This window comes from Salminus brasiliensis, chromosome 1, assembly GCF_030463535.1.
Source record: "Salminus brasiliensis chromosome 1, fSalBra1.hap2, whole genome shotgun sequence".
Lineage (NCBI taxonomy): Eukaryota > Metazoa > Chordata > Actinopteri > Characiformes > Bryconidae > Salminus > Salminus brasiliensis.
In genome coordinates this window covers 76,658,671-76,802,849 of record NC_132878.1, presented here as the reverse complement: position 1 = coordinate 76,802,849, position 144,179 = coordinate 76,658,671, and the positions used below count along the sequence as shown (strand labels likewise).

Below are 144,179 nucleotides of genomic sequence, written 5' to 3'. Positions count from 1 at the left end.
AAAAAATATGAGAAGCACTGTGTTATTTATAGAGGCAACAACAAAAAAAGAAACACTGAAATAAAGGACTGTTACATCACCCGATCAGACTGACGTAAACAGAGCTGATCCTTTAGAATGTGATAAAGTATTCCACCAAATTCTGATATTACAACATTTATTCAAGAAAGCTCTGTGAACTGGCACTGAAATACATTTATGATACATGTAATACATATAAACAACCATTAAGACAACATTTCCCTGTGCAGCAGGTTTTCAGGTTGTTACAATATCATGTACACAATGTTCTAGTAGGTCACTATTGCTGGACTAGCCTGAAGTCATTTTGAAGTTTACATGTCTTAATAGTAGGGTTTCACTTTAAGTTATCTGACTCAGTTTTGTACTATACCTGGTGAACAGCAAATACAAGGCACTTCTAGTCATGTCTTGTCGAGACAGAAGTAGTTTAGCAGAGTGTAGTTTATTTCACTGCTCGAACACACCTTCCAAACAACTCCCCAATCAGGCCTGAGGTAGTGGTCTGATCTCACATCAGATGTGTTCTGCATTTAACACAGTAATGGTCACGGAAATGATTCCACATTGGCACTGATACAAAAGGAGCATTTCACAAAGCAGGGTTTCTCATACATATTATCAGGACAACCCTCAACAACATTCCTACTGGACAGTTGTCTGGCTAAATTGAAAAAGACCTGCTTTGTGGGAAAAAAAAAAAAAAAAAAAAAAAAAACCCACACTGAGGTGGTGGTTTGTGAATCCAGACCCTTGTTATGAAATAACATCTTAAAGAAGAGATCGGCGAGACGATTATGGCTATAATCACACTGGGCTTTCCTCAGCATGTCACAGATTGGATCAGTACAGCATGGCAAGTTTTACTAGACACAGAGCAGTTAGGCAGAAATCTTAAGCCCCAAGTTAAGCACTGTTCAGTAGAACAGTCTTCAATGCCAATCTCATTAGACAAGCCTGCCTTTGGGCCTGCCCTTGGCCTAGACCAAGACGTCCTGCTGTTTTGGAACACATCATTGAAAACACACTGTTACTACACTGTAGAAAATCACTGTATAGATAAAGATAGTATTTGTGTGTGGGCCAGCTCTAACTTATCAAACATCATACAAACAACTATAAACGGAGATACCTGGGCATCTTGAAAATACATTTTTTTTATTTTATTATTACATTTTAGCCATATAAGCCAACCCAAGTATCGGACCTGTTGGAGCTGAAAAAGCACCAAGCTGTACTGGTGATCTGGAGTCGGACCTCCCATCCCTTGTGGAATACCCCATGGCATAATGTAATCAATAATAAATCACACATCCTCTTCAGTTCACACACACACACACACACACACACACACACACACACACACAAGTTCTTTTCAGCGTTTCCCCTGTTTCATATGAGGGCTTCGGCCCTTGCCTTTGGAACCCTTGCCACCTTTGGGACCCTTCCCCTTCCCTCGCCCTTTTCCACCTGCAGCACTCCTCTTGCCTCTCTCTCCCTTCTTCCCTGCCCCTTTCCTCCTCCTTGCTCTTCCTTCCTCCTCCTCATCCTCCCTCATCTGTTTATTCACTGCTTTGGTCACGTCCAAGCGTGGCTTCTTGGTCTCCATCACTTTCAGCAGCTCCAGCTGCTTCTGCTTCTCGTTGCCAAAGTCCCCGAGCAGAGGCTGGAACTTCCTCTTCTTCCCTGTGTTCCTAGGGGCCTTTTCTTTAGGGAGCCGGTCCTGGAACTTGCCCACCGAAGCTGTGGAGGTCCTGGCCACGTTGACGGCCTGGGCCAGCTCTGCTTTAGACTGCTGCGCTCGTGGCGCGAGCCCCAGCGCGGGCACAGTGGTTTTGCTGGCCCGGGCGATGTTGCGCAGGCGGTTGAACTCGTTTTTAGCCACTCGCTCCTTCTTGGCCTGGTTCCTTTTGGCGAACTGGTCCTCGCTGGGGTCCGCAGTCTCAGGCACCTCGATCAGCCACTCTTTGGTGTCGTCTTTAGCCCGCTTGTAGCCCCAGCGCCTCCGCCACTCCTTGTGCACCTCGTCCCACACCAGGTTGGTCTTCTTCTTCTTCTGGATTCCCTTCAGCTTGGCGAACTGCTCCCATTTCGTGGGGGGCTTCACCTTGGGTAGGGGCTTCTCACGCGGCAGCCTGGTGGTGGTCTCGGGCAGCTTTACCACCAGCACGTCGTCCGTGCGCTCCGCCGGCAGCTTCCAGACCTCGTTCACCAGCAGCTGCACGTTGTCCCGAGCCAGCGCACGCAGGAGCTCCTCCCGGTCGCGGCCCCTCAGCTCCACCGGGTTCTTGTCCAGCGCCAGCAGGTTCCCCACGTCGAACTCCAGGTCCAGCTCTTTGACCACGGTGATGCTTTTCAGTCTCTCGGCTTCATCTTGCTCGGCTTTGGCGAGCACGTCTTCCACACTGCACGCGGCCATGTTTCTCTTTGCACGTGCCTAGACGTCGTCACGACGATTTGACGTCATAAGTTGCGTCCTACCCATGAGCACTGCGCACTACTTATACTGAAAAATCAAAAATACAAATATTTCTGGAATATCATACAGTTTAACACATTCCATACAAGAAGAATTATAATTACATAATTATATAGAAGTAAATAAAATGTGTAAAGCATACAATTAGAGTTTTTTTCAAAAGATTCGTTTGGGAGGGAATTGCAGACCTAAGCCATCTGCTGCTTGCTTTTAAAATATTTGGATCGCTGCTCATTTCACCACCATTTTATATCCAGAATGAAATCATTTAGCTAAACAGTCATTTTGCGAACATACATGAACATAAATTTAGTAAAAGTAGAGTATAACTGCAACCGTCAAAATGATGCGAGGAGTAAGTCTGAACTACAAAACCCATGGATCAGTGCGGCGCCGCTTCTTTGGAAGTACGAAGGCGACGTCATCAACGCGACAGACTTTGTAGTGCGCTTTGGGGACACGCTCATGAGACCATCACTATATTTGTATAAAGTATTATTGAAAGCGAATACTTGTACTTTTACTCAATTACATTTTCAAGAGAAGAAATACTTTCATTGTAAATAACTAAAAATTTTATAGCACCAGAATTAATGGATTAAATAATGTGTGCTCTTAATTTTCACAATGTTGTTCGGTATGTGGGTACTTTTTGGCTACTGGGGTTTTGGACACTCTGGACCTGGATGTTCCAAAACACTGTTTTGCAAATATCAGTAATCAATGTTATTATTAGAAAACATCCTTTTGCTAAATTAAAACACTAAATTAAAATATACATTTTAACATCTTTTGCTAAATGACCACACCTGATGGTGCCACCAAGAACATAACGTGTGGTAAATAAAAAATGAGTAAAATACTTCAGTGCACCCAAACAAAAAATAACTAAACCTGTAATGATGTTGAGAGCTAAGTTGAGTACTCTTAAGTCCTGGATAGGCTGGAGAAAGTAGTCCCAACCCCGTGTTAAGTGATGGTACAGTGGTGGTCCTCCATCTTATCAATATGCAACCAACTGATTAATGATAAAATAAACACTGTCCTGTTGGAATTAAGTCGAATATTTAATAAACCTAGCTTAGGTGAAGACGATGTGTTTAAAAGTATTAGCAGTTTTCCAAATGGACTTCATGGTTGTTGTAGTTTTGACTTTGTCCACTTGATGTCGCTGCTGCTTAAATTTAGCATTTAGATGAAGGAACCGAGATGACTTCCAGCAAATGGACGTAAATGAGAATAACAGGTGTCCTTTTATGTAATTCTTGCATGGCCATACCAAAATTAGGCTCTTTTTCTAGGATTTTACTGTGGATTTTTACTCTGTGGATATGGTGGATTTTACTCCACAGAAAAATAGTAATAAAATGTGAAATTTGAGCCTATAATGGACAAGAATCTGAATAATAAAATGTGAAATTTGAGCCTATAATGGACAAGAATTCAGATTCTTGTCCATTATAGGTTCAAATTTCACATTTTATTCCAGTTTGAAAGGTTATTTTAAGGAAAGATGTATTAAACAAAATACACAGTATTCCCTCTAACTCCAAATGTAGTTGATAAAGGTAAAGGTGCACGTATTTGATCCGATGTCTGTTTTGAGATATATAAATGATTATCTGAATGAAAAAGAGTGTCAGCAGACGTCCATTACTGCTGTGTAGCTTTGCAAAACTTAAGAAACAAACTTGACACCAAACATGTCCAGGATATTTGAGGGAAAAGTGTGTAAATGTGACAATTTCTATGGTGAGCTGTTCATTTAAAGTGCTCATATCTCATATTTTATCTCTTACAATTACACAGGCTGTTATGTGTTACCTGTAGATTGTTACTTTTACCATTGATGCAAAAACAGTCTCCATTTTCACTGTTTTTTACAGATTTACACACAGTGCAAATCTGGCAGTTGTTCTTTACATTGTGTCAGAACTTCATGACGAACAGACCAATAGAAATGCTCCAAAATGACTTGGAATACCATATTTATACATTGACTTCCATTGAAAGCTAGGAAGGTTTGCCAGTTTGGAGATACAAGTTTTTTTGCATGACAGCGAAGATATGTAAATGATCTTTGTTCCAATTAACTGTCCTTTTTTTGTGCCTTATTCAAAAAGCTGTCCAGATTGAACCTCACTTTAGAGGGTGAGTATGAATTGGTGGGGACAAACGGATGCAGGCTGAAGAGGCGGATGTTAATGCCGTGGTCTTTCTGACATCACAGAAACATTGCAGCTTTTTGCAGCTTAGCTTCCATGGATTATATGAATTTAGGAGTCAGTGGTGTTTGGATACTCTTATCTACCTATTTTCTACAGTATATCCCCCATGATCCTTTTAGACTAGAATAGTCTAGAGGATACTGCAAGGATTCACTATGTGAACTGAAGACAGCTTTAGACATAAAACGCAAAGTCAGTGGCACATGATCATGATCGGACCAGCCCAGCCTGGTCTTCTTCGTCGATGTATCGTGGTAAGAGAGTGAGCTCTGCCACTCGGCTCCTCATAAAAGTCTATTCAGCACAGGTACATCTAATTATTTCAGTCACGGCCAGAGAACAGAGGAACTTTGAAGAATCGTCCCCCGTCCCTGGAGAATGCCCACTGAGGGCTTGTTGTGTGGACTTTGGGGCTACCGAGTGCTGATGTCGTCTTTTGTTTTCTCTGTGAGGACCTCTCCTCTCCTCATCAGTATGGACAGAGGGCTTCATTTTCTTCTTTAGCTAGAATGGCGCACCTTTGACTGGTGTCTCCCAATAGATCTGGAGGGCAACAGTACACTGAATAAAATTTCCATTCCCTGTGAATTATTAGAGCCGTGGCTAATAGTCCCTGCCCAGAAGAACTGTGGAGTGCTGTGCTGTACCTTGAAAAGGTAATCAGTCTGGGTGATAATCAAATAGAAAGTAAATGAGAGAGTAATTCATAGAAGAAGAGGCACTTCCCGCTTCATGGCTTTGAGGGCCTATTGCAAATCAACCCCTCATTTGGCAGCAATCGCAATGCAGATATCAAATCATTTATGAAGATTCCAGGCTGAAGAGATTCCAGCGTTTTCGGAAATAACGCTTCCATGTGTGGATTCAATACACGCAAGCTGCAATTACGTAACACCATACAAGACACTGCTCTGTGGATTCATACAGCACAAAAGTCCATTTTTATTCAGTACATAAAAGTGTCTCCACCTCATGTGAAATATGTTCATGTGATGGTATTCAGAATAAATCCATGCCCTTTCATTTGCTGTGTAGACCTAAATATAGTGAGAAGGTGCACCACACCAAGCACCTACTCCACTCTTACTGATAAACATATTTATACATTTCGCTTCTCCAGACTCAATTCGGAGACCTTAGATGGGTTCATGTTTTAGAAGGAACTAAGAAAAAGATTCTACAGCCCTGTGATTTCAATCCACATCGACAGGCATGCTCAAGCATATAAAGAAACTCCCCCGGTTTTTCAGACAGAGATGTAAAGATTCACTTTTGCACATTTTCAAAATATGAACCATGTAACCTAGAAGTCACCGCACTGGGATTTTATTCTGATTGAAGGTCAGTGCATGTTGGATAAGTTCAAGAGTAGCGCAGATGTTAAACAGAGACCAGACAACTGATGCTTACCAAAAACATCAGCTGTGCTTCGTAAATGTAAGATCTTAAACAACAGGACCTTTAAAAGAACCTTTCCTAACTTGAAATTAGTCTCCGTCTGAAGAAAGCCTTGTACCTACAAAAAATTGACTTTACAGGAGAAGCTAAGAACAACACTTCTTAACTTTTAATGGAAGGTACACTAAAGTAGGGCTGGAGAGAGATTTGTTTACGGGTGCACTGGGAATTATACAATGCAGACCAGATCACATCACATCAAACTCTAACTGTATTATCTCTACCTTCTGTCCCTGTGTCATCAGCATCATGCTGGCCATCCAGCTTGGTCATGCTGGTCAATCTTTTTGCCGTGGAGAAAAAAAAACAACAGGAAAAATAATAGCATCATTTATTGCAATAAAAATGAAATAAAAAGAGACCTTAGTAGAGAAACTATAAGCTCAGTAATGTCACCTATACATACAGTAATTTAAAAAATGAATGGCATGCATAAGTTTGGGCTTCCCTGGTCAACATAGCTAAGCAAAGAAAAAGATGACTTTGTGTTCAAAAGTTACTAATTCTAAGCTGCCAGATTTCTTTAATATTTTAAGCAGAATTACTTTTCCCCATCCTTTCCTGGTTAAAGTAACAAAAATAATTTTTTGTCCATTCTTCCTTTCAAAAGGCTTCTAGGTGAGATCATTAAGTCATCTTTCTCCACTATCCACAGATTTTGGCTGATGCTTATGTCAGGCCACTGCGAGGGCCATGACAAAACGTCACTCAGCAGTGCAAAAAGTGATGCTTTAAAACACTGTCTGTGCCAACCAGCACCACATTCATACAACAAGGGCTAAATTAGGCCTCTATTCACTCTAAGAAACTAGATGACCAATTACATTTGGCAAAACCTGCAGTTGTTGCAAGGCACTTTCATGAATGCTATATTGTTGGTTTACCGTAATCAGCCCAAAACATTACTGGTAGGCTACATTAGGAAATGTCCCTCACAATTACCCCTTTTGTCAGCTTGTTTTTTTTAGATAATGTAAAGCAATGTAAAAAATGGAGATACAAGGTTTTCTTCCAACAGCAACAAAATGCTGGTATAAAATGACAGCGTGGTGAAATTATAATGTATGCATGGTATGGAGAAGTGTATTGCCGCCTATCACTCATATGAGTCACCGTCCAACAAATCTAATCTGCAATGTAGAAAAAAAACTTCATTTAGTCATCCGACAGCTTAGAGGTATTGGAGAGCTGTACCCCCAAGCTTTGATTGTGCATTTAACAATGTCAAGGAATTGGCGAATGACATTGTTTTATTTTGGGCTGCACTAATTACAGCCAGTTTGAAAGCCTTCCTGTGAAAGTGAGGCTGCTGACAGCTATGGAAATAAGCACAGGAATGACGCTGCTGCACACGCCTGCAGGTAACGTGGTGATGAGAATCTTAATAAGAAGCGAGTGAGCGCATTTGCTCCACACAAGCTTGTGTGCCATAAGAAAGCTCTACTTTTTTTTGTCTCAGCGGTCACTAGATGTTTCTGGTTGTAAATGTGCTTGGGAGTCCAGGCTGCCCATTTATGTTGCCGTTGGCGTCAAAAGGTTGTTACCTGCTTTGTGACAAAAGCATTGCACATTTGTGTTTGGCCTGATGTGTTCTCTATTGTGTCAATATCTTGGCTATCTTAGCTTCAAAGACCTACTGTGATTAGTCAGTATCATGATACTTTTTAGATATATCAACCCAGCTAACAGAGAACGTTAGAAGAATGTTTAGCAACGTTCCAGGAAGGATAATTAGCCTGTACCATTGCAGAAGTAACATTCCAGTAATGTTCTGAAAAACTGTGATGTATTAAATATTTGCATCACAATGATATTAGAACATTTCCCACATTAACATTCCAGGTCAGACACTGACGTTATGGAAACGTTTGAAGTAACTTTCTTAAAACTAAAACATGCATTAAACATTGATGCAACTGATACACCTAATCACACGGATATCACACCCACACATAATGTTTAATGAATGTGACACAAAATGTATTCCAGACAACCGAACTAGAGTTTAAACATAGTCCTTAAACATAAATTTTCTGAATTTTCTAGTATAAAAAAAATGATGAACTCCCATTACTTTTTAAAAAATGTCTACCAAAGGGCCATATATAGTTATATAGAATAAACTGGTGAATGTTAATGAAATGTTAAAAAAGTTGACATATTGAAGTTTTTATAGGGTTTTTTGATACACAAATGTAAGTTACTTTCAGTACAAAAAAAGAAAAGAAACTGTCAGCTAAAGATGTTTCATAACCTCTTTCTTCAAGTGTGATCTGGAGGTTTTGTTTGTTTCCAGTTCAGTAGTATCAGTCTGCATGCTGACATATAAAAAATTCTTATGCTGCGTTTACATGCTAGTTTACACGCTAGAAGACTGTAAAGTCGGAATTACGAGCATATCACATTCAAGTGCTTTGTTGTCAGAGCAATATGAAAAATGCCGGCTAATGTAACATTAATAACTTGCTCTGCACTAGCAGAGTAGTCAGTTTGCAATTAATAGAATAATAAATAGCACTGTTCTATAGCAGGTTAAATGCACTTAAATTACACATTAAAATAATTAAAATAATAAAATAATAAACCATTAACAGCAGCTGCACTGTTAAAAGTAAAGAATTATGTATCATCCCATACTGATTCTGTCTTCTCCACCATGTTGAAAAGTTGAAGACATGCAATCCCTAGTCTCATTCTTCCGAAAAGGAAACGGTCAACATAATCTCACTTCTCTACTCTGGTTGCTAAAAAAGCAAACTAGATAACAAGCTAACATTTGTCCGAATGACCAAATTATACATTCCTTCTAAAACGGCATCATATCAGTCTACCCATATATATAGGGTGATTTTTGTTAGGGAGGTGGCAGTAGGGAGGTGGTGTGTGACCTAATGTTATTTTTTATTAGCACACCTATTGCTTCTCAGGAACAAATCTGTTTATTTAGCCTGTTAGCTGCCTGACTCAAACAAGTCTACCCTAGGTACCTTTGAATTTGTATTTTATTACAGGAGTAACCAGAGCTGCCTTGAGCTCGTTATCTAACCTTAGCAGCCTTCCCTGGAGAGCTGGCTTTTAGTCAGATATTTTAGTTTGTTTCAACTGAAATAGATACTTTTATTAATATGATGTAACTTAAAATAAATCAAAAAGAAGGCTCAGCAGGAGGAAGACCAATCACACGTCCTAATAATCTAACATTACCCTCATTCGTTACTAAGGTGACTTGCGACTGCATGTGTCATGTCTCAAATGCCTCGGGAGGCCGAGCATGATCAGCCTTGGGAATACATGTATCCCAGCAAAGGTCACACTGTCAGCGTGTGGCTGACGGGATAATCAGTCTTCCACAGTCTCTCACTGTAACACCTTCTGACTGGTGGCACCTTCAATGAGCGCAGACCTCCGTGATCTGTGAATCACTAAAATGAGTGACCTTACGTCACTTAAATGGATGGTTAACTGGCCCAGAATCCATTTTTTGCCGGCTGTCCAACAATGACCACTTTGTACCACAGGGTACGTTATAGAAAAATGCAGCAAACCCAGAGGACATGGTTTCGTCACAGCTAGTGTGACTGAATCGAAAGTGACCATCTGATGACAGACGCATGGTTGGGTGTGTATGCATATTTATAGTTGTGTGTTATGTAAATGTAAGGGCCTAGCCCCGTTCCAAATCGGGCAAATCTCATGGGAGCGAGGGTTAAGTCTAAACGAGCCAATCATGTGAGGTGTGAGCGGATATTTAGGCTGCTAGATGTGGATTTCCCAGTGGAGCGATAAATCATGTGGAATGACATCCACGCCTGAAGTTTTCACTACATTTAAGGGAGCTAAGAAGGCTGGTAATTGGAGCCGGTGTGTCTTCTAAAAAAATAACAGTTTTTAAGCACATGCCCTAAAAGATGATATTGAAAGTGCCTAATGATGAGTCTGAAGAGCGAGGTTATACTAAAGATGTTTGACGTTAGCATCCCCAAAGGGATGTGACTTGATGAGATGCATCATTTATCCCCATGTCTCTGTGAAACAAACGACAAGTGCCCTTTTATTGCACTCGTCTCTTCTTCATAAAAACACGCTCTTCCGGTAGCATACACATACCCTAGTCTCAATTCCAGCAGTTTAGAGTTCTAAAGATGCCTAGATCCACTCCAGTCTTACTGTGGAAATGAAGATCTGGCTGGTTCCAAGCAGCAGAGTCATACAGTGTACCAAAATACACCTGGCTTAGAAGACTAAAATCCTCCACATACCACCACCACATTCTTCTTCTCTGATATTCCCTTTATCTATTGGGGCTATGAGCAGAAATTGTGACGCAGTTAGACAAAGTTGGCTATATTTGGACAAAGCGGATATGGGGGAAGATGTGTTTAGTCTTTTCGGAGGTATCTCATTTGTATTCAGGCACCCAATAAAAGCAATTTGACTTGAATTTCAACAACCCTCTTCTTCCTAAAGGGAATGGCTGATTCCAGCTTGGCGCTGAAGCAGATGTAGAAGATACTATCCCCTGAAGAAACGGAATGATTTGATGAAACAATATTCAGAACAACTTGAGGAACATATAGGCTCGGTTTCTTGGACAGGGATGAAGCCTAGTCATTGAATAAATTTTCCTTTCAGTGGAGAATCTCCTTTCAGAATGTTGTGTTGTCTAGGACTAGGCTTAATCCCTGTCCGGAAAACCAACCTAAATCTCTCATTTATGTGCTTTATATGTCCAAATCCCATTGCTTATTATCAGTGAAAAAACAGAGCCGGACAGATCTTGAACAGTGTTCCAGTACCCTGCAGGTAATGTGGAAGGGGAAAAAATTCAACCACATATTTTCTTCTGAGGTTTTACCTTTAGTGTGACTGAACTGAAAACAACTGAATTCACTGTTGATGCATCCTAGAAAATATAAGGAACAGGGAAAAATATAAGAGACTTGAGGAGTGTAAATCACACTTTGAGCTTTACCTTATGATTACGCTCGATACATGCATTTGTTGACAAGCAGAGAGATACAAAAGTGAAAGAAGCATGCAGACTGATGTGGTAGACTAATACTGAAGTAATATTACAGGATTGTGCAGAAGAGTGCAAAGAGAACCAGAGCTCCACCAAAGTTATGTAGTGCAGTAGCAGCATTCCAACGTAGAGTGGCAATGTCAGAGACACCTTCTTCCCTATTACAGTCAGTGGAGCATCACAATGCTTTTGAAGCTGTCCTTTTAAGACAGTATTACTATGTAATGCTTCCTTAACGACCAATGAATCCCTATTTGGGCAGGATTACCTTTACATGGGAAGCTGGAGTGATGTCATTTTCCCAAAGGATGCCTGTAATATGGGCTCTTTTAATCACTTTGACACTTTTAATCATTTAGATCTCCATCGATTCTTAGAATACAGCTGAGATGCCTGCTCTTGGTGTAAGGGTTGGTGCTGAGGAGAGGACGTCTGGAATATCCCAAATGAACAGGGCTGGCAGAGAGTGGAAGCAGAGTGTGCACGCTGGCCGGCTTTCTACAAAATCTGGCCGTGTTCCTAGAAAAGGCCCAGCGTGTGAGCCGCAGTCCTTGAAGTGACATTCCAGACCTTTTTTTTTTTTTTTTTTACACGTTTTTGTGACATGCTTCAGTAGCAGCCATGCGCTTCATGCTGTGGTCTGGACAGAATATAATAGAAATGACATTAAACCCTAATGGAGGTCATCCCTTAGCCCAGTTGCCATTCAGGACACTGCGCAAAAAAAAGCAGTGCTATTGTTTACTGAGGAAAGCCCTCAGCTACGTTCCCTGAGAAGCACACTTACACTTCCCTCTGTTGATCTGTCACCATAACTAATCTCCACAGTGTCAATAATGCTGAAGACTCAGCCTGTTATTGCCTGAGCTCCTCAAACAGCCCAGGGCAGCACGTTCTTTACACAATCATAATCTCATCTTGAACAAAGGACAAAAAACTGAAATAACAAGTATGTAAATATCTGGTGTTTGAGTCAGTGGAAATGCAGCCCACAGAAATCCCCTTTGATCAGGAGAACATGCCAAGAGGGGTAGCAGGATGAGAGAAGAGGTCATGAAAGCTCTCTATTAGCCTAACAATTAGAACTATCTGACCAAGTGAAGGCTAACAGTATTGAAGCTGAATCAGACATGTGTATGCACAGCCAGCAGTATGCTGAAATGTCAGACTATTTTAACAGCCACATGTGTGCATTAAGTGGTACTTTTGAAGCAGACATGATCACTTAGAAAAAAAAAATGTAGCCTAGAAAAGTTTAGCCTAGCCTAAATTCAATCTTGGTCTACATGATATTTTTTCAATGGGCACAATCTCAGCCATGTCCACATCAGGAGGGCACACTGGAAAAAGTAGCATATTGAATTTACTTGACTGAAAATGAAAAAAAATTATATGAAAGAAAAATCTGCACCATTCTGGTTTTAAATGGACTTTTCATATAATTCATATATAAGTGTCAAATTATGTTTACATATAAAGTAAACATATGCATTTATTTCCCCCATGAGGGAGATGTTATATATATATGAATCCCTGTTTATTCAGGATGGGTTTCCAACTCTTCTTTATGCTTTATATAGAATGTCTGATATACCTGAATCACACCATATAATTTCATTGTGAATGCCTAGGGCTAAACTCATGTGGACTGAATAGGTGGTTATACAAATCATCCAGAAAGTCTTCATACCCTGTCACTTTTTTACATTTTATGTTGAGACCTTGAGGCTAAGATAATGAAAAAAACATCATTCTGCACTCAGTACTCATTTGTACTACATTGTATGTAAATGTGTTGGTTTTAATGACATCACAGAAACAATGACATCAGAACAGGTTGTTTTAGCTTGTTGGTTTTCTATATGGACTGAATGGACAGAGGAGTGAACAGTACATTTGGCAACATTTATATACTACATCAAAAAAGTGCTGAAAATTTGTAACATGGGCTCTTTAATTTCATAAAAAAACGATGAGCAGAGCCAACAAAATGCCCACATGTACAAACTTTCTGAGCACACCTACTACTAATTTGCCTTCTTCATTAGTGGATAGGAGATGGACTGTGTGTGTGCTGAGAGATAACTTGAGAATAATGGTGGTCAGGAAGAGGGGAGCTTTTAGCATCAAGTTGCTGCTTAACGCACCTTCATCCGACGCTGTTTGATGTGACAGAGACCGACCACAGGGAATTTGCTCAACTAAAGCAAATTACTTTTCACCAAATCTGCATTTGACAAGTGACAACTTATCCCTTTGAGAAATGTGCTGGGGCTATTATGGAGGTTCTACTATCCCAAAGGGCCACTCCTCCACTCTTTCGGAAAACCCTTTACTCCACATACAGCCCTTCAAATAGGTGTAAAGCCATATGAAACACTGGAGACTATTCAGTTTTCAATTCATTGAGTCACAAGCTGCCTGGCAACAGAAATTCTCTTCATCCACACTTTGTTCCTTAAGAGACAAAAGTGCTAGACTCCAAGACTTTTTAAATCAGGAGACTGTTAATTTGTGCAATGGCTTCAGAGAAAACACAGTATAAAATGTCTCACCAGCAGCTGAAAAAGGAACCCAATGAGCTTGCTTTGGGCCCTGGAAAGTTCAACCCTGTATAAGGGGTCAATACACATTTCTGTGTGGGATCTCACTGTTCCCCTCTGAAAAAGCCTTTATGGAAAACCGCAATTTTGTTTGAAATGTTCAAAATATACGTCTCAGTTTCCAGTCCACAGTCCACAGTTCATATCCAGAAATCAACCTGTTTTTTTAATGGTGTTTTTGTGATGTTATAAAAAAAAGTTTAATATATCTGTCTTTAATTAAGCCTTGGCTGTTCACAGTGAATATTCAAATTCAGATTTAAATTCAAATCTTTTTATATAAGGCTTTTCTCAATGAATGATGTCACAAAGCAGCTTTGCAGAGATCCTGGTCCGAGCCTCTTTTAAGCAAGCCAAAGGTGACAGTGGCAAAGAAAAACTCCCTCAGATGGAGAGTGAGAAAACTTTAGAGGAACCAAGACTCCTCTTATCGATACCGAATTGCACAAGAAAAAACAGAGCAACAAGAATAATTGGACAGAAAGCGTGAGATAATGAGAGCTAAGACCAGGAGTTCTGACACATGCTGTGTGTTAATGGGAGAGGCCAAGCCAGTTAATTAATCATATGTACAGTTATACAGTATCTAGTGTAGTGTGAATGAAGCAATGCAAAGATCCAGTGTAGTTCAGTCTGGACTGCATTTTGATTAAGGTACAATCAGATAATTAGGATTTATAAGTCTTACAGTGACCATACCAAAACAAAAACAGCCTAATTAATACATTCATTTAAAAAATGCATTATTTAAAAGGCCATTTACTATCTCTACATTGGGTAAATATTTTATGGCAACAACAAGGACACAGTGTTACTGATACGGAGCACCGGTGCCTTTTGTGTACTAATAGATCATCAAGCTGATAAATGTGAGATGAGTGAGATCATCTAAAAGTGAGTGAATAGTGAGTGAGTATGTTTGTGCTATACAGTCTTACCTTGTTCATACAGTACTTGGCGTATACAGTTGTCACATATTGTGGCTGATCTTAGCTATAGCTCAATGCAATCCCAAGAAAAGCTTCTTACAAGTATGTTGACTCCTACATGCGCAAAGATGGAAGGATAAGGAGAAGAACGTCAATGCCATCCCAAAGTGATGCCGACTCTAGAAATGAGATCAGATGCATAGTGGGGCAATTATCTCCCCTGTGGCTGCAGACAGGCCATGGTGAGTGAGCATTCAGATCTTGGACCTACGTCACCTGGCCTTTGATGCTGGCGCCCCAAGTATCGCTGATCAATGCCTGGCAGTGATAAATGTGAGCTGTGCTTGCCCTGTCTCCCACAAGCCACCACATTTGCTAATTGCGGGCCCCACTCTCTAAACTATCACTTGGTTGAACATGACAGATGCCCAACTGCGTGAAATCCAGAGCCACTCTGGGTGACTATAAATAATTCAGATTACATGCATGCAAAACATCCTATTCCGGTTGCACAAGACATGGTTTTTGTTGTCCTGAACACTTGTCCCACTTGTTTTTCCCTGAAGTTACATGCATGCTTAAACATACTCAAACCAGCTGGGCTCTATAAGAGCCACTTTGGTGTCATGCTGGATACCCAACTTTTATCCTTATGTAAGTCCACTGCCAAAATCAGTTAACTTTTCTGAATTTTAAATATTTCATTTGTATGTGGGTGAAAGGTCACACTGTTATGACATATGTTTTTTTTTTTTTTTTTTTTGCCAGGTTTTTATCTTGCTGTTGTGTTAATTAATACAAAAAACAACACACAACATAACACCCAAATGTCCATTAAATGCTTTAAGGCATCTAATGTCTGTTTAAAATCTAATATCGCTGATTTCTAAATGACACACAATACAGGGCAGCCAGTCATTATGGAGTTCATTTACATATTTCAATCATAGGAAATATGACAGGAAAGGCAAAGTAATAAAAAACAGTCTTTAGTTTCTAGGGCATACAGCGATGTTGGGCATAATGTGAATATCACTGGACATTTATAGGTCTGATGGGAGGTTACACTAAAGCAAACTTAGTATCTTTCATTGGGTTCATGTTAGAGCTTTAAAAGGAACTTCTAAAGGAACTCATTTAAATATTAAAACCTTTTAGATGTGATATTAGTTCATGTAAGTGGTCCATAGTTCCTCAGTTACTGAAATGTAGTTTTTTTTTTTTACCAGTACATCCCTACATATGACAGTGGATAAATAACATGTATGAAAGTGTAATGACAGATGATATTCCTGAGGGTTTGCTACAGATGACTGATGAGCTTCGCTGGATTTTGATGGGCTCATCACTATACTGTAAATGTCACTTGTGACTTGAAAATCTCCCTTCAAACGCACTCTAGTCTCAATTCTCCCTCTCTTCCTCTCTCTTTTCTCTCCTCTTTTCATTGTCCCTCAACCTCTCTAATGTGGAGGTGGAGTGGTAAGCCTTGATTGCCCAGTATCTCTGTGAATAAATGTGATGCTCCAATGGCCCAAGATACTTCCTGTCAGCTTCAAAAGGGTAGTTGAAGCCCCCACAATTACTGCAGGGGAAGTGCCCTGGTTTCTTAACCTTCCTTAAGAGAAGGCAGATGGATATGTTATCTGCCCATAGGGAGCTGCTGTTAAACAAAAGGAGAGGTCAGTGTGATCATTCTTAGTGGGTTTCAAATTGCCTTTTGTGTGTGGTTGGAGAGAGTGGAGAAGGAAAGAAAAACGTGTTTTGATGAACAACCGAGCCACCTTTGCTGTAACTGTCCTTTAACAGAGTTCTATTAAACCTAAGCCCAGGGAGGGGTAGTTAGTAGAGACTTTCATTTCCAGTACTTCAGGTCATCTCATGACATCACCACTCGCAATTAGACACAACAACATTCGTCAGACCAAATAACTCATCTGAGCATATACACTTCAAGCCAGTTGGCCCAACTTCTGACTACTAGAAATATTAGCTGTCTATAACCTTAACAGTAGTGAATCCAGTTTACCTGCCTAACCACAGTACAACTGGGAACTTGACATTTTCCAACTTTCCATCTCAGACTGATTACGCAATTCCAGCAGTTTGGCACCCAATAATCGCATTTTTTCTCATGTCACATTACACAGGTCTAAAGGTGAGTGAAAAACCTAGGTGCATAAACATATTTACAAACATATTTATTTAACATTTATTTGTATTTACGCATTAACCTATACCATACATATACACACATTATACACACACACACTATACATATGCTCTATGTACAGTTTTGCACTGGATTAAAGCAATTAAAATGTACAGGTTTGAATCTAAAATGTTTACATTACTATTTACAAATGTCACTGGATAGGTGTGATATAGGTGTAGTGTGACTGAAAAGAAGATTTTTTGTGGGTTAACAAACAAACAAACAAAAATACATTGGAATTAATTACATTGGAGCTGTTTGGGAAGTTCTTCATTTACTTCAAGTGGATGTACTCACTGGCAATTCCCTGTTAATATAGTGCCAAAAATAAAATGAAAACTCAAATTTCCTCAAACATCATGTGCAGAATGATGTAACCATACAATTATTTAAGTATCCCCTTGGATTCCAGAATATCATTTGCAAAAAGCGTATCGTACACATATAAAAACTCGAAGGTCTACCTTAAATGTTCAAAACCTGCTGTTATTTCTTGTTTTATAGACACTGCCATGTTGAAGCGAAATGTGTTCCACTTTGAAGTTGGAAACTTTCTAGTTTCTACTTGATCATGAAGGTAGCATTAGCTTGTTTCATGTGTTGTTCTGAAATCTGATATATATTGCTGAATGGTCTTAATGCTAGATAGCTAGATAGCTAGCTGAGCTAAAGTTTAACCACAGCACTGTAAATACATCAACACTTACCTTTAACACTATTTATATAACATTCAATCTAGTGTCTGTATTCCTTTCTTTGTGCTCTCAGCTGTATGATAACAGAATCACATATCCATTTTTTGGGATGGATTTAAATACTTGCTAGAACACATATATACAAAGCTCTCGGCACCCCCACTCAATTCATTTCTATTTTCTATATTTTCTATTACTATTATTAAAAGTGAAAATAAGCCACCAAGGCCTATGTGGAGAACACACTTCTGCATTTTCTTCAATGTTTCTTTAATGCTTTAATCTCTCATTAATGTTTATTTTCCTAAATAACATAAATATATTGTATGTATGTTACACTTTATTTTAAAATCAGCAAATGAAAAATATTAAACAAAGTGTGCACTAGTATACATGGAAATTAAAGTATGTGTCCTGTGCAGTGTTTGTTTACTTATTTTCACAACAAACAGAAAATGTTTTTTACAGAAAATATAATTTGTCCAGGGGTGTCCAAACTTTTGCATACAACTGCACCCTATTCCCACCCTATATCAGACATAATAAGCAAAATGGCTGCAGTGGATAGGTCCTAACCACCGTCAATCAGCATGTTGAGTCAAGCGTTGACGTCTCTCACTGTACGAACCCATGGCCATGCTTAGCAAATTGGTATAACATAAATTCAGAAGTTACAGTTCCTTTCACAGGTGTCAGCACCACTTGCCCCAGGCTGCTGGCGACGTTTTGAGGATGCGGTGATGAATTTACCCCTAGTCACTGTCAAAAAGGTGCTTCAGAGATTGTGGGGACGGCTGAGGCGCCTCATTTGCATTCCTACTATAAATAAAAGCTGGTGACTCATTGCTTTGAAGAGTGTTAAGAAGCGCTGCATGCCAACTCTCTTTCCGCTTTATAGATGTCATTACGAACCCTCAAGAGTAGGCCTGAGTTGGATGTAGGTTTACATTGTCAGGAGCCTCCTGAGTTGCTGGCAGCCACACATGCCTGCTTTTTCCTCTGTCTCCTGCTTGCGTTGTGGGCATGCTGCCACTAACCTCAACCGAGCAACTCATTCATTTACTCCATAGCAACTCATAATGTCAGTCCCTTTTCCCATCTGAGGAAACATTCATCGTAACATAAAAATGACGCCCACTTCAGGAAGGATTTAACAGTAGTCAAGCAGGTCTACCATACACTCTAAAAACTGCTGGGTTGTTTTTTTTCCCTACCCAAACACTGGGTTGAGCCTGCTGGGTCCTTTTTCTAGGTTATATCTGCAGTGCTGACTAGTTTTAGGATAGTGTGGTTTTGTGTAGCCAATGGCTGGATTACTGAATATTTCACAGTAATAACCCAGCCAATTAGTGAATTATCATTCATTCTGACATAGCCAATTAGAACAGAGTAAATGAAACCAGTTACCTTTAGGTAGCAGCACTTCAGTCTTGACTGACAGAAATTGTTAGGTAAAGTTTCATTAAATATAGATATTTTACTGCTTACTATTAAGTGAAAGTAATCACTAAGGTTGTATGTTGAATAAAAATAACATTATGAACTGCATGTTTCTGGGCTGTTGTGTGACTGATGCTAATGTTAGCATGCTATGAAGCTATAATATTTGCTTCCAATGTCTTTCTGGATTGTCACTGGTACTTGTGGCTCATTTGGCCCATGATTCATAAGTGAAATTGAAGTCATTTTAGGTTGAAGTTACATAATCTCTGTAAAAATGTTATTGTTGTTGCAAACATGCCACCCTGCAAAAACATAAACTCTGTTGTAACCGCCCCCCTCCAACACACAAACACAGATATTTACATATATATACTTATTATCGGTATTCTGATTTATTGATTTTATCTAATCTGTAAACCATGCTGGGTGACTATGCAGAAATGACATTTAAATATGTATGGTATTAATATTATGTTATGTAAGAATGACAGCTCTCCTCAGTTTGTCTTCTACAGTCATTTTACCCCCATGGGCAATAGAAAAGTCCCTGTGGAAAAAAGCAGCAACGCTGTCATTATTTTGACATTACTCTGCCACAGAGCTGCAGGACACTAACCTGAACTGATGCCCACAAAGAAAACTGATATGTCTACTGATTTAGATTTTAATTGATGTTATACTGTTAAGTATATTTCTTTAAGAAAGGAAAAATAGTATATGACGTTAAAAACAAACCCCAACCAAACAGTTAAAACAACCCAGTGCTGGGTCAAAGTAACCATATATTTGGGTAGCTCTTAGGACCCAGCATGTTGTGTTATTAATGTATAAAAGTCAGCAGTGCTGGGTCAGTTTAACCCGGTATGTGTTCTGTTAAAGTGACCCAGCACTGGGTTGTGGAAATAACCTGAATTGGGTTTATTTTTAACCCAACATTTTTTGAGTGTATAACATTACCCAGTATACACAAAGTTCGATTTGATGAAGTTTCATGGCTGTGAGTCATTACTTGGCCTTTCAGTGTGCTGTTCCTGTGTGGTCATCCTTTAGCAGTGTCAGGGCGAGGAGTGGGTAGCACAGCCCAATGAACTGCAGTAATGTGAAAGAAATTGACAACCTGCTCTTTAATTACCACAGACCCTCCGCCAGACCTGATCCACACTATAAGAAAGATTTAAATGTGGGGCGACTGTCTGAAACTCTTTTTGCTCATGAATAAAACATAAAGAAGAAATGGCAGAAATAATAACTAGATTACATAGATATAACAGAAGTTGTAGTGCAGTACTTAGTAGTAGTATTAGTAGTACTAATTATATAATACTGTACCTCACATGTGCATTACACATGTATATCAGACAACTGTATGCAAAAACCTATTAACTACCAAATGGGCCCTTAACCCATTTAATCCCAACAGTCACATAAAGGAGTTTTAAGTTTGTAAAGCTCTAAAATGATCAGAAAGGAAAATGAAAAAGAATTTCATTTTAGTTAAAATTAAATTCTGCACCGTTTAATCTTTCAAATATAATCAAAGTCATTCAGAGTGGGTTTATGCTAATTTCTCTGTTGTATAAAAACTGAAATTAATAATAAAACATAATTATGCACAGTGGTGGTGATGGGAACCAAATGCCACTTTACTTTACTAGCTAAATCCATTAATGATACATGCAAGGTGCCGTACGGCAAAATAGATTTGCTACTAGTTTACCATCATCAAAATTACATGACTTTTTACATGACAGTTATGACCAAGAATAAGACTAATAAGATGTTCAGCAGGTTTTCAAAAAAAAAAGATTTTTCAAAAGGTGTATAGTTTGCATCACTGGATTATCAAAAGAATAAAATTAAGGCAATGGACCATTGTTCTTCTGATTCTTATTACCAACCTGAATAATTTCAGAATTATTTTCATGTTATCGAATCTGATCAAAAGTTCATACTAGGTCTGGTTTAATTAATTAGGAGAAATTGAATGAATTAAAAATGTGCACCGGGTGGCTAACTTTAATGACACCTTATGCATAATATGCAAAATCCTAGCTGAGCTGAATTGTTTGTTACCGTGTGTTGTGACATGCTTATGGTACACTCAATAAACAGCATCTCGAGTAATTGCACTAATGAACGACTAATGCCTTGTGCGAAAGAGCAACCCTCCGAAAATAGAAAATAGCTCATGCACACTTGTTTTTGTGTTCACAACCTGTACTTCTTACCCAGCGGTAATCTAAGCTGGCATGATAAGGTTTAGCATGTGCTCTCCACAGAGAACAGCAACACATCCTGAGATACAGGGAATCTATTTCATTTTTAGTGAACCTTTGCAGCGTCAGATAAATTCAATCCTCAGTATTTATTTCCTTCATTTTCATAGACCGGAGCGCTTTCTAGTGAGTCAACGGCCTTCTTTATTGATTTGCTGCCGTATATACTGCCCTCATTTTGTATAGTACATGAAACCATTTCCTCTAGCAATGTAAGAAGTTAGGGAAAGTTCAAGAGAGCAATTCCTTTAGCTCAGACCATAAAGGTATGTGTCTACGGCTCTCTCGAGAAGGACTGACTCATCTTATGAGCGCAGGAGCCTGTAAATTATACATTGATAAACCCTGACCAGAAGAAACATTCGGCTCCCTGACGGCTCCTCTAATTGATGGCTGACACATGGTGTCCTGGATGAGATGTCGCTGCAATCACTTAGGCTGATGACCTCTCGCGACAAGTGAAAAACAAGCAGTCCACTTGATGCAGCAAGACGATTGCTGAGGGTCTAAAAGTCTGGCCCTTGCTGTGGTGGGGTCCAAAGTGAAGCTATTTTAGGTGAGGAGTGTCAGCTTGATTTATATTCATACGGCTTGTGTGCACATGATTACGTTAGGTCCATTTTCACCAATTTCAGTGATTGACGCTTGACGCTGTGTGCTAAATCTATTACATCTAAGTAAGTAAGTTCCAATATTTTGATGTCAGGTGTCATGTTTTGCAAGGCAGGAATAACCAGCAGTGATGTGTCTGCAAAGATTTTACTTCCTGTCTCTAAAATTGAATTACATTCCTCATTTTGTCAGAAGTTAACAAATTATTATTCTTTTATCAGACTTAGGGACATACAAGGTGTGCGGATCTGTGAAAGGAGGATCAGTTGAGTCACAGAACAGTTCCAGGTTCTCTTATTCTAATTACCTGCTCTAATGACAGGCATTATTTAATAGTGTTAATCAAACTCATGGGCAAGACCACTTGTGATGATCACTTGAGTCGAAAGAGGTGGAAAGAGAGCCCAAAGCATCCTGTCCAGAAGCTAATGAACGCCAATTAGAGGGGAGGATGAGACAGGAAGGCCTTTGTTTAGCTTCGCGATCAGCGCTACCTGATGAAGAAGTATGACTAGGTGTCAAAGTAGCTGCATAATGATGTGGATGGAGCAGACTAGGGGGACCCTTTCACATTCCAATTATACAATTCTTTAATGGCACTGTTCTAAGAATAATTTGCATTGGTCTTCTTCAAACGCCCACAAAGGTTTGAAACTTTCACTTTGCCTAATTATACACGGCACAGCCTGCGTTGGTATTCCTGTCCTGTGACTCCTTGTGAAACTTTTTTTTTATTCCTACAAAAGAGTGAATGCCAGCTGAGGTGCTTTCTCTGGCTGCCTACTGTGCGCCCCTGATGTATTCCTGTTATCTAGTCTGAAAGACATGTTATCCACAGGTGACGGCAGAGCTGATCGTGTAAATAACTTCCAAATGAGTGACACATTTTATACAGAGAGTGATGCTATTTTTAGCTTTTCTGCCACTTTGTAAGGCGTTTGATGATTAGCTGAAAAAAGTTGAAAAGTTCACATTCAAAAGGCTTTCCTGCGAGGAGAACTCAATCATCTAGCTAAGTTGTCCATTTACATTAACTAGTCTTAATTTTACATATAGGTTGGGAAGCCAATGCTATTAACCTTGACAATATTAAATGGTTGATTAGTATGTAAAAGAACAACCAATTCTAAAAATCTACCAAAAAGGCTGGGTTGGAGCAATGGCATAAACGTCCAGGGCTGGATGAGGGATTAAAGGGGTGCAATTTTGATCAATTATATATAATAAACTATTTGAATTAGTGAAGTAAACAAACAAACAAAAAAAAACAATTATGAAGTGATTCATTGGATTCACTGGTTTTACTGGTGATGCAACTTTATGTACAGTGTCTACACCATATACCATCAACCATAACATTAATATCACCTCAATGTTTCTATACTCATCGTCCATTCTATCAGCTCCACTGACCATACAGGAGCACTTTGTAGTTCTGTAATTACAGACTGTAGTCTGTCTGTTTCTCTGCATACTTTGCTAGCCTCTTTCCACCCTGCTCTTCAATGGTTAGGGCCCCATTAGTGGTTGATCATTCTCTGCACAGCGATGATACTGATATGGTGGTGGTGAATTAGTGTGTGTTCTGTTGGTACAAGTGGATCAGACACAGCAAAGCTGCTGGTGTTCTTAAACACCTCGGCATCACTGCTGGACTGAGACTAGTCCACAACCAGAAATATCTAGCCAACAGCGTCCTGTGGGCAACGTCATGTGACCATGGATGAAGGACTAGAGGGCGACCAACACACACTGTGCAGCAGATGAGTTTCTGTCTCTGACTTTACATCTATAAGTAAGACCAACTAGGTAGGAGTGTCTAATAGAGTAGACAGTGAGTGGACACACTGTTTAGAAACTCCAGCAGCACTGCTGTGTCTCATTCACTCATACCAGCACAACATACACTAACACACCATCACCATGTTAGTGTCACTGCTGTGCTGAGAATGACCCACAACCTACTGTTATGGTAGATTTTTTTTTACCATCATTATTATAAATACATTACATTACAATAAATACAATTGGGGCATATTACAAATCATGTAATAACAGATAAAAAAAACTAAAAAAAAACTTGATCAGCTTGAGCGTACAATGAACAGTTTGGACTCCCCCGGGCTCAGATTTTGTTTTATCAATGTCTAGCAAATTAGCCCTTCTGACTTTTGCCTCATCCAAAACAGGCTTCTCTAAGCACAATTGAAAGTGAAAGTAACCAAAGTCTACATGACTTTGTAGAGGCAACTCAACAAAAGGACAGCCAATTTTTCTACATTGTGGGATGTTATTAAGAAATGGATTGTCAGGGGAACTGTGGAGATCAAGATGAGATCTGGAAGACCAAGAACACTCATGGAGAGAACTGCTCATATGCTCCCGAGAAAAGCAAACCAAAACCTCAGTATGACTGCCAAGCACCTGCAGAAAAGTTGGCAGAAAAGAGTCAGGAGTGGGACTCCACTGTTCCACTCTTCATGGAACAGTCATAAAAAATAATTTTTTAGTTGAGTTTTAGTTTAGTTGAGAATTTATCACAAAACGTAATCTTTGAAAATAGAACTTCAGCCACAATCAGCAAAAGTACATTAGGAGGTTTCTCTACAAAAACAGCTAAATATTAAATTTGGCCAAAGGTACCTGAACTTTTGAATATGTGTGATTCGTGTGATTCTAAGAAAAACCTTTAGTTGATATAGAAACATTAAATAATAAGGAGGTTATTTAGGGTCTTTTAAAATGTTCTGTACCCTCAGACATTCATTTCGGGAACCAAAAGTGGTACTTCTGTAGACACTGAGTCAATAAAGCCTTGCTTTATTCCAACTCTAACTTTACCTACAACTCTAACTCACCTCTATGTTCACATGTTCCTGACCTCCTTGATTAGGTATAATCCTTTTGGCAATCACTGTGCTGATATATTTAATTCATGTGGAAATTATGATTAAGATGATTTGACTCACATACATTCAATGCATTACTTTCAGCGCACCTGATAAAGAGAGAGCTTGTAATCATTGAGTCAACTCAGGTTAAAGCTAATCTACATTGAATTGTTAAAGCGAAGCATGCTTGATGTTTTTAGCTGCACAGTTTCATAGGCTAGAGTGTGTAGTCCTACAGTTATACATGTGTAAAGAGAATGGAAGGAGGACGTGTAATCGTGTTAAACAGAGAGGCTGCACAAACTGATGAAATATGCAGGAGAAAGAGAGAGCAGAGTGTATTTCACGCCCTTCATCACTCAAAGTGTGTGTGTGTGTGTGTGTGTGTGTGAGCGTGAGGGGATGGTGACAGGACCCAACAGTACGCTCTGTGCTTGCTCATGCTGGAAAAGGCCACAAACCATTGATTGTGTGTCAGAAGGGCCTGATGGAGGAACACCCAGATGACACATTCACAAAGGGGTTACAAGCTCTAGTTAGAGACTGCGATTCCTTGCCCATCCTATACTCATTCACTTTCAGAGACTCTGAGGAGGTCGGTCAATTCACAGGGTGTGAATATAATTGGAAATGTATACTAATGGCATATATTTTAGTGCTTCTGTAGAATGAATTACTTTAATTACTTTATGAGTATTTAGCAATACATTTATAAATAAATAATATATAAAAATGTGTTTATTAATTGATATATCTCTCCATATATTGGCTTTGACTGAAAGAATGCGTTTCACTGAAATGGTAAGGTTATAAGAAAAGAGAAAAAAAAATCTTTAGTGTAGATAAGTGTAAATTCTATTATATTTCTATTGGTCCCTCATCATTCAATATAAATCCTAAAATGATATATTGCATTGCCAAGTTAAAAAAAGGACTTTTAAGATATTAATCTGACAGTGATGATATGATACACTCAGACAGGGTTCTCTTTAGGAAGGTATGTCTTGCATAAAACCATGATATTTTAAATATGTAATAATGGGCAAGTTAATTTCTGTCTTTATGACAGAAAACCTGTTACATATGGCTTATTATAATAACATTTATAAATGGTTTTGTGTCTTTCATATGATTTAGAGATTATTTAGGCATTATTTTAAAAATACGTAAAAATGTTAAGCATTATTTGTATCATAAGTAATCAGAAAAAAAATCATTCACGTCTGACATGACTGTGTATCATATCCATCTACCATCTGTCAAACATACATGGAAATATAAAGCCATCTTATGAAGTAACTAATTTTTGTCCATCATCATATTTAAAATCTACTAGACTAAAAAGTTTAATCTTGTCATATGTCTCTCTATTTGACATAACCTGAGTATGTCTGAGAAGCATGAGGATTTACAGGCCCTGTAAAAAGTGAAGCCTTCCCCCACCCCTCCTCGTCTTCCTCTTCCTCTTCCTCTTGGAATGCATATTTTGCAGTCCCCCTCTTTCAGTAGATCTGAATGTAGATAATTGTGGTGACGGCTGCTGATAGAAAGGCATGCCAATATAAGAAAAATAAAGTAAGGGCACTTAAAAACGAAGCAAAAGAATATTGTTAATGTTGTGAAATGAACTCAATGCTTTCTCTAGAGAATGCAGTAAGATCATGTACACGGGTCATTTATTGTTAATGCCATAATGTACTTTAAGTATATTTCTCTATTTTATATAATATATATATATTTCAATATTTAACCATTTAAGAAAAAAGGAAATATTTTTTCATTGGGTGTGCTCTTACGTCTCTGCTAAGCATCCACATTGGAGAAGGTAAGATTTATTTTAGTGCTGGGTGTGCATACAGGGAATATACTAACAGAATACTGGCATAAGTGCTTGATAAATAGACAGAAAAAAGGAATTATTAGTACAGACAAATGGATGGATGTTAAAGCTGTGTGGGCAAAACAAACCAAATCAACCTTGTGGTTGGTAAAGCTACCGCTTATCAGCAGTACCCAGAAATAGAACCTCCCAATTTGAATAAATTGAATGTTGTCCATGTACACTGGTGTCTACAAGTGCAAGAAACTACTACTGTCCTACTATGCAAGTAAAAAAAGTACCATATGAAAAACAAAACACAATTTATGTTAATTGGGGCTTCAAATAAAGTACTGAGTTATTCTTTCCAGGACATAATTACTTTGAGAGAAGTCATTTGCAATAGAATGCACTGGTCTTTACAATAATCAGTTTAATGCTATTATAAAACATAATATGCAAGCATAACACATAACTACCCCCAACAGCAGTGTCTATAAAACTTCAGCAGACAGATTACGTAGCCAAAGCTAAAATTCCCACAGTATCTGTGTTTGCTACACAAAAAGAGACTTAATGCAACTTAATGCTGAGAGAAGGTTTGTAAAAGAATTATTATTAGTTATAACGCAGGGCTAAACAATGAAAACACGTTTCATAAGTATATTTAAATATATGTGGGTCAATTTAGCCCACTGCAGCCATTCGAAGTTGACCCATATATGAATGGACATGGGCTGATTGCATGTATAGAGAAATGTAGGCTGTGCCAAGTAGAGCTCACTAAATGCTACATGCACAGACACATTGACAGTTAGACGGACAATTGTAACCGTTTTGTGTTATTTGAGTAATAATCCATGAAAATAGTCGACATCTGAGCAATAGCTATTGTCAGAGCAGTGATTGTGACCTAGATTTCGTAGACTGTCTGAAGAAAAACACCCAGAAACACAGCTGTAGACTACTGTTTGCATATGCTCTTGAAGCAATCATCCACCGACAAAGCGCTAGTTAACATTAGTGAAATAACACAGTGCTAACTGGCCCCTATTAGCCAACACAGACTACTAGCCCATTAGCAACTTGGGTCCCACTTTATTTGAAATGACCGCCTGTGGATTTTCTACAGTCTATCTGTTGTAAGTTTTAATCTCTGCTCAGCCTCAATCAACAGGAATGGGTGGGGCTAAACTGTTGTAAACAAATATGGTGGTGGAAATAAAGTCCAAAAGGCATAAATTGTGTTTACCTTACTTAAACTGAGTATAAGCCTATTTTTGTGTTATTATTTGCAGTACATAATTGTTCAGTATTTCAAATGAAATATCCACGATTTATTTTTGGAGCCCTCCTGTCTTACTATAAATCTTCAGCTGCAGAAAAGACCCAACAGAGGGTGCAGGCTACCATGTTATGTTAACATGTTATGTCATACAGTGGTGATTATTAAGGCCATACAAGCATGCTGCTCTTTATTGTCATGTATCTGAGGCTGCACAGGGTTCGAGCAGCTGGTTACTGATCCAGCATGATTCGGACAGACAGAGTGGCATGGCCTGAGGGATTCATGCTATTGCTAAGAGCACTGACCTTAGCAGCTGACCTCTCGCTTTCGATAGTTTAAAGGACCTCTTTATCATCTCGCTACGTAAGGAAGAGGGGTATTGAAGGCTGAGGTGGAGTGATGTATGAGCTCAGGCTTTGGGGTGAACAGCTTTTGGATACAGGTGAAGGCTATTATAGAAATACAATGGATTTTAATGCACAATTACTTTTGACAGCGTGTGCATTCTAGTGTATGAACAGGCCTAATCTGTATCCAGAAAATGAGCTTTTTATATTCTTAGAAATAGAGATTCCTAAGTGATTCTGGGCATGGATGTACAATGCCAGGGGGTTGTAACTCTTACGGGTCAAAGAACCCTTTTTAGTACTATATAGAACCCTTTTTACTAGTTTTTTTATATAAAGACATGACTGACAAGGCAGAGGTAGTGTAGCACACAGGGATGAATTACTGACTGAGACTTTGGGGCCAGTTCCAAGGAGCATCTGACTTCCAGGGGCCCAGAAGGGCTTTGCCCACAAAGCTCAAGGTAGCTTCAGACAATCCAATGAAGATGCTGAATGGTAAATGACAAATTAGAAAGGACATAAACAAAAATGTAAAGTGTTTCTTCATTTAATTGATCTCAGTTCTTCTTCTAATTATTCCTATTATTATTTTTATGGTTTTGTTAGAAAACAAAGAGCATTTAAAGACTATTGTGCCCAGGGGCTTGTAAAACCACAACAGTGACAAGCTGGCACATAATGCCTTGATGATTAAAGACTTTGTGTCCTTATCTACCATCCAGTGTTGTACCAGTTACCACAAGTAAGTGATTAGCTCATCTGAAGAGGCAGCCTTCATCACTCATCTGATATGATAAAGACAGATTTCCCCTGACTATTTCTTACTAATGTGAATCGACTAATGAGAATTACACATTACCAAATGATTCATTATTCTGAAAACATGGTCACAGTTAGATGTTTATGGCACTACTTTTTTAAAACATTAAATCACTGTGGCACTGTCTGCCAACCTTCAGTAATAGGCATGTTTACTAGATGTCACAGTGAATAACATTCGCTTGGTTCATGTCTCTGGCTTCAGTGTGCTACTTTAAACTGGCCTCTGTGCACCGGTAATGTTTATTGAATATGAGGCCAAAAGCCAATATTGTGCACACTTTGAATACAATTAGCAGTATCAGCTCATATTATCCAGCACCTCTTTGTGTCGACAGATGAGCCCTTCCATTGAGTCAGACCGGTGTCCATACGGCCTGGTCAGATTAGCAGGACTTGTGAGCCTTTTAAAGACCCATTTATAATGTCGACAAGTTTTATTGATATTTGCCCCCAGACAGAGCTCTTTACAATGTGGCTGTCTAAACCACAGCAGTTGCCTCAAGATGAAGTGGAGCTTTGGGCCAAGGTGTAAGTGGAATATATATATATATATGGATATATTACTGGCTTTCAGAAATAATTTTATTCTAACAGTGTGAACACACATTTGATAGTCCTCATTCAAGTCCATTACACAATCTAAATGTAGGTATTTTCTCATCAGGTTAAATTGATTTTCTATCAATGTTCTGCAAAGCCTGTCCAATCTAACAGAAGATAAGAAAACAATTCTCATCTATACTCTGGCCCGCAAAGCTGGAAATTTACCAATTCAATGTATATTGCAATGCAAGAGTTCATAGACTCTACATTACACTAAGTTATTACACATTACACATTACAGAGCCAGACTATGTTGCTGTAGCTAATCAAAATGTTGGAAAAGGGTTGGAAATGATCAACTCACAACCATGCCAAAGTTAGCTCAACTGCATGAAAACAAACAATACCTGATCTAACCCAACATTCATCAGATCTCTTCCCAATTTAGCACTTTCTAATTCCAACCCATTAGCTAGGTCTTCCCCCATTACTTGATGCTACCAGTGCTGGCTTGATATAGTAACTTATAAATAAAGCCCATTGGCTGCTGAATTTGCCATAGTTTTGTCCTTCTCCTTTTTGATTACACAAATTGAATACATTTACATTCAGGTAAAGATTTAGATAATATAAATGCTTAGCCTGTTTAAATGAGTCACTGGTAGCACATCAGTGCGCCTAAAATTAGGAGAGAATCTGGACATAATAAACTCCATGGCTGCACTTGCTTTGCGCTGTAGACAATTCACCTAATGACTCAATTATGTTCTGCAGTACAAAGGGAATTTATTTTATTTATGTGGCAAAGAAATAATTGACACAGAGCTCAAAGTCCACTACACCATCTTTATTCAGCAAATTTACTCAACATACAAAACATAGTAAAACTCCAAACTTATTACACACTCTATATTTAGGCATTTCGAAAAAGAGTTCTCATTAGGGCTGAGTGGGACTTATGCTAATGTTCTGTAAAGTCTTTCCAAGATAGTATTAGTTTTTATTTTATAACACAGACATTTCCTATCCATGCTTCACTCACAAATGCATTCCTCTTTGACAACAGTTGTGAGATTAGACATATTTTACAGAATGGCAAAAATCCCATTTGAACAAAATAATTTATATAGGAGTTCAGATTTACTGCATAAAGAATAGAAACGCTTCTGTGTTGAACATCAGTTGCGTTAATAAAAATAAAACTCTAAAGCAGGGCATAATGACAATACTTGAGGTTGTAATACATTACATCACAAGGTGCTACAGTATGCTTGTTAGTATTTAGTACTTTTAAAATGTGCCGTCACTGGTACATTTTGGCCATTCAAACTTATCAGATGTTAGAAAATTCTGATATACACTATATGAACAAAAATATTGGGTCAACTGGTCATTCATAGTTCCTTTCCGAAATCAAAAGTATTAAAAAAAGAGTTCATCCTGCTTTTTTTTTTTTTTATCTCTGCTGTCCAGGTAAGACTTTCATCTAGATTTGGAGCATTCCTGTGATTGCATTCAGTAACAAGAGCATTAATGATGTCAGGATATTGGATGATCCCCACCCTGCCTCATCCCCAGCTCTCCAACTCATCCCAAAAGTATTGGCTGGAGCACCATCATTCCAGAGAGCACAGTTCAACTGCTCCTCAGCTCAGTGGTGAGGGCTTTAAATCCTTCTATGACATAGGCATAGTGTCAATAGGCTCATGTTTATCTGCTCCAGAGAGTCCTATTCTATTGGCAATAGTTCTCTACAGGAACTAGACAAGCCATGTTTGTGCATTTGCACATGTGTGTCATCAATAAGTGCAACTTAAAGTAGCTGAAGGCATTAACCCCTTAATGCAGAAAGGCTTCTGTACAAACTGGTGGGGCTTTTCTTTGGTAATAGAAGTTTGTGATAACACTTTCAGCTCACAGACGACAAGGGGTGTCCACAAACGTTTAGACATTGTTAAAAGTATCATAATATTCTTTTCTCGTTTCTTGTTCTTCACCAGTCTGATTCAAAATTTTACTATTTGATCTGAATCATTAAACCGGCTTCAACTTGAATCACTTTGCTTTGTTCAGATCATCTTAGACATAATTACACCCAATTAAGACTTGACATGGAAAACAGTGATAATAGGCCATCCCAGCCAACGTCCAAAGGCCTTTCCTGAGCTGCGTCACGTCACGTTTTGTGATCTGCTTAAGCTATGATTAAAAACTGTGATGACATCAATGACCACAAGCAAATTTAGCCCGTGATTCTGCCGGTGTTGAGGATTGGTGTCAGAAAGCCTCAGCATCTCAGGCTAGGCCCCGCCACTGCAGGGCAGAGCTGAGAATCTGGCTCTGTGTGACACACAGGAACACTTGAGCTTTTGACCCCGCCACTTGCTTTGAGCCGCTGCGCAATAAATCAAAATGAACTCTCCCACGCATCACAAAAAGCAATAAGTCTCGGAGATAAATGCACTTCCAATAGATTCAGAGAGCTGTTAAATTCCCCTTTGAGGTGAAAAGGCGAAGACGAGAGGCTGCATCCTCGTCGTTGAATAATTTAATAATTAATTTTCCAGAGTGAATCACCGGGGTAAACTTGAGCGAATTAACTCAAACTTATTTGACAGACAAGGTACACCAAAGCGCCATAAATAGAAGTAAGATGGCTGCCGCCTTCTGCACCTGTCAGCTCCGTCTTGAGATGGATGCGGTCATTATCCTTAATAACATTATTCTCAGGATAGATCCACTTTTTTCTTGTTGTTTGACGCTACTATCCCTGGGGTTCCTCCACAAATCTGGAGCATAATTACCTTTTACGCTTACCTCACTTTTTTCCCTTAATAACTTTTGTTTTTGTTTATATAAAAGGTTACGGAAGATATTGCGTCAGAATCGGCAGATGTCAAGGCTTAGGAGAACACCTGGGTAGAAGTATTCCATTTAATAAGTTGAGTCTCAAACCTCCTAAAAACTCCAAAGACCTGCATGCGGGTCCAATCCCAGTTCCTCACTCTCACTTACAGAGGAGTCTCGTTGTGAAGCAACAGCATTCCACGACCAAAGAATAAAAGAAGCAGGTCTACACTGTTGTTTACTCTGTGAAACTCAGTGAAACTTTATTCTCGAACTTTGTATAAAGTTATGGCTAATTACACTATTAACACTGGCTTGCTTAAAGGAGGGACCAACTTAAAGGTGCACGTATTTGTCTTGGATCTCTGTAAAGCAACTTAGTGACAACACTCATTGTGAAGCACTATATAAAAAATTGGAATCGGATTAAATAATTCACTATATGTCACTATATGTGGACACCCGTTCTAATAAATGCATACAGTTGCTTTAAGTTGCACCCATGGCTGACACCGATCTACAAATGCACACACATAGCTTGTCTAGTCACTGTAGAGAAGTACTGCCAATAGAATATGACTGTATTCTATCATAGCAGATAAATATCAATCAATTGGTACCATTCATAATGCCAGGTGTGAGCTAGAAGAGTATAAAGCCCCCCAGCATTGAGCTGTGGAGCAGCGAAATGGTGTTCTCTGGAATGATAGTGCTCCATTCAGTACCATCCAGAGATGAGTTGGGGAGTAGTGGATGAGGTGGGGTGATGATCATTCAACATCCCGACCTCACTAACGCTCTTGTCACTGAATGCAATCAAATCCTCACAGCAATGCTTGAGAATCTAATGAAAAGCCTTCACTGGACAGTAGAGACAGTTATAAGCAGGATAAATTTTGATAGTTTTAAGTGTCCTTGAATTTAGAAAGAAACACTGAATGAGCAGGTGTCCCAATACTTTTATCCATTTTATGTATTTATTATGTAACTTTGTCCTGATCCATGTTTTTCAGCTATGCAGTTACGTGAGTGAAATCCAATTATTTCTTAGTTTTAAAAAGGGGCCAAAAATTTTGGCCAGTCCTTTTCTGGAATTTTGTGTTGAATGATTTCAGATTTGCATTTGGAATTGCAACAATGTTGTGGTGCATTTTCTGAAAAAGTGCCAGGGGGTTGCATTTGTTCATTTAAAATGTATTGAATAAACGCATTAATACATTTCATTCATACTTAAACTACTTGTCATTAATTAACAATTAATTAACAGGCTACCCAACACTGTACTGCAATCTCACACTCCCGCACTGTCAGTGTTTGCATTATATTTGATATGACTTTGATTGTGCCTGACCATGATTGTTGTGTGTGGTATAAACAATCACACTGACAGCACTGTAATGCCTTGTAAGCTCCAGCAGAGTTTATTGTGATCCAAAAGCCCCTTCATTTAGCTCTGACCGTGTGAGAAAGTCACATGCATCTACACCTTATTGCTTACACTGTTGGTCTTCACTTACTTCATTCATCTAGTGAGTCACCAAGGCCAAAAGCATCTGCATGTGTCTATGTCTAACCTTAAGAGCGGTAGTTCTAGTGAATAACACCACTGACCACTATGTGGCCAACTGCAGTTAAATTCTCTCTCTGAAGAAATCGTACCACTAAGAGTCCCAGGACAAGCCTCCTTAAGCTCTATTCGCCTACCTCTGTAACATGATTTAATTGTAAGTCACTCTGGATAACAGCATCTGCCAGACAACATAAATGTCTCAGTGCTTTCTGTTTCACTGTGTTTATGTGCTGGCAAACTGCAGCTCCTTCAGTTTGCAGCAATGAACTCATCACTCCAATTTTACCCATGTTGAATGTGCTTTTTCTAATAAACGAATTAGCTAAATAATAAGGCAGAAGATTAATAATTGGAATAGTAAACTCAGAGAAAGTCTGCCACTGGATCATTTTCATCTTTTAGCCCTCTGTGTGTTGGGTCTGGAAGGCTTCATGGGACAGCAGGGTCTGATTGGCATTCTGAGGGCAGTTATGAAGGAGCTCGGGTCGAAGTGCTCCATCTTCATGCCTCCCTCCTGGCCAGGCAGAAAGCAAGCGCGCGCGCGAGAGAGAGGATGGCAGAAGCAGACAGCGGTGACGTCGTCCTGCTGCTGTGCATCTGTAATGAAGCTCTGCAGCCCTGTCTATTCTTTGCTTCAGTGACTGACATGTTCACAAAGTTCGCCAAGCCTGCACCACTCCAGACTCAACTGTTCATCATCATTTTAGGGCTTAATCGACCCATCCATACTCTGAACTAAAAATCTTAAAATACTTAAATTTAATAAGGTGTTATGAATGTCTTCTTTCATGGCAACTGTTGCAAGGTTGGACCAAAATTACAGAACATTATATTTTTACTCAGCCTAATGCTACGCTACCATGTTGGACTATGTCATTGTGGAAATGTTGAAGTTATAGCACACAGATTTTCACATTTCACAAAAAATTATAACTACAGCTGGTACATCTACACTTAGCAAAAATTCCATTTAAATGCATATTTCCACACAACTGAAAGCAACATTAAGTAGCTATTTTACTACAAAATAACAGTTTCAAAGTCATTATGATGGTACACTGACTTTTAAAAGGGAGAATGGCAGCTATGTCAAAGCCTGCCACTGCACCATGTACCTTTAATGGAGGTCATCTGAGTCATAAGCCCTGTTTAGGTTAAAGTAGTTTCTCAGGGGGGTGTCTGCAAATCTCCCTGTTTATCTCTTCAGGAATAAAACTCGGATGGCGATAAAATCACCAGACATTTAGTGAGTTTTGTGTGTTGTCACATGATCACATTTACAACAGCTACCTTCGAACAGTCAAAGAAACTCTGGCTCCAACGCTCTGACTTCATTTTCGTTTCGTATTTAGAGATTTGGAAAGGGTTTAATGTTCACCAGATGATCTCTGATATGTGTGATCGAAGATTTAATGCACAAGATGAAATAGACTTTATGTCTAAGTGTTTGAGGACTCTCTTTCTAATGAATGCATTTAGTTAGTTGAAGTTGCATCCACTGCTGACACAGATGTGCAAATGAACATGCACAGAAGTAAAGTACTATTATAAAGAAGTATTGGCAATAGAATAGGACTCTCTCAGATTAACATGAACATATTGGCACCATGCCTAATGTCAGATATGGGCTAGAGGGGTATAAAGCCACCCAGCATTGAGCTGTTGACCAGTAGAACTGTGTTTTGTGGAATGATTTTGGGTGAGTTGGGGATGAGGTGGGGTTGTGATCAACATCCTGACCTCACTAATGCAATCAAATCCTCACAGTAATGCTTCAAAATCCTGAAACCTGGACAAAAGCAGGATTTACCTTTTTTAAAGTGTCCCAGTACTTTTGTCTATCTCTCTCTCTCGACAGCAACAGCAGAGTGCGTCACATAAACAATCTGAACATCGGTCGTCTTTTGAGAAGCTGCATGAATCTTCCAACCAAACAATGCAATGAATGATGGGTATTCCATGTCCACTATGGTAAATTGTTTGTACACTATATATTACGACACATTGCGGGATTGTTACAGTGCACAAAAAATTTGGCACTCCATTTTTGGACACCACTACAAAACGGCTGAACCCCAAAGTAGTGTACTATATAGTGGGTAGGACACAGCTTCAGATAAAGCTATTGCTTGTTTAAAATGCTATGCTACTGATAGCTAATGCTGTTATATTGAAATAATCTAGAAGTTGCTGTGCAATTGGTATATCTGATCTGTCCCAACAGGGTGATATTTCATGTGCATGCAAAACACATAATTAAAATTAAATCAGTTGGAAAGTATTTGCAAAGCTGAGATGTGTGCTAGAATTTCTTGAAATGTATTTGTGCTAATATTCTGTAAAGCTTGTCCAACCGTGCAAGAAAACTATTACTATAAAATATAACATTTTTGTTGCCAGAGCACTGATAGATCAAGCGACTTGATCTAGAGTCATTTATACAGGCTGTTTACACCTTGCATTATCACGTGTTTTCAGTGATATAAACACATCCAGGATGCACTGTGATTGGGTTTGGAGGTAGTCAGAGGCCCATCTATACCACATTTAACACAAATGTGAACAGGATGTACATCCTACTTCCACACACAATTATTAGTCGAAGTAGGATATACTAAACAAGTACTATTTATGAGGAAAAGAATCTGCTGAGCACCGACTAGCAGGTGAGAAGCTAAGTACCTGCTGATGCAGATGATTCAATAATGGTTTCTTTAACATGGAAACGACATGTGTGTTGGTGTGTTTTTACGTGGTAAAGCAAAATTGGATGTCAGCTGGTCATTGGGGTTGCATCCAGCCCCGATGATAAATGCCAATGAGAGATGTAAACATATACGTAATAGTAATTAATAGTCAGCACCACAAACCCAAGGCTGCTTTATATCTGTAGGGGTAAAAAAGTGAGTAGTCGTATATAGTATTCTGATAAAAGGTTTTAAGCTGGGCTTTAAAAGTTGAAAAGGATGAAAGCAAAGAGTTCCACATGGATGGACAACAACACTAAATGATCCGCCACCCAGTCCTGAGCTGGACAGCCTGAGCCTGGAGACACAGAGAAGACCTGAATCAGAATACGGAACATACAGTGTGAATAAAGTAGTTGCCAACAATCATAAATTAAATGTACTGTCTAAGCATATAGCTTTCAAAAGTTAGTGCTCAACCAACACTGTGACTCCTGAATACAGTATGAATGTTGGAAACAATTCTGAGGGTTTGATGTTGAGGTTAATTTGAGTGTTGTCAGTGTAACAATGAAATCTGAGGCTGTGACAATGGATAATGTGTCCAAAGGGCAGGATATAGATGATAAAAAAGTAGAGGTCCAAGAACAAAGCCTTGGGGAACACCCTATGTGACAGAAGAAGCATTTGATTTGTGCTTCCCAATAGAAACATTATGAAGTCCATTGGTTGCTTGAGTTGCCATAGTGTATGTCCGACTTTCAGGTTATATAAAAATCGACACTTTTTAACAATTGAGAGACAAATAACTGTTAAAACTGTTTAAATGGGTTGCTGGTGGCACATCAGTGCACATAGAACCAGGAGAAAATCCAGACGTAATAATAAACTCCATTGCTGAACACTTGCTCGCACTAATTGTAGTCTATTATTCTAATGAGTCTGTAGTACAGAGGGCATATTTATCTGGCAAAGAAATCAACTACATGGAGCCAAAATCATCTTCTTAAGAGATCTGCATGCATCTACATCTTACATTGTCTCAGCGTTTTAATAAAGTCCATTACACTGTGTTTACATGCTGGCAAACTGCAGCTCCTTCACTCTGCAGCAAGGAATTGATTACTCCAATTACACCCACTTAGATTGTGCTTTTTCTAATTAGAGATGCATATTCATTCATGGTTGCACAATTAAGATTTTAGAGTCACAACACAAAACAAGTCGTTGAGTACTTCATCTGGGATATTTACAACACATCCTTTTCCAGCCCTGAACCAGCCGTCCAACTTGAAACCCCTTAAAGTGCACAACATATCCGATTTGGTGGACAAAGGGTGATATGAAAAGCATTGCAATAGGGCAGTATGTGGGATCCCACTCTTTCCTAAAAGGGTTTCTATACTATATCTCTGTTTTTGGAATAAAAAGCAGCGCACACACCTTCTACCTATCTCTCTCTATCTCTCTCTCTTACACACACATACACACACACACACACACACACATACGCACGCACGCACACATACACACACCTCGATGACTCATTCAGATTCCAAGCGAACTGTTCACTTACGTTCATTCAGGTCCACTCGTTTCTCCTTTGCGCAGACTCGAAGCACCAAACTGCGTGACACATGTCGCCTCCCCTGCCTATATAAAGCCCAAACTCCATCCCTTGTTCTGGAGAAAGTGTTGAAACTCACAGCTCCACGCGCCACAGCAGGGGGAGAGTGCTCACCAAGTGCCAAAACAAGAGAAACAAAACTCTTCTTCCAAGGATTTATCACTTGCACAGGTACGCAACGTTTTTGTTGTGCTGTAAAGCTTTTATTCGCAGCTAAATGCTGGCTGAAGGGACAATTCTGCAGGCGGACTGGAGAATTAACACCTACAGGGTTTATAAAAGTCCATTTGGACAGAGAAGAGCGCTCTGAGCGCGAATTTAACCATGTAGGTGTTTTGCGCATCAGCGTGACACTGTTAATTCAGTTCTGTATGTGTTAATATAAAGAGGTAGGGGTTCATTTATCTCATTGCAGCTTCTACCGACCTGTATCTGTTAATCCATCTCCATTGATGTTAATTCAGCAGTGGCTTTTGTGTTCTGTGATGTGCGTAAAAACGTGAACACTCCAGCGCCTGTGCGTAATTATCGCCAAAGACATTGCTACTGAACGTGTGACTCATTTTCATAACAAATGAGCACTTTAGCTCTTGTGTTGCACGAAAGGAGACAGCTGACCATGCTCCCTAACTTTCGTCTTTATGTATTATATTTAGGGCGCAGAAGCGCGCCGACCGATCCACTGCGCGTAACTGACAATCTCCCTCCCTCTCCCACTCTCTCTCTCTTTCTCTCCCTCTCTTTTCTCTTTCCCTCTCTCCGCAGCTTCTTCTCCGAGCCCTCACACATCTAAGTCCACCCTCTCCGGCAACTCCTGCTGCCCCTCTAGCATGAAGCTCCGCGTCCTCTCCGCCGCCGCCGCCGTGCTCCTCGTGGCGCTCGTGGCCGCGCACGGCGCGCCGGAGCGCGAGATGGCGAGCAGGCGCGCGCGCCCCGTGCTCGCCAGGCTCGGGGAGGAGTACTTCATCCGCGTGGGCAACAGGGAGCGCGACGCGGAGCCCCGGCGGTGGCTGAGGAGGGCCGTGCAGCTGCAGCTGGAGGGCAACGTGGGCGCCGAGAGTTACGCGCAGGCGCAGGAGCAAGAGCAGCAGCAGCAGAGGCAGCGGCAGCGGCAGTCGCTGCAAGGTCTGGAGGAGCGCGAGGAGCGGCAGGAGGCGCGGCGGCAGGAGGAGCAGGAGGAGGAGGAGGAGCGAGCGAGGCGCTCCGAGGAGCCTCCGATCTCCCTGGACCTCACCTTCCACCTGCTGCGGGAGGTGCTGGAGATGGCCCGGGCCGAGCAGCTCGCGCAGCAAGCCCACAGCAACCGGAAGATGATGGAGATCTTTGGGAAGTAGGACGCGCGAGCCGAGCGCGAGCTGCCAAAGAAACGTTTTTACGCCACATCGCTGCTTTCATCATCTCCCCATTCATTTATACTACTGTACTTAAATCCATCCGTATAGAGTCCAGTGAGAGAAATAAAGAAAAGAAAGGTGTGAAGAGAGAGAGAGAGAGAGAGAGAGAGAGAGACAGAAAAAAAAACTAACAAAGCTCCTCACTTTGGCATTATTGTTGTATACGTGCTGAATCAGAACTGTAGCATAAATGCAATGATGCATTCATTTTCTTTTAAAACACATGCACACACAAAGAAGATATTTTCAGAGTACTGTACTGAAGTTCTTTTATCTGATAGACTATCCAGTTGCATTGTACCTTCTACAGTACATTGTTTCAGTTTGTTAATAAACTACAATGAGCAAGCAGTAATTTTCTGTTGTGCAGGAGAATGTCTTATATTTATATTTTTCAATAAAACATTAAAAGACATTTTTTTCCACTCCTTGTCTAGATTATTGATGTACGGCAATAGGTGTTGTAAATAAACGGAAAATGATACACAGCTCATGGTCCTTCATAAGGCGTCGGCGTATCTGAGTTCTTCTGGCTGCTCTTGCGGCTCATGTGAGGTCAATGGAGGGGTGAAACAATAACACTTGAGCAGAAATGCACATCACAAAGAAGCAAGCAGATTCACAAGCCCAGACCACACAAGCACTTGGACTTTCACTTGAACCTCACTCAATCTGATGGTGTTGTCCACTCCAGGGCTGAGAAATAAACAGATACATACATAAACATGCTTGCAAACAGACCCAAATGTGCTGAAGTGTGTTTTTTTACACATATAATATGCATATGCATAGTAAAGAACACACTACTATATAGCAAATAGCACAAAAAGCTCAGTAATAACATACTATTACTAATAACATTCGACAATATCAGTGATAACACCCTGAATTATCATCAGCTGCTTAACTTAACTTTCAGCATACTCTGTTCCTGAACACCCTTGAAGTCCCCCTTATAAGGTCCAGAAATGTCACCTTGTTATTACTGCTACAAAATAACACCTGCATTGTAATTACAGTATGATTATATTGTGCTCCTTGACCCGGGGTCATAACAATCAAACCAGCTGCTTGTGACTCATTCCATTGTCCGCACTACTCTGCAGCCTGAGACCTTCTGTGGGCGACTGGGGCTGGAAGTAAGGTCGCACTGAACCGTGTTTAAAGTGATTGGAAGCAGAAGATCATGGAAGCCACAGCCAATCCATTCCACTACGGCTGGAGAACTTAAGCCAGTGAGCAAATCCCAGCGGAGCTAACAAGATAAACAAACCATTACAGTGCACAATGCAGGAGGCTATTTCCCAAAGCAGGTTCTCTCACTTAGCTGAATAACATAAGCCAAAAGTAGGGAGTGCTCCATAGGAAAGGGAGAGTTCTCTCTCTTTTTTTATTAAATTAAAGTTTCTATTTCCATACTTCTGTCAGGCACTAAAATTGCGTAATGATCCTACAAACTTAGTTGCCAAAAATATGCCATTGTTCAATAAATTGATTTTTACGTATATACTCACTGACTGGAACGTCTACAGAAATTAAGCTGGGTTTCTTCTTTCTAGAAAAAGAGAACGAGTCTAGAGAATGATGAGAAAATATAATACAGTGCTGAAAAAATGTCAGACCTCTTCATTTATTATTCCAAACACAACAGCAATTATATTATTAATTTGTCCACAGAAAGAAGCAGAAACATATATCTAACAGAAAAACCACACACAAGCCCTAACAATGACTATTTAGTAAATCCACATTTACCTGGATTACAGCTTATGTTCTTCTCAGAAGACTCACCCTCAGTTCTTCTGTAGAAACCTGCAGGAGATTTTCCACACCTCCAAAGTTCAGTCTTGGAAATTAGAGCATTTTCTGCTTCTGACATTTAATGATGAGGTCTGGAATGGGAAGTCCATTTTTCTGAGAATGCCAGCAACATCTGTGTTTGATCCGGTGTTTTCTTAATAAGATCCACAGTGCTGAGTTGTCTGTCTTCTTACAGTGGAAGGACAGACAGAAACTTCTGTATTTAGACGTTTTTAGATCTGAAGTGAGAGCAGAGTTTGATTTTCTTTATTCTCTCAAAGACAAAAGCTTTATGTGCTGTTCATCTGATGAGGGGGAGTTTTGAAGGCCTCTGTGTAGTTTTGACTTTCTGCTTTTTTATGGGAGTGGATAATCTAAAGTCCCCAAGAAAAATGAAGCCCTTGTATTCAACTTGCACATTAATTAGATAAAGGAAGGTGATCTCTGAACTTTTGTTCAGGACCAAAGCCTCTAATGAAATATGATACACTAAAAAACTTAAATTGATATGAAACCTTAACTTATAAATAATTTCCCTAAATGTGCCGATTTTGGTTCCTTAATTTTTCACACTGAGCAGATACCTGGCTTGTTTTCAGCATCGACAGTTTCTGTCAATAAACTCTCTACTCTTCCCATTTGTCTTTAGACTTAGTTACTTACCTAACTAACCTAGAAATGCTGTTCTGTGAATTAACCCCCCCACCTCAAGATCATCAGCACTAAGCACACCTCATGTTCACACCAGCTCAATAGTGCAGAAGAAGGTGGTCAACATTAATGAACATTGGCGGAGGGGGGCGGTTTTACTGACCGGACCTCATTATGCTGGGTGTAGTTCTGTGTGAAAGGAGTCAGTGCACCCCTTCCTGTCACCCAGCACCCTCCACTGGGCCAGAATGTATGGATTACGCAAGAGCCCTGGCATCATTATTTCAGCTCAGCCACCGAGACACGTCAACTGCACTTGTTTACAGCTAAGAGCCAGAGGACAGCTCTGTGAGTGCAAAAAATGATAAATTACTTCCACGTCAGTCCACGGAGTGTGATGTTTGTCGAAAAAGATTAGGGTTACACATCTGACGAGAACAACACAAGACATTATTGCACTGAATTGTAATGAGCCTTATTCACATTTCCCAAGAGACCAAAGAAGGTGCACCACATAATGTGTCCTACATAGAAGACAACTGGTTTTAATTGTTGACATTAATTAACTGTAACTGACCCATGCTCCACCCACAAATGTGTTCTTTTATAGCAACTGTTGCCAGGTTGGGCAACCTGTAATGAATGCTGGCTACAATCTCTATATAGAGATAAACTATAATAAGCTTTAAAGTCTTTCTAACAAATGGAAAATTACGAAAAATAAATAAGTATGTTATCCATGTAACAAACTGGCCACTGAATCTAAGGGTGTTTTCACACCTATAGTATAATTGATCTGGTCAGAGTTTAAGAGTTTGTAAACTTGGAGAGTTTCCCCTTTGGTTTGGTTTGTTTTCACAGGAAACAAGAGCAAAAAGTAATTAGAGGACAAAATGCCATGTGTTCTGGACTAGTGCAATTTATCTATGCAGCTTAACATGGAAATGAAATGGCAGAGATGGCATTTTTTCTGTAGTAATTGTCTGGGCAATATACCAGGTTTACATCGAGGCCAGATCACATTCTCACCACAAAAGAACCACTGCAGAGTTTGTTTGGAACCACACTGAGAGCACCTGCCCTCGAGGGCCTCGTGCGGTTGTTTTGGTCTAATTCCCGAGTGCAATTACTGTATTCACACCTACCCAAATGAATCAGGCCAAGGATGAAAAGGGTGAACCAGCGTTTGATTTAACCAGACTAAAAAGTGCAGGTGTGCAAACACCCTAAAAGAGCAGAGATGCCTAAAACCTAAAACCCACCAATGTGGAGCACTTTGTCAAATGGTGTTGAGTGCAAAATTTGTGATTACAAGTGTGTATGCCATGGAGGAATGGCGGATCTAATGAATCTCAAATGTGCAAGGAAATTGATCACTACTGGAGCACCAATGGTAGGCTACTTGCCTCACTCATTAAGCTTGACCTGTTAGCATTAGACAGAAATATGTGTAACATGGTCTTGGCTGATTTCAGTTCATTTGCGCTGTCACAGTTCTAGACTATTAATGCATCTCTACTATCGATACTGGACATCATTATCCTGATTATGTTCCTGGATATGTTTTTAAGTTCAGTAACAAAGTAATTCATATTTAACATGATAATATTTAACAATTATATCATGGTTAATTAAGTCTATAAAATATCTTTCAGGCCTGCTCTGTATCAGTGACTGAAAGCAGTTATCTTCTGTGTCGACAACATTAAAAAAATGAGATGAAGAACATGTTCAGAGATGATCATCATGTCATTCATAATCCAAACACTGTGGCAGTGCCAACTTCAGTAAAAATACCACGCAAGAACACTCCCTACGCAGAAAACAACATGACCAATCTTGGAAGGGTTTCCAAAACCATCCATGTTTATATTTAGCCATCCATTCACTGTGTGACATCTCTAAATCAGCTGCTAAAGAAAAAAGCCTTGCAGACAGAAATCTGGCTGTTTGTGTGAAACCTTCTCTATTCTGAAGTGATTTTAAGTCCAAAGTCCTATCAGTATAGGTTCATGTATTTTTTTTACAGTTGTGTACAGATAATTACATCAGATAACCCTATGTGCATATCATCACTGTCATATCAAAACTTTACAACTTTACAACATTACAGGATTTGAAAACACCAGCTAGACATTATGTGAACATGTCATGAAAAACAGACCAATGGAAATGGTCCAGAACTGCTAGGAATACAACCTCATTACATCAATTAGCCTTAAAGAACATTTTGCCATTCCTGGAGATACATGGTTTTGTTACAACAGCAACAATGTGCATGTGTATATTTGTGTGTGTTTAATATGAGTGCTGTTGATCCAGAGCTAAGATGAGCTGGTGGGTTTGAGTGTGCTCGGAGTTGGCTGGGGCAGTGGGGTAGGGGCAAGTAGGGGAGGGAGATCCTCTCCGTCTGCTCCACCTGAAGCGACATTCGGTTCCGTGTGGCCTTCTTCCTCTGCTCCAATTCCATCACCTTCTTCCTCTTCCTCCTCCTCATCTGCAGAAAGGACAACCCAGATGGTTAAAAGTAAGACAACATTCCTGGAAAAGCATGGACATATTCACACAAGTATTTGTGACAGTGCTACCTTGGGAATAATGCCAAATCCCACACATTTTATTCCCTTGATATGATGGTAGCACTTGTCAGGCCTCATCAAATTCTTAAGGTGATACATATAAACTGAGCTGAACAGACCAAAGAATTTGCAAAAAGAAGCTGTTATCACTCATGGCTGGAAGTCTAAGAAATCATAACAGGCCTTGCTCTCTCTGAGCGAACAGATCTCTTAACATCTGTTAGCTGAAGTAACAGAAGTAACTGAATGAACATTCCTCTTCAGGTACGTTAAGCTGTCAGATGCTTGCAGTGGTTCACAGCACTTCATTTGCCTTAAGGGAAGCACAGACGACCCTTCATCCTCCCAGCTTGGGTAGCATTGTGTGATACAGGGCAGTCCAAACTAGAAAGTGACAGTTAGCTATGACAATATTGGGGATACTCAGTTGAATATACTAATATTCTTATTGCTGTTCTTACAGGAAATTAATGTAGGAGTGTTTATATGCTGCTCAAAAGGACCCCTTTCCATGTTAAATGTAAACTTGCAAAGCTTGCCTCGCCCAGTTTTGGATCAGATCCAAATATAAATACACATATTTTGAGCACTAAACAGATACAGAGAGAGATATGGTAATGTCTTACACCCCTACTGCCTAAGCTTTAACCCATCAGCAACTAATTAGACTGAAATACAGACGCTTTGTTGTTGTGCATCTATTGGCTGAAATCGCCCTCGGCACGACAGACCATTTGTTAATTGGTTGACTTTAGTTGACTGAGTGTGTTAGTAAGGAAAACAGACCATCATAGTCATCAGATCATGCTGTCAAAGCACTGCTAGAGGCAAGAAACACAACATGAGGGTACTGGGGCTCCAGGAACCTTTAAGTAACACTGAAAACATTAAATTATGAGGTAAATTCTAAATAAAAATACATTTTAAAAACATATTATGGGATAAAATTTGAAGAAACGTGTGGGCACCCCTGGTCATACTACATGCGTTTTTGATTTTCTAAGTGTAAATAAATCCTCATCTTCTACAGAGAAACACGTCTGTGCAATTTAAAGCATAATAACTCGTAGCTACTAGTAGCTTAATTTTACATGTTGAAAAAAAAATTCACTTTCTAAAAAATAAAAAATAAAAATAAGGAATGAATGAAAAAATGCTCTAAAACATGCAGAAAATGTTAATATTTAAGGTAGTTTCCTGTAGAATTTGTTTACTTATTTGTACTTAAAAAAATCAGCAAAATGTATAATTTTACCAAGGGTGCCCACACTTTTGCAAATGACTGTATCTAATAGTCTATTACATATGCGTATCTATAGACATTGATATACAAATTCAATAAAAGGTTTGTTGTTATAGTGCTAGATTTTAGCCCCCTTCTCCCTCTAAATTGAACATTTCTGCCTTACTTTCTGTAAATACAGATGTAGCATTGACATGGCGTGGGGTGGCACTGTAGTGGAGTTCAGTGTAGAGAGCCCAGAAGTTCCCAGTTAAATACCGGCTTTGTAATCCTAGCTTAAACTGTCTCAATCTTAAACTGCATCACCTATTAAACCCCCCACAATCCCAAGCATGTGTTTAAGTTATGCTGGCCAAACACCAAATGACAGAAATATGTACCATGTACCATAAATCTCTTCTGAGAGTTGCAGCACACTCCTGTCATCTCGATCATTAGGTCTAAGGTGGTCAGGATAGCTGTCTTAACTCTGCCTTTTTGACATTCTGATAAAAGTGTTTAGTGTTGGCTCTTGCAAACTGTGACTAAATATTAGCCACACTAAATATTAGCCATGCAGTGTGTATAGTCATGCATTTCCCTGCTCTGCTGTGGTATAGTAAGAGTGCTGCCTTTCCAATGTCATCTTATTTGTGCTATTGAAGCATGACTATTTTTATTTAAAAAAAAAAAAAAGGAGGACACTGGGGATAGTTAGGATGTTGTGCCTAGGGGGCTTTATGTGGCCAAACAATCCCCTTTCATTTCACCTAGTGTGTCTTACAAGTAAAATATCTAAATTCATTTTACCACCTTTTACATAACGTTTTCAGTGAGTTGCCAAAAAAAATTACTGAACACTTTTCAGTTCTGGTGTGTTTGACAGGCGATAACTGTGAGGGCTACAATGATTTGATTATTGATTTAAAGTGTTATTAGTGTTTTTAAACATTTCAGTATATTTGGTTGCGCATGGTTCCACCAAGACAAAACCAGAGAATTTTGTTTGGATTGTTTGGATGCAGATGCATGTACAAAAGGCAGGGCTTTAAGACTTGTGTTAAAAACTTTAAAAAATGTACACAGAATGGAGAAGCAAATGCTGGCGTGTAATCAATACACAATCCTAAATAAATGCATTTTTTAAATCCCCAAAAGAAGACAAGTCTAGGACAATGGTGCTGTTAATTGCTGTTTTATAATGCTTCTCACTTATGACTGAAATCTTATCGGTTCTTTTTAGTGGATTTCACTGCTTATTACACTTGGCAACAGAAGAGAAGCAAAGGTTTAAGCTGTCAAGGAACCACTCCAGTATAAAAAAAACCAAACAAACAAAAACAAAATGTACTTCTGTAGGACATCTTAGATTAATCATCAGAACTGTGAAAATATTTTGAGTTGTTGAAAGAGCATTATGAGAGAATTGGTATTTCTTGCTCCTGAGCTTCCCCAACAGCCTGGGAGTGTAATTCACATTTTGAACCACACCCAAAGGACACGCTTTCACTTGCATTTCTGGACAAGCTGAGAGAGACAGAACTGTCACTGAAAGTGAGAGAAGCATGTGGACTGGCACAGAGAAGAAATATTTTACACAAATATTTAGACAACACGTTGTCCTGCCTGCTTCACCAAAGTTACATAGTGCAGTTAACAGTGTGCTGAGTCCACAGTAACAGCAAAATTCTCCCTTTTGCTAGTCAACACAACTATGAAGCTGTCATTTTAAGGCAAAAATGCTACATAATGCTGCTTTAACTGAACGCTTTGCAAATCTGCACCGCTTGGACAAGTGAGTTGCCAGCCATCCAGCACTCATTGGCTATAGCTGTACCTTTGATAAAGTCTATGGAGAGTAGGGCCCTGCGCTCCTTTTTGAAGTTCACTGTGTAGTGATCCATGTTCTCATAGCCACGTTCCACTTTCTCCAACGGGGACTCTTTGGAGGCCTCATCAATCCTAGCACACCAGGAAACAAAATTAGCATGGCTGTGACTGTTTTGGGTACTTAGTGTGTATTACTAAGTGTTAAGCGTTAAGTGCGAAATCCATTGATTTTCTGAAAATGCCTGCACAATTCAATGACTGAGATGCAAACAGAGGTTTCGAATAGGCTTGTTGTTGAAACGGTGTTATGTGGATGTTGATCTTTTTATTATGGTGGTGATGGGACACAGTGATGGTGAACCCACACAAGTTATGTGTGTGTATATATTAAGTATATATGTTAATAATGGTGAAATAATAAACTAAAAAAGGTCCTTTGAGGTCTGTTTTGCCTTATGTATCTCTCCAACTTTATCCTTTATGTATCTCTCCAACTTGAATGCATTTAAAGTATATGTTTTAGGCCAAAATAATCATTAACCACAGAGTTCTTTAATGATTACCACAACATTGCACTTTGCAATATCAATATATGCAAACTAGGCTATAGCAAATCTTCCAAAGACTTCCAAAATGATTAAACCATAAATTAAAATATAGCAATAACCATATAGTATCAGGCAGTGTTACTGTGAATAACATGACATCATACAATGTGTGTTAGTTTTATAGACTTACTTTCGTAACAAAGGTTTGGCACTCTGAAAAGTCACACAGAGAATGATTTCAGCACTAAAATTTAAGACATAATAAACTGAAAACACTTCATTGTTAATTAGCCAGTCCAAACACAGTATAATCATGAACAAGTGTAAATCAATTGAACAAGGGTGGGAGTTGCTTACCTGTAAGAAAAGAGCCATCTCAGGTTCATCCATTGTTTGGATCCCTGACTCCACCATCTTGGTCATGCTTTCAAGGTGATCTTCATATTTCCTCTTGAGCCCACGGATGTAGTTCAACTTCTCCTCTTGCTCGGCTGTCACTTTTAGGCCCATCTCCCTCTTTCTCTCCACAAGGAGGGTGTACAGATGGTCAAACTTCTCACATACCTGGGATTTTTGCCTCCTGCCATTCTCCTACAAAACAGGAACTTTCCACTTGAATGGACTATCAAACTGATTGCTAATAATAGAAGTAGGTCATTAATACTGTAGATATGTGACTTTATGCAGCTTTTTCTTTTCCAGTACCAGTATCAATATCAAAATGTTGAGTACCGTTCATTTTAAAACGCGTAATCTTTAATGGCAGCACTACATGTAGGGTGAGCATCCGGCTGTGATGTTCAACCTACACAAACACTCTTTTGTCCCACAATGAAAACACACAGATAACAACTTGACATCATACAGTGTCGCTGAGTGCTGTTTCAGGCTTGGTTTGTTTAATTTTTTTTCCTATCCGATTAAGAATTTTTTGCTGATTTTGCCAGATGCCAATACCCATCCATACGAATACATTATCTCTAATCTTTAACCATGATTCAAGTAGAGTTAATAGCTAGAAACACTCAGCTACAACACTTGACAGGACTATGCAGGTGCTTCAGACCTCTTAGTCATGTAAGCAGAGCAATGTAAACAACCCTACTGAAGCTCGATCCCTGGCAGACGTTGGCCTTTGAATCTGAATGAGATATCGACTTACTGAGATAAAATTTAGTTAAAGCAAGGGGTTTCCAGTGTTAGTGGTTAAGTAAGTAAGAATATGGTCTTCAAATATTATCCAAACCCTGGCAGCATGATGCCCTCACAACTAGCAGTACTGTATTGCCTTGCCACACATCATCCAAACAACACTATTATTCAGAAACTCCACAAAAAAGGTGACAGTATGAGATAATAAAATGGAGAGACTGTAAAAGTAAATATGGCATAGCCTATGAAAACCTCAATATTATTGTAATTATAGTAGTCTTTGAAATGTTGGAATTCATTAATTGTGTTGGACAAGGCTGTATGTAGCTTTGGGTTGACTTGGATGAGCATTCTAGGCCCAGTGTTTCAAAGGAATATATACTGTATATACCACATTTCTTAGCTTAGCTGGTCTTCTTAGTAAGTATTACTGTTTTGAATGTAATTCATGTAGGTTGATTTGTCACATACATAGTTATACACAGTACAACATAAGATAAGAAGATACAGCGTGTCAGACAGTGTCAAACAATAACCTAAATTATGTAAAGTATATAATGGATACAGAGATAATAACACATCAATAAATAATACATTTACTAGATTGTTTTAGTGAGGAGAACAAACCAAACTCCCCACAGGACGAGACCAGAGTGAGGATCAAACCCACAACTCTGTTGAAACAAACTGATGAAAAAGATCAATAGCTGCTTGACCTGACACCTCCATAAATTAATTCAATTTATATTTTAATACCTCATTTATTATGACATGACAGTTAAAACACAGGTTTGTAATGTTTGTTTATGTGTGTGCCTGGTGGTTATGATTAGGGGCGTTAAAGTTTATTATATTAACCAGTGTGCCATCATGATGTTTTGTATTGTAGAACCTCAAAATAGTAGAACATTGCAAGAATCAAAGCCCCGGTTAACATGGTGATATATTCAGTGACTCTCAGAACTGTAGAAGGAAACAGAAAAACACTATCTAGAATTAATCAACAGTAAAGAAATAGCAAACATATAAAAAAAAAACTTGACAGGCTCTTATTTGCCCTTGACTGTCTCACCTTCAATCTTACTTACGTCGGATTGTGGTCAGCCATATGCGCAATCGTGACAGCTCACTTTTGTTTGCTTGTCAGTCACAGAGCCTCTGAGGAAGCGGCAGTGGGGGCCTGGAAGTGCTCCAGCTTCCTACCTGCCTGTCTCATTAGCTCTAGCGCAATTTTGTCTATGGGGCCGTTCTCATTCTCCCCATCAATAACCTGGCTTTCCTCACCGGCTTTATCAGAGGGACTGACCCACACACTGGGCAACTCACCTCTATAGCCCGGCAGGTCTCCTCCAGCTGACTGATGATGCCCTGTATCCTGTCATTGTTGCCCACCATCATCGCTATACCGTCCGACAGCTCTGTCTGAGGATGATGGCACACATGAGCAATAAGGCAGGCTAACTTGAATGCGTGTACACTACCTGTCAAAAGTGTGGGTACAACAGGGTTGTTTTGAATAAATTAACATTATTTAATAGAGTAACATAGTGTGAATGAAAGTCTAATCAGGTGCATTTTGAAGTCAACATTATTACACGTACATTTTTGTAATAATATCTAAAAAAACAAATTCACACATAAATAATAAAAAAGATGTGTTGTTAATGTTAAACCTGCAAATGCATTTTATGATCTGGTTATACAGTGGAGAGCAAAAGCAGTCACAGTTTCAATTACTGTGAATAATTACATAAATAAAAGATGAAGTGATCTCCAAAATTCAACAGTCTAAGCAAAACTAGTGTGTTGTTTTTGTTTTGCACAGTTTTAGAGTAGGAAAAAAGGTAGGAAGCACCATGCAGAAGTTTGGGCACTCTAAGACTCGAGCTCTTAGATAACTTTTACCAAGGTATTAGACATTAAGTGGCTTGTTAAGACTAAATATTTGTACTTCTCAAACCTTCACAGAACAATCAATTGCCATGAGCTCATCTAAGCAGCTGCCAAGCACTCTTGTAATGCCCACAAAAGCAAGAGAAGTCTATAGGAAATTGTCAATGTATTTTCAGGTAGCTGTTTCCCAGTTTGTAATGCCAAATGGCAGTTAACAGGAATAGTGGAGTAGAGGTCTGGAGGACCAAGAGAACTTACAGAGAGAACTGCTAGTAGGATTACAAAAAACCCTGTTTGGCTGCAAAAGACCTTTAGGAAGATGAAGGTGGTGCACTGTTCTACTGTTCAGTGACACCCAGCACAAATATGACCTTCATGGAAGAGACATCAAAAGAAAATATCTTCTGCATTCTCACCACAGAATTCAGTGTCTAAGGTAATCAACAATAAACATCTAGTTTGTTTTGCAGCCAGTGGCACAGGGAAACATTTCACAGAGGAAAAGGCTGCATTTAATTAAATAACAGCAAATAGTCAGTTAAGACTGTCTGCAAGATAGAAGATGAAACGCTGAAGAGAAATGGCTTGTACATCAGGATAATAATCCTAAACATCCACATTGGAGTACCTCAAGAGGCGCAAGCAAAAGGTTTTGCCTTTGGTTCTCACAGTCCTTTGACCTAAACATGCAAGACAGCTTAAGTATCTCACAGAACTAGAAGCTTTTTGCTATGAGTAATAGTGGACAACAAGAATTGACTTGACAACAAGCTTATACCTGCCAAAAGAAGGGCTACTAAATACTGGCATGACACTGGCATCAAGGGTATTGATAGGGCGGTTGTTACCACATACGGAGCAAAGTAAAAGTTTGTACCTTTTGAGTTTGATATACGCTTTCCAGGGGCGCCACTTCACAGTCCTTGTGAGCTCCAAAAACCTTGCACATGGAGCAGGTAGGTACGGCACACGTCACACAGTAGATGTTTATCTTCTCATCCTCATGCACCTCACACATGGGCTGGTCATCAGTCCTCTGTGGAGCAGGTTTGCTGCTGTGGAACATCAATAAGGCACTTATTAAACCGTAAGCCAAAAGGTGACCTGCCTAATCAAAATGTGTACCCTTCGTGCTCTGCTATGGAATCGGCAAGCAGAGAATTCCCTCTGTGCCGTCAGGTAAGAGCAGAAGCATTAATCGCACTGTGTTTATCTGATTGGGGGGTGGGTTGTGGCTTGCATGCAGTTGGGATGCCCTCAAGTCTTAACCACAGAAGGTAGTTACAATTTCATCTTTGATCTTGAGCCTTTTGCTCTTTAGAAGCTTTAATTCTCAATCCACTCAAGGTTGTAGTAATGTAGTGACCTACCATGGCTGTATGTCTTTACTACAGAGAACTAAAGAGTTTAGTTTTGTCTCTGTGTCATATCAATGACCTGCAGCTAATTTTTTCACAAGAACATGCAAGCAAGAACATATATCTTCCATCCTGGCATCTCTTCATGCATTCTGGCATCTGGTCTAATGTACGTTGTAGAATTGATTGATTTAAGGATTTTGCTGTTTGTTTATAGGTCACTGAATGGTCTGGCTTCTATTATCAACGTTGCTCAGATCAAATTTTTATTCTTTGGCTTTTAATTCTGTATGAGCACTGCTGTTATTTTTATGTTTATGTTCTATTTTATGCCAAGTTATGTTGTTATATTGGGTTTTTGTGTGTGATCTGTCATGTCTCTTGGCCTTTGCTATATTCAATGGCCTGTATTTTGGTCAACATTTGCTGGTTTTAAATGTGCTCTATAAATAAAATTGACATTGACATTGACCTCTGTTATGATTGGCTACCCAGTCCAGTACTGAAACATTGTTTATTACTTGAATGAAGCAGTAAGGTAGGCAGGCTGATATTTGTAAATATATTTAGATTTTTGTAACCTCACAAAAATAACAAAAGGATAATGATCTGATTGTACAGTTTACGTTTCATATATGCGCTTTTAGTTGGGGAGTGAATGTACCTTTTAAGGCTATTAGCACTATTACTTGTTTTTTAGAATTTGATTTTATGTTACAATTTGTAACCTTTTCTTATCCATTCTAAATAAGCAGACTGTTTATGGCTTCTTTTCTGACTAGCTGTCCAGTATATGGCACCATTCATAAGGTGGATATGGACTGAAACACTCCATATGACTATAAAGGGAACAGGCAGAGCTAAACTACTGTAGGCCGAAGGGGTGGCCATACATGGGCTGCATGAACTAAGGCGTGAACACTGTTTAAACATTTGACAATATTTATCAATAAATACTATATCTTAGAAAGGGGATTTATTCCAAAGAAACAAAGGAATTCAGTAGTACTATACCTGAACAGTAAGCATTTCACAAACTGCAGAATATTTTTATATATAAATATCGGCTATGGACACTTTAAAACCCTCAGTTCTGGCAAAAATGAGTGTTGTGTCCAAGCTGTATTTTCTACTGTAAGTGAGAGCATAGGAAAATACAGAATATGCAATATCACACCAGTTGTCAACTATTCACGTTAGTAAATAAGAAGATGCATTTTAATTGAGCATTTTTGTAATACATTTTAAGAGTAATCAAGATTTTCTGACAACCACAGAGCAGTTCAGACTACTGTCAGGTCACATAGCATGATCCTCTCAAATGCTTCATCTCTTCATCTTATTTAGAAAGAGTGTTGACTCATAAATAAAGCCAAACCGAGTGGCAGCCTGAAAGCGCTGTATGTGGGCTAAATTGTATGGCCCAGGGGATTTCTGTTCTTAAAAGCGATGTGTTTTGCTCTCAAGTTTTTGAGGAAGGGAAAAAAGCAAGAAAAACACTCTTTTGAACACTGCATTAAAAGCAGTAGAACACAATATCCACTGAGTTTGCATAGCAAATCTGTCTAAGGGAAGGATGGTCACCCTGAGGGTTTGTGAAAACTCACTTCTTACAAACGGAACGGGACCAAATCTTTTCATAGAACCGGCAGTAAGAAAATATATTTCCATAAATGTTTTTATTTAGCAGCTAAAACAGATTTAAAACAGTTACTGGTTTTAATGGTACTGTGTGGAAATGTCAGTGTGGAAATAAACTGCTTACACTCTTGTAAACATACATATGACTCCAGGAAACACTTTATTTGCGCATAAATAAAGTGCTTGCTCTGAAGAACCATCTTGTCTTATTTTTTAACAGTGTTCTGCTGCAGTTCTGCTCCCCGTTAAGCACATGCCAGAAAACACATTTGCATGAACAGTAGTAGTTCAGATGAATTCATATAGGTTGCAATTATAGATATAGAGATTTTTTGGTGTCTGTATGCTATAAAATACAGTGTACAAACATATACAGTATTGAGCAAATCTCTCAGGCATCCAAAAAATGGCAGAAATCTACACTACACTATATGGACAAAAGTATAGGGACACCTGCTTATTCATTGTTTTTTCCGAATTCAAGCGTTATAAAAAGAGTTTCTCCTGCTTTTGTTGGAGTAACAGTCTCTACTGTTGAGGGAAGGCTTTCTACTATTTGATTGCATTCAGTGACAAGAGCTAAACGAGGTCAGGAGTAAAAAGTATTGGATGGAGCACCATCATTCCAGAAAACACAGTTCCACTGCTCCACAGCTCAATGCTGGGGAGCTCAATGCTTTATACCCTTCTAGTCTACACCTGGCATTAGGCATGGTGCCAACAGGTTCATGTACATAAACATGGACATAAAGCGTATTAAGGATTAAGGAGTGTTTAAGGATATTTTCTGAGTAAACACTGAAGCACTTTTGTAAGTTGCTCTGGATAAGACGCTTTAATTGTAAATGTAAATGTTTATCTGCATCAGGGAGTCATCTTCTATTGGCAATACTTCACTACAGGGACTAGACAAGCTGGGTATGTGCATTTGCACATGTGTGCCAGCAATGGGTGCAACATAAAGTAGTTGAATGCATTCATTAGAAAGGGTGTCCTTTGGATATGTAGTGTAGGTACTGGATCAAAAAAACATGTATGTATTCTGATATTATTCTTTGAATATCTAAAGGTTTTGAATTGTTTCTCCTGCTTAGACCTTTGCACAAATACCGTAAATATTTTGTACCATAACGCTAAAAACTGACAGTAGTGGTCATTATCATTGCTGTAAATTCTATCAGAACCTTTTTCATTAATGTTTTTCATGCAGTACTTGATTCCCAGGGGCACTGAAACATTACACCTAGATGCTCTGGTCATGTGGTAAGGACATCTTGTTTTCAGTTTCCAAACTTGTCCACTTAAATCACTCTGACCTGGTGGATTCCTGTTTGTACATGTCAATGATGTTTTCCACTAAGAGATTCCTCTGCAGGCCGTAAACTCCATGTCGATCCAGCACAACCTCGTGCCTGCAGGAGGGGCACCTGAAACGGCCTCCTGAAGTCACTGTGCCTCCTCTGGTGGGAAGGTAAGGGTTAGAGGCCTGGGTAGGGGGCAAGGAATGGAGTAAATAAATGTTAACTGACACTGCATTCCCCATGACTTACAAAACACTGTTTGCAATGCTGCGGAGAAAGGGTTGAATACTTTGTGCTGGGCAGTATTGATGAAATTTAATATCATAACTGAAGATTTCCATTAATAAAGTTAATGAACTGACAAAGCAGTCATAACTTGTTTTGCCTGATTTCATCTGTGTAATACCAGTTTAAACCTTATATACCAGCAAGGTAGTCAGGACACTGCTACATAATGGTGTTATAGACATGATGCTAAACAATCCATCAGTGCTTTAAATGTATAGCAAGAAATTTTGAATTTGACTCTAAAAAGGTAGTTAATTATAACTAGATAAAAAGTAGATGGTAAAATAGTGATAAGTCTTTCACAAACACATAAATATTAAAGGGCCCATATCCTACATTTCATATATTCATTGAGATGTGCGTTCTTTTATGTGCCAAAAACATTAACACTTCACTTTTACCATTTGACCATTTTTAAACCTCTCCATCCTCTACAACAGTTACTGTACCTTTAAGGCTGATATATGTAAATGATCTCTGCTCTGAATGGTCGGCTGGTGCGCCTCATTCAAAAGGAATTCCAGGCTGAAAAACAGCTTATAACTTTAGCATGGGTGTTATGGGGTGGGTGGAGAGAAACTGCTCTGCCCCCTCATGCTAAAAGTAGGCTGAATGGGAAATTGTAATGGGAAATATTTATTTTCATGAAATCACGAAAATGGATATGAACCCTTTAAGAAACGAAAATCAAAAATCAATTGACATCATGCGACAATTCAGTTTTATTCTTGTGGACCTTTAGGTTTTATAATGTACAGTTTGAGTCATTCACAGGAGACCTACAGTGTTGGTCACTGAAAACAGTTTTAGCCCTGACGTTTTAGCAGTTAAGACCTGTTGGGGTTTCCGGCCCTGATGGACTGCTGAGCTGCTGCAACCCTAGGGGACTGCAATCTAGCACAATTTAGTGATGTTAAACCCATCAGTTAATTAGTAACTTTGATAAGTGTGTCTAAACACGGTAACTGGGAACCAATAATATATTATATGACATGATAAAAAAATTAAATATCTTCCAAAGTGTGAAAACTGCACAAAGATGAGCCAAGGTTAAACACTGGTATCCTACATTAAACCCTGTGTTATGGACCATAACACACTTGTTATATTAATCAACAAACCCAGGAATAGCCTAAATCTATTAAAATCCATATGTGTATTTAAATAAACTGGATACTAGCTTTAAAGAAATAAAGAAAAGAAAAGAAAAAAGAAAGAAAAGAAAATAAAGTACCTGAAATATGTCATTCGCACATTTCCGGCAGAGGTTATGTTGGCATGGAAGAATCACTACTGGCTTTGTAAATATTTCCAAGCAAATAGGACAGATCAGCTGCTTCTCCAAACTGTCCATGTTTGGACGAGAAACGAGATAAGCAACACACAAGGGAAAATAAAGAGACTACTGATTATGTCGGTATTATCCAGTTATCAGGTCTCCCGGTGGCTCTGTCGTGGTGAAATCAGGCCTCCTCCATTGCCTAACTGCGGTAGATCATGTGGTTCCCCCGCGCAGACCTCCCATCGGCGTGTGCTGTTTTTAGAAACCCTCTCCTCAGTTGCCATGTTTACTTTACCATATATGAATGCCGGACCTCGGCTGTTGACCCACATCTATGGAGCAAAGGCAGCAAAGTGGATATTGGACTTTACTGGACGGCACTTCACCAACCCCTCTCAGATGTTTAGTAGATCAGTAGAGCAGAGAAATATAACCACGTAGAGGACATACAGAAATCCTTAATTAGGACACTTTACTTACGATATGTGTAATTAAAAAAATTTAAAAAGCAACTCCTGGAGAATGCGGGCATCGATCCCGCTACCTCTCGCATGCTAAGCGAGCGCTCTACCATTTGAGCTAATTCCCCGATACTCCCCGGTCCCCCAATCATCACCCTGACCCTGACCGTCTGCTCCTCTGCACTGCATATTTACATAAACAGCAAGGCGGTAACACAAACCACGGCGCGTTATTCTACTCATAATGAATATATCGCTCTTAAACGTTGCTTCTCATTCATGTGTCTGTACGGAAACATCAGTGCTAGCTAACGTTAAGTTAGCTGACGTTAACGGAGGTAAAGGGACAAACTGGGGGCTAATGAGGGCTTAGTTTGAACGTAGCGCACTGCCGACGTCACGTTAACGTAGCTAGGATCCAGTCATCAGGTAGTAAGTTTGATGTTTTGTCATAACCCACCCATAAAGAAACCGTATGCTTCTTTATCAGACATGTTCGTGTTTTCTTTTAGTGCTAGTTACTAATTAAGCTAGCACTAGCTAACTCCGCTAAAGTATAAAGTTAGCCAGCTAGCGTTAACGTGAACTAATTGCCACGCAGCTAGCTAGCGTAAAGTATAAGTATTAGGATACAGTAGACATAGCCGCTCACACACGTTCATAATGTATATATTATAACGTATTATTAATCATAGAATATGTGTATGTAGCGACCTGTCTTTAGACTCAGCTTTTAATACCGTGAGAAAAGGGGCTGGTGTCAGGGCCCTTCGATAGCTCAGTTGGTAGAGCGGAGGACTGTAGTGGCTGCAGCTGAAATCCTTAGGTCGCTGGTTCGAATCCGGCTCGAAGGAGGCACACTTTTTCAACAACCGACAGAGACAGTAAATAGTGAAGCTCGTTCCTGTAATAAAAGCACAAAGCCTGTGTTTTCGCTTTAGCATGACAAAAAATGACTCTTGACATCCAGCTTTTATTACCTAGTTTCTTAAAATGTTGACTTGTCTCTAAATAATTCCTTAATTCTCATAGATTGTGACTCTGTCATGATTTGTACATCTTATGCCAAAGTAATGTCTTATTTTCACACAGTTCTGACTTATCTTAGTGATGTAATTATAGATTTGATTTCTATTAAGCAAGTAATGTTTATAGATGAATAATAATTTTTAAAATTATAGAGCAAACGATTAAGAAAACAAGTAAGTGATCATTATACTGCTGTTATAATGTATTTTGCAAATAGACACTTTATTAATACCGTTACCCATGTCCTCTTATTAATAGAAGAACCAAGTATTGCAGCATTAAAGCAGCACAAATTAAACATTCAACAGAATTTGAAATTCTGCACTTATGTGAAAACTAGCTTTTTATTCTCATAACATGAGTCGTCGTCGTCGTCATCATCATCATCATCACATTATTATTAACTTTTATATATATATATATTTGTATATGCACAAAAGTCACTGTAATAGTCATTTAGAAGTTATTTACAGACAGCATTGGTTAAAGACACAGCAGTAGGCTAATGCATTGTTGGGTGTTCATTACATTCCTGTGCTAAATGTTAGGAGATACATTTAAAAAGACACTGAACAACTATTAAAATCAGACGTTTATGAGAAATTGCTGTCTATCATGTGCTGGTTGATATGTGTTTTTTCTCAGGTGTACGTTCGGTGTCCATCCCCAATCAACTGGGTCTTCTCACTGGCGTTGGTTGGCTGATGCATAACAGGAGTGTCGCCATCTGGGGAAAAAAGATACAGGTAAGAATGGGCAGTTATCATCATCATCATTAACAACAACAACAACAACAACGAAAATGCCCCCTAAGCAGTGTTACATTACAGGATAGTAACTAATTGCAGGTCCTGCACAAAATGAAAAGTGTTTTGTTCAGTCCAAGGACGTCAGAGCTATTTGCTGCTGGTCTTCCCCAGCAGCCTGCCATTTTTTTGCCCATGGAATGAACACTATGTCCCCCTGTTTGAAGGGCATCCCACTGTTTGCTGGCTTTTCCCCCCGCAGTGGGCGAGGTTGTTTGAAGCTGTCTGCCCAGAAAAAGTTCTCTGAGGCTAAAGCCATGGCACTGGATGTTCGGAGAGTTTTCGAGTAAGTCACAATGTAAACTGTCCTTTGTGGTGTTTGCCTGGCCGATATATTTAGAACCAGCATCGAGCATCCCGTTTGCCGGACTAGGATACACAAACGTGGTGTGTTTGATAGGAAGAGCTGTGGGCAAATGTGACATGAAAGGGACTCATAAAGGCTAGCGTTTCATGTCGTCTCAGTCTTGCATGATATTTTTCAAAGCGCGGAAACAAACAGATTGTTTCCTATTATCGAGTGATAACTAAAAATAACTGGTATGCAAACTCACTTTGAGAAATGACTCAGAGGCAGTAATTATCAGTTTTGTGAGGGACTTCAGCAGACATGAAAAAAAAACCTCCTACAGCTAACTGGCACAAAAACAATGGTTTATATCCAAACATCTGGCTCAGACGTATCTAGTCTATTTATTGTCACTAACAGGGTGTCTAATTGTGTTTAGAAAAACATTTATTTTAAGCTCTGTGCCGTGTGCACCAATATCAAAGCCCGTACCAATGAAAAAATTTTTTTTAGAGGACAGCTTTTGCCCTGTTAAAGCAATGATGAATCAATTAGGGATGATGCAATTTTCAGCCATTGTTGAAACTTTATTTCCATGTGTTTTTCCCAGCTTGAGCTGACCTGTGTGCAGAGCACTCAATATCCAAATTCTTATCAGACGAAAAAGAGTACTAATGTTGGAAAGACATGGCCTGCTTGTGTTAACTGTCTTTATTCATGTCTTTCATGATCTTGCCCCTCAATATACCCTCAATATATTGTGAGGTACCAAGCCTCTTCACCACCTTGGCCTTTAATCCCAGTTTAAAGGCTGTTCCACCTATCCAATTTCCAAATTTCTGGTTGATTAAATTGATTAGAATTAAACATCATCTGAGTTGTTTCTTGTGAAATGCTCAGATCTAGAGAGACTTGCAAAGTCAGAATTGTTGACAGTTTTGGTGATTGTAACCAAACGTCCAAAGCTTTTAATGCTTTAAAAACTTTTAGATTTATCTTACACATTTTTGGAAAAATAAATAAGATCTGAATCCATGGCATGTCTTGCATGCTGTTTTACTTCCCAATATGTTAGATTTAGAAAATAAATATAAATTGTGCTTTAACATTAAAAGGAATTTTTTAATATTAAAAAGTGGCAAAGGGCAAAATAGTTATATTTTTTGAGTTACCACTGTTTTACCATTCTCAGTATCACACACAATACCTCAGACGTGTGGAGGTTGCTTCTGAATAGTAAACAAAAACGACTGTATTTGACCTTCTGACCGCTGGTTCCAATCACCAGTTTCACATCAACTGTTTGAATTCCCTTAGTTTACTTTTAAAAGATATATTTTTTTTTATCTCATTCTGCTCACACCAAATTACACTACAGTTCTGTGCCTGCTCCATTTGGTTGCATGTTGTGTCGTCCTGTTCAGTGTCTTTGCAGATCGGTTCTTATTTTTTTCTTTTGTTGTGTTTTTATTATTATTGTAAATTATTATATTGTAATTAGCCTTGAAATGGGTGATTGAGGGAGTTACATAAATGCAACGAATGTTCTATTAATCATGTTTGTGTGATCAGTAGTAGAGTTGGAGTCACATATGAAAAGAATCTTCTGAAATCAAATCGTGCCTGAAATATCATAAGCTTTTTGCCACATGACATGACGTGACATAAAAAGGCCAGTAGAATAGTAACATCAGCTTCATGTGGCTTTACAGTAATAAGGATGGTGAGGTAACGCTAGTAATGTACTAGATTTTCTTTTCACAATTGAATTAGTGTCATTTTTATATTGTCTAATTTGCAAGTTCACTTCTCCATCATTGCCACAGCCATGTGTGGTCGGGAATCCAGGACAGTATAATTGGCCTCACTATCTCTGGGTGGGCCCTGTCTCCCCAGTCACTCAGCGCAATGATAACCAACACAGGCGTCTGTTAGTTGAACAGAATTGCGTTCCAAGGGCGTTGAGCTCCAGTGACGTTACATTAGCAGCAGTGTGAGAAAAGATGCGATGGTGCTGCATGTGAGTCACAGGGACCACATGCTAGCCTTCATCTTGCTAGCTTGGTGAGATTGTGTGATAGGGGGGAGAGCTACTTAGCAGGTGGAGTTGGACATGACTGTACTGCGTCCTGATGTTGACCTTATTGTTCTTCCTATTTTATCCCACAGTTGCTTGAGCATCTGAGCATGCTACTTATAAGAGAAGTCTTAGATCATTCATTTGTGTTTCATAACATCTCTCAGTAAGGCTTAGTGTTTTTTTAAATATATCAGTTCAGCATTGGTAGCACGTTTTATAATCAGTATCAGCAACTGGGAAAAGTGGCATTATGCCATTGTGCAGTTTCTAAAGATGATCAGCGATAGACATGTATGTGTGTCATTATGTCCATGTGTGCTCACCCCTCTCCACATCGGTGCGGATTTGCTCTTCCAGGTCCTCAGGAGACACATAACACTCAGGGTCTTCCTCTCCAGGGGTGCGGGGCTTACACTTCCCACAGCAGCAGTTGAAGCAGCAGCACAGACAGCAGCAGAAGTAGCAGCCCGTCAACAGGCCGCAGATGGCAAATAGACCCTGTAGATAAGAATGTACATGCACATAAAAACACATTATTTGCTATAACATAGGAATCCTTTTTGGTACATGTACATACATGGCAGATCTGGGCAATACCAAAGTAAAAAGAAGCTGTTAATTCCAAGGCTGTTTTATTTATTGTCATATGTAAAGCAACAAATATTGTTTTTCCCCAATCTGCCATTTTGAGCATGAAAACATGCATAGGAATTATACTCCCCATTTCAATCAGCGTTCATTATAACGCTGATGAAACATTTACAGCAAAGTAAATTCAATTTTGAATGTGTTTAGACACTCATCTATCACAGTGCATCCAACAAAAGGGGTAGCATACAGCTCATTTTATATAGTGGTAGCACACTAAAGCTCAGAATCCTTTTACTGTGATCCACATGGACATGCAGCAGAGCACATTTAAATGAGTAAAGGAATCAAATCTGTAAATGTGTTGCCAATGATATATTAGCTAAGATAACAGCTAAAATTTGATCCTGGGAATCTCACCTTGGCCCACCAACTTGAGAGCATGAAATATGTGTTCACGTTCTCCTCTCCGAACTGCTGCGACACGTACAGACCCAAAGAGCCGTACTTGTCGTAAATGTTCCTTTTCGTGACGTCAGACAGCACAGAGTGTGCATTATTAAGCTCCTTGAATTTCTCAGCAGCTTCTGGGTTCTCAGGGTTCTTGTCAGGGTGATATTTTAGAGCAAGTTTCCTGCAAGAGCAGAGACAGGACTTTAATCAAACCTTCAGATTTTCAAAAACGATGTCCTAAAATTCTGGAATGACCAAAAAGCCATGGGAAAATATAGCAATGTAGGTGAGTGTACAGTGTTGACATCCATGTAAATGTGTGCTTGAATGCAGGTCAATTTCAGTTATATTCAGTTGTGATATAATTGAATTGTAAATTGACGTGTTGTCCCAGAGATAATGACATAATTACACCATAACTTACATATGAAGGCAACTGCAGATTACTATTAATCAACACATTTCCTATGCTGTATAACTCAGAAAGGGTCAGTACCTCCTTGGTTTAAGTTTGACTCATTATAGAGTCTCATCACTACGGGGAGGAATGACCTCAGAGCTTTTTTTTAGTGTTCATTTTTGAACAGCAGGTGAGGACACAGAGTGCTACTGTGTAATGCTGTGAAATTAAATCTTTCCATTGACTAAAGCTGCAAGAAAATCAGTAAATTCATTACAGAACAGTACAGAAATCTAAAATATGACATCCTGTTTTCTAAAGTAACAAACATTGCTAATCTGAGAGGGACTATGGACCTTTATCAAGTCTTCAGATTCCCAAATACTAACTAACAGAATCCTGACAATGTCCATGGAAAAATGCAAAAATGCAGTAATTGAGTTTCAGTGAGTGTATGATGTCAGCATTTTTACACATTACACATGTTATTCTCGAACCACTAAGTTCAGTTTAACTTTGACTATTTTAGACACATTATTTTGAACAGCCAATGAGGATGGCATTACATAGTGTGAAAAAAAATCCACAGAAAAATCTAGGGTGATGGAGTTTTGAATGGACTTGGGATACACCTGCGGGAGAAATTCCACTAGTTACGTAGGTGCGGGTGACAGGAAAAACTAAGATCACTGAAAATCAGCATTGTGCTCTCAGATGCAGATTTGTCAGCATATGCTGGGGTTAATAATGTGCAGGGTCCTACGGGAAGAGCTTCACAACATTTGGAGCTCAGACAGATGTTCGTCTGTTGTGGATCAGATGCCCTTATTTACACCTAACTTTGGCCTGCCAACTGACTGTGTGCAGAGCGCAGACCCTGTTAGCAGCTCTGGCAGTGTGTCAGCACACGAGGGTGAGGAGAGCATCACCAACTGCTGTTATTTCCTCTATTAGAATCCTCACATGCTATTTTTTACCTCAGACGAGCTTTCAATGAGTCTACAATGTCAGTATCTTCACTCCACATTTCTCCCAAAAACACGTTAATCTCAATATAGGTTGAATTCCCAACAGTGACAGTTCAATTAGGAACAGTTAGACAGGAACTACATGCTAAACACTAAAGAGATGGTTCATCGACATCCGTTCAGTTCGTGTTTTTTTTATTAGTTCTGAACTGGAGCTAAATGATAAAATGATAAAATATGCAAGTTTGGGTGACTTTGACTTCTATTACATGTAAGCCACATTAGCCTTGTAGTGTATTTAGTGCATAACTAACAAAGCAAACCTCAAACCCTAAAGTCTTAATTCATTGAGTACGGAAGGAGTAAGGTAAGGTGTAAATGTGATTATTTGGTAATCTATTCCTTTAAAATGATCAAAAATCTAAACTAACAGACTCAGTTAATCTAAGAAGGACCATTGTTACGTTGTCCTCAGATTAAACCCTTTAAAACCCATTAAATAAACATAGCCGTCTTAATTTTCTGCGTGGTGTGGCGAAAAATTGTCATTTCTCATCAACATTTTATAATGCTCCAAGCACGCACGCTCATTAATTTTTGATTAAGCCAATGGCCTCTGAAAGAGTTGCTATGATTACATATTCATTAACTGCAAACAAGGGCTGTTAAAATGCTTACCATTTAAATGGCTCTTAAAGGCAGTGTGAATTAGCGCATGTAAGTACTGTAATTGTTGGAGCATCACTGCGGGTTTGAAGTGAACTCGTGTTATGGAATCGGCCCACTTGTTGCTTTAGTGTTTTAGTGCTCTTGATATTTTTAGATGACGTGAGCTCAGGCTCTCTGAGTACATGGAGGAAAGACAAGGGCAAATAGCACACTCTGCTAATGTTCATATTCTCTGTAACCATATATTAATGTCTGTGTACTGCTGGCTTACAAAGGAAAGTCTGTCTGTGTGTTTGTCCTCTTTTTCCAGCCTACTCTACTGTAATAATTTGCTGTTTTTAGTAGTTGTTGCAGAGTTATTAGTCAAAGCCTATACGCTGTTAACCAATGACAGTGACGGTTTATCCAAGCAATAGTACAGACGAACACGCACATGCAGAGTTTAATACTGCAATGAGCGAAATAAGGTAAGCCATCTGTTCACTATGAATATTTCAGTATTACAAAAGTCATATTATATTCATACATCTGTTCAGTTGCCAAAAGCTTTGGTTATAAAAGAGGATTTCGAACTTTTGCATTCTTCACCTATTATTCTACACTTACATATTAATAAGATAGAAATACATTTATTTATAGTGCCTTTCACAGACCCTAGGAAGGCTTCACAATCCAAACATAAAAAAAAGTATTTAGGAATGAACACTGACAAGATATCAGTCAAGGCATATATATACAAGAATTCGGAAGAAAACAAGAAAAACATGATAGTTAGGGACACTGATTCAATGAACGTCCCTCAGGTAAACTTACCTGTAGGATTTCTTGATGTCATCATGGGTGCAGTTCTTGTCAAGGCCGAGTATCTGGTATAGAGCCTCACCTGACGTGGACAGGGCTCGTTGCCTTTGTTCAGTCATGTTCCTTGACCATTACCTTAACATTAAACATGCCATTAAAATGGGTGTTTCACAGACAAAACAAATTCACACCAAATGTAATCAATTGACCAAGAACTGTTTGATGTCAGAGGTTTGTTTCTTTAGTTTTACACTGGCGCTACATGTTAACCTGCAGAATGTGACTGTGAAGCAAATTTCAGACACCAAAGCCATTCAACTGATTTGGTGGTCAGAGGACAACTGTGTGAATTCGATTTTTTTGTAAATCAAAAAATTTTTTTGTATCACACAGTGATATTTGAAGTATGACAGGTTTCCATTAGAGCACTCTGAAGGAATTAGGAGCCTCCTGACAGCAGCTACTGGTGCGTTAATGCCAGCTGAAATACAGCAAATCTCACAAAACAGACCTGCTGTTAATGTAGTTATTCCACAGGTAATTTACCTGTAAGATAACATTGTTTTGAGGCAAATTCTCAGAAGCATTCGTATTTTTACCCCTCACCTGTCTGAATAATTCCATTACTGTTACTGAGCCTGCATTGAATATTTAATAATCCGCAAAATTATACAACCTGGACGACTCTCTGTCCAAAAAGAACGCAAGAAAACAAGACAAAAAGAGAACATAGAACAGAATATAGATAAGAATCAGCAGCAATCCCACAGAAAGCCATTTGCGTTCTTACCTGTTAAACTCAGCTTCAGACACTGCGGACGTTGGTTCTCTCCCAGGCTAGGCAGACAGGTCAATGGAGTCTGGTTGCTCCTCTATAGGTGAGTAGATTACTGGAGAAATGAATTATACATGGAGCTAGTCATGAGCTCAGGTAACTTTAGGCCTGTCTAACATGGTTGCCAACAGGCTTGATTGGGTTTCAGTGTGTATGATCATTGGAGTATAGAAGAAGACTGTGATGTATGGCTGACTACTGCCGGACTTCTGGATGGGTATCCGACTCGTGATGAGAAAAAGAAGGCATCATATAATAAGTAATATCCAATCCTCATTTATATACCAGCATAATTTAGTTGTATATGTTTTGCTCTCAGTTTGGATGTGTAACAGGCGATCGTATGCTTATCAGAGACATGCAACAGCCCCATCTTGTGGTTTCTTGTGCTAGTGTACACTATTTCACTATACTGTATGTGGGTGAACATTTTGTTGACAAATAGCAATGCAAACATTGGCTTAGACAATTGTTGAAATTTTGTCATATCTTTCATGGTTGTGTGTTGAACTTGTGTGTTTATTTAACATCATACTTTCCATACATCACTATATCATTGCTTGCACTAAAACTTGCAATACACCTTACTTTCTTTTAATCATTTGTGTGTAATTACAAAGATTGCCTATATATTCTAAACTACTAAGATCACAAATCCATTTTCATGGCATGTCTATTGAGATTTAACAGCAGCATAATGTACAGTTGTGTTCAGAAGTTTACATACACTCATCATGGACATGAATGTCATGCCAATATGCGACTTTCAATTATTTATTTAAACAATTCATTTTGTCCAACATACCAAAAGTAATAATTAATAATAATTAATCATATTAATATTAATTAACAATATTACAAAAGTAATAATTAAGTTTATTAATAAGCTTTAACTATTTTGTATTTCTCTGAAATTACCACATGATCAAATTATACAGACAGGGTTTAAAATATTAATACATCATATCTAATATTTCGTTAAATGCTCCTTAGCACGTTTTACCTTGACCAGGCACTTTTAGTGGCCATCAACAAGCTTCTTCTGGTAGAATTGTGGTTGGATATTTGACCACCCTTATTGGCAAAATGGTAGAGTTTAATTAAATGTCTTGGCACACACTCCATTTCATATTTAAACAGGACTTTAGGACTTTCCAAAAGCTTAATGTTAGGCCTAGAACATGTTGCTACCACCGCCATGTTTAACAGTTGCTATGGTGTTTTTGTGGTTAAATGCCCCACCGTTAGCCCTCCAAACATCTTTGTATCTTTGCTCCAGAATGCTTTTTCTTTGTTCATGTGGCAGCTGCAAACTTTAGTTGAGCCTGAAGGTGTCATTTTTGAAGCAGAGGCTTTTTTCTCTGACAACAGCCTCTCAGCCAATGCCAATGTAAAACTTGCTTGACTGCCGACAGAGACTCATATTTGACCTGATTATCTAGAAGTCAGTTGTTTAGAAATGACTCCAGGAAACATATTCATGTGATTATGTGATTTAAAGTGATTTAATAAGTGATTTAAGTGATATAAGTGATTTAAAAACACACATCTGGCTTGATCATTTTGAAAAAAAAAAATATTATTCACTTTAGTGCTCAGACACTGTCTAGAAAAATTAATTGCAGAAATACAAGCCTAAATATTTTATTTTCTTTAAGCAGAAAGATACAAGCAAACCAAAATACAAGGTTTTCCTGGCCTCCCTCTCTACCATAAACAGGAAAGAAACACACATCCAAAAAAAAAACAGGGCCTTACCCCCTACTCTGCTTTTAGGCTTGATTAAAAGTACAAAAAAAGAATTAAATACATGAATGTAGAATGAAGAAAAAATCAAATACATACTAAAATTCATACGGCAATTTATCTGGCTGGTGGTGCAGCCGAAACGACTCTTTATAGTGGCAGCTTTTTTCATGCCACCAATCAGGAGCCACATCACTCTCACGTCCAATGACTGTCATTTAAACAGACAAGGACAACATAGAAGCGAAAGAAAAATAGAACACCATACACACATACCCTCCAACCCTCCCTCTGTCCGTAACAGACACACTCAGAGACCATATGGAAAACGAAACCTTTGGACATAACTGAATTAATATTGAGATTTAAATCACTGATTAAGACTGAGGTTCAGTATTTTTTTTTATATCCTACTACAAAGTGAGTGGTATTTATTTTGTTCACCTGGCAGAAAGATGAGTAAAATGCGTTTACCCAGTTCTACCACTAGATGGCAGCTAATGACACAGATTACAACAGCAAGCTAAGAGCAAAACCTCCTTTTCATTTTGTAATGCAATTCTCCTTTTATTCAGCCCACTCAGGGCCTGTGTAACAAATAACAGTGCCAAAAACAAACACAGAAATATCTTGTAAATCCTATGCATGAAAATCTAGAAATGAGACCAAGCAACAGCTATATGTCCAAATAAAAGGACATACATTTCTTCTCACTTAGTAGCATTTTATACGACTAAAATGATTTCATTGTATTAAAGGACCTCTTGTATTCAACTTTTCTACTCACATTCAACACAAGTGCCTCTCATCCAGCCACTACTCTTTTCAAGTTGGAAAGGTCCAACAAGCAGGGGTGCACAGCAGGGTTTTTTTTTTTTCAAATGGTAGACCATCTGCAAATTTAGCATAAAGCATTTTGTATAAGAGTACTGGCTAAGCTTACGTAGCACACAGTAATATCTTGATGAAGTGAATAATGTGGATATAAAATAGTTGTGCTTATATAAGAGCTTTAAATGACCCCTATAATTGGAGAGTTTCCTAAATGGATGCAGCGAAGGGAAGTGAATAGAGGCTGAATTGGAATTGGGACCGGTGCCACTGCTGACGTCAAACAAGCACTATCAATTATGCCGGCACTCCCTGTGTTTATGGTCTCCTGATGACTAGCACGTAGTGCAGGTCGGATTGCAAGTGGATACTTGCTGTCTCGGGGGGAATTAGCAGGTGTGCTGCCTAGCTCCTCTCATCGCAGTCAGTTTCCCCCCCAGAGCCCACCAGGGGACCGAACTCGCAAAGCATGTCTGTCAGAGGAAGAGTGCGTACAGCAAACAGTGTTTCAGAAACAAATCATTAATAAATGGTTTCCTCCTGCTTGGGAAATGAGAGGAGTCCCTAATGAGTAGCACATGGAGACTGTAGATGCAGATGACGTCGTCCATGACACTGTTACCAGTGGGCTGCTTTAAAGGGCCCATATCCTACACGTTTTTCTTTTGTTACGTAAGGGAACATTTATGATGTTTGTATTGGTTTATGTACCAAAAAAAATCATAATTATTTATTCTCAAATGACAATTACAGAGCCTCTTTTACCCCTTTGATTTTAAGACTGATATATGTAAATATCTGTGTTCTGATTGGCTTAGCCTGCATTGTACTTCTTGTAAAAAGCAGTCCAGGCAGTCAACACAAAACAGACTCTAAAACAGGCTGTTTTTGCGTAGCTTGGTTTTGAGATATGGACAATATGGACAAGAAAGAATGTTTAAACACTAATAAACTCCATGAAATTGGATCTTTAAATGTTTCAATTAACCATAGACTTTAATTTTTATTCAAGGCAGGAATGTTGACCTGAGTTTTATTGTTTATCATTTGTGTTTGGTGCTACTCTCCTGTGATAATCACAATCTAGGTTTCTAGTTCAGTTTCATTTATTTATTTGAGCTTGCATGTTAAGGATAACGGAATAACCCTAGAATTGTTCAGTCATGTTTTCATTAGTGGCACATGATATACAACATGCGCCATGATATATAACTTTAAACCAGTGCGATATTGTAAATACAGAGTATGTATAATGTGTATATAGTATAAGTTAATGTGTAAATTGCCAGTATTTCTATTTTGTAAATATGTGTTGTTTCTTTACTACCGTGAGGTTTTTCACTCACCTGTACACCTGTGTAATGTGATGTGACAATAAGTGTAATTTGATTTTATTCGATTTTGAACAGTGAAGGCTACATGCATTAAGCTAGGCAGTGCCTAAGACACTATTGGAAACATTTCTTGCTAATACGAACAATATTAGAGCACAGAAATAAGCGATAAATACATTTTAGTCGTCCATTTCAGTCATGCGGTGTTACATCTTTATTGTTAACCACTAAGTCTTCTAGACTGTAACTCAATGCATTTTTAGAAGAGTGACATTTTTACTATGACTCCGTGTACGTATGTTTTGATTTGTGTTGAACTTTGTTCTGGTCCAAGATTTGCTCTTTGGCATGGTGGAATTGATCTGGCACTGTTTTGCCAGGTTGCCTGGAAAAGGCTTAGGATTGCATGGCAGGGGGGCTGGGTTGTGCTGAATTGTATTCTAAGCTGTTGGGGAGGAGGTGGGAGGGAGTCATTGTACCCACTACTGGCATACAGCCTGACTGTTGCCATGGTACAGTTCACTATTGTCCCCTCCGGTCTCCTGCAATTCAACTTAAAACATTCTGAAGCTATATCTCGTTTCTGCTCCAGTTAAGAGCGCTCAAAGCATAGACTGGCCAGACGGAGATGAATTTGTTAAAGCAAATGAACCGCAGATCCCAAATTGGACAATAAGGTATTGTTATATTGTTGTATGTGAAGTGTAACTGTGTGCATAGAGCATTTGTTGGGCATACAAAGAGCACACAATACGTTAGTGGTTATTGTCCATTCAATATCATTGCTGGAAACTGGGGAGATTAGAGAGCGGAATAGTGTGCTCAATTTATGCTATAACAATAAACCAACCATGAAGAAACTTCAGATGAAAATCAACTCGTGAATGAGCAAACAATAGCTGCGCTAATATCTGCTTGTAATTAATATGTTAAGATCTACAAATAGTCCATTATAAGAAACATGACTAATGTCAAGCTTTCACTACAACTTGCAATGACCCCTCCACCCAAAAGCCCTGAGTGTCGAGTTAAAGTATGGATTACGCATTGTATTATAAGTGTTGCATCAGTGTAAACAAACTCGATCAATAGGTCAACATGCAAATGTACCAGGCAAATAAACCCACAGGTTTATTTACCTGGTAAATAAACGGTGGGTTTCTTCAGGCCTAACGTCAGAAATGACTGGAATGATAAAGAATGGGAACTCAGTTCATTTGCTGAAGTGAGGGGTGACTTTTATAGCACCTAAAATGTCTGAACGATCTCTAAATCAGGCCTATCAAACAAGAGGGGGTAGTTTGTTTTTATAAGTGATAATAATAATAGGCACTCATTTCAAGCAGGCAGTTTAAAGGTCCCTTATCCACCTTTTGTTATGTTTAAGTGGGTTGATGTACCAAAATTACACCTATTTTCAAATCTCTTCCCAAATTCCACAATTAAAAAGACTTTTTGTCACTGTGCCTTTAAGGCCCTGTCTCATTCCTTGCACTTGTACCCCTCGTTTTCACTTGCATGCTTAGGTGTGCAGGGCTGTAAGGTGTCCTGTTTAAATGATACATTTTAAATAATCTCCAACATTAGTGCTCACAAACATTGCCTTCAGACCGCACATTTAAAAATGCTATTACCCATGTTCCCCTGTTATCTCATATTTGATGCACGAAAACAATCCCAGGACGGCTTGAAAAATGGGAAAAAAAAAAGACAAAAAGTAGAATAGTAGAATCTTTTCATCCTTTTTTTTCATTTATGCAATTTTAATATACATTGTAATACAAATCTAATGCAGGAGACGATATAACTTGAACCCGGCCATTTCTTTAGAAATGTAAGTGCTTTAGTCATCTATTGACAGCCTTGTATAATGTATATAGCAAACTACTCACTATCTGGTTACATGTTCCAATTGTGACTTGTCTATCCCTCAACACTTACACCTCTTTTTCTTCATCACTTTGACAATCTTTGCTGCCTTTTTCCATACATGGACTGGAGAGTGAATTGTATTTTACATTTTGTACAGTTGTGTACATCCTACAGAGAATCTGAACACCTTATTATATATATTATTATAATGGCTATTTAATTGACTATAGCTATGCACAGCACAGATCACCCCAAATCAGGGTTATCAAACTTCTACATTGTCACACCATTATATATTTACAGTATTTTCCCCTTCCCCCAATTTGCTCTTTTAGGATTTGGCTTCATGAAATCCAGCCAATAATACCAAAGACTGAAAATGCAGCTTCAGTTCTGATATCGACGCTGTTGCACGCAAGCCTCCAGATGTCACAAAAGCCGGATTGAATGTTATAAGCTCTGCAGGCCTTATGCAAGTAGTCTGTCAACATCCACCCTGACAAAGATGTTGATAGGCCCTGCTGAAATGACTATTGGTATTCTTTGGAGGCCAAATCATGTTAAGGTAAGCTGTATGTACAACTGTATGTCTACTAATCTAACGTTTCTTCCAAAATCAAGTGTATTTGTGCAGTTACAACTCAAAGATTGTACACGAGATATTGGAACATTACTGAGCGTTTGATTGCATTTAGCATTAGTGAGGCCAGATACCGATATTGGGTGATTAGTTCTAAATCAAAAACACCCCTACAACTTATCCTAAAGATATTGAGTGATACTTCATCGCTCTACTGCTCCACAGCCCAATTAAGGGGCCTTACATCTCTCTAGCTGATGCTTGGCTTTGGGCATGGTGACTTTCGGCTCATGTGCGGCTGATCCAGAGAATCACATTCTATTGCAACGCTTTCTAGTCTTACAGTCGTGTTAATAACTGAGGGTGCACCTCGCTCATTAGAAGGGGCATTTGGCTGCTTTTGGACACACTGTGTGGATGGGCATTGGTTGCTTTCCATAAAGGCCTGTGCATTTTAAACTGTGAAAACAATGAACATGTCAGGTCATGGATTTATACACCCTCGTATAAAACGTATTACAGTTAAGTGAGGCTCGCTGCTCACGACCAACCATGGATGACTCATGCAGGAAAGGTAATCACAGGCAGTGATGCAGACGGGCTGCAGGGCAAACCCCGTTGTGGTGGAATACCCTCATGGAGGTCCATGCAGTCGGTGTAAGACTTGCATAAATCAGCCTTGGAATCGCCCCTCAGAATCCGCCCAATGGGATGGCTCGTAGCAAAACCCTTCACTAGCCGCGTCCAATCAGAGGCGGCTTTACACGGACATCTGCGCTGCTATTGGCTGAAACGGTGCGGGGATGTATTTTCGTGAGCGCTTTCAGCCAACAGCTCCATCTCTGGCGAGGTGCTGAAGCATTTGCAGTGTTATTTATTTAATTTTTTGAAGAGAAAAGCCTAAGTTAGCAAGCTTGTGGTGTTCTCTACGCGATTCTGTCCTTTTACTTCATTCATTTCGCTCTTGATACGGCCAGCATGTGCCAAGGCCGATGCTCACGGTGCTTTTGTTTCCCTCCAACCTCCGCCGTCTCTGCTGCTGCTGCCGCCGCCGCCTGCCCAGCGCCCTGCCGCCGCGCTGCTGCATCAAGTGAGCTTCGGTGCGTGGTGAAGTACGACAGCTCTCCGTGCCTGCAGTGAGGAAAGACAGCACAAAAAAGAGAGAGAAGGAGAAAAGGACTGAATAAGCTACCACTGCAGACCTGCCGCGTACAGCGTGGAAAGCGGCCAGGCTCTTACAAAAAAAAGAAAAAGATCACCGGCGAGACCCCGTACGTGAGCTCGGTTCAGCTCTGGTCCAGTTTATCAGCTTAATTTTCTTGCGAGCATCGCTGCCGATGTGAAGTGCTCATGCCTTTTGTGTTGACACGCCGAGGAGCCATTTCACGATGAGCCACGGCTGAGAGAAGGAGAGAGAGGCAGAGAGAGGCAGAGAGAGGGGGAAGAGTTTGAAAGAGAGAACGACAGCGAGAGAGAAAAAAAGAGAGAGAGAGGGGGGTAAAAAATGAGGAAGCGTTTTTTAAAAGATATCAAAAAGACACAGGCCTCCTCCTCGTCGTCCGCAGGCCCCGAGCCGTGTGAGAAAAGGAGGAAAGGGGCCCGAGCCTGGTGAGTGAGCGCAAGACCCCCGAGTGGAGGAAAGAAATGGAGTGCGGGACGACGGGGAACCAACACGGACAGAAGCCGTGCGACTTTCACGCTCACCCGAACAAAATGAAGTACTGGTCTTGAACATCTCGTTTCTCCTTTTTTCTTTTTTTCCTTTGCATTTAAGATTAAATAAATCCGGGTTTCGACAGACGACGCTGGGAAGCTCCATGCCATTCCTCCTCCTTCTCCCTCTCCTTTTTTATTACTGATTCATCACTTTCGTCTTTTTTCCTGTTCATTTAAACTTTTAATCCGGATCCAGCGCTGATAGAGTTCAATGGAAGTATGTTATCAGTTACCGGTCTTGCCTCTAGACAGGCCGGTTCCCAAGCATGTTCTCAGCCGGAGGGGAGCCATCAGTTTCAGCTCCAGCTCCTCTCTATTTGGTGCCCCAGACCCAAGACAGCTGGCACAGGTAAAGCCTTTACTGTGCGTGTGTGTGTGTGTGTGTGTGCCATCTGTGGCTTAACCTTTTCTATCTGCTTTTGTCCATTATGTTACTGCAAGTCTTTGTAGGCCTTCAGTAGCAGAAATGGACAGGGCTTTCAGTATGAATTATTATTTTTTTCCATGGTCTTTTAATTTGGACTTGTAAAAGCAAATGTTCTGTATCAGAGGTTTGCCTGTGGCCCAGCACAAGGCACCTGTATTTGGAAGGGGTTCTCGCAGGCTTGCAGGTTGTTGCTTGCTGGCACAGATGGCAGACCTGTGATGGCAGACTAGTGTTCAACTTGAAAATGTACTGTTCTTTGCTTTTTTGATTTAAAGGTAAATTACAATAGTTTTTTTTTTATACGTCACTACATTGTTAAAATGTAAACGATGTGGTGGTGATGGGATCCAGACCTCTGAAGACTTTACAAGCACTGTCACAGAAAGTTATAAGGTGCAATACGCTACCTGGACGTCCAGTGCTTTTTTTTTATGTGTAAGCATGGAGTTGTAAGGTAGGATAGTCCCTAAATTTAATTTTTCCAGATTTACCCTTTTTAGTGCCATCATCGCATATAAAATATAGAAGACATGTGTAGGTTCACAGCTGGTTTTGCATAGCGTCAAAAAAAAAAAAACACTATAATGCATAAATACTGCGACTCCTGGTTCCTCTCACCAACCCGAATCTGTACATTTCTCTACAATGTACCCTTTCATGTTCAATCAATCGTCTGTCTGTTTACACTGTTTGTAAAACTATTTGAATTATGCACAAATTGAGATTTTGGAGTAATGTGGAGTATGTTTTCTCTCTCAGCAATGTTTTAACTGCAAACAGTATCAAGATAACAGGTTAAGAGAAACCTAATCATGTCAGTCATGATTAACCTAATCAACAGTTAATATTGTGTAATGAAGGCCGTAGCTATCTTTTGGCCAAAAGTATTCTTCACGTTTTTTTGTAAAAATTTTAAACCTTGAACTGTAGAGTTGTAAACTAACTGTAAAAAAGTTGAAGAGGCCATGTTATTAAGCAGCTGCTTGTGAGGGCACTGAAACATTGCGTGAACTTCTGATGAACTTCTGTCTTGAAAGAATCCTCAGATTCTGTAGTTCTGCAAGACCTGTAGGGTACATTTCAACATTTGCTGCTTTATTCAGTGCTTGAGGTGTAAACAAATGAAGCTTTGCTTTGGGGTTAATTGATTCATTGTAGATAAACTTACCTGCTCAGAATTCTTAAGACTGGTGGTGATGGGGACAAGGAGTTGCAGTGTCTACTACTAAGTATCCAGTTTCATTTTATTTACTACCCCCAAAACCGTTAATCAATGTTTTCTTGACTGTTTTCGAGTACTCTTGATAATGGTTAAATGCATCGTAAAGCAAAGCTGTTACAGCTTTTGAGTTTCAGTGTAGTAGTTTTCAAAGGCTTCAGAAGTCTGGCTAAGATCATCTCATCCCTGTCGTAAACAGATTTGAATGACTGAATGTGCAGAAACAAAATGCAGAAATTCATTGAGCAATTAAAAAACATAGTTCGGCTTTAGGGACTGTGGTACATGAACCCAATAATGTTGTGTCCGACGTGAAAAGTGTTTAGGAAAAGGATTTTTGAAGTATTTACCTCATCGAGAGATTTTTATATTTGTTCATTTGTCAAAATGTATCTGCAATTGGCAGTTGTACTCTTAGAGCACTCACAATACAGTCCAAATGACGGACATGGTGCTTTCTAACCCTGTGAGCCAGGCCTGTAAATGGGAATGCCTCCAAGGCTTTCCCTGGCTTTTAGCTGGAATTTCATCTGTGAGTGGAATGTGGGGTAGACCCAAAGTGACACTCTGGCCCTCAGTCCAAGCCCGGGCTCGTCCAGGCCTTTGTGCTCACGCCATATGAAAAGGATGCATGTGTGGCAGTTCTGTTGTGGCGAAGGGGCCCGTTCTGAGGTCACATTAAAGGCCCTGTTTGTGGGCAGCGCACTGTGACTGGCCTTTAAAGCCACCAGTTAGGTAGGAACACCGTGATGAGACAAGCCTTTGTGGCCGTAATTCCTCCAGTTTCCTAAGCGTTGTATGTACTGTAAAGCAGAGTTTGATATTTGGGATAAATCTGCAACAGTATGATCAAGTTCATCATTCATGAGAGGAATGCACCATTACATTGTAAGTACCTCATGGACCACAGTCATTTACTAACTCATCACGTTTAACAGGCAAAAAAAAACAAACAAAAAAAAAAAGTACAGTGATTGGGCTCAAATAGCTTCCAGTTCTACACATTAGCGATCCTGGGCTCCACTTTGAGTCTGGAATTGTAATTTATGTTTAAGGACATGTTTTTCTGGACAAGCTGGGAGACACAGAACGTGGACTGACTCAGTGGAGTAATATTACCAGACTTTGACTGGGGTTATGGCGTTATGCGTTTTTTCCCAAGCATCATCTTGACGCCTCTCTGAAGTTACATAGTGCAGTTTGCCGGGCCCGGAATAGCAACGCCAGCAATTCTGCACTCTCTATTACTGGTCAGTGGAGCGTCTTGAAGCGACTAGTTTAAGGTAGAAATGCTACGTAGGGCTGCTTTAATCGTGCTTTAATCGTAATCTTGTTAATATTTGCTTAACAAGATTAAGCTTAAAACTAAGTCTTTGCTACTGCGACATAGTCCTACCTTTAGATTGAATTCCATTGATCTACAAATACTACTGTAGTTCAATGGCCAGGCCTGGAGTTTGTTGAGTTTGTGTAGGCTTGGTGAAGCTAGCTTTTTTCGAAACACTATGTCTTTCAGGACGTTTTGAATGAAACACAGTAGTTTTTTTTTGGCTTTCAGAATGGTAACAATCTGACATGTACGTGTGTGATATGTCTGACGTCAGAACAGTCGTCAAGTGTATCCGAGTCTTCTTTGATTCTGATCTTAACTGCACTCACATGCAAACATAAGTTGTTTAGCAGATGTTCTTGTCAGAATTGCACAAATCTTATCAGTTAAAGCAAAAAAACCAACAACAACAAAAAAGCAACTCTGATCTGAGAGCAGCTAAGCCAAGGCTACAGTGCCTATTTTGCAAGCTGTGTGGAGCAATTATCTTTTTGTAAACATTGTGTTTCCATGTCCTCGCAGTCATAAAACGTGAGTGACTGTTGCAGTGGTGAGTGTTTGTGTGTGCGCAGCCATAAAGCGCAAGAAACTGTTGCTGTGTGTGTGTGTGTGTGTGTGTGTGTGTGTGTGGTTGCTCCACGCTGCTGTATTTGTGAGGGCTGAGGTAGGCTACCGTTGCAGAGGGAGACAGTTAAACATGTGCTTGGGCTTTAGGGGCAGTGGTTTGGCTTGCTGCCAACATCACAGATGGTCTCTCTCTCTCTCTCTCTCTCTCTCTCTCTCTGTCTCTCTGTCTCTCTGTCTCTCTGTCTCTGTGTCTCTGTCTTTCTCTGCATTCTTCACACTGGTCTGCTACTATCGCTCTGTCCTCCCTCAACCCTTACTCTCCCACTCTTGTTTTTCTCAAACAAGCACGTTTTTGTGAACGAGCATGTCATCTCACAAGTGGGGGGTTTTCAGCAGTATGTTTCCCCACTAGAAACAGGGTGAAAGTGTAGGCTTCAGAGTGAAACATCTAAACAAAGCGTTCAAAGCGTATCTGTTTATTAAGGGTGACCGATATGGCAACAATATGACATCAAGATACTCAACACTTTCATGTAGTGGTGGTAGATATACATCATCTTTACTGGTGTATGTTTGGTGTTCCATGTGAGATCTTCTTTTTTTTTTTTTTTTTTTTTTTTTAGTCAAAGTGATGAATAACATTCATTCATTCGTTTATTCATTTTAGTCTAGAAATGAGTTTTTAAATTTCTTACTGCACTTTAACGTGCGTCAGTTATTTGCATGTGAAAGAACGGTTTAAAATACATTATAACTAAGCAAATTATGAGTTTCATTTCTGGAAATGTGGCTTGTCTGGTTGTCCTTCACAACCCTGTGTAAAGTTCCCTTTAGTGGCATTTCATTTTTACGAGAAGAACGCAGAACAAACCAGTTAAGTTAAAACAAGCAATTTGTGGTTTGTAAAATATTAATTTAGCATAGAGTACCAGTAACTTCTTTTTATACTTTTTTTAATGAGCTTGGATTTATTATGTTTTATTCATTTGTATCACATGATACTATGATTAATCATGATTGAACAGCTCTGCTGTATAAGTTGGTAAATCTAATGATATCAGAATATTAATAACATTTACCAAATACTACACATTGCTGCGTCTAATTACTCCCTGGCCCTAAATACTGATTGTCCAGCTGTAGCTTAGCACCTGCAGCAAGTATCTGTGAAGCTTTCTGAACTGCAGTTTGTAATGCAGTTTTGCAATTATGATGTTTTGTAAGTCTGGCACTAAAAGGATTTAGAAGCACGGGAGAAATTTGACCCATGTCCTAAACAGTAAATATGTGGAGATAAGCATTCAGTAGTATGTAAGGCTGCATCACTGATTAAAGAAGTTGTTTGGTGAAAAAACAGATTTACGTTATTTATCATGCTCCCCAGATGCCGTCAATCAGTCAGGACACTTTCTTTACTATCTGATGTCTGCTTCTTTAGTTAAGAACTGGATATGATTGGCTAACACTGCTAACAAACACATAACATGGCGTTTTCATACCATAGCAGAGACCAAAGTTGAAAATACGCTGTCATCCTCATAACATCCCGTTTTGTAGTATTATTCTGCTTTTAAATGGGAACACGATGCATGTGTTGAACATCAAAATGTCAGTATGCCGGAATCACATTTGTTTGTTAGCTTAAAAAATGTTACTAACGGGAAACAGAATTCTAAATGATGTACCACTTTACCCGATGTAACACACAAGCACCTGAGCCGAGTGAAGCCATATTTACCAGCTAACTGTCTGATGTATTTGACCTTCGGCCAGGGCTACCTGAACACAGCATAAGGCTTCATAACTGTAAGATAAGCTAAAGGTTTCATTTCATATAGCAACAAAACAGAGAACATGAGGCGATTGTTCCATTCAACTTACTTGTTCTTCAGCTTTGCTGTCCATTTTGTGCTCCTGTACCTACTAAGCAGCGAAGTGTAGCTTTATACAGTGGAAATAAATAGAAATGATTTAAGCTTATTTAACATAAACTTCCATTGCTTTTGTTGCTTAAAATATGAAATATTTTGAAATATGTGGAATCATGTGCATGCATGTTTCTATTTAGATTTGCAAAGAAGTTTATAGACTGAAGTAAGTCATACTGTGTTTTCAACCACATTAATGTGTCCATGCAAAACAGATGAATATCTCCGAGTTTTGTGAGGGTTGAGCTCATTTGCTTGGCAGTGGATTTGCGTAAATGAGCAAAGGTGGCAGTATAAGTATTGTGTTCGCCTAGCATCTCCTGTTGTAAACTAAAAAAGCTGATGAACCATGTTTTAGGACTGTTAGAAATTAAATGTGTATCTGCTGTGGCTACACTAACTACCTGGTTAGGCCAACCGAGTCTTTCATTGTTGGAAACTAACTATATAAATATAACCAACTAAATATAAAATCGTAAGTGAAAAATGTTTTAGCTTTATTCTGCACATGGAAATTACAATTGATATGAAGACATTTTATAGATTTAGAGAAGATTATGTTAAACCTGTGTTAAATAACATACAGAGACAATGTTGGCCATATAAACTGATTAGCGGTTACATTTAAAACCACTGACTGGTGAAGTGTTAAAAGCAGGGAAAATTGGCAAGTGTTTTGACAGGAACCAAACTGTGATGGTTAGACATCTGGGTCACATCATCTCCATAGCTGTAGGTCTTGTGAGGCGTTCATGTAATGCAGTAGTCAGTACCTACCAAGGAAGGACAACTAGTAACGCAGCGGCAGGGTCATGGGTAATCGAGGCCAATGTCAAGCTTTAACCACTATCCTTACGAACTGTTGAACTGCCGAGAGGTCATGTGGTGTATTTAGCCTTCATATACATACTGGAGAACTTCTAGTCTACTTTCTGAAATTTTAAATGAATTTTACAGGGCAAATTGCCTGCACTTCTCATTGAAGGCGAGGCTGAAGTGTACGTAGGCATCTCGGTAGTCGATGGACGTAGGCATCTTGGTAATCGAACAGTCTTAGCTGGCTTCTAGAAAGATTTCTTTTTTTCTTATCTCAGTGCTCCAATATCCTTTAGCTGGCATCACTAACAGTATCACAGTGGCTGTCCTGGCAGTTGGGTGGAGCTGTGCCACAAAACATCCTGACGTGAGGGTTTTAATGCGATACTTGTCTTGCATACTGTTCTTCTGAATCATGGCTCAGAAGGTCCTGTATGCATTCTTTTTAGGATTATCAGATAAATTACATACTTGTAATGGTTTAAGTTTAGCAAACAAAACTATTATCTAATTTAAGTTTTATATATACAGTATATACTTTTATGATGAAATGGAGCTGGACGATGTGACCTTGGTGCTATTAAAAAATTACTATGAAACTTTCACAATTGTTTTCAAAGTCTATTATATAAACACACAGTTTTAATCTGCCATAACCTAAAGTTACTTATAAAGTCTTCGTAAAGTATTTTAAAGTATTTTAAAGTATTTCACTTTTGTTCCTTTTTTTGTTTGTGAAGACGTTGCCAAATGTTATACTCCCCTAATGATTAGTGTTTTATTCTGTTACATCTGTTACACATGAAAGAGTGTAAAATCAGCTTAAGATCCAGGTTCATCAATGCCTTTCTGTATCAAATTAACGCTTTGTACTACTTATGAAACAGCACTTTTGATCCAGTGTGTGGTAGCCTTAGGATGCACAATAACATTGGCGTCTCATCATTTAAAATTATCTGCATTAGACAAACATAAAGGTTTAATTGATTATTCAATGTCTTAGTCTTATGCAAAGGTTTATGCACCTATTTAGTCAAATGACACATTTGTTGTTGTTGTTGTTTTGGTTTGTTGGTTTTCTTCATGTGACTAGCCTTCACCCACAGGTAGCATTGTGTAATTGGTGTGCTAACTATTAGGTGGGAATTAAAAAGTAACTGCATATTTTGGGGGAGACAGTTCTTGATTACTTAGTTTAGTTTAGTTTCATTTTACATTGCCATGACCGACGCGAAATGTAATCGTTTGGACTCTTCCCTAATCACTGTTATGAATGTGATACAATGTGCTTGCCTTTTTTTTTTTTTTTCTCCTTTTTTTTTTAAAACCAACCAGGCAGATGGTCCTGTATAGACACTGCCACAGTATCAGCCAAAACCAGATTGCATCAAGGTATTTGTTTGTAGGATGTCTGAAATGTCAAAAGTTAGCCATTGGGTTCCAGTCAGAGTGGTGGAGTTGCAGGCTAGATCAGCCATGTTTGGTGATGTGGGTAGGGTGAGTGAGGAGGGTGTTCTTTTTGACTTTTGTTTATCTTAACTGAGGCGATAAGGTTTTCATGCGAGTTGTTGGATTGACGTAGTTTCAGGATGTGGTAAGAATGCTGAAGGAGCTGTTCAGTGTTTCACAAGTTGTTGCGCGCGTGTGTGTGTGTGTGTGTGTGTGTGTGTGTGTGTGTGCATGCAGCCTCTGTAAGGTTAAGGCTTACTCACTTGTGCGTAACATGCTGCTATACTCAGTTCTGTGGTGGTGTTTTGTTTTTTTTATAATCCAATTGAATATCTAAAGACAGTGAGTGAATGTGGACATAATATCAATTCACTTTGCACACAATATTGCATTATTTGAAGGCGTCTTCAGGACAAAAGTGTGTTTTTGGTGTTTATAAACAAGTTACACAGCAGAGAAAAAGCTAAGAAAAAAAGATTCTGTACAATTAGTGTAAACCTTTTTGCTTATGAAGAATGCAGTTGTTGTTCTAGAAATCCTGATGGTATATGTGATGTTCTCAGGAAAGCATGCTGTAACGCCGCATATAAATAACTGGCAAGTTAGTTCATTTTCCTGAGCCGTCTCTTTGGCTTTTCTATTTTATGGTCATTGGAGGGCAGTTTTGTGATGTTTTGAAGCCTTGCTGTTTAGTTTTATTGTCATAGCATATTATATACATATTAAATAGAGGACCAACTCTTCAGGTTGAGACATTATTTTATACAATTTTAGGAAACAAAATCAGTAGTCTGTGGTTTATTACAGGCATAAATTAAATGTAATTTTTTTGCACTCTTGACAGATTTTGTCTTACATTCATTTCATTTGTTTTTTTAAAACTTGCTCAGCACACTCTTGATTTAAAAAAAAAAAAAAAAAAGCAGACTATTCAAGGTCATAAAAGGACATCTGTTTCTGGTGGAGCTTGACGGCGACACTCCACCTAACCTGTGACTGGGGGTTTTCCATGACATTAAATGATCTCTGAACCTAAAAAAATTATATTTGAATTCGCACTGGAAATAACGTAATCAGGCAACCACTGATTTATGATGACCTTAGGCCTGTTTTGACAATGCGTATCTGTTCACTATTTTATTCCACGTTCTTCTTACTTTTTTGCATAATTGTCTTCGCCCATAGCTCTTGAATAATTTTTAATAATTATTAAACAATTATTTCCCTCTCTCTCTTTTTTTTTTTTTTTTTAAACAATTTCTGCTTTGGTTCCCTATTTTAAAATATTAGATAATAAAGAAATAAGTTTTAATGCATATTAACAGTGACCATTATTGGAAAGCAAGTTGCGCTAATGTTTTTGCATGCCCGTTGTTGCATAACTTCAGAAAGTTGTACAAAGCAAAAAATACACCCCTACTAGAGCCCCATTTGCTTTGGAAGTAGCTCTCTGGAAAGTTCTGCTTAATTTTAGCATAGTCATATTTGATGTTCTAAAGTGAGAAAGCTTTTCCATCATGGGCATCCCCACAACATTTCTGCTCAGCTGATGATTTGAATGTACAGTAATTGCATGGTGAGTTTAGTGCTGTGTTTTTATTTGCCTAGAAATGAATACAGCATAAAGTGGTTTTAAACTCCTAGCTTAGTTAGTACAGCTTCTTTAATGACGTGTTGTGAAAATGGTCTCTACTTAAATGCTGACCAATGCTGTTTCTTTATAAAAGGAAAATTAGTTGTGTAATTGTATGTAATCCATTTATGTATAGCCATTATACATATTGTATATCATGAAGCAGTCTTAAGTATCATGTTATAATCATTTTTATACCTCATCTACCTCTACAGTAGAGCCTGTTGTACCATAGAGATGGTCACAAATCTCATTTTTTTTGACTGTGAAATTGTTCCAAGCACATGATCTTTTTCTAGAGGGTTTATAAACTGACACTAATGAATGTAGAACAGTCACACTTGACTGATACTCCAGCCCATTCTGTATGGTTAGTATTGGTGTCGATCCTGTGTATCCTTACTGTTTGTTGGAAATGTGGGAAAATTATTAACATTAAGTTATGGACAATAATGCAAAATGTTTGTTAATGTTGTCATTTGGATAACTCATTCTTAGTAGAACCTTGGACATGACACATTTGCCAGTGTACATCCCTGCAGTGTTCTGGTGCCACCAGGGTGTTTAGGATTGGTTTTGTTTATGGTTGTACAATATCACCACAGTTTTATGGACCAATTATCCCACTGATGGTTGGATTTCACTGCTATTTTACACAGATAAGGGAGAGTTCACTAGCCCACAGGCTTAAATCATGTACGCTTTCCGTTTTATTAGCAGTGGAACCCAAGACAGTCTGACAAATATATTGTTAGAGCTAAGTTGTTTGCGTTGGCCAATTATCATTTGTATTTGTGCTCAGAAATTTGAAATTAAAATATCTTTCAGAAGATGTGGGTTTGGAAGAACTAGATGATGTATCTTCCAGAACTTTTCATTTCTAGATTGGCAGAGTCTGGTTAATTTGACCTTACTTTGTGATGCCTGCAGGACGTGACAAGTGATTAGTAACATGGATGTTAGAACTGTAGTGTATCTGTAGGGTGCCTTGTTGTGTAATACAGAAGTCCCTAGATATTTATTAAGAGAAGTTTTCAAAATGGTTTGACAGCTCTGATGTAGAACTTTGTTCTAGAAGTTAGTTGTAGAGTGTGTTTTGGCATTAAACTGCCATGCCGTTCCTCTCGAGTAGTGTCTCTCCAGACAGTAATGTTATACAAGCCCACTAATTACTTGCAGACGGTGAATTGTGTTCGGTATAAAAACTTGAGTTTATTTGGGTTACGCTTAGTCAGTAGGTTTGTGTAAGTACTGCGACCTGCTTGGCCATATAAACCCTGCACCGTAAAAGCAGCTTTTTATGGCCTGGCGCTTACAAGAATGTGCAGTCCCAATGTTCAGCATCTCACAGCGCCACGCTATAACTCATGAGGAAGCTCTGAATTTATGAGGCCAAGCTGAGCACTGTCACTTTAATCTCTGCGGCTTAGGGATAAGAATGAATGGGAATCAGCCTGGCTTCCTCTTTTGTTTGCCGGTATTGTCAGGAACACTTTCCCTTTTTAGCATGTCGGCAATTAGACATGAGGAAGAAACAAGTTAGAACTGCTGATAAACTGACCATTAAAGGGGGGGGCAGCAGGAACTTACTTAAAGGAAGGGACATGACCCGCACGGGATGACCTTAGCAGGGCAATGCTAGCCTTTCTTCAGAGCTTCGTATGGGTGAATTTAGCTTACTTACTGGTGACCCAAATGGGCTAAAGTGTGGTTCTTAAATGTTGGCAGAAAAGCTGGGTCTGGGTCTTGGTCTAGGTCTGGCCCTTCACTGGGTAATTTAATTAATTTAACTAATCCTTTTCGTAGTGAAGATGAATTTTTAAATGTTTTGAAAAACTAAGTTGTCACAATCTGTAACTATAACATTATTTGACAATGTACTTATAATATGTACTTTATAATATTCTCTCAATTATTTATTCCCATTTTTCCTTCAGTTTGGTAGTGCCAGTTAACCAACCTGTTCACAACTCCTCCTAGTGCTAGCAGTGCTCCCGACACCAGAAGGGTAAAGACTTAGTGCTAGGAAAGCCTGATCCGATATAAGGATCGTATATCAGTCCCGATACTAACATAATTAGCTGGATCGGGTATCGGATATACTTGTAACGCGTCTCCTCCAATATATTTGAGGCCAGTCAAAATGCCCGGAAGAATGTGCCACAGATCCACTTCACCAGCCAACATTTGCTTAAGAGTGATGAGGGCAGAGTGAGCGCCATCTATCCACCCCGACAGAGCCTGGCCAATTGTGTCTTGTCAATGATGGCGAAGCGGCGTGGCCCGGGATTCGATCTTGCAACCCTAATGAGGCCGCTGTGCCACTCTGAGCAAAGTAAAAAGGCTGGAAATTTCTTGTTTGGTGGTATTTGGTAATCTACAAGCCTAGTGCTAAGTGGTATTAATTGGAGTTTTTGTTTGCTTATTTGGGACAGTTTAACTGTTGTCTTGGCACTGGTGTTGGTGTCAGAAGTTAAAAATTACATTAATAGATCTCCTCTAACTAATGACACTAATAGGGCTTAAGACAACTACTTGACCTCTGTTTAGGAAGACTAATAAGGTCACAAACTTGGCACTGGGCAGCAGATAATCCGGTCTTGTGGCTGGACCCTGGCACTGAGGCCTACTGTATAGCTGTAATCAGTAGTGTGATCCTTGTGACAGGCATTGGACTTATTTTAAACAGCTTACTCATTCGCTGAGGAGCGCTTTGATGATTAGGGTTTCTGCCCTAATGGAGTGCACTGGGCACAGAATCCTCATCCATTTGATTCACAGCCAGGGCCTCCTAAAGTAGCAATCGCTGGCCAGTGACGTCCTCTTTCGACCACAGCTGTGGCTGGTCTCCTTCCACAGTGCTGCTAATGACCAGCAGGCATGCGCCCGAGACTTATCGAGTGGCTTGCGGAGAGAGGTGAAACTCCTGGGATGGCTTGTGACTGATGACATGACTCTAATGGAAGTGTGTTGTGGGGCTTTTCTGTTGACCGTTGTCAGGGATTTTGCTTGGCCCAGGTCTGGAAGTCCTCAGCGGCACTTCATCCTCATGCTTCCTGAGTTGGGAATCTGCAACTGCGTGCACTAGCACCCTTTTCCAAAGTGCACACTTGTGACTTGTGGTTTTGATTAAGTGTACAGTTACGTGGCAGATTTAGCGAAGGTGTGCAAGTACTAGTATTATGTTAGAATATCACAAGTCTATACATTTATCAATACTGAAGAAGGGAGTGTCTTAAATGTGCTGAATGAAAATTCAGTTTTGGTTTATATTAATTGGTAATTGAACATACTTGAGTAATATTTTAAATATAAATTTCAAATCTAACACTTGTAGACAAAAGCTAATATTTCAACCACAGACACCATGCTAGATGTGATTCAACAATACAGTTCTATGCAGTTTGATACAATATGATGTTTTGTATGGATGTTATTTGCATACATGTTTGTTAGTTACTGGACATAAGCTTAAAGCTGTAGGTGCAGGCTTTTGGAACAGGAATTAAGAGTGTAAATCCCTGACTCTAGAATGATTAAGCTCAGTCATGAGTTTTAATAATTTCACATACTGCTGTGATTTGATTCAATTTGATTCTTTTGGTACAGTTCACCATTACTTTAAAATTACACTCAATACACAAATGAAACTGAAAGAACTACACTATCTTGCCAAAAGTATTCGCCCGCCTTCCATTGCACGCATATGAACTTGAGTGACATCCCATTCTTAATCCATAGGGTTTAATATGATGTCGGGCCACCCTTTGCAGCTATATCACCCTCCACTTTTCTGGTAAGGCTTTCCACAGGAGTGTGTTTCTGTGCAGGCCGGTCAAGTTCTTTTACACCAAACTCGCTTATTCATGTCTTGCTTATGTCATGGACCTTGCTTTGTGCTCTGGTGCACAGTCAGGTTGGAACAGGAAGGGGCCATCCCCAAGCTGTTCCTGCAAAGTTGGGAGCATGAAATTGACCAAAATCTCTTGGTATGCTGAAGCATTCCTTTTACAGGAACTAAGGGGCCAAACCCAACTCCTGAAAAACAACCCCACACCGTAACCCCCCCTCTCCACCAAACTTTACACCTGACGCAATGCAGTCCGACAAGTACCATTCTCCCGGTAACCGCCAAACTCCGACTTGTCCATCGGATTGCCAGACAGAGAAGCAGAGAGAGCCGTTCCAGAGAACACATATCCACTGCTCTAGAGTCCAGCGGCGGCATGCTTTACACCACTGCAAACTCATTCCATGAAACTGTCTACGCACTGTTCTTAAGCTAATCTAAAGGCCACATGAAGTTTGGAGGTCTGTAGCGATTGACTCTGCAGAAAGTTGGCGACCTCTGCGCACAATACACCTCAGCATCCGCTGCCCCCTCTTGGTGATTTTAAGTGACCTACCACTTAGTGGCTAAGTTGCTGTCATTCCTAATCGCTTCCACTTTGTTATAATACCACTGACAGTTGAATATTTAGTATCAAGGAAATTTCACAACTGGACTTGTTGCACAGGTGGCATCCTATCACGGTACCACACTGGAATTGTTCTCCTGAGAGCGACCCATTCTTTCGCAAATGTTTAAAGAAGCAGCCTGCCTGCCTAGGTGCTTGGTTTTATACATCTGTGGCCATGGATTTGATTGTAACACCCAAATCCAGTGATTTGGATGGGTGAGTGAATACTTTTGGCAATGTAATGTGTGTGTGTTTGTGTGTGTTTGTGTGTGTGTGTGTGTGTGTGTGTGTGTGTGTGTGTGTGTGTGTGTGTGTGTGTGTGTGTGTGTGTTGATTTTCAGTCTGGGTGATTGTGCTGCACTGCACCAGTAAGAGTACTTGGGCAAGACTCCCAACACCGCATTGGCCCACCACTGTAATACGAGTAACCTTGCAAGTCACTCTGAATAAGAGCATCAGCTAAATGTCATAAATGTAAATGACAACATTACTATAACTGATTTTAAGGAGTTCTGATATTCTAAAGGTAATGCAGCTGAATCTCCACAATCACAATGCATATCTTGCAACTCTGTGCTATAGATATAGATCCTGTTCTGTATACTTTGATTGCCTTGGCTGTGTGTGTGTGTGTTTAAGCATGTGGTTGAGCATGTAGCCTTTTTTTCAACCAGTGATGAACACATATTCAGCAAAGACCTGGCCAGTGGTCGTGGTAGGTGGGTGTAGAATAGGATTATTTCCGGATAGTAGAAGTCAGAGCAGTGTTCACGTCAACCTTGAACGCTTTAAATGAATCAACTATGCAGAACTGGCCTTGTGGGAAGCAGCGAGAACTTTTCGTGTCGTGGGCTCGTGCTTTGGTGTTCAGAGCCATGCTTGGTTAACTTACTGTGGGGCTATTTGTGGAAATGCTCCTCCACAGATATGTGTGGTGATGTCAGTGTTACGAAGGGGCCTAATTTGGTCTGTGTGATAGTTGCACACCTGTTCTTAAAACAAGTCTGTTTTACAAGGCCAAGGCTAATAATTGCAAATGGTTTTAATCTTGTATCTTTCTTAGACATTTATCAATAGACATTTTATCAGCGGTGGAAATGAGCCAGGGGAGACTAATTGTTTTCATGGTTTATTTAAATTGTTTTGGAAGAACGCTGCTGTACTACGTGTGAAACATTATTTAGTGAGCTCTTGTATCTAATTCAGTGAGAATTGCTGAATATGAATGCATGACTAAGCAAAAGAGTGTCACCCTATAATGTCATTTAGAGGGATTTTGTTTTTAATCTGCAAAATTCAATTGATGTAAACAAAGTGAATCATTTTATTAGGAACATCTGTACACCTACTCATTCATGCAGTTATCTAATCAGCCAATTGTGTGGCAGCAGTGCAATGAAAATCATGCAGACACAGGCCAGTACTTTCAGGTAATATTCACATCAACCAGAATAGGGAAAATATGGGCTCTGTGATTTTCTGGTGCCAGACCGGCTGGTTTGAGTATTTTTGTAATGGGAGACAGAATATTGCACTCAGTATGATGTAGTAAAGAAAACTCTCATTAAGCAGACAGACAAATGCCTGGTTTGAGCTGTTAAAGAGGCTACATTTACTGAGATTCCATTCTGTACAACTATAGTGAGCAGAAAAGAATCTCAGAATGCACAGAACTTTGAATCTTGTTGAGGAGGATGAGCTACAACAGGAGAAGACGAAGTCGGGTATGGCGTCTGTCAGTGAAGAACAGAAAGCTGAGGTTGCAGTGGGCACAGGCTCACCAAAACCAGACAGTTAAAGAATGGGGAAATGTAGCTTAGTCGGATTAATCTTGATTTCAGCTGAGGCACAAAGATTTGAGGGTCAAAATGTGGTGAAAACAGCATGTGTCCATGGACCCAATCTGCCTTGCAAATCAAACAGTTCTGGCTGGTGGAGGTGGTATAGTGGATGTGTTCTTTCATTTAGTTTCAGGCACATTTTGGGCCTGTTACCAATACCAATCACTGATGTTGGCATGAATGCCACAGCCTGTTTGAGTATTGTTACTGACCATGTGCATCTTTTTATGGCCACAGTGTACACATCTAATGTTTGCTCCCAGCGTGACAATGCACCATATCATAAAAAATGGTTTCATGAACATGACTATGTATGTAGTGTTCTTCCGTGGTCTTCCCAGTCGCCAAATCTGAATCCAATAGAAAAATGTTCTGACGTAGAATGGGAGATTTGCAGCATGAACGGCGGTAATTGCGCAAAAATGTCAACATGAATCAAAATCTCAAAGGAATGTTGTCAATATCTTGTGGAATCCATACCATGAAGAACTGAAGCTTTGAGAGAATAGAGGCTATAAAAGGAGTTTTAAGAGAAAGAGAGGCCCTACCCCATATTAGTGTAATCTTCCCAATAAAGTGAGTATATCTAAATCTAAGATGTCTAATCTAAAATAACCAGTGAACAGACACAGAGACAGCTTTCAATGATCTGAAATGCTAACCAATTTTAATATCTGGGGGGGGGGGGGTGAAAACCATTGAAAACCATTGAAAAATTATGAAAAACATTAAAAACCTGAATGTTTTGTAATGTGTAGACCATGTTCATATCAGTGTAAAAAATCGTGTCTGGCTTTAGAACTTTCTGGTGCAGTACAAGGCAGCGCACCCACAAGATGCCATTGCTCATAAACAGCTTACATGATTCTGACTTTGTTTTTGCACAAGTTAATAAGAACAAATTGATAATGATGATATTATATGATGATCTTTTTGTAATGTAGCTTTTAGAGGTGTTAAACACTTCTGAAACCTGGTTCCGTTCACCACCACTGTGAAAAGTTCTGGCCCACTATGTTTCTATACAATTAAGAGAATTTGATAATTTTCTATACAATTATGGGAATTTCCCCATTGCGGGACTAATAAAGGACTATCTTATCTTATCTTAATTAAGCAGTTCACATCAGGTCACTCAGAATGACTTCAACATAATGGTTGAATTATGCAGTTTTCTTTTAAAAAACTGTGAATTTCTCTGAAGCAATCATCTGTATGAAGTACAGTATGAAGCCTTGCTGTGGTGAGTCTGAGTTGTATCGAAAGCGGTTGGTCCCTAGGGTTGCAGCAGGGTAAATGAAAAATAAATACGCTCCATGTTCTTGAGCCCAAATCTTTCATTATGAAGTAGTTGAGGTGCCGGCAGTCTTTTATTTAGTAAATAGAGTGTACAGTCTGCACTCGAGCTGTGCTGATAAGGAGACTCTAGCGTGCTCTCTCTATACCAACCACTCCCACTGCGTGCGTCAATGGGGCTGCTGATGTGGTTGGCTGTCGCTAGGCATCTATGGGGGGTTTGGGAGGGTGTGTGTGTGTGTGTGTGTGTGTGTGTGTGTGTGTGTGTGTGTGTGTGTGTGTGTGTGTGTATTTATCTCTTCCTGAGTACGAAATCGCCCCCTTTTTGATATTGTGGGAATATTTAGATGCTTTTCCAAAACGACTCAAAGGGATCTACAGATGGGATGTATGCAAGGTCTGAATGAGTTTATAAATTCTTAGAAAGTTGAATGATTTTTATTCCTTTCAGATTGATGAAATTTATGAGCTCAGTGATGGATGGATTTATGCTTTCTTTTTCTTACAAACAAACTTGTATATCAAATGTCTTTAATTATGGAGCATTTTCTGCCCCTGTATTATACTTTACTGGAATGTATGTTTAACTTTTGGAGGTGTTTTCTAACCTGATCCCGTCTTAGAGTTTGACCCTGTCAGTAGGCCGGATGTTATTCAACCTAATTCACAAGTCAGTAGAAATCCTCACAATGATAGTTTTATGAGACTGTGTGTGTTTGTCTATGTATGTGCAAATGAGATTGAGGGACAGTCGGAGCGTACTAGAGGCGTTCAGGGCTATCATGGGCAGCTGGTTTGTCTATGTCTGTGTCCATCCATGGCGCCTATCCCATGATTGTAGGGTCAGGTGACGGCAGCACTGCTAAGACAGCTGCACTAAGCTCAGTGCGCACACTGTCTGGGCCTTGAGCTCAGCTTTGGCTGCCCAGAGTCTCTCTCACACTTACACACACACACACACACACACGGACATAGACTGTAACACCCACACTCAAACGGACAGAGAGACTATGATCCGCTGTGTCCGCAAGGTCCGATGGGAATAGGTCTAATCTGGTCTGTAATTGCCATTCTCGTCAGATGGATTTTCTACAAGGTAGGTTTCAGCAGGTTATGGAATGTCGCAGTCTATGAAACAGAAGCTTTACCAAAGGAAAACAAAACTTTAAGAGAACTTTAATGTGATACGATCTAGTTCCACATCTTTTTTTTTTGATCGTTTCTATTTGTCCATCATTAATGAAATGAACACACAATGTAAAAGACAGCAAGCGTTTTAAAAAGAGTTCCTTTGGTGAGATAACTGGGTGAAGCTTCTGTAGCTATTAGTGTGACCTCTGTCTAGTGTTTTGCAGCTCTTTGAGACAGGTGACCACTTTCACAGTGTTGCATTGTGATGTCTCTGTATGTATTGGTCTTTATGGTTCGTTCTTGCTTAACAGTAGCATGCAGAGAGCTTTATTGGTCAAGTACCGTTAACTAAATAGCATAACCGATCAGAAAGGACCCCCCCCCCCCGCAACACACACACACAACCCAGAGTCAAATACTGACTCCATTTTGTTTGTCCCAGCTTCTGAAGCAGTCACTTCCAATAACAAATGCTGTTGTATTTATGTTACGAGGAGCTTCTAACCCTTCTTATAGTTCTGTACATCTGGACGAGTCAGCTGCTGCCTTAAGTGAAAGTGAAACGTGAAGGCCTGACCACACACCTTTATAATAGGAATAACTGTGTAATTTGTAGATATTAGCTACAAAACAACAACAGATTGAATTATATATTTCATTGTACCATTACTGTATTTGGACTAGCTGATGGCTAACCTATTACCAAATGATTAGGATGTCACATCATTAATACCACCAGGTCCTGCGTCTGATTCTACTTTTATAATGTAGAATGATCTAAAAAACAGAAATGCTAACACTGTTTTTACAGTAAAAAAAAATCAAGACACTACTGTATCACACAAAATAATCCTGAATACACTATAATAGTGTACATAATACCTCCTAAAATACATTGCTGATAGTTTTAAACAGTAGTCACGGCTGCTTAAGACACACATTTTATCTCCTCTGCCATCTGAAGGAGCAAATCTGTACATGATCTATTTTTATTTCATTAAGACTTAATTGTTGTTATTTTGTGCATAATCGTTCCTAACTTGTTCAACTAATGCTGTTGCATTGTATTGTATACTTTTAACTGTAGTTTAAAAAATAGTCAAGGATTTGTGGCTTTTTGTTGTTTATTTAGGTGCAATGCACTTTGTGGACCTGGCTTGTAACTCAGGAACACAGGAACTGTTAGTATAGCATTCTTGTAATTTTTGGTCTTTTAAAAGAGTAGTGCTTTGCATCAGTGATTCTTTTGGATTTTTTATGTTCGCAGAAGTGAAGGTTGTGTGTTGTGGGCCTGAACTGGATCACTCAATATTGTTTGCATGGATTGGGTGCTGGCTCTGGTGTGTTGATGGAAATCTCTTCACAAGAGCCTCCAACATGCTTCACATCCAAATGTTGTGTAGCAATTAGCATGTGGGGCTGCAAAGTAGCACTGGGTTAACCTGTTCAAATAGAGCCCTCAAAGCAGGGCTAAAATTCCCCAGGTCTGGGTGATTTGTGAGTCATATTTGCTTATTTCCTCAGTATACGTCTTTTGATGTTTTGCATCTTTTTGTCTATTCTGTATTTTTTTACAGTCTAGTAAATGTTCAGATAACATTTAAAATGTGCAAGTTTATGCAAGTCTGCTACACTGTGCTAAAAACATTTTTAACAGGCAGAAAATTAATTTCTAGTAAAGTAACCTGAAAGTCATTTAGTTTTGGTTCTGTACCGCTAAAATTAAAACACTTTTGGCACCAGTACTGATACACCAGTATAGACAATATCAAACAGTACTGTATGTGAGTTAGTGGGGCACATAGTGATTTTATCTGTTTTCTAGTGTTTGAAAAGGGTATTTTTTTTCTTTTCTTTTTCTTTTCTGAAGCACCAGCCAGCCCTCAAAAAGTCACAGGTGCGTCCTCGTCAGTTGGTGTCCAAACCCTGCTGGGAGCGATTGGGTTTTTGTGCGTTGAGCTCTTTCTGGTTCCCTCCAGCCCTTGGCTCTTGCCATCCTCGTGCGTCCGTACCCGTGCCAGCTTGGAGCAGAGGCCATATGGGCCACGCTCTTCTCAACGCCCCCTGCTAGAAATTACTCACACCCCCCAACGCCAAGCGATGTGTGTAAACACTCTGCTTGTTGATGGCGAAATACGGCCATGCGGATCCCGGCTGACTCAACGCACACTTTGCTTGTCAGTTGAAGTCTGGCGGTTGCAGGCAGTGATGTCAGATGTCACATGAGGTTATTGCAGGGTGCTGGGTTTTTGTTGGCAGGGAGTGGACACACCTCGCTGTTTATCTTTGGCAAGCAATTTTTTAGGGTTTATCTTTTCCACTGGTAATTAACTGGAGTCGCAAACAGACCAGGGGCCTCTCAGACTGGAACCAGACGACGTTAATGCTTCTGATCTACTTCAGCTTCTGCGTAACTTGTTTTTTTTCCTCTGATGTATGTTGTGGGTAACATCACTATACTTAAAAACATATTTTCACAGTACATAATATTTTCAATATGTCTGAGACCGAAAGATAAAATACAACAGCAAAACAGTACTAAAAAAATCTAACAACTGGTAAAGAATTAAATAAATAAACTCAGCTACTTGTTGCTGTTTAGTTTATGCAGTTAACTGGCGTATGTTTTTTTTTTTTTTTATGATCCATGTAGTTGTTTGGTGTTAGATATTGATGATCTGTCCTAAAATAATAGATGCACAGTGAGCAGTAGGAGAGAATAAGCAGGTGTCCCAATACTTTTGTTGTGTGTGTGTGTGTGTGTGTGTATATAAAGCAAGTATTACAAAATGTTGTGTAAACAGATAACTGCTGATACTAATGCTTGTCATTAAGGTCTATGCATCATTATGTGCTTTATTTATCCAGAGTTTTATGTGTCATAAAAATGTATCTTTGTAGTGCTAGAGATTTACTTGGCTACTGTATATTTCAGTAATTACTTTTTTGCCATTTCACCCAGCATGTATGTATGTATGTATGTATGTATGTATGTATGTAGTGAGATTGTTTGTATAATTATGATTCACAGTATTTCTGTACTGCACTAGACTCCTCACTATATTTTCAGTATTTCTCGGCAAAAAGAAAATGCTTTGCTTCAAAGTGTTTTGTAATTTTATTCGGGAGAAGCCTGGAGCGAGAGGAGGACTGATAATGGCTAAAAATCAAGTATGCAAATTGGTTCGGTCCATTGACGTCAAACACTGAATTGAATGCCATCTGGGGACACCGTGGACAGCCATCTAAAAGCTGTATGTGTGTCTGTGTGCGTGTGTGATTTGTAGATGGAGAAGTAAGCCAGCAGAAGGCAAGCCCAGTCTTGAGCTTTGTGTGATTCAGTAAAGAGCTCCATCCCCAGCTCTTTTTCTGCTGCACCATGCAGAGAGGTTTTGTCCTAGTTTGGAGGGCTGTCCATCTTTTTTTTCTTTATTTTGAATCAAGAAATTGCATTTGGCAGGTGATTGTACCCAGAGTGATGTATAAGAAGTTGAATACAAAGTAATGTAAACTTATCTGAAAAGATTCCTAACTTAAAAAGTCAAAATAATAAAATCTAGCATTGTACTAAACCTAGAAGATTATGAATAAAATATAAAAGAGTGCACACAGTGTCACTGATGCAAAGCATCACTCTATCACTGTGGTCATGTCTACAACCTAAGCCTTCACTTTAGCCATACCCATGCATTGTTTCAGGCCTGTGACAAACACTGTGAACTAAACACACAGACTTGTCCTTATTGTAATAACTGGTATCATGAGGCACAACTTGCTTCTCAGTAGCCTCAGGAGTTTCTCAGTATGTACTCAGAGAAGCATGTTATGCATCATGATAACAGTTATCACAATAAGGGTAAAATATCAGCATATTGCCCACCTCTAATCAGCGTTAATGTTAGTCGAGCTGATGTTTGTGTGTGACCATGATGCATTAAAATGGTCAAAGAGCAGATCAATCTGTGGATTAATGATCAGTTTAAGGGCTTGTGTTCAAATTAATAGGGTATAAGAACAAACACAGTCACTATTCCTCCTACCTCTCTTTCTTTCGCTCTCCCTTCAGTGGCACGATTTTGTAACTAACCCTTTCGTAACACTTTGGGTGTCTTTTTGTTAGTGTTCTTAACATGATGAGTGCTTGAACTTGTGCTAGCAGTGTGTTCGGTGCACGGTGAGACTGTTCAGAGACCATTCGCTTTCACGCTCTTACTGGGCCTGTCGCATCAGCGGAGGTGTGAGTTGCTGTTCTCGTGTTAATCACTGAATAGCTCTGTGTAGTAGGGCAAGAAAGAGGCAAGCAGATTAAATGGGAGAGATGAGGCATGTTTAATTGAGCTGCCACTGTTTGATTGAAGGTGGGGTGTTTTGCAGACATTGTATGAAACCTATACATTTTTGGAAAGTTATTTTTACCAGATGTACATGCCGCCGTTTTTAAAACCATTTAAACTTCTGTGCATATAGGATTTTTATTATTATTATTATTATTATTACTATTACTACTACTAATTATTATTATTAGCATTATTATTAGCATTATTGTTGTTATTATTATAGTTGCGGTTGTTTCATCATAAGTGTAATACATACATTGTTTAAAAACCAATCCTTGTGTATACATGGTAAAGGCTGGATCACTGGCAGGGTGACCGGCCAATCTTTGACTGTTAAACAAACATCCAATCTATTGGAGTATAATCATGTGAGAAAGACACACATGCTATTACCTCGGTGAAAAGCTTGTAAGAGATACTTAAGAAAAACATTAGGGTTTTGTTTATGTCCCTGCTTGGTCAGGGACCTGATTGAGAGGCTAGATTTGAAGTTTTGTGGCCGTTGTTCTCCATTTGTTGCTCTTGTAATTGAGGAATTTCCATAGATTTTTTTACACTCTCATTTTTAACTATTGTCCTCTTTAATGCATATGGGTACTGGAAAGTATACACTTGTGCATGCTAGTCCTAGTGTTCCTAGAAACAATGAACATAAAGTATAGCCTTTTACTGCTGTAAGCGAAGAGAGCTTGCATGCATCTCATCTCGCTGTTAATCCTCCCTTCAGGACATGCTGAATGAGGTCATGTTTAAATTATGTTACTTGCGTTATTCAATGTTTTTGGAGTTGCGCCAATATGGGAATTGTCTGCTAATGTTGATTATAATATCTTATATTATCTATTTTTATTTTTTTAAATGTACATATTTGCTAGTGCTGATACATAAACATTCATAAAACATAAACTGAGAGTACTTCTGCCTGGATCAGCATTACAGGAAACGGAACATTATGTTGGGGATGGTTACAAATAAAGTGAACTGAAAGCTGTATAACAAACTAATTTTTGTTTTTGTTTTTTTCCTTTGTGTATTCAAGTAATATTGGTGACAAGTGCTTGTGTTTTTGGCATATTTATCATTCTTTATTACTTTGCATTTTTGTATCTCTACTTGCATATTATATATGCAGCATTTCAATACTATAATTGAATCAGAAGTCAGAATTTTGGTATCATGACCAACCTACTGCAGAAGAGGTTGCGCACATCCAATGTTGTTAGGTCTTTGTTGTTGTTGTTTCCCTGCTTTGATTTTTAAAGTTTAAATTTGATCTGAATGCTTACTCTAACCCCTTTTCTTACTCCACAGAGACGTGGCGCGATCTCCTATGACAGTTCTGATCAAACGGCTCTTTACATTCGTATGCTAGGTAAGCACTCTACCGGTCTCTGCTGGTACATTCCCTCACACACACAAATTACAAACACTGCCATTTTAAACAAACTACTGTACGTGGTGGTTCACTTTCTGGGTATGCCCTGTTGCACTAAATTATTTGAACAATGAAGATTGCTCAAAAACATGACCGTGTCAGTCACGCAGTATCAAATAATCTCATCAGTATGCTAGTTTAGGTCCCGTCTCCACCCAGAAGTACTTCTGCTTTTTGCCTGAAATTTGCGTGATTTGATTAGCATAGATTTGATTAAGATCACTACATTACAGCCTGGAACCTCTCCAGATTTTCAGTGGCCTATTGACCTCTTACAAATGTGCAGTGGTGATAAATCCAAATCTGCATTGTGTCAGAAATGAAAAAATACTTGCAGATCATGCATTTAGAGATGCCATTTATTTTTCAAGCAATCAAGGCCAGTTTTATAGATAGTCTAAATGGGGATGCTGTTTTTAACATGTCCTTATTGGACCCCACTTTGTCCAAGTTACGCATTGCCACAGCTACACTAAGCTCATCGAAAGCATACTGTGGCTTGATTCTCTGGACAATGATTAATCTTAACCTTTGTCACCGGTGATTCTCTAGCATTAGGCTTAATGCTGTAGAATTTAAATGAAACACCCTTTACTACAGCAAGTCGAGGGAGAGGGGCTCTTCAATTTTGTTTTTATATTGTTGCGGAATTTACAAGCTGTAATTCTTAAGTGGACAAATACTGTTGGACTTCTGTACCATACTACTGTATAGTTTTGTATGGTACTTTGTATAGTACTGTATGGTGCTTTCCACTCTCGTAATAATCAGAGTAAATTACAGTAAAGACTGTCTACTCTGTCCTTTAATAACTTCAAAACTAAAAATTTTGCCCTTACAATAAGGAATTAGGCGTTAGCACTCAGTAATCAGTAAACTTTGTTTTGTAGTTAACAATATGCCTAAATAAGGAATGTATTTAAAAAAGGAATATATAAAAATGTATAAAAAAGGGAATTGTGCATTCCCTTGTGTCCCATGGTAAACATGAAAAAATGTTCTAAAGCCAACACACTTTGACTTGCAAACATACTTTATTTTCCCCAAAAAATGTTTCTATAGCTGAATGAGGAAGTCACTGAGAATCCGAAATAGGAATACTACTACATACATGCTACATGGGAGCTACCAGTCCTGCACATTTAAATAACACCACCATGTTATGTAATAATAAGGATACTAAAACCAGCTACTCAAACTATAGACTACTACAATTACACAAATTATGAGTATTATTTTATTATGAGTATTATTTCATTATCCTCATTCGGTATTTTTCTAAGTTTATCTAAGATGAGCGTCTAAAAATAGGCTATAGTGCTCAAACATCTTAAACACTCTACTGTGAGTGTTCTTGTAAGTTGAATTTTTACAGGATTGAGCATGCATCATTTTTGTGCCCCCTCTCATATTCAAACTAGCATTTTCTGCAGTTATTCACCCGATATGGGCGCCCATCACTAGTGACATGTCATGTCTGGCCAAAGCCATTTGAGTACCCCACTTGACAAAACTTGCTGATTGCCTATTGCGACTACTTCTCAACCTTGTAACAAAGATGATGCTATTTAGGGAAAAAAAGTTCTTGACCAAACAAACTGTTTAAAAATGTTGTTGTTCGGGCCACCATTGTCAGGAGATCGTGGAAGTTTGTTCCCCGGTGAGGCCACAGCCATCTGTGGCTGGGAGTCCAAGAGGGCATAACTGGCCATACCCCCTCTTCCCCATCCCTAAGTGCCATGCTAGCCAACACAGGTGTCTGTTCGCTGACATAACAGAATTGGCGATTTAGCTGTCCAGCACTGGAAGCGATGCTGTGGAGCTTCACGTGACCCAGAGGAAGCACATGCTAGCCTTCACCCTCCCAGTTTGGTAGCATTGTGTGATTTAGGTGGGGACCTAGCTAGCGGGTGGAAAAACAGAGTGCGATAATATTTTCAAGAATGGCATCCATTTTTCCCCTTTAGAGAGAAACGGCTTAGACCCAGGGCCCATTCAGATGTTAATGCTGAAGTACAGAATGATAACATCTCCGACGAAGTTTAGTGGCATTCAAGATCCTTTGCTAACAAAATGGCTCGCAAGGCCTGCTGGAGAAACAGACGCTTTGGTTCCGTAATCGGGATGTGCCTCTCCCCCTTTGCTTCTCCACCTCAGCAGCTTCCCTCCTACTGCATGTCCAAGGAGCTTCAGTCTGGTTTTTAATGTGTGGTACTTCCTGTTTGCATGCGTGACGTTGTGCTACTACACTTTTGTACATTTCTGTAAAAATCTTTGAATGCTGTTTTTTACACTCATGTCTGTCTTTGTTTGATTATTATTTTTATAGTGTTTATGTAATTGTAATTCACAGTTTTGGTATTTTGATAGGGGCTTGTGTAATATTCAAACAGCTGTTTTCAAGTAAGTAAATGTACTGGTGGGAGGCTGTCCTTATTTTGATTTTTTTATGTTCATTTATTTATTTATTCACTTATCTACTGCACATGTACACCAATCAGTAGTGACTGACATGTTGGAGGCTGCCATTACTCAGTAGAAGTCTATGCAGTTATTCTTCCCCTCTCCTCAGCATACAGTCTCATGAAAAGGCCTATTGAATGAGAATTAACAGATGTGACTTGAGAGCTTTGGCCAGCCTCATTGAAGTCCCTCTGATTTCCTCTCCATTCTGACCTGGACTGAGGCACAAGCTTGTCTTTCTTTCCCGTGTCCACCTCGCTCATGGCAGTCTGAATACTAATGCCTTCTCTTCCCGGCATGGAGCTGCATGCTCACTTCCCCTCCTCTGCCCTTGAGCCCCTCCGCCCCTCGTTTTGGCTGTGTGTGCATGTGTTTCTGTGTGCCTTCTGTACCTCCATTGCCAGGCTCAAGCCCTGTTCCTTGGGTCAAACAAAGAGCTAGTTGGGTATGCTAACAAATCTCTTGAGGGTCTTTTTGTTAATGCCTTCTAGGAGATGTGAGAGTGAGGAGCCAGGTAGGCTTTGAACCTGAACGAAGAGGCTCGCACCCATACCTGGGTGTTGATTTCCGGACCTTGCACTGTAAGTACCAATGTGAAAAAAACGTCCATTTTCTATAAAATCACCAATCCATTGCCATGTACAGTAAGCCACACAGTACTCTTTAATGCATATAATAAGCTTTTGAGAGTTTGAGAATGAAGAACAGGGCAAGTGTAAATATGCCCAAAACAAGGCGTGGTTCTGAGATACGTTTTAGCCAGATGTTACCAACATAAATGCATCGGTCTCTACAAGCCATATTCGACAACCAAAACCCTTTTCACTAATGTGACAGGGCCTCAACTGCTTGTGTGGAGGAGACCACTCTCTGGACTGCTGCCATTTAAAAGGGGTATCTACTCCCCTGTTCTGATCTAGACGCAACTTTAGTTCAGTAGCCTATTTGGTCATTATTTACTTCACATGATCTTTTTTCACAATCAGGCTACATTACACACATGGTCAATCTCTAGTGGTTCTCTGACTCAGCTAAATTTTTGCTACATTTCCATGAAATTACTAAATAATTTGAAATATTCTAAAACATATTAGGCTAATAACTAATATGGAAGACCAATTTTTTCACCCTGTTTAATGCATTTGACTATCAAGCACAAATTGGTTAACATTGGCTAAAATGAATGAATCCCCCATGTGTAAACTGGGTCTTTGTTTGGTCCAGCTATGAATTGATATTACACACCAAAGCTACCTGATGCATTGAAAATGCATGGCACTATTGATCATAAATAAACAAAACATCTGGGCGCTTTCTTAATATGTTGTTATACGTGACAAAAAATTGCTGTATGAATAATTTTTGCTTTATATTACGCTTTATATTACATACATCCACAATTGAATTCACGTCAACACAGGACCACTGTCATGCTTTAGCCTCTGGCTATTTAAAGGCCTTTCTCCTGACTGGTCTGGACTGTTCCAGCCTGGTCACACCAGCCAGGCGTGGCTCCGGCAAGCATACAGTGAGCAGGAGCGCTCCGGCAGTGCAGCTTTAAACCGGGTCGCTGTGTCAGCAGTCTGGCACTGGGCAAGCACATTTCTGTCAGCACTGTTAATCAATCACCTTTTCACATTCACTTTAATCTACTAAGACCTTAGCTTTTTTACCATAACAGCTTTTCATGATCAGCTATATTTCTGGGTTACCCTGGAATAAGAGAAAGTTAAATAGAGTCAAGTCATAGATTCAACAGGTTTGTTTGTAGTGATTAAGAGCATTTCAGCTATGACCTGATGGAATAGAGGAGAGGACATCAGGTTGAGACTGCATTAACTTCATTAGGAGGAGATTAATATGAATGGTTATGGGTTTTGTGCAGCACTGTTAAAAAGCCATGTTATGTAATTTTACCATGGGGATTTCATGAGTGTCCTCCTGTGTGTGTCCAGCCCATGCTGAGTCGGCGGGATCGATTCCAGCCCGGAGGATCCGCAGACTTTTCAGTTTCCAGCGGCACCTGCTGTCCTCACGCTTTCTCCGGGGAGCGCCACACCTCAACCCCCTCCACATCCTGGACGAGGACTACTGTGGCCAAGCCAAGGTGTGTTCTCCATTTAAAAATAAGTCGTAGACTAAAAAAGAAATCCTATACATAATGCAAAATGTTGGTGGTGTGTATCAGAACATTTTATCATTTTTTTTTTTATTGTTCTGTTCTGCTTCAGCATTTTTGCTGTGAGGCGTTTTTTTTTTATATATAAAGTACACCTCCTCCTTGTTTCATACGCACAGTTTGTTATTTGTTAGTTAGATCCATCTTTTGTCTTTTAAAAAAAATAACCAATCATTCTGGAAATAACTGGTGCATTAATCATTCTTTAGTATGTCATTTTGACAGCATGTCAGATCAGTCCCAGCAAGTGCACCAGTTACCAAACGAAAAGTGCCACTGAGTGACTCGTAAGGTACATTTCGATATTCACTTTGGTTCTGGATTGTTTTTTCAGTTCCTGAAGCAAGCATTGTAAGTTTTTCACTGTTGCACTGTGTGCCTTATTTGAATTTCCGTTACATTTGTTCCTTCTCTGAAATATAAAAGTGATGCCAAGCTAACCATTAGCTTACAGACAGTGACACTTTGCACTTTAAAAGATAACATTGGTCAATCCAACACGTCCTGTGTTGAGTGCTGGACATGCTGAAATTCATTACAAATTCAAGCAAAATGTTTTCTCTGGTTAAAAAGTCTTCTGAGAGACTGTTGATATAAGGAGTGGGGAAAGTTAGAGTCTAAAGAAACAGATAAATGATAGTTTCAGTGCTGATTCTGCTGACAAGGGGCTGCTTTCCTACAACAGCTTAATCTATAAAGTATCTGAGATTTTATGATTTTATACAGTGTGATGTTTTTCTGTCTTTTTCCTGTTTTCTTGATTTCTTTAATTAAATGAAATCTCTTTAATTGACCTGTTCATCTTTTGCAGTGCATGTTGGAAAAGGTTGGAAGCTGGAATTTTGATATTTTCCTCTTCGACAGGCTGACGAATGGTAAATATTTTAAAGTGTCTCTGAGGAGTGTGTGTGTGTGTGTGTGTGTGTGTGTGTGTGTGTGTGTGTGTGTGTGTGTGTGTGTTTGTGTGTGTTTGTGTGTGTGTGTGTGCTGGTATTCCCCTTTTAAGAGTTGCTGTGCGCTAAGCGTGACTGATATTTGCTGTTGTGTTTGTGTTCAGCACTGCCACCTGCTGGGCCGCATAATGCAATCACTCACTATAGTTGCAGTTTGAAAACCTGAAGTTGATGAGTTCCTTAGACCATAGGTTAATATAATTAAAATACTGTGTTATAAAAAGAAATAATCATTGTATGGCATGGTATGCTCTGGGTGCTTGTTGTTTTTGTTTTTTAATACATTTGATGTATCATTTCTCTACTTGTTTTCAGGAAACAGTCTGGTTACCTTGACATTGTATCTTCTGAGTCATTATGGCTTAATTGAGCTCTTCCAGTTAGACATGGTTAAAGTGCATCGCTTTTTAGGTAAGTGACTACACATCTGAGACTAAATGATTGATAATTCCAGTGGATAGTTTGTCCAGACATTACACTTTTGTTCAACATTAAGCTTAATCTGTGTATAAAAACAGGCCAAAGTTGTTTGAGGTTTTCAAGTTAACTGCTAATTGATCTGTAGGGACAGTGTGTTCCAGTTGTTACCATATCAATTTTACAGCATGACTAAAGCCAAGGGAGGGGTCCACTGCATTATTCAGTGTTGTCTGGATTCCAGGCAAAACAGTCTCAGTAAAACATTATTTTTTGCCTAAACTCACTGTATTTAGTTTGATTTTGCTCTATGTTTCGTCATTCTGTTTTAGTTTTGGTTCAAGAGGACTACCACAATCATAATCCTTACCATAATGCAGTCCACGCTGCAGACGTGACCCAGGCGATGCACTGTTACCTGAAAGAGCCCAAGGTAGGATCACAGGAGAAACTCTTACCTGCATGAACTCGACTTAATCAAGCTTACAGTGTGTTCCATGGGTATGTCTGTGTGTTTTCTCTGCAGCTTGCCAAGTCCCTCACTTCCTGTGATATACTCTTGGGCCTTCTGGCAGCGGCCACTCATGACCTGGACCACCCAGGGGTCAATCAGCCTTTCCTCATTAAAACCAACCATTACTTAGCCGCTTTGTACAGGGTGAGAGCAACACTTTCATCAGCTTTAATTCTCACAATTTTTCTCTTACCCCAAATGGTGTCTTAACACAAAATGCTTTTAACTGGTCAGGTGAGGATCACACTCTGTAAAGATTATGATAAAACACTTTTCTGAAACTGCATTCCCAGTTATGATGTTTTTGATACTACAAAATATACTGCTATCTGTTAAAGAGGGCAAATGTGTGCTGCATGGCTAAAACAGTAGTACCATTTAAACATTGATAACAGTTGCCTGTTGGCTTATTCATTTTCTTGAATAGAAACAGAGACACTATTTGGGATTATCACACAGCCTGTCAAGGGGGAAGGGGTTCTAAGCTTCCATTTTGTACAACCATTAGGCACCAAGTATGTCTTGACAGATCAATTACATTTGGGGTAAATTGATTTCTCTGTGCTTATAATATAATGTCTCAAATCAGCACAGTCTAACAGACTATATGGCTCTGTAGAATACCTCAGTCCTGGAGAACCACCACTGGAGGTCTGCAGTGGGTTTGCTCCGAGAAACCGAGCTCTTCTCCCATCTTCCTGCAGAGGACCGGTGTGTATTACAGCACATATCTTTTCAAGTAGATTGTGATGATATTTAATGATGAATGTTCTCATTTTGTTGCTGTGTTTAAAATATATAAGTAATGTATATTACTGTTGTCAACATTTTGTGATCTCACAATACTAAACCATGATTCATGTGCATTGTAGAGATGTGGCAATGCCTATATTCAATTTTTCTTGAATAAGCATTCTATTAACCGTGATATCTAATGCAGTTGCACTGTTTGAATGTAAATTTACAAATAACCAGCAGTAATCCATAACTGGATCATTTTTCTAGAATTGAAAAGCAAATTGTGGGCTGAGATCAATCACGCTTCTTAGTGCATATCAGTAGCACTTTTTCATTTAAGTATAGTTAATGACATTTTTACTTTCCCCCCCTTCTTTTCAGTCTGAACATGGAGAGGCAGCTGGGTTCTCTGATTCTGGCCACAGATATCAGCAGACAGAATGAATATCTATCCAAGTTCAGGACACACCTGGACCAGGAGGACCTGTGCCTGGGGAACGCCTCACATCGTCACTTCATCCTACAGGTGAGGGGACACAAGCAGAACTCTCACTACCAGAGCAATATCTCACACGAAAGCAATATATTCACAAAATGTTCAACAGCAGATCACTGTTTAGTCAAATTATGCAGATATCCTTTACTAAAGTTCTGCTGCCAGTCCTGGCACACAGCAGAAGCGTGTGTGCGCCTCTCTGCAACTTGCCAAGTCATTCAGTTCCTTCAGCTTCTCTGTGTGTGTTTGTGTGATCTCTCTGTGTGCAGATGGCCCTGAAGTGTGCCGATATTTGTAACCCGTGTAGGCCGTGGGAGCTCAGCAAACAGTGGAGTGAAAAGGTGACTGAGGAGTTCTTCCACCAAGGTACTATATATACACACGCTCACCCAATGGGAAATGCTTTATGTTGATGGTTCACGCTTGATGCTTTTTATTGTGCTCAGCCTGCCTTTAGCTTGCATTCAGCTACCTATTAAATTTGATTCCACTTCTCCCTGAACTCATCACTCAAAGTCAAAACCCTCACCGTGGTTCAAATCACATTTTAGGTTCTCAACAATTTGAGCATTTGTAAATAAACTAAAGGGGACTATCAACATAGTGTGATCAGCCAGTTCAACCCACAGACTGTTTTGGCTTAATCTTAAAGGGAGCCCTGTTGAGACTTGCAATGCCTTAAAACATATTATACATTTCCAATTAAATGTAATGTAAAAAAAACTTTGAGTGGCAGCATTTGTGTTCTAAAACATGACATACAAAAACGTGGCAATGTTGTTTATCTGGTTTTTTTGTTTGTTTGTTTTTTGTAATAAATCGACTAATTTTTGCCTTATACAACACATTTTAATAGTATTGAATAATTGCACCACATTGCAGCTTACATGTTAAACTGACAGGTTTAACTGCGGTTTAGCTTATAATAATTTGATGTGATAATGTGACTGTAATTGTTCTGTCTCTCTCCACATGTTTAGGAGATATTGAGAAGAAGCACAAACTTGAAGTCAGCCCACTGTGTGACAGCGAGAACAACTCCATAGCCGATGTTCAGATTGGTAAGACTCTGGTTTCCTGGACTACTGGTGTCAACTCTCACACATTTGGGATAAGCACAGTGTTCTTGGCAGTGTGTTAAGAGTTTTCACTCTGTGAACCCAAGAATCATGACAGAATGCAGGAGTACATTTCCACCAACTCTGTCCACCGACCAAGGTTTAATTCTTTGTAGGAGGCAAAAAGCAGACAGATATTTTTTAACAGGGAAAGGAGATGTTGTATCACTGTCCTTCACTGAAAATATCTCCTATGATCCAAATAACCTTCTTTATTGGTCTGTTTATCAGGTGGTTGTCTCCTACACTAACAATCTGAAGCCTTCAACCCTGTAATATTCAGATGCCACAGACATTTTTCTGACTGTCTGAGACATAGCAATAATAAGGACAAGCTTATCATTTAACACTACTCTTAGTGCTGTCATGCTTATTTTGGCTACTGTACATTTGTCTGATTTGAGGCTTATGTGACGTCTGAGTGTCTCATCAAGAAAGGGAATGCCAAGGAAAGAAGGTTTTTGGAAGTATCATTTTAGTAGGATATATGGAAGCAGACTGTGTTCGCAGTTACTCATTCTGACTTGCATTCTTATTTAGAGATATGGACTCAAGTCACGTAACTCCTTTGGTGACATAAGGATTGACTCACCAAAATCATTTTTCAAAGATTTTTGACCCCACTTTGACTTCATCGTCAGTGACCTGGACTTTGGCTTTAAAACCTATTAAGACCCGTCACTGCCCATAAGTCAATCGACATGATTTATCTCCAGTTGTTACAATGGCATAAAACCTTCATTTTGAGCCATTTGTATCGCATGCATGGTCTGATAACGCTATGTACGTTCTCCAGATCACCCAAAAAACAGTGTAGTTCCAGTAGGGGATGCCAGTGAGACTTGAGACTTGATGTTTGACTTTGGTCTTGTTTGCACTGATTTGTAGTGATATGTATTACTTGCAAATCAGTTATTTTTTAGAGTAGCTGAAAAAAAAAAAGTAGGAAGTTGTTCGATCTGCTAAATGTCTTGGTCTGAAGGTCTGAAGTGTATTTAGTTTTGCTAATATAGGAGCTAATATGGGCTAATATAGCCAACAAACAATAGAAACTTTTAGACTGATAGTGGATAGATCTGTTAGTATTGCAAACAAAACCTTATGTAAAAATATGGCTGGGCGGTAAAAATACTATATCACGATATTTAAAGACATTTTTCACAGTGCACAATATCACAAAACGTGTGATCGAAGACTAAATACATCAGTAATGACAGATTCTTAAAAACTACTTTTCAGATACTCTCCCATACTGAATACAGTTCAACATCCTCTACACTTCATCTAATTAAACCAGTCTAATTACACTGTTGTGAAACCTCCAGTTGATCAGTGTTTAATAAGCACTGACAAAATTCTCAATATGCTTTTCTAATCACGATAACAAAATGTATCACAATACGATAAAATATCGTCATATTGACCAGCTCTATGTATAAATCATGCATTTGTCTCACAGTAAGTTAAGTAGATAAACTTGCAAATGTGGTTTCTGACAGGGTAGCTGTATGGAATTTGGGAGAGGGGGGCATTTTAGCTAGAAACATTATTTGCAGCAGACTTGTAGCCTCCTTTTTTTCTGTAGTTATGTCTATTTTTGTATAGATAACAGCATGCCTTTCAGTATCAGAAACTATATAAGCAAATAATTAGAGATTATATAAATTGTGTTCCTCAAACCAACATATCAATAACTTCACTGACTTCCTATTTGTCTTTGTTTTGATATTATAGTCTTTAGTATAGTGTAAAACTGCTATACAGATATATTTGTAAAAACAATTTGTATCTTTTACACAGTACTGTATAGAAATGTGTCAAACTATTCCTTTAGTGGTTCTCAGTAATCTCATCTGCTATTCTCCCCCTCTCTCACCAGGTTTCATGACCTACGTGGTGGAGCCTCTGTTTGCCGAGTGGGCACGTTTCTCGGACACGCGGCTCTCTCAGACCATGCTGGGCCACCTGTGCCTGAACAAAGCCAGCTGGAACGCCATGCAGCCCGAGGCATCGGGCAGCTCTGAGGAGCCGGAGAGCGAACCAGAGCCTAGCTCTAGAGCCTTACCTCAGGGAAGCCCGCAATCCTGACACTCCCTCGCCCACCCACTGCGTGGACAGGACTGCTCCTGCTGCCCCTGCCCAGCCCAGCCTGATACCTTAAACCACATATGAGTTGCTCGCCTCCCATCTCAAACCAACCACTGATTAATTTAATTTATTTAACTTTTAAATCCTTTTTTTTCTTCTACATAGAGCAATACATGAATACCTCATTCGGCTACTGCTGCATTTTTTTTTGTTTGTTTGTTTGTTTTTCTCATTCTTTTTTATGTCAGAATTTTATTTATTTATCTTTTTGTTGTTTTTTTTTCTTGGGGGGGAGTGTTACGAATTGAGAACATGGCCATTTTGCTAGAGACTGGGGAATGTGCTAAAGAGGAAGGATCCCTTCTGCTGGGTTAAAAGTGCCATTTTCACCACATTTGAAAACACGAGTATTCATGAGAGTTGTGAGTTTTGTTAATTTTTTTAAAGACTGCACCTAGAGACATTGTGCGTGCCACAAGTGTGTATGCGCGTGTGAGTGTGTCTGTGTTTTTGTTTTTTTGTTTTTTTGCAAATGAATCTTCCTCCTTGTGTACACAACTGAAAAAAGACAAATGTGAAGAGCCCAGTCGATTTGCTGCCTCTATGAAGACTGTTTACAGATGTCTTTTTTTGTTGTCATTGTTATAAATGAATCATGTTGGTTCTGTGATTTTCTTTTCTTTTTTTTGCCTTTAAGCACAGATGTGAAGAACCACTTTTACATGTCTTTTGAACTGTTGTCCTACTGCTGATGTACTGAACAAAAAAAACAACAACAACAAATACTATGGGACTGAGCTTCAGTCAGTCTGACACTCACCAGATGCCATATGAAACGCCATTCTGTGCTCCGTTGTGTCTCTCCATCTCTCTCTTTCTCTCCATGCACTCCAGGAAAAAAGGTGCCACTCTGGACATGCAGCTTCTGCTGTGAATGGACCAGGAACAGGCTTCCCTCCACCACATCCCCTTTTCACATTGCAACTGGATGACCCTCCGGACCCCTAGAACAAGAATCCTGACACAGGACATGTAGCCGACCAGAATCTCCATGGATTTCTCTCAGGGTCTCGCCAACCTGCTTATCTATCAGCTGGGAGAAAATGAGGAAGCTAAAAGGTGCCTTTTATAGGTAGCTGTCCCCTTCCCCACCATTTTGTAAAAAATAGATACATAGACTCCCGTTCAGAATGTCTCTCAAACCACAATTGCTCTTTCTCTCTCTCGCTCTCACTTTCTCTATCCAGAACACTGCTAAAACGATGCCTTAAAACTATGCACAAAGCTAAGTGACCAAACCAGCTTGTATTTTTCATTGAAGTGCATCATGTCTGTTAAATGCATAGTCCAGCCCTTTGCCTTTTGTTGTAGGAGGGGGAAAAAACAAAAAGGTTTTTCTTTATTCTTTTTTTAAGTGAATGGAGGATGAGTTGATTTCATTTTTAACATTGAACATTCCATTGTTTCTGTTTTGTGTATTGTATTTTTTACTCTGTACAGATGGCGCAGTTGTGTTTTTGTGCTTCTCTTTCAGGTTTGAAAGAGAGCAGGTGCTTTTTTTTTTTTTTTTTTTTTTTTTTTTTTTCTTTTTTTTTTTTCTTTTTTTTCTCTTCTTTATTTCTTATTTTAGCTGATCTGTATTTTTGTTGTAAGTGCTGTAAGACTGTTGATTCAAAACTGTTTACAATTTGTTGTAACAGCCATTTTGGGGAAAAGACTTCAGTGTCAAGCCATTTTGTAAAGGCTTTTGTCGTACAGACTTTTTGATACGTGCTCATTTCAGTTGCATTTTTGATGAATAAAAATTGACACGATGTTTCAAGCTGTTGAATGACACGATTGAGTTATGTTGTATTTTCTTTAAATGTTGCCTTCATTGAACATCACATTTTAGCCAGGTATTTACTGTTTCCATATTTAAGACAGTGACGCTTCTGTCAGCTAGTGAGTTAGAGAGAGTTAGAGGCCAAGTTCTGTGTTTATTGAGCCATTCAGAGTGGTTTTGGTTAGAGAAACTTACTGATTTAGATTTCTTTACAGTGGTGATGCTGGGAGCCAGGAGTCACCATGTGTTTGAACTCTGCAAATGAGTAAATTAATAATGCACATTTAAAGCAGTCCCCTACAGTCAGGAGGAGTAATTCACACTTTGTCACCCCTCAAGAAGGACATGCTTTCATGCTATTCTCGTCAAGCTGAAAGATACAGAAGCATCACTGAAAGTCAAAGAGGCGGTAGACTAACTGTTCAACTTTGGATGAACGGTGTTGCACAGTTCTCAAGTTCCACTCTGTCCACTTCGTCGAAGGTACATATTGCAGTTAGCGTTCTGAGTCCAGGGTAGCAGTGATAGCAGTGCTATTCTCTCTATTATAAGTCACACAATTATTTTGAAGCAGCTAATTTAAGGTAAAAATTTTACATAATGCTGGTTTAATCATATAAACATTTTATTGGTATTATTCATCTCTTTTGGTGTAGAATCCATCGTTTCATCACTTATCATACCATTTGATATTCTCATGATATTTTGGTGGAAAAAATCCATGTTGTATAATTTACCAATGAGGCGAGAGTTGGGATGTAAGGGGCGTGACCTGAACGTTGTTTGCTTCTAATGTTTAAAAAGTGCAATTGCATTAGTTAGCAAAATTGTCCACAATTGACTGTCTTTTGTGTAAAGCATTTTTTTTTTTTTGCATCATTACACCAATAGACGTTCCAAAATGTTTTTCTCTTTAATCCTCCAATATATCCATTTAATATTTAGCATCATTTAACCATAACCTTTTTGCATTTTTTTAAATATATATATATATATATATATATATATATATATATATATATATATATATATATATATATATTAGGATCAGCATTTATTTGTAGATGGTACACTGTAAATGTATCTTCCAGAACCCCAAGTGCCTCACTTGTAAATATGACTTCAGTGGCTTTTTGAGTGCAGTTTGCACGTTAGAAAGTTGACCTTATTCAGTTGGACAGCATTGCAATGCAGAATCAGTTCGTAGTATGAACTATAAATGTAATGTGAAGGTATCCTCTCGAAAATTAAGTGTCAGCCGCTAGGTGCTGTAAAGATGAAACAAGTACAATACAACAGGAACAACCTGAGCAGATTTTTATTAAATGCAAAGCATCTCATGGACATCTTGTGAATAAACTTGCGTTAAACGGGCTTATCCACAAGAGGCACTATTAGTGCTTGAATGGATTCCAGTGTTTCACACCAATGATACTGTGACACTACAGTGTTTACTGTAGGGACATCTAAGGGCCATTTTGGTCAGTTTGTATACAATATGGTGCTAGCTGTATGTTGCCTGCTAACCCTGAAGATTTGTCTCAGCTGGTTGATGTTTATGACGGGACTATTTCAAATATACTTCATAAAATATTATAGAAATTGTTCATTCTAAAGATTTTTTATCTGACAGGTGAAAGTAATGGGAGTTTTGAGATTAATTTGGCTTCATCAGCTTACAAATGCTCCCAGTGATTGCAGGTACTCTGTCCCATCCCCATATATTTCATGACAGAACAGTTCATTATCTCATCATTATCTCATTTCTCTCTGCAAAACTGTCTTTCTATCTCCAGTGTCTTCATTTCAACAGTTCAATTTCCCTTAGGCTAATCCTGGCTAATACTGGCACATGTTTTCTTGCCCCCAGAAATCAGTGTTTAAACCCTTCTTCTGCTATATTATAAGAAGGTGGAACCTGTAAAACACTAGGTAAAGTGTGTGCTCCAGTGCTATTTGGGTTTGTGCAGTTAATTAATATACAACAATTCGACATGAACATTTTTGAGTAAATATGCCGTTTGAGGCAGTCATACATGAAATGTGCACTGAAGGCATTGAGGCCCAGAGCAGAGACGAAATGTGGACTGTCTGGGGGTCCTACAGATTGGTTTGAGAACCACTAGTATGGTGCTAAACCTGATCCCCTGTTTCGTGTCAGACTCTAGTCCTGACAGGTCATAGCACTGCAGTTGCAGATTTGTAGATTTTAAACTGCAGATTGTTTTGGTGATCAACCAGGTCTTGCACGATTACTCGGGGTCACATTTTTACTTCCATAGTTAGAGAATTGCAAGTTTTGCCAGCTGCCAGTTCTGACACCATTTGAAAGCAGAAGGAGTTCTTAGTATGAAGTATACTGTAATGAAAAGCCAACATCAGCTGTCAAAGATAAAACAAGTAGGCAGCTTGGTGCAAATGTAAGTAGCTGTTATTTAATTTTTAAATTTTTAATAAACCCCAGTGACATAATGCTGATAATAATACTGATAAGAGATGTTTATTAGCTAAAAAGCACCTCATGAACCTGAAATGTAAGTCACTAACTCACTCACTCACAATCAGCCAACTTTTCCACAGGGGGGCGTTATTAATACTTGTGAAAATAAGGGAATAATGATTAGTTAGAACTCACATCAACTTACAGATGCACCCAACCATTCTGGGTAGGCTTTTGACCCACTGTGCTTACAGATTCCATCTTTTCCAACCATGCCAAGTTCAACTGTTTAACACCCCTCTGGATCAACAATCAAGAACCAAAACAAGCAAAACAAACCGACATATTAAAAACACTTACGTTTTAATTCCATCTGTAATGATTCCTAATCATATCACAAGGGCAAAGTTAAATGATACAAGGCAGACTGTATTACAATATATTTTGAAGATCAAACATATAAACACATCCTGGCACTGGCGGGATTGTTTTATTAACAAGAAATTCATACCCTTAACATAACAATTTTGTCTAAATGCTGTCATTGACCTGGAAAGGCTCCTGTTTGGAGATCGTTCAACACTAATCACTAATAGGCACCCCCATATTTTTTTACCAAGTTTCATTGATCTGTGAAAGACCAAACAGAGCTTAGGTGTTCCGCATTACATCAGTTCACCCTACTGTAGTATAAAGATTCAGTTGCAGTTCTCATTATGTACCAAAGGAGCAAATGAGACCGACAGCTACACAGCTATGATTTGTAATATCTGGGAAGCTTCGCCTTCAGTTCTCTTAGGACTTCGTCTGCTGGGTTACGGGTCTCCTTGATGACAAAAAAGCTGGAGAAGAGAGAGAGAGAGGAATACATTTAGGGCGAGAACCACACTTTGCAATGTACTGCTCAGTGCAAATTTCCCAACACCCCTTTGCAACAAGTACGAACTAGTGAACAAATACAGGAAATAAATATCACGTTTCTGCACATTTTAGGGCACAATGTTTGTGCATTTGCTAAATTTAACATTTTGGGAAATGAGGACACAGTGTCATTGATGTGAGTCACCGAAAGCTATTTAAGTGCTAAAGGCACCCCCTTCTAAAGAGGCCTGCACATGTGAGGGAGGAAGTAGGTGAATGAGTGAGTTATGAGTCAGGTACATGAGGTGCTTTCCATCTAAAAATAAAAGTGTCTCTATAGAGACTCCACCTACAAAAGCAACAAAACATAATTTGACCTTAGGTGTCCACATTTTTGCAAATGACTGTTTATGTATCTGCAGTAACAGCTAACAGTAATAGACTGATCACTGTCCTTTTTGTCCTTTCGATTTCTCATGCTGTGAGTGTGAGGTTAAGCTGATTAGACATTTTATTATGAATATTTTAAGCTCTTCTTTGACAAAGAAAGATATCACTGATATCTATGATACATAGTGTCACTCACCTCATAGTGGTATGATATGCTGATGTGCAAAGGTTCACAGGATACATAATAATATTTATGATAACTGAAGTTATAGGTCTTCTTGAATTGTCTGCAGACATTGGATCTAAGGATAAGTGGAGAGACTGTGAGTTAAACCTCAAATTCTGCATGTAAAATGTATACAGTATATACACATTCACTTACACTATACACACACTATACATACACTATTGCACTGTTTAAAATGTACAGGTTTAATATATATCTGAAATCTTTACATTACTGTTATGAGTGAGTTTGTATGGGGTGGAGGTGTGATGAGATATCTTGTGTGATGAGACTGGTGGAGTGATACCAGTGCTCTGTTGAAGCACGTCGTAGCCAGACACCAAAGGCCTGAAACGTTCCAGTTTTGTTTCATATGTTACATCTGTGTTGAAACAGAACCAGACTTTTTCCGGTGTGTCTGGAGGAGGAAGAATGAAGCATATGCTGAAAAGAACACCCTGTCCACAGTGAAGCATAGTGGTGGCTTGGTGATGCTCTGGGGTTGCTTTGCTTCCTCTGGCATTAGAAACCTGCAATGGGTGGATGGCTAGAAGGCTTGGTTTCAGAAGTCCTGGAAGATTCTGGAGTGGTCACCACTGTCGCCTGGCGTGAACCCCATAGAAAATCTTTGGTGGGATTTGAAGAAGGCGGTTGCTGCACGCAAGCCCAAGAATATTAGTGAACTGAAAGCCATCGGCAGTGAGGAATGGGCTAAGATTCCTCAGGAACGCTGTCTGAAGCTGGTGTCTGGCTATGCATCACGTTTGCAGCAGGTCAGAACATCAAACGGGTCCCTTACTAAGTACTAAAGACGCTTATCATGAGGGGGTTGAATAATTCCGAGACTGCAGTGGTCATTAAACCTGTCATTTAATGCCTAATCAGGAGAGAGCACTTGTTCTATTAGTTGTGTTGAGATATTTAAATTCTTCTTGTTTGATTGGTCTAATGCAAACAGCTGAAAGGTTGTACATTTTGCTCATGAACATAATTTGCAATGCGGGTGTCAAGTGCAATTGTATGTAAACTTCCAACTACAACTGTATAAGTAAGGCACTATATATGCTGCGGTTTCCTGGTTGATAAAATTGGTCAATATTAAATGTTTTATATACACACTTACCCATCCTCTTTTGTATGAATCCAAATAGGAATATGGCACCAATAAGCAGTGCAAGGCCAGTTGTGGAGAAAACCAAGCTCTCTGCAGTCACAGTTAAACCAAAAATGTTCCAAGAAATTCCTGACCTGTGAACATTTTACATAGTTAGACTGTAGAGAGAGATGTGGAGGTTTGATTGTGTGGTAGCATGAGTCAATAAAGAAATTAAAAATTGTTCACACAACTAAACGGTGTGTTTTTTAAAATAATTGAACTATTTAATTAGTTCACTTCTTTATCTAGGCATGCCATATAATACAAGAAAATTAATGATAAAACATAGACTTGTCAAACTTCACCAACAGGCTCTTCCTTGAAAGCCTAACACAACTACACTGTTAAAAATATAAGATACTTTAGGAACTTTTGGAGGCTCTTTGGTTTGAAACTGTGTTAAGGTACCCATTTCTCCTCAAAGCACCTTAAGAGGTACCACCATAGTTTTGAAACTGAAGAGCCTCCAAAGGTTCCTCAAGGAACCTTTAGCAGCACACAAAAACACAGTGTAATTAATGTAGTGCGACTTTAAAAAAGACTACAGTCAATATAAAGACTGTTGTGCTTGTTTAAAAGTGTAAATTAGTCAAAGTAGTAGTTTTAAATGAACTCTTTCTCTACAAGAACCAGCTGATATACAGTGTTGATAATCGTCTTCTGGCTAACTGTCTAGTCTGCAGTCTTTCCCATGATTGTGGAAGCTGATACTGCAGTCCTGGAGTGCTTTTAGAATGAGACACTATACAGGGCAGTCAAACAAAGCGTATCATATATTAATCAATAATCTTTATAATCTTTATAAATAATAAATGTAAGAAATAAAGAGAGGTGGGAAAGTGGCCTTCTACCATTGGAACTTAAACCCCCACAAAATGTATAAGAGGACCTGAAGAAAAAGAATATAAAACTTTTTTTTCCTTATAATTTTGGTTTACATTTTTTTTATAATGCCATCTGTCTGTGTGAACATTATATGATGAATAGAACAATAGGAATTGTTTAGTCCAGAAGTCACGCCCAAGAGAAAAGGCTAATGCATCCCCTCCAGGTTTGTTTTAGTGCGGTGCTACAATTTTCTACTGACTAAGAAACAGCATAAAATGTGGAGTGGTCCGCTTAATGAAATTAAGATTTGTTAGGGATGAGGACATTTTCAATCAATTAATAAAAAAGATCTGTCATTTTTTATCTGCTGTGTGCATATACTGTAGCTCTGTCCTCTACCTGCCCATCAACACTCAACAAAAGTGTATTTGCTGAAAACAGTACAATAAACCTGTTCTATTCAAGATCATCAATATGACAGATATTGACAGATATTATAAATTATAAACATATGGTAAAACTTACACATTTAGAGACATTCTGCTGTTTTGAAGATGTGAAGCAGTCGATCAAATCGATCAAATCAAAAGCTAAGCTAAGCACAGTTCTCAGAATTCTTCCTGTCTTTTCTTTTTATCAGGAAGCCCTTTGTTAACGGGCTTTCTGCCAGTGAGCATTCTTTTCTTAAAGTGATCTGAACCTGTGAAGCAGTATGTAGAGTGTGTGCTCCAGCTACTGTATCTCACAACAATGTACCATGAAAACCATTGAGAATGCACTGATATGCAGAGAGGCAATAATACATGAAATGTGTACTACATTGGAAGGTGGAGCAGAGAAAAATTTTGGACTGTCTGGGGGTCCCAAGGACAGTTCGAGAACCTCTGATGTGGTGGTGTTCCGAATGTCAATGCTAAACCTGATCTCCTGTTTCATGTCAGACTCTATTCCTGACAGGTCATAGCACTGCAGAGTTTAGAGTTTTAGACTTAGCATAGTAGCATATTAAACAAATGAATAGTGGCCTCTGACTTTCTACAGGAAGACTCTCGTGTTCTTTTTCTCGGGGGAGGAACGAGTGTGCAAAACACATATCCGAAACAAGAATTTGGTGCACAGGTTTTAAAGAAAGTGTCTTGTGGATGAAAGACTTATGATCAGATGAGGTGACGCATTTAACCCCAGAAAAACTGTACCACCTGTGAAGCATGGTGGTGTTAGCAACATGCTCCGAGGGTGTTTTGCTGGCATGTTGGTTGGATGGATTAACAAAGAAGGAGAACTGCCTCAGAATTCTTTTTGCATAACCTCAAACCATCAGCTAGACGTGTATCTAGAGTAGCTAGAATGTTTCAACAAGACAATGACCCCAACTCATGTCAAAAGTGGCTGTGAAAAGGCTAACATTAAGCTTTTTGAAAAATCTCAAACCTAGAGAAAATATGTGAGCTGTGCTTAAAAGTAAGGTCCTAGTTAAAAACCATCTCATTTAACTGAACTCTATCAGTTCTGCCAAAAAGTGTGAGTGATCAGCCATCCAACCAGATCTGTGCCAGGAGCTTGTTGATGGCTAACAAAAGTGCCAGGGCAAGGTGCCATGGTGCTACATTTATATTTAAGGCATTTAGCAGACACTCTTATCCAGAGTGATTTACAGAAGTGCTTTACTGTTTCCTCCTTAGCTAGTTTGAATCGACTACAATCCAAAAGATACCTCTGAGCTTAGATGCTACTAAATACAAAAGTCAGTATGGAGACCACAATATTCGGCACGACACTTTGCCCCAGTACTCTCAGAAGAGATGAATCTTCAGTCTGCAATTGAAGACAGTGAGCAACTCTTATATTCAGACACCCAAGGAAAGTTTGTCACAACACTTCAGTGCCAGGACAGAAAAAAGCCTGCATGCTTGTCTCCTGTGGATCTTGAATGGCGGGTCGAGTCGAGCCATACTTAATGCATACTAAGGCTCAGATAGACTGATCGGTACAGATAGACTTTTGTCCTTTGCCATCAAGTGTAGGCCAGTGTCAGTGACAGAAAGCCAGTGAAGAGAACACAGCAAAGGAGTTACATGTAAATATGGATATTTGTATTATCATTCTGTCCATGCCAATAATGGTTTAAAGAAATCACTGAATGCCCACTTATTGCCATGACATGTGTATGTAAACTGTAGAACTGTAACCACAACCATGTAATTTCACACTAATAAAGTTGGCCCAGGACAATTCAAAGCTAATACAAGATATAGAATCCACACTCACTTTCACCTTTAGAAAAAATACAGTAAAACATTGCTTGCTATACCTGACCTACAGGTTCTGTTTATAACCCAGTGCAATTACTGTAAAGCAGGTGAAGATTAGAAAGTAAAGACAATAGAAACAAAGACATCAAGCACACTGATGTTGATGAAAAACTGTTACATTCATTTTCTGCTATAATTGACAATTTGTTGCATATTGCTTGTCTTATGCTGTCATCGAAAAGCCATTAAAAATGTTCTATTGCAGAATTTGTATTTATTGAAGCCAAACCAATCTGTGCATTAAAGAATTATGAGCAAATTTTAGATTAAAAGAAAATTAAGTAAATATTTTTAAATGGTCAAGCTGAAAAGTCTACACCCTCTTTTTACTGTCTCTATATTTTATTACATTACAGTTCCATCAAGTTGAATGTGGAGTGTCGGTACACAGACATTTTCCACAATCGCCTCACTAGGACATTCAGAGTTTTTCTGAAGCCACTCCTTGGTTTCTCTTGGCTGTGTGCTTTGGGTCGTTGTCATGTTGGAAGGCAAGCCTTTGCCCCAGCCTGAGGTCCAGAGCAGTGGAGCAGGTTATCTTCAAGGATCTTGATGTACTTAGCTGCAGTCATCTTTCTCTCTAGCAGGACTAGTTGTCGTGGTCCTGCTGCTGAAAAACATCTCCACATTGCTGCCACCGCCATGCCTCACTGTAGGGATGGTTTCCTCCAGACGTAGAGCTTGGTGTTCAAGCCAAAAAGTTCAATCTTGGTTTCATCAGACAGGAAAATGAGTTTCTTATGCTTTCAGAGTCCTCTAGGTTCTTCTGTCTCTATATGGATACACTTGAGCTCTGTCAAGGTTCCTCTGTCAGGTTCCTGCTTACCTCTCTGGCAGCCAGATCTTGGTGGTTCCAAACTTCTTCCATTTACGAATGCTGGTGGCCACTGTGCTTTTGGGGACCTGTAAAGCTGCAGCATTTTTCTGCACCCTTCTCCAGACCTATGCCTTAACACAGATCTGCAGATATTTCCTTTGAGTTTGCTCTGACGTGTTGGCAATCTCCAATCATGTCCAATCAACTGAATTTACCACAGGGGGACTCCAATTAAGTTGTAGGAACAATATGTACCTCAAATCACAATAATACACTCAAAGGAAGTGCAATACTGTGGATCCTGTAGCTCCAATAGTAGAGTATAGCACTCCTTCTAGTGTATAATTGCATAATCTTGACTTTGTTGTGGCACAAAAATCTACCTTTTGCTTTCCCTATAATTGTTTTAACCTTTGACATGATTTGAATTTGGCCGTTGTCAAAATGTCATAATGAAGGGATCAAAGGTGGTTGGTGTGACGCAACACATAACGCCACCACCTGCCAGTGAGCTACCACACCATGTGGGAGAGATCGGGGTTTGACTCTCGGTCTGGGTGACTATGCTGCGCTACACCAATAGGGGGCAAGACTCTGAACACTACATTGGCCCAACTCTACGAGTGACCTTGTAAGTAGCTCTGCCTAAGAGTGTCAGCTAAATGCCATTAACGTCAATCAATAGAAATGTTCATAGATCTCTTCAGATTGACTTCTATTGAAAGTTGCTGCCATTTCAGAGTTGAGTGTGAGAGTTTTGTGTGTCCCTTTTCTGAAGCACATTTAGATATGTAAAAGTAATGATGCAGTTCACAAACAAACATTCATCAAGTTTATTCAGGAAAAGAATATAATCTTCCAGTTTGACAGTATTTTTAATATGATTATACCTGTCCATTACTGCTGTGTCACACATTGAACATAAATTTAAGCCAAAGGCTTGTTTTCCCTCAATGATCCTTTATGTTTGACAGGTTAGTCTAATGCATTACTGAGGCATCATAAAGCACATTCTTCAGTACTCTACGTTTTGCAGTGTTAGATAAATAGTTCCGATTGTACCCATTACATACTTATCTTTCAACACGCTACACTGTAATGACCTCAACTTTTATTCAGGCAAAGGGGGTCTGTGCAGTGTGTATGTAATGCCAGTAATTAATGCCAATAATTGTACCTAACTGGCCAGATTTATTTATAAATATAATGGGCAAATAACGGGCATGAACACACAGATGACTCCAGCATTCAGCAACAAAGGAACCGTCTTAGACAATGAATGCTTAACCAATAACATTTTAGTGAATTTTAAAATCACATAAAAAACAATTATGCAAACATCTAAAATATGTGCACGGCTGCTGTACTGAGAAACAGTAACAAAAATCACACTGACTTGTGTTGCTAGACATTATGGGTACAATATGTACATGAGAATTTTCCTTGAAACAAGCAGCTACTACATAATTCAAGTGGCAACCTAACAAAAGACTAAATTAATAATATCTAAAATATAAATAAAACTCCCAACATAAATTAAGACTAATATGATCTTACAAACAGCTCTAAACTGTAGCAGACAAATAAAATCTGTAGAAAGTGCTCATTCTCTGCCACATAACTCAAAATCAAATCAAGAGTCAACAGATATAGTGTTTTTCCTTATTTTTATATACCAAGCCTGTCCACCAGCACAAGTCCCACTTTGGTAGGAGTTCTGTTTTTACTAGCCCTTAATCTGTACTGTGGACACTGAACAGAAGAATCTTAAAACATAAAAACACAAATAAGAACAGAAGTACATAAAAACAAAAAGGTACACAACACTTTTGGTTAAAGCTTAAAACTTTGCAAAGACTTGGCATAAATATGGAAACGTACAACAATGAACTAGTACACTGAGACATAACGTCCATTTGAAGGTGTAATACCCACTGATTACACAGATATGCAATTCTTCTGGTGCTTTATGCAGAAAACCAGATTGACCGCATAGTGTTCTGACAGCTACGTGCCTATTCCTATTTATACACAAGACACTCCTTCGTAGTTTGGTGAAGAAGATGTATATGTGAGCAACACAGCACTCCGTATAGCAGCTTACATGTCCACCACTAGATGAGCTTTTTCTTTCCAGTTGATTTTAACATATGCTGTCCAAACTGCAGGGCAGAAAGAACAACAGTTGAATATGAGACAAAATGCAAACACAGCTCAAGTACAATTGATAGGCGTGTACATCACTGCAGAGACAGTAGAAGAGTGGGCAGAATTGAGGAGTCTTACCATAGGAACATCTGTGTGGGGTTTCGACTCACGAGCAGGGAGGCTAAAATTGCTCTCGCACTCGCTGTCGTTGCGGTAACGGTGTGCAAACTTGCGCTTCAGCGCCTCAGCGATTAGAGCAGTGGGGTCTGTAGGTTCACTTTGCTTGGGTTTAGACTGGCCCTCCTCTGAGCGACTGCAACAGAGATCCAAACACATCTATGAGATTTATGCACTGTCTAATTTTTGTTCTTGTTCTTGTTCTTTTTGCGACAACTCGCACTTCACATTTCCAGACCTCACTCACAGCAGAACCCCATTACAACCAGTGTTGAAATCTACTCCATGTGCAGCATTTTTAACTGTATCTGATGCAAACATATTTGTAGAATGTGTAAAAGTGCCTTGTGGTGGAAGCAGGGTAAATACTTTTATCACCATTTATCACACACTCCTCTCGAGACCACATCACTCAGCCCAGTACAGTCAGTATCAGGAGAAGTAGCAAACACTGCTATAGTCACGGAGCTAAAAAGTGCACTTCTGTACAAGAATGCATGGCTCTTGCAGCGAGGGCTTGAAGAGTGATTTAATGAGGTTGATTCCAAAAAGTAAAGTACATGTCATCTTGAGAGACAATGCATGCAACCTTACAGAAGCCCTGCGATCTGTTTCTCTATATGTGATTGATCAAGCATCAGTGTTTTAGCAAGCCCTACCACCTGGTGAAAAAAACACAGCCTACTTAAAACGACATACTTCTTAACAGAGCGTAGCTTCACTTTCCCCATGTCTTTCAGCACATCCAGCATGTTGGGAATCTCCGGCTGCTTGGGCTCCTGGTCAACAACTGTCTGGCCAGACTTCTTACTGCGACGTTCTTTAATTAGGTCTATGGCAGAGACGCTCCGCTGCATGCCGGGGCACGGGGGCGGTGGAGGAGGTGGTGGAGGGGGAGGAGGTGGTGGAGCAGGGGGTGCTGAAGGTGCAGGAGGACCACCTGGAGCTGGAGCTGAGATGATTCAGGGGGGAAAAAACAAAACAAAACAAACAAAAAAAAGACTATAAAACACTTATGCACAGCTTGGACAAACTGGTCAAAACAAACATATCTAGAAGATGTGGCGAGGTGAAATGTACAGGTACAACCTGTGTGCAGTGTGGAATGGATTGAGTTTTCTTAAGTTGGGCAATGATAAGACTTTGAACCTTACTGTCTGTCTCCTCACCAAAAAACCTTCAGTGAGAAAAGTATTGTAACTCAGCGATGGTGCTCTTACCCGCAGCATGTGTGTTCAGCTCCTGGGCCTGCACAATCTGAGCGATTTGGGATCGTAGTTTCGCTAGCTCATTCTCCAGAGCATTGATCTTCTGAATGGCCTCGTCGTTGACCACTGTCTGGCTCTGCGGGGCAGGCTGCGCCCGATGCATACTGGGTAAGGAACGCTGGCGCCGGAGGGTTGGCCGCTGCTGAGTGCGAAAGACCAGCCCTGAGCTTGCCTCCAACCTGGAGAGTATAGTAAACATCAAACAACAGCGTGCTAATGGGGAGGGAAGGTCACTATTATTACTGGTCATCAGCTACAATGTTTATCACTTTCGGTTCATTCTAAACTAAAGACTTACCCATCTCTGCCAGACACATCATTCTCCTCCTGGTCAATCCAACCTACGTCGGCTAGCGATGCTACAAGCCCACTTTGTCCCCGTGAGGTGCCAAGAGTACCTATTCCACCTCCAACAGAGAAAGACTGGAGCTACAAATCAGAAAACAAAGGAAATTACAATTAACAACTGGATAAGGAACAGGGTGCAGTTTAACATGCTTCACACACATGAAGTGCATCTAATAGTATAAGAGACACAAGCAAAACCACTTTAGCTCAGTCAAAACAAGACATGCAAAGCAAGATTTTAAGTGTGCCTTTTGTTAGTGAAGCACAGACAAGAGTTACATGGGTAAAACAGCTTGGCTGAAGGGTCACCTTGAAGTGTAACTGATACTTCCTTAAAAAAAAAAAAAAAGTCAAGCTGAGAAAAATGTCAACTTCACACAACTACTCTCCTTTTGTGAAAATTGATATTATGCATGAAACGCAAGTTAAGCCAACTAATATTCTGATATTTTCATGTTAATAGCAAATGTATAAATGAAAACACAAACTCTCAAAGTGCATGTTAAATATTAAGTAAACATATGTTAAAAAAAGCTAGTTTAGTTTTGTGCCTATGTTCTAACCTGGTAGATTCAAGTAATTAACAAAGTATAAGCTGAAAAGTGTGCTAAAGCAGAGGAATTATTTATCACTTGGCGCCCCCTACTGCTGGAACAGAGAACCTCTGTGTACTGGTTACGCTACTAACAATCCAATGCAACACAATATTGATAGCTTTGCTCATCATGCAATGAAAGTGGAGGAGGAAAATGACTCATGGATAACCTGAAGATTTGCTCAACACAGGAATGAAAAACACCCATGTTTTTGTCAGACCCCACCCTATAAAATGTTATAAGTGGGCACATAGCCTGTGTGGCCTGCAAATGTTTGAACTGTCCAAAAAAAAAAAAAAACACTGGAGCTTTAAGATCATCTAGACCAACAGAGGTGTTTATTACGGAGTATTTAAAGTAAAACTTAATCTTCCATCTAGCCATGATCTTTGCAAAATTATTTTGTTGGCAAACACCCTGAATGACACAATTGTAGAGCTCAGGTTAGTTTGCAAAGGGATGGTTAAAACCACAGTCAGAAATTTGTGAAGCACCATTTTTTGTTCTCATTAAATTCATGGTATGTCTTCTCCATTCCGTCATGATATTAATATATCAAAGACTATTTCTTATACAAATACAAATGAAGTGTTCTTGACTACAGAAGTGCTTGTAAACCACTCAAAAACAAAGGTAACATTTAAAGTTGCCAGTTTGTGCTTTTGATTCCAGAAGGGAAATATTGCTCAGCTCACTAAATAAGAAAACTCACGGCCGAAGCTTTTACATTGTTCTGAAAATTCCGGATACTGGCTTTAAATAAGAGCAAAATGTGATTTTCATTTTTCATACACACTGTGATCCAAATTTCCGGCCAATTATATTCACTCTCAGATTTGTGGACATTATGACAATAAGCATGGAATTAAATATGCTTTTTTGTACTCCTACACAAAAATTTACAGCTTTTTCCTTAACAGTCTCACAATGCACCAAAATGCATTTAATAAGCCATACTTTTTATTTTGTACATTGAACAATAGGGAACAGCACTTCAGTGATTTTGTATAGTTCGCTTTAAGGGGAAGTACCCTTTACACAACCAGTCGGGAACACTATTTATTCAGAATGCGCCGACTTTTACACCATTAAACACAGCACACAGGTAGACAATAAACTAACCTACAGCAGAAAAGCTGCATTCCTTAGAGACAGGACAGCTGGAAAGGTAAGAAAAACAGAGGAGAGAAAAACAAAGTAAGAAAACAGGTGACAGATTTATACTTTTGTATCGGTTTAATGTTGGGAGATTGTATGCAAAAGAGATTGTATTTGGAGCATGCAAATATATAAATATATAATTCACTTCTGTTTATGGTTAACACAGATCATATGACATAAAAACTGAAAAAGCGATGAGAATAAAGCAGACAGACAGAACAGTAGGAAATGTAATAGAATTGAGAAAGTAGATATATAGAGAGTGTGGAAAAAGGGGCAAACAAGGATTCAGACCAGATACAATATGGAGCACATTTAATATATTCATGCTAGTGAGTAGAGCCGGGAAATATATTCAGTGCTTAAAAAAGACTGATGAGCTGCACGTTTTTATTATATACTGTGTAATTAGTCTGGTTTAACTGCATCAAGAGCAGCACATTTCAATATAAAGCACTGTACTAAAAACAGGAGTTTTGGTCACCATCTAAAGACTACAGAAACACAGTTTACAGCATATCCAATGAAGGCACTGCAAGGTTTCACCTTAACATACGACAAACACAGGATAAGCTGATGGTAAACATACAGCATGCCACAACTTTAAGTCTTGTTTGTTTACTGGGTAAATAAAAAACTTGATAGTCAAGGTACAGGCAAAAGAGTCTTTTCACCATACCTGAAAGTGGACACGAGGGCAAGGGGCCAGAGGGAGGTTTGTAGCTATTCTTCTAACGATACTCCTAGATGATCCATAAGGCTTTGCTAATCCAAAAGCCTGGAGTATATGATCAAATTCACACAGTCAGTTTGGTCACAGCATACAAACAGGACAAAGCGAACCATATTTACAGTAAATATCAGCACTACCAGTACAGTCCTTAGCATTAGATACACCTACCAGGTCCATTTCTATCCTTGCATGATTCTTGCTCATTTTCAGACTGTCCATTAAAAGGGGCTCTCAGGCATGCTCTTATTTTGGGCCATTTTCACTTCAGAAACCTGTAGGAACATGAATTTATTAGCTAAACAAGTTATCTGTCATCAGCCAAAAAAGGAATAAGGGAAAGAAAGTTAATTATAACTAAAATCTAAAAACCTTTGACAAGTAAAGTTAACTAGCTAGTCAACCAGCCTAAATAGAGAAAGGCCTCTCTTGTCTCAAACTTGGTTGTCTCTCAAACTGTTGGGAAAAGGAGACAGATAAGAATGCCCTATTCTCACCTAGCTAATTATTATGGCTAGCGTTAAATTACAAGCCCGGAAAAGTAGCTAGCTAGCTACCTAAACAGGGTTCAATATCTCCATGAGGTCAGCAATGACAGACATTCCTCCAAACTGGGGAAGGTTGCCCAACCCGGCCAGCTAGCTAGCTAACACGCTAGCTATCTCAATAACAAGCTAACTGTAACACTTAAAAATACTGTAGCCCGATATCAGTACGGTAATAACGGCTGGTGCTGACTTACTGTATAGATACTTCAGAGGGTCGGTGGCGTCTGAGACAATTCTCAGCCGTTAATGTTGTAGCTCCGAAAATCCAGAGTTTTCCAGTTGGCCGAGCTGTAAATGTTGCTAACGGAGTTTTCCAAACCTGTGCGTTGGCGGCGGGCGTGGAACGAACCGCACGCCACTTTTTAGCCAATAGACTTCGACAACCTTCAAAAGTGGGTGGGCCAAAGGACAGCTTGGCTTACCATTGGTTAAGAGGAATCAGGAGCAGCCAAACGGACTAACGAAAATACTTTATTACTGCACTCGCAACTTATACCAAGAGGAAATATGACTTTTATTATTTTTGGGGGCTGATTTATATGTTTTGAGTTTAGGATTATAAAAAATACAATAAAAATATTTAAATTAATAAAAATTAAAAAACAGTCTCCTACTGACCAGAAGTCAGTTTCGGTGCAAGTTTATTGTCCAATCAGAGAGCAGGGATCCAGGAGGTGCTGAAGTGGTTCATGGAAGTGGACCTGGAAATGGCCAAGCGGACGTTTTCACATTAGCTCATTTTGTGTTGTTAGACATTGGTACGTGTATTGTTGTGTTTATTTTATTGATGTCATTAACACACGTCCCAGAGTAAACCATAATCAGCGGCAGTCTGAATTCTCTGAAGACGTGAAGATCATCTAAGGCGAGGTAAAACACGGATGTGCGAGCGTTGGATGGCTTAGCTTAGCATAGGGTAGATGGCTTCTCCTAGTTCAGTTTACCTTAGCTTAGCTCTACAGCTAGCTCGCTAGCGTTGTGTAGCAGGGCGCTTGTCCTGGGCGTGTTTGTGAGGTTATTCCTGGACAAGAGTCGCACGACAGAGTGCCCAAGGTTAACTTTGTAGCTATTTGAATACCACCCGTGCCTAGACAGTACGCGTTTAACATATGTTTAACATTGCATTCAACGAAATGAGGAGATAATTGAAGTATAAAGGACACTAGGCTGTATCGTTTTGTCAGTAAGGACAGCAGAGCCCCGTACACTGAACAGCTGGCTAGTTAGCCTCCTAGCTTCCAAATATGCAGGACAGCTAGCTGTCACAAGTCGAGCTTTTGAATTATGATCCTAAAGTGGGCCTGTTTTTATGCCTTTCTGAAGGCCAAACTTCATGCATTACTGTTGGCCTGCCAGTAGAGGTCCCCTCGCCAATACACAGCATCCTTATTTAAGGTCTTTGTTTGGTCGTGGCAGTGATAGACATTATCATTAGCCTGCGTTTCTTTGCTGTCTGCTGACATGCCACGTAAACGCTTTTAAATCGGTCCTTTTTTCAGAGCCATCAGCCATCAATTGGTCTAATCAGTCAATGTAAAACATCTAAACGACCCTCCCTGTGTTTTTTTTTTTTTTTGTATTGAAAGAAGAAGAGGGCAGTTTCACTTCACGTCAATATTTATCTTTGCCTTTAGCTTCTAGAGGCCCTCTTGTGTACATGGCACTAAGTGTGGTCACACCATGAGTGGGGAGCCAGATGCCTTGGCTGTGGTCAACCAGCTAAGGGACTTAGCTGCTGACCCCCTGAACAGGCGAGCAATTGTTGAAGACCAAGGCTGCCTACCAGGCCTTATCCTCTTCCTTGACCATCCAAACCCTCAAGTCGTCTATTCTGCATTATTGGTGAGACCCTTTGAATTATGATTTGTGTTCTGTTACCTAAAAGCACAATTTCCATTTGCGCAGTGCACGTATGTCGACTTGCGTTATACTATTGACCATTAATATAGTTTAGATATGTCCCATTGAGTTCTTAATATCACATGGAAAACATCCAAACTCCGCACAGAGGGTTCAGAGCCCTCCCCTCTGGAGATTGTCCTCTTGTCACATGACTGTCTGTCTCCTTCTGTCCAGTGCTGTCAGAATAGCTTACATTATACAGTGACTCCTGCTGGAGAGAGAGCCCTCCCTCTGAGTGTGCAGTTCAGCCATCTAGTGGCATTTACCCAGTCACTTCCATAAGACAGTGGCAGACTGGGAACAGCTGGCGTCTGCTCTGCTCTCTTCATCCGAGCAGTGTGAACAATGGTGTTGGATCAGTTTTCCTAATTGGCACTAAATCTTCATAATGCTGCCAAGCATTGCTCCTGTGGATTCTGCCACATTCCTTGAAAACAGTTCTGTGGGAGCTCTTTTTCTCCTGCTGCTTTGAGAGGAGCTATTGATGGCTTACTGTTGAGATGAAAACAAAGTCATTCAGGGTGGTTTGATGTGAAACTTACTGAGTCAGAATTGTTGACAGCAGCGCCACCAAAAGAAACGGGAAAGATGCATGTAGATTCACTGAGTCATTTTGGATAGGAAATTAATGTATGGGGAAAAAATGTTTGTAAGGCTTTACAACCCCTGGTTATTATCACGGCCAATGTAAAGTAAAATTTGTAAAGTTATGTTTTTCAACAATGCAATATTTTACATTGTAACACATAATGACTTTATAACTCAACAGCTGAATAATTATTATTATTATTATTATTATTATTATTTCTCAGATTTATTCTGCTTCCTTCTCTGGCAAAACGGTTGTATTTAGAAGGCAACTCGGGGCATTATAAGCATTCAGTTGTTTCCTTATCAAACCTAAATAATTACTTAAATGTTGATTGCAGAAGCAAGTACGTTTTAATCTGGTATACATCCATTAAAAAGTCATTACACTGAATTTCATTTGTAAAAGTTTTGTAAGAGGTTTTGAAATTTGGTATAGAGAGATTGGAATGTGTATTTTAAGCTAGATGTGGAATTGTTATTTAACTAGAGACTGCAGAAGCACTTATCAGTTCATATCAGTGAAGATAACATGATTAAATACCACTTTTATCTCACTTATTCCTTTTTTTCTGCACTGCCCACTTGCACATTTGGGCTGGATAAAAAGTGAGGTCAAATGTTTTTCAGTTTAATTGTAAATATTTTTCTCATTGGTTCTCATTAAGATTTTCTACATACATCCTTAACATCACACACCCCCCTTACCCCCTCAAAACAAGCAGTTCTCAGAGTTCTTTTATTGAGTATATAAACACAGTGGCGCCTGGCACTGCAGTGGTGTGGCTCTGTGTGACTCTTGTTGAATGTCTGTGTCCTACCAGGCGGTGCGCTACCTGGCAGAATGCCGTGCCAACAGGGAGAAGCTGAAGGGCGAGTTGGGCATGATGCTGAGCCTGCAGAATGTCATGCAGAAGTAAGTCCCTCCTTATATCTGCAAAAAAGGAGAGAAGGCACTTCAGCTCACTTTGCACTTTCCACAGAAAACCTGATCCCTCTCCTTTTATTCAAACAAAGTGTGTGCTGGGCACAATTTTCTCTGCACAAGTAAGGTGGCCCTGTCATAACGAGCATGCTGTGTTTTGAACCTAAATGGACGTGATGATACAAAATGCTGTTGAAGCTTAAATTGTGAAGCGCAGTGCAACCTGATTTTCTTTCATGAACAGTTAGATAAGCTTTGCTTTAATGTTGCTTCTTTTCAGTTTGAGTAGAAGGAAATAATATTGCCATTGTTTGGACTGAAACATTTTAAAAATAATCTCAAGTGAGCAAGTGCATTGTAACCCCTTAGGCTCCATGACTTTTATTACACCCTAAGGATGAAACTACATGCAAAGCAATGCAAGCTGTCTGAGTTATACCATCTATTACTGGTCTTATTGGTGCTGTATTTAGGTTGTTATGAGTGTGTGCAAATGTCTGTAGGCCCTTTGACAGTTAGTGACTGCTGTTTATCACAGAGCTTCACAAACACAAGTGCCAGCAGTTGGCGGAGTGTTGTGTTTTTTTCCGTGCTCTAAGGGCACCTTCACTCCTGGTCCTGTGACCCACCAGTCACTTCAGTTATTGTGGGACTCATCACGGTCTGCCTTAGAGGTTGTATATTGCCCCACTTGGTGAGAGAAAAGTTCATAGGTTCAGACTGAAGTCAGTGTTCAGATGTTTCTTTCCCTTTCTCTACTGCTGATTATTTCTGTGGGTGATTCTAATATGTTTTGTATAAGGAAATGATGTATTATCTACATGTATTTATGCATGTTAGTATTTGTCATGCAAAACCTTTGTTTCTTTTAAACATGATTTGAATCTGGCAGTTTTATCTTTACATTGTGTCAAACTTTCTTGATTCATGGATCAGTAGAAATACTCAAAAATGCCAACTTTACTGGAGAATAGTGAAAAATTAAAATTTTGACAATTTTGACAAAATTGATCCATTCCATATGGGAGGGGCAATTTGAAGGCTGAGTTTATTTGTGTGTTTATGTGAATCTGCATTAAAGATTTTCTAAGGTGATGTGACCTGAATTTGTCTTGTATGCATAAGCAGAGCATTTGAGTGGGCTTTCCTCCCCCCGACAGAGCCAGAAAACCCTGTCTTAATGATTGCTCGGGAGCAGAAATCATTTTAATGTATTCTAGGCATCTCAGTGCTCATATCATGAGTATTATGCTGAAATTTGGGCTTCTTAGCAATTTTTTTCAAGCAATATTTAAATAATATTTAATTTTTAAAGCATATTTAACTGAACAATAATGTGACCGCCATAGGTAAAATAAACAAATAATAAATAAATAAAATAAAAATGGCCATCTAGTCGTTGCAGGATCATTGAGTTTACATTTCAGTCAGTGATTGAATGAATTAAATCAGGTAATTGTCCTATATATGTTTAATGTATCATTTACCTTTGTTGAAAATGGCCTTTAACTTCATTTAAAAAAACCTACTGAACTCTTCTGTCGCACTAGGGGCACATCGCCAGGGGAGACCAAACTGTTGGCCTCAGAGATCTATGAGATCCTGCAGAACTCCAGCAATGCTGAATCCGAGCAGGCAGAAGCGGCTGCCTCGTGCCGTCGTAAGGCCCAGTTCTTCCTGGGCTCCACTAACAAGCGGGCCAAAACTGTTGTGCTGCAGATCGACGGTTTGGACGACTCGGTAAGGACCAACAGTAACGCCAGCTTCGTCTGACAGCCCTCTGTATAAACACCTTCCCACAGCTGTGGCCGCCGTTTAGCGCGGTCAGGCAAGCTGGAGACCCCTGCTCTAAATGTCAGCAATCAAACAGCATGGTGTTCAGATTGAGCCTGAGCAGGCTACCATGGGTTTGCTGCATCTAGCCAGATCGTATTACAACAGGGCAATTTGCACAACATTTAGCATGTCATGAAGCTTTATGAGGACCCATAATGGAACACAGACAAGTTCCATGTTCTGGCCTCATTTTCAGTTCTGATGTGATCTCAGTTTCAATATTTGTATCTTATTGTGATGTTCGCAGTTTCAATATTTGTGTTTGCATGTGTGTGGTAGAGTCGGAGAAGTCTCTGTGAGGAGGCTTTGCTCAAAATCCGTGGAGTCATCAGCTTCACCTTCCAAATGGCTGTTAAGAGGTGTGTGGTCAGGATCCGCTCTGACCTGACGGCAGAGGTAAGCTCATACTGATTTAAAACTTGTTTAAATGGCAATATAGTTATTGCTGTGTCATACTGAGACCCACCTTTTTGTTGTGTAGGCCTTGGGCTCAGCCATAGCGTCAACCAAAGTGATGAAAGCGCAGCAGGTGGTGAAGAGCGAAGATGGCTCTGAGGTGAGAACACTCAACAGTTTGCTGACACAGCAAGTAACAGCACTTTTAAATGTCACACACAAACCTTATTTCTCCAAAATAGCAACTTTACATGAGAAGAAGAAACTCTTTCAATAAACGTTGACATAAAAATATTTCAATCCTAGTATCCATTTTGGTGCATTTTTATAGGTCCATTTATTATTATTTATTTATTTATTTATTTATTTTCATCATCCTGATTTTGACCCATTTTCTCCACAATTTGGATCACAAATTACTCCATAATACATATTATCCGCTTATTACTCTGGGAGGGCAAAGTCTGACACACCGACACATCTGCAGCCAGACATCTCTTTTTTTTTTCTGAACTGCTGGTGTTAAATATAAATGTGTATGTGGGCTATTTGTACTTTGTATTTGGGTTTTCCAATTCGTTACTTGGGCTGAATTTTGCTGTGAGAGATGTTGAGTGCACATCTCCAGGAGGCTGCAGGTGGAGGTTGCAGTGTTGGTGATCTGTCTGTTGTGTAGTGAGCAGGCTGAGCCTTATATAAGCTGACACACATAGTGAGCTGCTGATGCCTGTATGCCTAAGGGAGCTGCCAGTTACCCCCTTACCCCAGTCCTCCTTTTGCCAAATTCTACTCAGTTTTTTTCCCTTAGATACCAAATTTTTAATACCCTGCAGCAGTTCGTAGGTGGCCTGAACACACACACACATGCACACACACTCACACACTCTCACGCAGAGTTAAACAGGCCCCGTGTGGTAATTAAGAGACATGTCCTCTCCAGCAGAATTGGAAGGGCGTTCTTTACTTGCAGCTACACAGTCATGACCTACTGTAGCCACCGTCATAGTGGCTACAGTTTGCTAAGTGTGCTGTTCGTCTGTTGTACAGCAGGTGGCGTCAGTGTTTGCTTTTATGTTCTTACTAACCATGCCACTTTGCATTTAGGTAGTGTAAACAGTGTAGACAGTTCACTATTTGAAAAGATTTAGTACTTTGAATAACAGTCATGACGCTGCCATTGACAGAATCTTCAATTAAAAAAAATAAAATAAAATAAAATAAAAAAATAGAGGTGATTATTTTAACAATGTTTGAATTTACCTGCTCTAGTGAGATGTTTCTGTTTATGAATAAACAAAAAAAGTATTAGTTTATTGTGACAGTGAAGCCATTAGGGGTGTTAAGAGTAGAGTTTATCATATTGTATCATTCAATATGAGCTTCTAAATTAAATACATAGGCATCAAACAGTACATTCAACAGACTGGAGCCAATTACTGATTTTAATACAGGTTATTTTGTAGTATTGCAAGAGCACAGAGGAAATTTAGTATCCTTATAAGTGTATTTGTTTGTACTTTTCTAATAAACAAAAAATTAGACAGCTTTTCAAGCTGAGTATTATTTTTGCTGTATTGTATCCGGACCACCATATCTAATGATTTTTGTAAATCGTTATACTCGTATAACCCAGGCTTTCTGAGTGCTAGTAGATGATTTGTTTTGATTGGGATGCTTTATGTTGTTCTGCTAAGATAATTACAGTAAAGGAAACCTTCTACAGCCCTGTAAAAGTTAACAACATAGACACATCTTCAACTTGTACCTCCCCCCTTATTTTCAGATATTCTTTTAACAGCCCGACACATACAGAACATTTTCTTTGGTGTATATCTGTATCACTAAAACTAAAAAACAATATTTGAAACCAATTCCGGATACCCTTCACATATGTTATCCCCAGTACTAGCTGACCGCTTGTGCCTACTTTTTCTGCTGCCTGTCTAGGTAATTATTCCATTCCAAGAAGATTCCAGCGTGGTAGTGGAGCAGAACATGGACTTGCCGGACTACCTGCCCGAGGACGAGAGTCCGGATCAAGAGCAGCACAAGGCTGTGTCCAGGCTGGGCTCCATGCAGGACGGCGTAGGCTGGCTAAGCACGGCCGCTAACTTCCTAACCCGCTCTTTCTACTGGTGACCCGCGGCTGTATGTCACCCACCCTCACCTTCCCCCAAAAGAAGACCAGCCCCGCTCTCTCTGCTGCTGCCCCCCAGCGTGCTGGATCGCCATGTGTATCTCGCAATAACCGTAACTGTCACCAAAACGCAGAAACACTACTGCAGGCTGCTGCGTACGGTCCGCAAACTAAAGTCCTCTTAAAGCTCACTTTAGCGCACGCAACACAAGAGACACTAAGCCATAGAGCAACAAACGGGTTTCAGAATGAGCGTCTCCTCTGTAGCTGCTCTCTCTTGCCCACCTTTTTCTTTCTTGTTTTGGTCACAAGACTGTTTCTAAGACGGTTTGCTCCAGTTTCTCCTCATGGGTCCATGTTCCTAATACCAAACAGCATTGAGTTTTTGGAGATTTCTTGATGCTCCATCAGATTGCAGAAGCATTCTGGGGGGGAATGGGAATGGGTCAGTTTTGTACGATGGAACTCTTCCTGTGCATGAGGTTTGGGTGTTTAATTTTTTTTTTGGTGTACTTTACCTTCATCTCAACTCGTGTGTGTGTGTGTGTGTGTGAGTGTGTTTTACCATCTTTATTCTCTTTTTGCCAATAATTTGATAATCCTTTTTAAATTCACTTTACCCCTTTGGGGGACTTTTTCAAAGCATGCTCTAACTTTTGATGCCTTTTTCATCCTCTTTTGACTCCTTATCCTTTCGTGTGTGTGCCTTTTGCATTGCTGTTTGTGATTCATTTTGAACTTCTCTTATTGGGACATTTGTCGCTTTATACAGACACAGTTCATGTTCTGAAATGTGAACTCACTTGCATCAAGTTCTGTCCTCCTGAGTCTTTCATTGTGCAGAGAACCGATTGGGTGAATGAATGAATGGGAGCTCCACCAGTGATGGCTGCTGTAGTTTTATTGAACGAACCTATGTAACCTATTAACTTCCCTTAATGCATGCAGAAAAAGGGAAATTGCCACTCGCTGTTGCATATTTGGGAAAACTAAACGGCTCTGTTACGCTATGTGCCAAGCACTGTAGTAACATCTTTAAGGACTAACCTGTAGACAAATACTGTAGTTCTAACTGTTGATACATTTGCTGTGTTGTTGTTTTTTTTTTATTTTTTTTATCTTTCTTAGTTTCTCTTTTTTCTGGCTTATTTCTTCTGTTCCCCTTTATCACTGACCTATTGCATTTCTACTAGTCAGGTCTGGTCTTCTTATCTTCGTAATTCCTAAGATTATTATAATAATAATAATAATAATAATAATCAGTACAGCTTCAAGCCATGTCCAGGGCCTTCCTTCAACTTGTTCATATTTGAGCTTGATTACCACCCCCACTTGCCAAATGCTTGATCAGTGCCTGTAATTTCTGCATGTTAGCAGCAGCTCAGTACCCTCTATTTATCTCTCCAGCCAATGGTGTCTTTTAAAACTCAAAGTAGTCCATGAACTGGCCTCACATATCTCTCCTCGTTCTCAGAATGGCAGAAGTTTTTCTGCTCAGGGGTTTGTGGAAGATGCATAGATAGTGATTAGCTAACTCATGTTCACTATGTAAAATTGAAGACCCTGCTTTTCACCGCATGAAAATATGCGTTCCATGTATACAAATATGTATCAGTCTTCATTGGTTTTTGCATCACTTTTTGATTGAATTATGTTGAGGTATTTGCACAAAAGAACATGTTTAAAGGTCCTTAAACGTACCTAAAAAAAACCTTTCAGTGGATTTGGTATATAAAGGAATGCTCTGTTGCATCTGTAGCACATGGTCCAGTACCATGGGCAAATTTCACTTAAAAACAGAAAACAGAGAATTGCTTTTCAAGAATGAGCTGCGTTGGGATTACTTTTAGATGGTATCAATATTTCAAATCTATATTTAATGTATTTACAGAAGATCATAATCCACATAATTCAGAGTCTCAGTTTCTGTTTTATTTATGTTTATGTATCTACATAAAACATGCATTAAAAATACTGGAAATCCCAATTGGGCCAGAATTCCCATATTAGCGGATTCCTTCTTAAAGCACGCTTCTAATTGGAGCCAATTGGAAAGTGTAGGTAACTCAGACACTGACACTGCTACAGACACTGCACATAGACATTAGGTTAAAAACCACTGGAATATTCCTTTAAGTTATTCCTTATCCGCTTAAATGTTCTTTATGAAACCAAAAGTTGTTCTTCTGCAGCATCGCTCCCAAGAGCTCTTTGGCACCTCTAGCTGTATGAGTGTTTTCCTTATTAGAGCCTTACTTAGAAAGATCTTACCGGTGTATCTCTTTTAAATGACATGACCTGCATTTTATTTCTTCTTTGACTTTAATTTGAGATGAATATGTTGTAAACTACAATCTTTCCATTGGATTTACAGGAGAGCTTTAAAGCCATTATGTGGAATGAATTGGTGTCAGTAAGTAATCACCATCCCTCGCATGTTATGATGATTATGAACATAGAAAAGAGGAAAAAAGGTCAACAGTATTACATTGAATTGCAACACCTGGGTCACTTTTTTTTTTTTTTTTTTTTTTTCTTCTCCCCTTCTTACGCACAAGTTCGGCATCCACGAAATTTGTTACACCTCTAATACTGTTGTGCTCCATTTGTTTTTAAATTCTGTTCAGTTTCTTTCCCGTGTTTTGGTTTTAGACTGACCCCAATCAAACTTCCATGGCATCAAGAAGGCTGTTAGACTGTAGCAAATCATAGATGTAGTAGCTTCTCCTGTATAATGTACATCTGCTGTTATCAGGGCACCAATTGTTGTCGCCTGTTCACAGTAATGGCAGTTATTAATTAAATAGATTAAATATGATGTTTGTTGTGTTGTGTTTTCTGAGTGGACAGGGGCTTCACCCTAGGTTTTAAAACATTGTTCTCGGTATCTACACATACTCACTTTTGACTCTTTGAACAAATAATTATGTTAAACTCACTTTGTTTGGTGTGCAATAAATGTGTTAAGACACTTTTAGGAGTGAAATGGCTTTCCACAGCTTTTTACGATGATACCTTAAAAGAAATAGCCCAAAGAAGTATAACTTTTTTCAGGGATGTAAGAAGTACAGAGAAGCTGTACTTAATGAGACAAAAATATAGATGCAAGAATATGAAATTGGATGTTATTTGAAAGTGCAGGCGCTCATCTGATTGGCTAGATGAAGATGTTGCATCCTTAGAGGTTTGAATCTGGAATGTCTACATGAAAATTAAACAAAATAAAATTATATATATATATATATGTATTTGTCCAAAAATAATACTAAAGTACAGTAGCACAGAACAATTACTTAAGTATTTTCCTCATCAGCATCTAAATTGTGAAGTATCTTTTTTTTTTTCTTCCTTCCTTGTCATTACTGTCAAATTTTTTTTACAGAAAGTGGAAGCTTTTTTGAAGACTATGTTTTGTGTATTTTATTACAGCATTTGAAACCATTTTCAAAATGACTTCTAATGAAATCTTATAGCATAAAGCTAATGTGCATTGAAAATTAAGAAGTTTTCTTTCTTGCTCTATGCAGTTTCAAGGTTTTTTCTGACCTCAACAAACCATACAAAAACATTATAACAGCATAGGTTTTTTAAATGTCTCCATGATTACTGTACAAGTAAGAACAGTAAATCTGCAATTGACCAGCTTTTATATTAGCTTTAAAGTGACCTGGCTGACAGGCCAGTAAAATGATGGAATTCTTTATCCAACTACTTTTTTATCCTTACATCTATTTATGGCATTGCATCATACTGCATTTTTAAATGGCCATTTTTTAACCTCTCCTTATCCCTTTACCCCTTTGTGAGTGCTGTATGTTTGGAGTATCTGGCCTGTATTATGTATTGTTCATAAAGCAGTCTTTTACTTTAGTAATGGGTTTGGATAAAATTTTGGTTTGGTTAAACTATATGTCAGTATGTATATGTATATATCAGTATGTTTGTCATATCACAAATACATCAATAAAAATGGACAGCATAGATTTCATATGTGGACTGTATTATGATGTTTACATGAAACATAAAACTCTTTAAAAAATCATGATGTAGGCCCTTTAAAAGAATACCTCCATGCATTTCACCCGTTTTGCCGCTTATTTCATGTGTATTGTACAGTCAATTATTATGCACATTTGGACGCATTTCCCTGTACTTGGAAAAGAACAGAAAACCTGTTGACTGAAAACACGCTTATAATAGACGCCAATGGGCATTTGCTTCAGCCATCTGCTACAGAGAGAACTTAGTTTGAGAAATGTGAGATTCTCTTTAAACTTCATCGGAATGTTTTCAGATCTACTCAAGCTGTCAAAATGACCTGTATTTAAATTGTAGGAGAGTAATCAAGGCTATTAATCTATACTACTTTGTTCATGGTTCTGGACACCACCTCTGTGGGGTTGATCTGTCTGACCTGCGGCCTTTAGCCCTCTGTATGCCATGCTTTGCCATCTCCGGTCTGCCACTCAGGGCCTGGGGGCAGGGGCATCTGGTCCAGCCGGCATCACCATACTTACCAAAACATAGAGGCCTGCAGCAAGCACAAGCATATAGAGTGGGGGAGGGTGTGTGTTTTCCTCTTGATGATGACTGTAAACAGCCATGGGGCACTACCCACCCCATCCAGCGCCGGTTACTTAGCACATAGCCAGACAGGAAGCCAGCTGTGTGTGTGGCTGGAGACAGCGGTTAGATTGCTGCGCATTGGCTGGTGAGTCTGTCAGTAGCTGCAGTTGTACAGGCCTTACAGCAGTCTGCCTTATGGCATCTCTCTGGTAAACAAGCTTGAGCACATTAGCACAGTTAGAGCAGGGTTGGGTCATTGCTCGTTTTCATACTGACCAGACCAGTTCACTTGACCTTAATTTGCTTTGTAGTAGCTTCAGGTGCACGGCAGTTGGTAAATTCCGATATGACTGACAACGCGCACGCTGTGGAATGTACAGTATATCAGCTAGGCATCAAGGACTTGTACTTCGAGAAGAGCTTCAGTGGGCGCTGTGCAGCCAGGACCAACTATGCAGACATGCCATTAGAACAGGGGTGGCCAACCTCCCAATGTCGTGATCCACACAGTTATATACATAATATACATAAATGCTTCACTGCCCACAAGATTTAATCAACCTGGACATTAAAAATGCAAACAAATATAATATTTGGTCTTATGGAAGAGGTTCTCAAACTTACAATACTATAATAGTAAATACACTATATAGACAAATGTATTTGGACACACTTCTTGATCATTGAATTCAGTTGTGTCAAATAAAGCACCTGGGCATGCAGTGTGCCTTTACGCACATCAGCGAAAGAATGGGTGTTGAGAGTTCACTGAATTCCAGCATGGTACTGTAATAGGAGCCTTCTAGATATTCCACTATCAACTGTGAGAGGTACTGTTGAAAAGTGGAAGCAAATTCTGTCCCTTTGGAGGGAATGGCAGAACTTTGTGGGGGAAAGGTTTGTGCGTCCCTTTTGTGTCATGTTGATGCAAGCACAATAGCAACACTCCTTGCAACATGTGGGATACCAAAACAGCCATTTAGCAACCCTAGAGCAATAACCTTGAATACTATAGACACTGCTTTGTAACACAGAGACATCCATATGGAACAACCACTTGCTGTATTTGGCTCATGTCAAGTTTATGTAAAAAAAAATCTAATTGCAGACCACCTGGCTGTACATCATGGACCCCACTTTAAGAACCATAAAATTGACTGTGTAACCACACACTTAACAGACACCAGAACATGTCCAAAAATGCTTCTCCTTGTATGTGATGGAAGAATTCTATTTGATTAATCAGAGAAACGTTGACTGAAATCAGCAAGATCAATCTAATTATGATGTTTTGTTTATAGAAATAATGCTTACACCTATTATATTTGGCATATTTCAAATGTTTGATTAAAATTTATATATTCCAAGGTATACTGCAGAGAAAAATACCTCCCTTGAGCTACCACCATGGCCCACTATGTTTCTTTAGATGAATTCCTTCTGTGTCCAATCATGTTTTAAGCATCCTGTTTTAAGCACCAATCAGAAAGCTACTGAAAAGATAACAAGATATAATAGTAATAAAATATTTATTAAAATTGAAGCCAAAGAGCAGTTGCTGAATTATGTGAATAAAAACATATATGGCAATATAAATATATGGCAGCTCTTGGAATGAGACATGAGAATGAACCAGTTCTAAAAGAATAAGAATCATGGACAACTAATACTATCTCTAAAAACATAAATGATAGAGACATATGTATGTTGCATAAACGATGGAACTCAGCAACTGCCCAATAGCTTCTAATGTAAGTGTGTTGCAAGTCAGTGAGTTTTCTGGTCTTTTTTTAATGACAGAAAAATAAATTTAAATTATTTTTCATGGTAATCACCTAAATGCAACATTTGCGGTCAAAAAGTGAATAGGTAGAAAAATGAGGGAATATCCCTTTAAATCAGTTTGTCCTTAAGTTGCAGTGAGTGCTGACAAACCTTCAGTATCACATCTCTCACAGCCTGCCTTCTTTGTAGGGAGAGAGCAGAAGGAACTCCTTCCAAGAACAGGCCTGTGTGCCTCTAAGAGGCCCAGCAGCTGGAGGGAAGTCCATCAATCTTCTCCTTACCCTCCCTCCCTACCACCACGGCGTCCAGCAGAGTTGCACCTTCACCTCCTCTCTGCCTGGAAGTGCCTGGCTGGCCCCACCAGCAGCTAGTGAAGTAGGTCAGCCTCCTGGAAGACCCGCTCATGGCCGGAATGCAGTGCCCATATGGAGTCAGGCCCCATATGCCCAGTACAGTAGGAAGGGGGGATGTGTGTGTCAGAATGACTCTTCATGGCTCTCAATGTTACAGGGATACTCTAGCATTTTCAGCCTTGTCTCTGTTAACTCAAAACACAGTTATTATAGGAGACATCTGGCAGTTGTGTAATTAAAGGTAAAGGTTAATTCAGAAATATTTGTATATATTTTAATGAATTCTTCAGTTAGATATGTATACAAATTAGGCTGCAATTCTCTATAATTTGTTGGGCCTTGTTTTTGAATGCACATAGATACTAGAAACCCATGGGAAACTAAAAGTAACCATAAGTATTTGCTGTGCGGCTATAGTAATAGGACAATCTAACCTAAAGCTAACCTAACATCTGTACTGTTAATATAACAGTATAATAGTCAACCAAACATTGTTTAATGGAATTTCTTCTTCATCTACCCATCAACTTTTGAGTTTTGAGTCAATATGTTCTCTGTACGTCTCTAAGTAGTAATAAATTATTATCCATAATAACTGATGCAACGGTACAGATGCAGAACATAAAGTTCTGAAGTGTTTCTTTAGTCTAGTTCTGGGATGGAAGGCCTGTTCAAAGCATGGTGTTTGGTCAGTGATGGCTGGCGAGAGGATGGTAAATACTTTCCACCACTAGGGGGCGAGAGTCAGCTATGATATTCCCAAATGCACGGTGCAATGTAAGTACATGGAGAGAGCTTTACCACATTACACCACTAGAGTTGGTGGTCAGTACAAAAGCATTCAAGGCTTCAGTGCATACTTAAGCATTCAGCAACAGCTGTGTAGTGCTGGATTAATGTTCAGCTCATTCATAAACAGGACGCTTACAGTAATGTAAAACAAAGTGTAAGATTAACTTTAGTGTAATAGAAGGTCTAACATCATTCTAGGTATAATATGGTGGTCTTTTTGATGGACATTCCTTTTCACAGGACATTTAGAACCTGAAGGTCATATAGTTGATGTGACATAACACAGATTTAAGTGGTCTGTTGTGGCTACATCTGACCTCAAGCCATTATAACAATACATACATTTTATATTTACAGTTTGTTGAATCCATGGAGGGTTTTGAGGATTATTTTCCTAGAGGTGTAATCATAGATGGTGTCCATGATGGTGTCAATGTTTTTTAGTTTGTTTCTTACAATAAAGCAAACAGAAGGAATACCTGAGAATGACCCTAATGTTACTACTCCTTTTTCTGTTATTTAGAGAATTCTGCACATTATACAAGTATAACATTGAGCAGCTCAGTGGAGTTTTGTCTGATCCATTCAGACTCAATATTGGTCAACAGCTTTTCTGGGCCTAAGCCTAAAACACTAGCCATGAGCTAACATGCTAGCAAACAAGCTAACCTGTTATTCATGATATGATATGTTGTCTTACTACCTGCTGTAGACCTTTCACTCATTCTATCTCTTTCCAGTAGGGGAGAGCAGAGCACAACCTAACAAATTTTAGTTTAGTTAACAAAAGTACTTTGTTAATTGATAAATTATTCTATAACTGTTCATACAAGCAACCCACACATCTTTTCTATAAATAAAGACATAAACGTTATTTCCAGCACTCATTGTTTATGCATGATTCAGCAGAAAGCGGAGAACACAAAACTTAACCCATAGGCAGGATTAACTGTAAAACGTTGGCAGGCCACTTGTAACAATCCATAAAAAGTCTGGAAACACTATGAATTCAATACAATGACAAAGTTATAGCTTGTCCTAATGAAGAAAACATGGACAGTGCAATGTGTAGTTCCACCCATTCCCATATGCTTCATTGAATATGCTTCATCTCATTTCTCTCTAAACTGTCTTTCCATCTCCAGTGTCAAATTCCAACAGCTTTCCTTGTGCTAATATTGGCAATATTTGGCCCGGCCTCTGTTTTTTACTGCATGGCCTCTGGTTGCTAACTTGACAACATGGCAGACAGTTGTGGCTTCATTTTTTATATGGGGGGCACAGCATCATAGGTTTGACCCCAAAGTAGAGGCGATCATTGAGCAAATTATTAAGAAACACTATGGGTAGGCCTCTTTTTGCTTTGTAAACTGCCTCAATTGTTCATAACATGAATTCCACAGGATGTTC

At 39.3% G+C, this 144,179-nt stretch overlaps 7 protein-coding genes, 1 long non-coding RNA gene and 2 other non-coding genes across 17 annotated transcripts; 4 read left to right on the top strand and 6 right to left on the bottom strand.

The window, feature by feature from the left end:
- Positions 1 to 447: 447 nt before the first annotated feature.
- Positions 448 to 2,464, bottom strand: rrs1 (ribosome biogenesis regulator 1 homolog). Its single transcript, XM_072657960.1, has one exon. The coding sequence runs from the start codon at positions 2,438 to 2,440 to the stop codon at positions 1,397 to 1,399; it is 1,044 nt and encodes a 347-aa protein (XP_072514061.1). The 5' UTR covers positions 2,441 to 2,464; the 3' UTR covers positions 448 to 1,396.
- Positions 2,465 to 38,495: 36,031 nt separating this feature from the next.
- LOC140536225 (corticoliberin-1-like) lies at positions 38,496 to 40,304 on the top strand. The gene is made up of 2 exons (XM_072657953.1): positions 38,496 to 38,597; positions 39,192 to 40,304. The coding sequence occupies exon 2, from the start codon at positions 39,257 to 39,259 to the stop codon at positions 39,758 to 39,760; it is 504 nt and encodes a 167-aa protein (XP_072514054.1). The 5' UTR covers positions 38,496 to 38,597; positions 39,192 to 39,256; the 3' UTR covers positions 39,761 to 40,304.
- A 3,884-nt stretch (positions 40,305 to 44,188) lies between these two features.
- Positions 44,189 to 57,437, bottom strand: trim55b (tripartite motif containing 55b). The gene is made up of 8 exons (XM_072657938.1): positions 57,318 to 57,437; positions 55,811 to 55,980; positions 52,373 to 52,550; positions 50,929 to 51,024; positions 48,808 to 49,041; positions 48,641 to 48,663; positions 47,910 to 48,034; positions 44,189 to 44,768 (listed from the first exon to the last, which is right to left on the bottom strand). Exons 1-8 carry the CDS (start codon positions 57,435 to 57,437, stop codon positions 44,596 to 44,598), a joined length of 1,119 nt encoding a protein of 372 aa, XP_072514039.1. The 3' UTR covers positions 44,189 to 44,595.
- A 444-nt stretch (positions 57,438 to 57,881) lies between these two features.
- Positions 57,882 to 57,954, bottom strand: trnaa-agc (transfer RNA alanine (anticodon AGC)). The gene has a single exon. It is a non-coding gene; the product is annotated as a tRNA-Ala (tRNA).
- A 639-nt stretch (positions 57,955 to 58,593) lies between these two features.
- Positions 58,594 to 58,680, top strand: trnay-gua (transfer RNA tyrosine (anticodon GUA)). Its single transcript is given in 2 exon segments — positions 58,594 to 58,630; positions 58,645 to 58,680. It is a non-coding gene; the product is annotated as a tRNA-Tyr (tRNA).
- A 785-nt stretch (positions 58,681 to 59,465) lies between these two features.
- On the bottom strand, positions 59,466 to 66,759 carry dnajc5b (DnaJ (Hsp40) homolog, subfamily C, member 5 beta). Its single transcript, XM_072689583.1, has 5 exons — positions 66,700 to 66,759; positions 65,922 to 66,044; positions 63,039 to 63,252; positions 62,354 to 62,528; positions 59,466 to 59,582 (listed from the first exon to the last, which is right to left on the bottom strand). Exons 2-5 carry the CDS (start codon positions 66,026 to 66,028, stop codon positions 59,497 to 59,499), a joined length of 582 nt encoding a protein of 193 aa, XP_072545684.1. The 5' UTR covers positions 66,029 to 66,044; positions 66,700 to 66,759; the 3' UTR covers positions 59,466 to 59,496.
- On the top strand, positions 59,567 to 111,475 carry pde7a (phosphodiesterase 7A). Of its 7 annotated transcripts, none has more exons than XM_072689552.1 (14): positions 59,567 to 59,601; positions 98,569 to 98,629; positions 101,063 to 101,095; positions 101,647 to 101,736; positions 103,111 to 103,262; positions 104,146 to 104,209; positions 104,603 to 104,698; positions 105,037 to 105,137; positions 105,231 to 105,362; positions 105,838 to 105,929; positions 106,338 to 106,482; positions 106,722 to 106,818; positions 107,433 to 107,513; positions 109,450 to 111,475. In XM_072689552.1, the coding sequence occupies exons 2-14, from the start codon at positions 98,623 to 98,625 to the stop codon at positions 109,656 to 109,658; spliced, it is 1,299 nt and encodes a 432-aa protein (XP_072545653.1). In that variant the 5' UTR covers positions 59,567 to 59,601; positions 98,569 to 98,622; the 3' UTR covers positions 109,659 to 111,475. The 7 variants fall into 7 exon arrangements, with proteins under 7 accessions (XP_072545653.1, XP_072545619.1, XP_072545671.1 ...); XM_072689518.1 differs by lacking the exon at positions 59,567 to 59,601 and adding an exon at positions 73,939 to 75,172; XM_072689570.1 differs by lacking the exon at positions 59,567 to 59,601 and adding an exon at positions 73,939 to 75,172 and having other exon boundaries at positions 98,569 to 98,633; positions 101,022 to 101,095.
- A 2,821-nt stretch (positions 111,476 to 114,296) lies between these two features.
- LOC140536215 (uncharacterized) lies at positions 114,297 to 117,956 on the bottom strand. Its single transcript, XR_011977588.1, has 4 exons — positions 117,910 to 117,956; positions 116,524 to 116,648; positions 115,371 to 115,476; positions 114,297 to 114,765 (listed from the first exon to the last, which is right to left on the bottom strand). It is a non-coding gene; the product is annotated as an uncharacterized lncRNA (long non-coding RNA).
- A 3,376-nt stretch (positions 117,957 to 121,332) lies between these two features.
- On the bottom strand, positions 121,333 to 127,800 carry mtfr1 (mitochondrial fission regulator 1). The gene is made up of 8 exons (XM_072657916.1): positions 127,684 to 127,800; positions 127,113 to 127,216; positions 126,891 to 126,989; positions 124,405 to 124,535; positions 124,059 to 124,285; positions 123,538 to 123,790; positions 122,800 to 122,974; positions 121,333 to 122,675 (listed from the first exon to the last, which is right to left on the bottom strand). The coding sequence occupies exons 2-8, from the start codon at positions 127,161 to 127,163 to the stop codon at positions 122,628 to 122,630; spliced, it is 984 nt and encodes a 327-aa protein (XP_072514017.1). The 5' UTR covers positions 127,164 to 127,216; positions 127,684 to 127,800; the 3' UTR covers positions 121,333 to 122,627.
- A 357-nt stretch (positions 127,801 to 128,157) lies between these two features.
- armc1 (armadillo repeat containing 1) lies at positions 128,158 to 138,091 on the top strand. 2 transcript variants are annotated; one of them, XM_072689496.1, is made up of 7 exons: positions 128,158 to 128,359; positions 129,124 to 129,331; positions 130,804 to 130,895; positions 132,455 to 132,644; positions 133,020 to 133,136; positions 133,222 to 133,296; positions 135,084 to 138,091. In XM_072689496.1, the coding sequence occupies exons 2-7, from the start codon at positions 129,170 to 129,172 to the stop codon at positions 135,273 to 135,275; spliced, it is 828 nt and encodes a 275-aa protein (XP_072545597.1). In that variant the 5' UTR covers positions 128,158 to 128,359; positions 129,124 to 129,169; the 3' UTR covers positions 135,276 to 138,091. The 2 variants fall into 2 exon arrangements, with proteins under 2 accessions (XP_072545597.1, XP_072545606.1); XM_072689505.1 differs by having other exon boundaries at positions 128,160 to 128,247.
- The last annotated feature ends 6,088 nt before the right edge of the window (positions 138,092 to 144,179 follow it).

Bases quoted from the DNA above. Each gene is read 5' to 3' on its own strand.
- LOC140536225 (XM_072657953.1), top strand. From the start codon at position 39,257: ATGAAGCTCCGCGTCCTCTCCGCCGCCGCCGCCGTGCTCCTCGTGGCG.
- armc1 (XM_072689496.1), top strand. From the start codon at position 129,170: ATGAGTGGGGAGCCAGATGCCTTGGCTGTGGTCAACCAGCTAAGGGAC. The intron at 132,645-133,019 runs GTAAGGACCAAC...TGTGTGTGGTAG, and splicing joins TCGACGGTTTGGACGACTCG to AGTCGGAGAAGTCTCTGTGA. The intron at 133,297-135,083 runs GTGAGAACACTC...CTGCCTGTCTAG, and splicing joins AGAGCGAAGATGGCTCTGAG to GTAATTATTCCATTCCAAGA.
- pde7a (XM_072689570.1), top strand. From the start codon at position 75,035: ATGGAAGTATGTTATCAGTTACCGGTCTTGCCTCTAGACAGGCCGGTT. The intron at 98,634-101,021 runs GCACTCTACCGG...TTATTTTTATAG, and splicing joins TACATTCGTATGCTAGGTAA to TGTTTATGTAATTGTAATTC. The intron at 105,930-106,337 runs GTGTGTATTACA...CCTTCTTTTCAG, and splicing joins CATCTTCCTGCAGAGGACCG to TCTGAACATGGAGAGGCAGC.
- rrs1 (XM_072657960.1), bottom strand. From the start codon at position 2,440: ATGGCCGCGTGCAGTGTGGAAGACGTGCTCGCCAAAGCCGAGCAAGAT.
- mtfr1 (XM_072657916.1), bottom strand. From the start codon at position 127,163: ATGGACAGTCTGAAAATGAGCAAGAATCATGCAAGGATAGAAATGGAC. The intron at 124,536-126,890 runs GTATGGTGAAAA...TCTGATTTGTAG, and splicing joins GCCCTCGTGTCCACTTTCAG to CTCCAGTCTTTCTCTGTTGG. The intron at 122,975-123,537 runs GTATGTCGTTTT...TCTCTGTTGCAG, and splicing joins AAGCTACGCTCTGTTAAGAA to TCGCTCAGAGGAGGGCCAGT.
- dnajc5b (XM_072689583.1), bottom strand. From the start codon at position 66,028: ATGACTGAACAAAGGCAACGAGCCCTGTCCACGTCAGGTGAGGCTCTA. The intron at 63,253-65,921 runs GTAAGTTTACCT...CTGCTCTTGCAG, and splicing joins GACATCAAGAAATCCTACAG to GAAACTTGCTCTAAAATATC. The intron at 59,583-62,353 runs GTGAGCACACAT...TTTTTTCCCCAG, and splicing joins CCGCACCGATGTGGAGAGGG to ATGGCGACACTCCTGTTATG.
- trim55b (XM_072657938.1), bottom strand. From the start codon at position 57,437: ATGGACAGTTTGGAGAAGCAGCTGATCTGTCCTATTTGCTTGGAAATA. The intron at 52,551-55,810 runs GTCAGAGTGATT...GATGTTCCACAG, and splicing joins TACAAACAGGAATCCACCAG to CAGCAAACCTGCTCCACAGA. The intron at 48,035-48,640 runs GTAAGTCTATAA...CTGGTGTGCTAG, and splicing joins GCCAAACCTTTGTTACGAAA to GATTGATGAGGCCTCCAAAG.